Source organism: Vigna unguiculata, chromosome 8 (genome assembly GCF_004118075.2).
Source record: "Vigna unguiculata cultivar IT97K-499-35 chromosome 8, ASM411807v1, whole genome shotgun sequence".
Lineage (NCBI taxonomy): Eukaryota > Viridiplantae > Streptophyta > Magnoliopsida > Fabales > Fabaceae > Vigna > Vigna unguiculata.
Window position 1 is genome coordinate 26,620,991 of NC_040286.1, and position 144,179 is coordinate 26,765,169.

The following is a 144,179-nucleotide window of genomic DNA, read 5'->3' on the forward strand; positions in this document are numbered from 1 at the left end:
ATAATTTAGTAATTTTGCTACTATCTTATTTTTTTAATACGTAATAAATTAGATTTAACTTGTGTTATGTATGTAACACACATACAAACTTAGATATTAACTATTTTGATCATAATAAGTATGATTATGTTAAATTGAGTATAAAAAAAACTTTTCTCAGTTTTTTTCTCTTCCATCTTATAAAACGAAAAAATCTTGCAAATCTCAAAAGTTACATTTTCTTTTGGTCAAAAGATAAAGAATAAACAAAACAGCAAAATGAGCATGGTTGTTACAAAACATAAACTGGACCATACTAAATACATAAAAAATTGCACTGCACACTAAGTTGATAATAACTGAACTATTGCTAAATTAAATAACTTAAACTAAATTTTAAAAATACTTAATTGTTGTTCAGTTCACTCGAATTCGCCTGGTGAATTTTAGTTTAGTCGAACCACTGTTAGAATTAAATTCAAATTATGCATCTTGAAGCATTTTGAGATGATTTAAGCACAAGTATGAAAGAAGGAAGCGAGAGCATTCCAAATTACAACAGGTAGAAGTTCCATTTTGTCCATTTTTTTTATACAAAAAAGCATGAAACTCTCTGCAGGACATCATAATCAGATATCTTCAATACTAAGCATGGCATGCAGTGCCAGGTACTCCTAAAAAACTGTCCTAGATGCACTGGAAAGCTATCTGTCATGTTGTTTTTGTTTACCATATCGAATGCTTTATGCCAAGGCCATTGCAAGTCAAGATAAGGCCCTTATAACGATTAAGATAATCCTACATCAAAAAATGTCAAATGAAACACAGTTATTCCTTGAAAATAAAACATTTTTCAAAACACAACTCCTGTCTGATGAAGACAAACATTGCTTACAATGATATTGTAATCATATTCATAACGCATTCCGTTTATGTCATAATCCCTCCTTTTGACTGGATCACTCAAAACTGTGCAAAAAGCTAAATAGGTGTTAGATTATAACTTGACAGAACTCATACAATACCATCTTCTCAGATGATAGAAATAAAGGTACACAGATAATAGAGAAGTGAAGTATATAATCAGAAAATATTAAGATCTCATTAGATTTAGATAGGGGAATTAGACCAAAACAGTAATATCATATTTATTGAACCGTTCACCAGCTTCTGTTTCAACCATGATCTATCTTCTCAGGCATCAATGGACCCTCTTCCCTATCGATCATGTGTCTATTATTAGACTATAAGCAATGGCCAGGTTGGTTGGTTAATTGTTAATCTAATAGGCATCCCTGATTACAAGCCAAAATCCTTGACAACAAGCATCACTTTAACAAACCAAAAGAGTGACACACAAATTCGAAAGTTTTAGAAGGGTGGCTCACTGCACCAAATGGAGTTTGGAGATAGTACATGTATGCAGCCCAAACCCCATTAGTGGATTTCTAGGATTTGAATCATCTACATCACCATCACATTGTATAAAAACTAACTATATCAAATCTAGATGTGGTAATAATCAAGTGGTAGGGTACATTGAAAATGCATTTATAAGTTTCAAACTTCAAAGCACTAGTATGCTTTCCAGTTAAAAGGAGGAAGTTTCCAAAACAAGTATATAGGAATTGAGCAAATTAGGTGAGATAAGATGAAACTGGAGCCAGATTTGGGAACCTTCCCTCTCAATTTAAGCTTATAACAGACAGAAAATAAACTCAGTAGAATGAACCATGCTAGTTAAAAGCATGATTGATTGCATATCTTCTAGAAGGCTAGATATTATAACAGAGCCAATCAAACTCAAGATTTACATTTGACTTCTTCAAAGAAATAAAGCCAAGCTAGACTAACATATTTTCTTGAGCATGTCAAGCTTGAGCTTATTATAGTGCTCAGCTTGACTCATCTACCCCTCCAGCAACAAGGATAGCCATATAACGTCATTGTGCTATGACAAATTTTTCAGACACACCATTTAGATCAAAGTCAAACCACCACGGGCAAGATTTAATCATCTAATCCTCAATAGGTGTAACTCCAACCTTCCACTATACACACGCTCACTCACTTATAATATTATTGTCTGTCGCACAACTTCTCATCCACTACAATGGTGACACTTCAGAACCCAACATTCAGAACAACAACCATAAGTAAGCTTGCTCAAGTTTTTCATCCCTTGTATTTCTAAAATTCATAACAACAAGCACACCTTTCAGACATTATCACACAAAACACCACCCCGATGCCAAACAATTGACTATTTCATTCCCTTAGAGTATACGAGCATCATATTTAAGCAGCACTTCCAGCTCAATACATTAATAGGCACAAATTAAACAAAACAGAAACAGTTCCCGAAACATTATTAGTATGGGAAAAGACAAAAAGGATCTGTTTAGAAATTTTTCTTCATGAACACTTCTAGGTGAAAAAACAATTAAAAGTCATTGTAGAAAAAAAGTTAAAACAAATAAACATCGACAAACTTATGCATAAACTAATGCAGTGATATAATAACCCTAAAGAACTTAACTAGAATACACTCTTAAGTTTCAACCTCTTAAAACTGATTCAGAAAACTACCATTGCACCCACTTGTATATATATTATAATATGGCGCTATTCCTAGTCAAAATAGAATCTCCAACGCTACAAACAACGATGGCATCCTTATCCCTAACCCTAAAAACAAATACATAGATATATACATACCCTGGTAGGCTTCGTTTATGTCTTGGAATCGCGAGGTAGTAGAATCCTGGTCTTTCTGCTTGTCCGGGTGCCACTTCTGCGCGCACAACCACACCCACATTAGCCCCAATCGGAAACCCAACAAAAGGAAAACGCTTACAACACAACACACCAGAGCAAGACGAATGTAATTGGAGCGAATATCATCATCCGTAGCATCATAATCCACTTCCAGTATCTTGTAATAATCCTGCCCCAACACAGAACACAACACAATATGCAGTTACAGAAGCAACCCCTAATCATAAAACAAAGTTTGAAGAGTAATGTTAGCATGTGCAGCACCTTGGGTTTAGCAAGGGCGGAGAAGAAATCGAAGTTGAGATGAGAATCGGGTTCGGGTTGGTCGGATTCTGGGATGGCGTCTTCGTAATCGCCCCATTCCCACATCATGGTGTTGAGTTTGTGAGCGTTAAGAAAGGGGCCGAGAGAAACGAAGAGATAAAGGGTAAATAATCGAATCAGTGCTTCTTTTATTTGTCTCTGTGTGTCTCGGCGTGCCGCGTATGTTTCATTTATGCCGCTATTATCCAACGAAACAAACCAAACATTCGCTCCCACGAATCTTCTAGATTTACCATTACTGTTAACTACTCACCATTTTCATTTTTCTGATTCTTAACAAATATCATTTCATTTCAAATTAAGATCAACGTCATCTTTTCAAACATGTGTGTTAAAACAAAAACTGTTTTTTTCCTTCCCAAAAAACACATATTTTTTCTATTGCAACCGAATGTGTCACGAGGTAATTCACAATTTCGCGACAAAAATCGTAACGTTCTGGCGACTTAACGAGACCTACCACATTATTTGCGACAAGAACAACCAATTACGACGTGTTCGGCTGATTCGGTGATTTTTTTTTTCTGTTAGTCTATTTCGAAAAAAAAAAATCTAGTTGAGTACTAGTGCGATTGTTCTTTTGGCCTCAATTGCGGATTCTCCGAATCTCTTCTATGGTTGTTGCTTGAAGACAGAAAAATTTGTATTCTAGGAGAATCATTTTGAAGGAGATATTTTTGCGTGCATCTTATTTTAAATTATGATATTTTTTATTTTCTAAGAATAAATATACATAATGTTGAGCTTTTCTTAAAATCAAGATCCCAAACTTTTGTATGATATTGGTGCTTCTAAATAAATAAAATTATTTATTCATTTTAATTATAAATATTGAACTAATATGTTAGTTTAAAATAAATTAATTTAAATGATATATATATATATATATAAAATAAATTATATATATAGTTTTCACTCTAACAAAAGAAAAATGTAAAATAAGATAATGATAATAGTTTTCTTAAATTTGGTAACATTTTAGATGGTTTATTTATTATTAAAATTTAGTTACACATTGTATTATTTTCTGAAATCATTTTAAGTTTTTTTTCTCACATTTAACTATTAAACTTTTTAATTTTTACTCATTCTACCTGTTCGTTAAATTTCTAACTGATAAATGATGGATAATAAAAGAAATTGTACCAAAAATAAAACAGTCAAAACACGGTTGATATGAAAAAAAAAAATCAGTAATAAGAAACAAATATTTTAAAGGGTTTGAAATTTAGAAAAATGGTTAATCTGATATTTTTCTTCTATGACTGAAATAATTTGGATTTACGTTTAAAACAGCTTTTCGGAATATATATATATATATATATATATATATATATATATATATATGTATGTATGGAACTTTTTAAGTTTATTGTGGAAAACGTAAGCCGAATACTAATAATTTTAATGGAAATTTTCAAATAATCTGTATGATAATTTCGTGGTATATTTAATAATTAGATATATTGCAACACCCCTCTTTTTTCAGAAATAGAGTCAAAATCCACTCTCATTTTCTTCTTCTCTGCAAACTCAACTCTCCCCTCTCTCTCCCTCTCTCTGACCCTTGCCTCTATCTCACCAACCTTGCTTCTTGATCAAGTCCTGGAGAGGAAGCCACGCCTGAGCCTTCTGCTGCCTCCACTCATAGCCTCTCATCTCCTAGGTAAGTCTTCCTTGCAGCTTAAAGTCTGATTTCGAAATTCAACTCGAAATTTTGCTTCCATTCAGAGTCTAACCCAATGCTCATCCTTTCTGTGTGATTGGCTGATGAATTCTTCTAGGTTGGACTGAGGAATTCTGCTCCCCTCTCCTAGGTTGTCTTCACCCAAGCTTTAACTCGAGAATAGGTAAGGGAAGCTGACTCTTTAACTCATTTTGATGTGAATTGTGTTCGAGAGTGATTTAATTGCATGATTAGTTGTTTAATTGGTGTTTGAGACTGCTGGTGTGTGAATTTGAGTGGGGGATGATTTTGATCAAGCTTGCATGTGAAGAACAGGGAGGATTTCCTGATAGTTTCGCTAGGCGAGTTGCTCTCGCCTGAGCGAAAATATAAGAAGATCACCCCTGTCACTGCGCGAAATCTTGCCTAGGCGAGCTGGAGTCGCCTGAGCGAGATAATATCTCGTCTAGGCGAGCCAGTTTAGCCTGAGCAAGAGTTCGCCCAGGATTTTTTAAATTGCCACTGTATGATGTCTCGTCCAGGCGAGATCAACTTGCCTAAGCGAGATAAACTCTCTAGCTTAGGCGAGACTCTCTAGCCTAAGCGAGATTCCTTGCAGAAGTTAGTTTTCTCACTGTTTTGCTTACATGATGCTATATTGATTGCTTTAAGATGATGATGGTTGATCTTGTATGTGATCTTTATGCATGTTAGACTGTGTGAGGGAATTGAGTGCGAATTTGATGTGAATGAGAATATGTTGGAGTTAGGGTTTCAAGGGAAATCCTAAGGAATATGTTTTTAGTGAATGTAAAGACATGAGGACTCAGATTGGTGGCATCCTGACGCTCCTAGTAACCACTAAGACTCAAATAGAGCATGATGGATTACGTCGGGAGGAGTAGCAGGAGGTCCTAGTCTATGAATTCGATCCGTCATAGAGGTGATGAGATTTACCTTGAGAGTGGTTGGGTGAATACCTCTTGTGCCTAAAACTCTGTAGAGTTTGGGAACCATCTCAAATGCAAGTCACCAAGAGCTCCAATGTCACTTACATAATCCGGATATCGAGTCTAGAATGGTGTGTGGTATGTGGTTGGGATTGATTGAATGATTTTGATAAATTGTGTGATAAATCCTATTTTCTGCCTAAGTGTAACAATTACATGGATTACTCTTGGTTTAAGTTAGCTTACCCTTCTTGTATGTTGTGTTCCTTGTGTCTTTTGTTTTCGCAATGATTGTCCATATTAAATGGCTTGAGCATATATAGGTGCAGGTGAGGATACACTTCTCCGGAACAGGAGATGATTATGTTAGGCATTCTAGTAGTAGATGTACCTCTTTTTCCTTTGCTTAGCTGATCGGATGTTTTGTAACCCTTTAGTAGTGTATGGGCGGTATGTATTGATCAATGTATATATGGTTATTTTGAGGATGACTGTATTATATATTATACTGGCCTACGTCATCATCTGCTTCTAAATTATTAAAATTTAAATGTTTTGCTTAATAGTTTAAAAACTATGAAAACGGGATGTTACATATATTATTCTGAATAAAAAGGTTATGTTATTTTGTATTTTTAAAATTTTAATTAGTATTTTAATCATTTTGACGAGGAATTGGCTTATAAAATTTATTTTAATATAAAAAATACCAGGAAGAGTAAATAATGATTTTAATTCAACAAAATGAGTTTTCTAAGTTTAAAATAGTATAGAATGTTAAAAAAAAATCCATAGGTGTTTTATTAATTTATGAAATTGACTAATAAAAGAGAGGATATCTCGCATTCTTTCAACTAGTTTTCATGTTCTTCAAATGGATCTATTAATTGTTTGGAGGATCATCCAAAGTCAGTATATAAAACATATTTAGTAAAACTTACATGTAAACAAAATATAAAGATGATAATTAGAGTTATTCTTTCCATTATTTTAATCATAGAGTTTCCATATCATAATAAATCTATAAGGTAAGATTCTTATTTTTACAACAAAATGGTATACAAAGTCAATAGATATAAATGAATAAAAAATTGGTCCAAATCAAATTATTGTAGAGAATTTATTAAACCCTCTAAAATCATAATAGTCTCGGGTGGGGAACTACTCCTCTTATAAGTGTTGCAATAGTTCTATTTGTGATGTTTCTGTCTATTATTTTGAAAATTTATATTTCATTCATTCTATTGTACAAAATGTCTAATTAGTTTATAGAAAGTAAAGTATTTATGTTTCTTATTATTTCTTAGTCTGCTCCATAATTAGTTTATACAATTTATTTGTTTATGCATTTCCGGAATGAGCATATGACTTGCTTTAATTGGAAGTACAGAACATAAAATAATGAATTTGTCATCTTAATAGAGATGATTTTATTCCATCATATATTTAATATAATATTTGGAGCATAAAATATAAAAAATAGATTTTAAAAATCTTAATACTATGATTTATATTAAACATTTAGACATTGTAAATGAATTTAAAACATTTTCAAATAGTTCTGAAAATAATTTATATATCTCAATTTATGTAATTAAATCCTTTACAAAAATTGTTCTAGTGAAAATGAAGTTCACTAGTATATCAAATACATGAGAGATAGGAAAAACACAAATCAATAGAAACATCACTAATTTTGTTTGTATTATGTTGGCTCTTTGTTTGAAAAATAAAAAGAAACTGATATATAAAAAATTGATATTTAGTGAAAAAGATTAACGATTGTTTTTAAATATTTTATTCATTCATATATTATTTATTATCCATTAGAAAATACTAAGATATTTACTTTATTATCTATATTTATTTTGTTGACAAGTATCCAAAATATTGATTTACATTGTTAATTTTCTTTTTCTATTTATATTTATTTTGTTGTCAAAGTTATTTTACTATTTTATATATTTATTTTATTTTTAAACTAATTTGTCCTCAAAAATTAAAATATATTTCTATACTGTTTTTTTATTCTTAGTTTTATATTTTTATAATTTTTAATTAGTTGTTTGTTTAATACATTATTAAAGAATAACTTATATTTTAAATATTAATTTTTTATACTATTTTTTTTAATTTATCCTTTTATAATTTTTAATTATTTGATCATTTAATAAAATTAAATTTAGAATAATTTATTTTATTGTTATTTCTTAAAATAACATTATTTAAAAAAATAATATATATCTCTTAATAATACAAATGGTTTATACTTTCATAAAAAAATTTCCCTCTAAATAGTTATTTCACTCTTTTATTCATTTGACTTAGGAAACAAATTATCATGTAATAAGTTTTGTTTTACAAAAAATTGTCAACAAAAAATCACATATTTTTTCATAAGAAATTTAGTTATAAGAAATTTAGTTTATTATTCATGTTGATTATGTTGACAATTGTCCAATTTTTTAGTCATTTGAAATTGTTAATTTATTTTTTTATTTATATTTATTTTGATGTCTCATGTGCACAGAAAATTATTTTATTATTTTATCCATTTGTTTTATTTTTAAACCGATTTGTCTTAAAATGGAACATATTTCAACTTAATTTATTTTTTTACTCGTATTTACTTTCCTGTCACTAAGTTACGAGGTTAATTAATCGTGTCAGGTTAACAAGATAAGATAATAAAAAAATGGTTCTTATAATTCAGAACTCCACGTTTAATTAAAAGACAAAAACTAAAAAAAAAAAATTAAAAGACACTTTTCAAGATCATATAATTCTCTCCTTCAAAGATACTTTTAGAATCAGAACCTTTGTAACAACTGATTGTTCGTGACTAAATGATGCGTTGTTGTTGAAACATTTCCTAAAAGACATTTTTTTTTCTTCCTCTTTATTGGTCATTTTTTTCTCACTTTTTTCTTCATTTATGTTTTGTTCTATATTTTTGTCTTGAATTTCTTTTTCTCTCAATTCCTTGTCTTTATTTTCCTTTACTAAAATCCCCCTCTTTATTTTTTTCTCTCTCTCAACTCCTCCTCTTTTACTTCTTTTTCTTCACTAATTTTCTTTTCCTTGATATCTATTTCTTTCATCATAGTATGAGCATATCTTTTACAATATCAAACATTTTCTCTTTATCTTATACCTTAGCTCTTTATTTTCTTTCCTTTTTCTCTCTTCAAATTTTTTTTTTTCAATTTCCTCTTTATGTGTGAAACTAACTCATCAACAAATAATTTGTGATAATCATTATGTTGTGTTGAGAAATATTTTTTCAACAATGAATTAGCTCATGAGATCAAAATTGAAATTTATTTATCAGAACTTCACAAGATTCTTAGAAAGAGAAATCTCATTTTTTATAAAATTTATATATGTTATTTGTATTACAAGTGTATCCTTTTATGGGATAAACTAGTCTCTAACTAATGCATACGTACAAGTCTTTTTTTTTCTTTTTTAGAAAAATAATATAATTAATATTATATTAATTATTTATAGAAAAATTTCTAACCATTTCTTAAGTAAAAATTTTCAAAAGAAAATCAGCAAGGAATATATATATTTTTTTAGTAATAACATATACGTACCTTTTTTATTTATTTAAATATGATATAAATTATCTCATAAAAACATGATATTATATCTTTATAAATTTATAATAATATGATTAATAACATTTATAGTTTATGGTAATCGTAATAGAAATATTTAAATAAAATAAAAATAAAGATTATAATTTTGATTAAATAAATATTTAAAATTATTAATATTTTTAAAATCCTTTACATGTTTAAAATATTTATGATTGAAAAATATTTATTTTGCAATTAGTGTATCAAAACATTGTTGATATTATAATAAAGACAACTTTTCAACAAATATAAATTTGTAGAAAAAAATTTAAAAAAATATAAATTTAATGTGAATTAGAACTTTGTATGAAATAAAATAAAATAATAAATAATTTCCAATAATTTTCGCATGATAATCCTACGAAAAAAATAAAATGAAAATCGACAGAAAATTTAATAGTTTTCTGTCAAATTTTAAAATATATTTAACATGTTTTTACTAATTTAAATTTGTAAAAACATTAGCAACAAGTATAAAATTTTTATGTGAAATTTTCTAGAAATTTAAATCAGCAAGAAAAATCTTGTAATAACTAAATTACAACAATTTTTCCAGGAAATTTCTGTAAAACAAATTTGCAACAAATTTAACTGGTAATTAATAAATTTATAGTAGTGAGTAACACAATTTATAAGATTTTCAAAACTTTTGTACCAAAAAAAGGAGAAATAATTGGTTTGGAAAATTATTTTTTGACAAAGTTTTTTTAATAAATTTGATAAAGTTTTTTATAAATAGAGTTAAATAGATTATTTTTTTATTTTTTAACTAAAATGAAGTAATAAAGTAGTATTTTTTTTACCTAGCTAGTTTGTCAAAGTTTGTTGATTTTTTTTTTTCAAACTATCATTTTCCAATTCGTTTATATTGCATAATAATAATAATAATAATAATAATAATAATAATAATAATAATGAATTTATGTTAAATATATATATATATATATATATATATATATATATATATATATATTAATGTGAATATTAATAGTAATGTTAATGTTAACAACACTAATCTATAATTATATAAAAAGATACATCAACAACAAAATAAATAAAAAATTCAAATAATATGATCTCATGGTAAATAAAAGTAAAATGTGTCTAACTATAATAATAATAATAATCATAATAATAATAATTATAATAATAGTAATAATAATACAACTATAATGTTATCGTGTAATGATAAAAATAATAATAATAATAATAATAATAATAATAATAATAATAATAATAATACAACTATATATATGAAGAGATATACATATTTTGTGTCTTCTTTTATTTTTACAATTTATCCTCTTAATTATTATTTTTTAAATTGAAATATTATTCATAATAAAAAAAATTATTTTTTAATTTTATTATTTTACTAACCGAAAGAACTATTTGTTTGAATTAATTACTCATATGTAATAATCAACCAACAATAAAATAAATAACAAGTAAAAAGTGGAAGTAATTGAAACATGATACCTTAATAAATAAAAATAAAATGTGTGTCTAATTATAATAATAATATCTCGTAATGATAAAAATAATAATCTAATATATATATATATATATATATATATATATATATATATATTCTTTCGTGCCACACTTTGTTATTTCAGTTTTATTCTTAATTATTATTTTAAATATTCATTATTTTATAAATAGTTTATTTTTAACTGTTATACTAAAATCTTCTTTTGTCATTAACCGTCATTTTAAAAATTTATTTTGTTTACATATTTTATTTTTCTAATTTTACATTTAACAACTATTTTAAAAATTAATTATATATTTTTTATTCATCTTAATTCAAATTTTTATGAAAATTAAAAAATGCGAACACACAAGTTCTACAGCGTCTGTGTTTTTGCTAGTAATAATAATATTATTAATACAACAACTACATCTATAAAGAAATACATTATGTCCTATTTTGTTTTTACAATTATATCTTTTTAATTATTATTTTTAAATTTAAATGATTATTCATAATAAAAAAAATACTTTTTAGTTTTATTATTTTACTAATTTAGTATCTACTTTTTTGAATTCAAATAATTACTCCTATGTAAAGATAAACACCAATAAAGCAAATAAAAATACAACTAAATAAAATATAATCCCATATTAAATAAAAGTAAAATGTGAGTCTAAATACTACAATTTAAATAATAATAACACTAAGATTGAGATTAATATAACAATAATAATATTAATAATATTTAAAATAAAAACACTACAAAAAATTATTATATTAATATCAATTCTAATACTAATTATTATTTTTAAAATTTAAATAATTATTCATAATAAAAAAACTACATTTTAGTTTTATTATTTTACTAATTTTTGTAATTACTTTTTTGACTTTAACTAATTATTGGTAAAGATAAAACAACAAGAAAGCAAATAAAAATACACATAATTAAAATATAATCTCTTAATATATAAATATAAAATATGTATCTAAATACTACAATTTAAATAATCAAAATACAAGTAATTAAAATATAATTTCTTGTCAAAATTGAAATAATAGTAATAACACTAATCTTATTTATGATAAGAATAATAATAATAATGTTACTACAGCTAATACTTCTAATAATTCGTATAATAATAAAATTAATATATAATGTTATTATTATTATTATTTAATATAAAAATACAAAAAATAATATTAATTATTGTTATTATATTCATATCAATACTAATATTAATTATTATTTTTAAATTTAAATGATTATTTATAATAATAAAAATTAATTTTTAGTTTCATTGTTTTACTAATATTATTATTATATTTATTGTTTTACTAATAAAAAAAATTAGTAAAATAGTAAAATTAAAAAAATAATTATTATAAACAATCATTTAAATTTAAAAAATAATAATTAGTATTAGTATTGATATTAATAAAATAATAATAATTATTTTTTCGTATTTTTGTTTTAAATAATATTATTATTATTAGTATTATTTATTAATTTTATTATTATACATATTATTAGAAGTATTGGTTATAGTAATAATAATATTATTATTATTATTAACATTATCATTATTACGATTATTATTAGTAGTACTATTCTTATCATAAATAATATTAATGTTATTACTATTGTTTTAATTTTGATATGAAGATAAAATAATGGGAGTATATTTTAGTTATTTGCATTTTTATTATTTGAATTGTAGTGTTTAGATATACATTTTACTTTCATATACTACATAATTATATTTAATTACTTGCATTTTTATTTGCTTTGTTGCTGATTTATGTTTAATTAGTTGAATTAAAAAAATAGATACTTAAATTAGTAAAATAATAAAACTAAAAAGTAATTTTTTTATTGTGAATAATCATTTAAATTTTAAAAAAATAATTAAGAAGATAAAATTATAAAAACAAAATAGGACACATGCATCTCTTTATATATGTAATTTATGTATTAATATTATTAATATTATTATTATCACTACATTTTTTATTTGTTTTATTGTTGATTTATATATGTAATTTATGTATTAATAATATTAATATTATTATTATCACTACACTTTTTATTTGTTTTATTGTTGATTTATCATTACATCTGAGTAAAAATAATATTACAATTATTATTATAATTAGATATTATTATTATAATAATAATAATTATTATTATTATATGTACTATTAGTGGTAAAAATATTAATGTTACTATTATTATTATTAAATTTATTAATATTAGTAGTAAAAGTATTAATAATATTATTATTAGAATGATTACTAAAATTAATGTATAATATATTAATATTTTTTTATTATTTATTTTTATTAATATTAAATTTATTAATATTATTAACAGTAATAACATTATTAGTACCAGTGAACACACAGGCATTGTCGCGCCTGTGTATTCGCATTTTTTAATTTTCAAGAAAGTTAAGATCAATAACAAATATATAATTTTTAAAATATATAAAAAAATAAGATATGTAAAAAGAAAATTTAAATGATGATTTAAGACAAAAGAGATTTGTAGAAAAATGATTAAAAGTAAATTATTTATAAAATAATTAATTTTTAAAATAACTAAGGGTAAAACGGGTATTATGAAATGTGGACACAAAAAGAGGAATCTCCTTTATTGTTAGAAAAATGACTAAAAGTAAATTATTTATAAAATAATTAATTTTTAAAATAACTAAGGGTAAAACGGGTATTATGAAATGTGGACATAAAAAGAGGAATCTCCTAGAAAATTGATTAAAAGTAAATTATTTATAAAATAATTAATTTTTAAAATAACTAAGGGTAAAACGGGTATTATGAAATGTGGACACAAAAAGAGGAATCCCCTTTATTGTTATAGAACACATAGGCGCGACGTGTATTCGCATTTTTTAATTTTCAAGAAAGTTAAGATCAATAACAAATATATAATTTTTAAAATATATAAAAAAATAAGATATGTAAAAAGAAAATTTAAATGATGATTTAAGACAAAAGAGATTTGTAGAAAAATGATTAAAAGTAAATTATTTATAAAATAATTAATTTTTAAAATAACTAAGGGTAAAACGGGTATTATGAAATGTGGACACAAAAAGAGGAATCCCCTTTATTGTTAGAAAATTGATTAAAAGTAAATTATTTATAAAATAATTAATTTTTAAAATAACTAAGGGTAAAACGGGTATTATGAAATGTGGACACAAAAAGAGGAATCCCCTAGAAAAATGATTAAAAGTAAATTATTTATAAAATAATTAATTTTTAAAATAACTAAGAGTAAAACGGGTATTATGAAATGTGGACACAAAAAGAGGAATCCCCTAGAAAAATGATTAAAAGTAAATTATTTGAAAAATGATTAAAAGTAAATTATTTATAAAATAATTAATTTTTAAAATAACTAAGGGTAAAACGGATATTATGAAATGTGGACACAAAAAGAGGAATCCCCTTTATTGTTATAGATAGATAGAAGATATAGATATAGATATAGATAGATTTTTTATTTTCAAGAAAGTTAAGATCAATAACAAATATATAATTTTTAAAATATATAAAAAAATAAGATATGTAAAAAGAAAATTTAAATGATGATTTAAGACAAAAGAGATTTGTAGAAAAATGATTAAAAGTAAATTATTTATAAAATAATTAATTTTTAAAATAACTAAGGGTAAAACGGGTATTATGAAATGTGGACACAAAAAGAGGAATCCCCTTTATTGTTAGAAAAATGATTAAAAGTAAATTATTTATAAAATAATTAATTTTTAAAATAACTAAGGGTAAAACGGGTATTATGAAATGTGGACACAAAAAGAGGAATCCCCTAGAAAAAATGATTAAAAGTAAATTATTTATAAAATAATTAATTTTTAAAATAACTAAGGGTAAAACGGGTATTATGAAATGTGGACACAAAAAGAGGAATCCCCTTTATTGTTATAGAAGATATAGATATAGATAGATTTTTTATTTTCAAGAAAGTTAAGATCAATAACAAATATATAATTTTTAAAATATAAAAAAAAATAAGATATGTAAAAAGAAAATTCAAATGATGATTTAAGACAAAAGAGATTTGTAGAAAAATGATTAAAAGTAAATTATTTATAAAATAATTAATTTTTAAAATAACTAAGGGTAAAACGGGTATTATGAAATGTGGACTCAAAAAGAGGAATCCCCTTTATTGTTAGAAAAATGATTAAAAATAAATTATTTATAAAATAATTAATTTTTAAAATAACTAAGGGTAAAACGGGTATTATGAAATGTGGACACAAAAAGAGGAATCCCCTATAAAAATGATTAAAAGTAAATTATTTATAAAATAATTAATTTTTAAAATAACTAAGGGTAAAACGGGTATTATGAAATGTGGACACAAAAAGAAGAATCCCCTAAAAAAATGATTAAAAGTAAATTATTTATAAAATAATTAATTTTTAAAATAACTAAGGATAAAACGGGTATTATGAAATGTGGACACAAAAAGAGGATACCCCTTTATTGTTAATAGATTATTAATAATATTAATATATAATATATCAATATTTTTATTGATATGGGGAATAAAAAAAAATTATTGTTAGTATTATTAACTATAATATAGAAAAAATATTATTATTTCATTATATTTTCATTAATATTATAATACTTATAATTATTATTATTCTTACTATTATTATTACTCATATTATTAACATTATTAATAATATATTACGTTTATAATTATTATTATATTATTATAGTGGTATTATTATTGTTAATATTATTATTGTAGTATTATTATTGTATTATTTACATACATATTTTACTTTTATTTATTATAAAATTATATTCTAATTACTTATATTTTAATTTGTTTTGTTGTTGATTTATTTTTACATATAAGTAATTGATTGATTTCAAAAAATAGTTACTAAATTAAAAAATAATTTTGTTTATTATAAATAATCATTTAAATTTAAAAAATAATAATTAGTATTAATCTATAACTCTATATAAAGGGGATTCCCTCTTTTGTGTCCACATTTCATAATTCCAATTTTACCCTTTACAATTTAATTATTTATTAAATTTTTAAAAATTAACGGTTACTTTTACTAGTTTTTATAAAACTATTTATTTATCTCCTTTTTCTTTTTTCTCATACTATTCATCAACAATTATTTTTTTCATATTTTCTCCATACATTTCACTTTAATTTTTATAAATACACTTTTATTTTGTTCATTAACTTAATAACATTACAATATCATCAATTATAAATATAATTCGAAAAATGCGTACACACAGGCGCTATCGCGCCTGTGTTTACACTAGTACAATTAATAACGATTCAATCGCTAACTACAACTAGTATAAACTATATATTATTAGTATATATAATAATGAAATAAAAATAATATAAAATGATAATGCCACGTAAATACTCCATAGTGCACCAAGAGCAGGATGTGAACAAAAAACAAACAAAACGGTTTCATTCTACTTCAAAAATCAAAAGTCACCTGGAAACTCTCTCTTATTGTTATTCTTCCTTCTATTGAGACGAATAATGCGTACGTGGACACGTTAAAAGCGGAGAAAGCGGCGTGGCTGATGAAGTGTCCTCCCCTCATCTCTCGCTGCCTCCGCGCCCCTCCCTCCGACCCCTCTCGCCTCGTTGCAAGGTCGTTGTCTCCATCGACCCTCTCAACTCCAACGACGACGTTTCTCCTACTAAAGTTCTTCTCCTTTCCTCTATCAACAGATAATGAATGTGTGGATGTCATGTTGTAATCCACATTGGGTGAGTGCAAATGGTGAGACCTGAAAATCAAGGACTCTGTTATGGTTGGATCAATTGGGTATTATATTCTTTTTTAGTTGTTTAGATTAACCAAAGTGAGTTGAGCTAGAACTGTTATAATTAATTGACAAATTAATTCTATTAGTGACTCATTTGAAATATGATGATGACCCAATTGTGATTTAATAAAATATAAAGATTTATTGGTTATTATTATAGAAAGTGATAATAAAATAAAATAAAGATAAAGATAAAATAAAAACCAACTTGATGGACGTTGGTTTATAAAAGGAATTGGGATTTTGTATCTGGCCATAAGGTTCTTTTCACAGTAACCCATCAAGATCGTGTGAAAAGAGAAAGAAAGATAAAGAGATAGATTGGGAAACGGTGATTGAAGAGCACACAAGATTACAAATTTGAAGAACGCATATTCACAGGATTTCTCATGGATCAAGGTTAGTGCTCTATTATGTTTTATCGTGAGAATTATAAATCTTAAAGATTCTTAATTAGTTTTACATGTGATATCAGAGCATGTGTTCTAAGATTTATGATTCTCCAATTAAGTGGTTTTCATTATGATGTTTTTCGTTGCATGCATATATATATGTAAAAGTATAATTGCTTTTCATGATTATTTTTTGGTCTGCAAGCCGGGTGTTAAAAACCTTGTCCATGGCATGAATTAGTTTTTGTGAAATCTGTTCATGTGTGATTTGTTTCAAATTAGAAAGCCTCTGCAAAAAAGAATGCGTGCCTAATTGAATTCTTGTTTTCCACTATTACGTTTTCTGGATCAAGTGCATGCATGATGAAGGTCACATTCGTTTTATGTGAATGCACGAGCCTTTAAATTTGGAGTGAAAACCGTTACGTGAGTGAACGTGTGAAAATTGGAAGTTTTCCAATTTCATAACGTGTGAACCGTGTAATTACGTGGTTTGTTAAAATTAAAGTTTAATATTTTTATTGGGTTATGTTACCAATAAAATTAATATTAATTATTTTATTTATATAAATAATTAATAATTTTATTTTAATTTGTAATAATATTTATGTTTGTTATTGTTAAATTAAAATTAATGAGGATGCTATATAAAGTTTATAGCAATTAAATGTATATTTATTTATTTGAAATCAAGTATGATAAATTTTGTTAGTCACCAAAGTGATCAAAATTTTAAAGTTTTTGTGATTTCAAATTATTAATGTTTTATTTTAATTACCCATAGTATGGATGCTAAATTATGAATAATTAAATTTATGGGTTAATTAAAATTCATTAATTATAAGGCATTTAAGGATCGCCTAAAGGTTGATTAATTGTTCTCATAATTAATGAACATGATTGTAGATAATTTTGTATGCATCACTAGTTTTATTTATATACCCAAAGGTAGTAGGTGATTCTAATTGATGCATATTTTAATTATCAATAATGTTATAATATGATTAGCATCATTATGTTTATGTTTGTATATTGTTGGATCTCCCAAAGGAGAACATTAGTATGCATAAAATGATTGTTTATATCTGAATATGTTTTTACGTTTAGTTTTATGACTCAAAGCATTAATGTTAGGCATGTGTTAATTGCAGTCTCTGTTCCGGTATCTTTACACTTGCATGCTTCGTTTGTTTCAGTCTTTAATGGGTTGAATTTCCCTTACTAGAGTGAGCAAGTCCAATTTCCCTTAGGTGTGTTGGATCTTGATCTAGCTTTTCAAGTTGAAAAGTCGGCTGCTATCACGAATGCTAGTAGCAATGAAGAGAAAGCCCATTACAAAGCTTGGGCAAGATCAAATAGACTTAGCTTAATGTTTATGAGAATGAGCATAACAAGCAATATAAAGTCAGCTCTTCCTAAAACTAATGACGCAAAAGAATTTATGAAATTTGTGGAAGAGCGCTCCCAAACTGCTGATAAGTATCTCGCTGGGACACTGATGGGTACGTTGACCACCATGAAGTTTGACGGCTCACGTACCATGCATGAGCATGTGATCGAGATGACAAATATCGCAGCAAGACTTAAGTCTTTAAGAATGGTAGTGGATGAAAGTTTTCTCGTGTAGTTCATTCTGAACTCATTACCGTCTGAGTATGGTCCGCTCCAGATGAACTACAACACCATGAAAGACAAGTGGAATGTGCATGAATTGCACATTATGCTAGTTCAGGAGGAGACCCGACTAAAGAACTTAGGAAGCCACTCTATTCAATATGTGAAGAATCAAGGAGCTGTTGGAAAGAAAGTTGCTAAGAAACATGGAAAGGGTAAAGGACCACTAAAGATTGACGAGTCCTCAACCAAAATCCAGAAGAAAAATGACAAATGTCATTTCTGCGGGAAGTCTGGACATTTCCAGAAGGACTGCATAAAGCGTAGAGCTTGGTTCGAAAAGAAAGGTGAGCATAATGCTTACGTATGTTTTGAATCAAACTTAACTGAAGTTCCCCATAATACGTGGTGGATTGATTTTGGATGTACGACTCATGTTTCTAATGTGATGCAGAGATTTCTTACAACCCGAACCATAAACCCAAATGAGAAGTTTGTCTTCATGGGCAATAAAGAGAAAGTTCCAGTGGAAGCGGTCGGGACTTATCGTCTAATCCCCGACACTGGATATCACTTAGACCTTATGGATACTTTTTATGTACCTAGTATCACTAGGAATTTAATCTCTTTGTCTAAGCTTGATATTACTGGATATTCTTTTAAGTTTGGGAATGGTTGTTTCAGTTTGTTTAAGCATACTTTTATGATTGAAATTGATACACTTTATGATGATTTATATAAATTGAATTTGGATAATTTCTATGCTGAAACTCTTATGACTTTGCATCACAATGTTGGCACTAAACGTAGTTTAGTGGATGAACGATCTGCTTACTTGTGGCATAAACGTTTGGGACATATTTCCAAAGAAAGAATGCAAAGATTAGTAAAGAATGAAATCCTTCCGGATTTAGATTTTATTGATCTGAATGTGTGTGTGAATTGTATTAAAGACAAACAAACTAAACACACAAAGAAAGGAGCCACGAGAAGCACTCAGCTTCTTGAAATCATACACACCGATATATGTGGTCCGTTTGATGTAAATTCTTTCAATAAAGAGAAGTACTTCATCACCTTTATTGATGATTTTTCGCGTTATGGACATGTCTATTTACTACATGAGAAATCTTAGTCAGTAAATGCCTTGGAAGTTTATATAAATGAAATGGAAAGGCAATTAGACAAAAAGGTGAAAATCGTAAGGTTTGATAAAGGTGGTGAGTATTATGGAAGATATGATGAAAGTGGACAACACCCTGGTCCGTTCGCTAAGTTCCTTGAGAAATGTGGTATTTGTGCTCAATACATAATGTCAGGCACACCACAATAAAATGGTGTATCAGAAAAGCGTAATCGAACCTTAATGGATATGGTTAGGAGTATGTTAAGTAATTCATGTATACCCATATCATTGTGGATGTATGCTTTAAAGACTGCCATGTATTTGTTGAACAGGGTTCCTAGTAAAGTTGTTCAAAAGACTCCTTTTGAGTTATGGACGAATAGGAAACCCAATTTGAGACACCTGCATGTTTGGGGTTGTCAATCAGAAGTAAGAATATACAATCCACAAGAAAATAAATTGGATGAAAGAACAATCGATGGATTTTTCATTGGTTATCCAGAAAAATCAAAAGGGTATATGTTTTACTGTCCTACCCATAGTACACGAATCGTTGAAACTAGAAATGCTCGATTCATTGAGAATGGTGAAACCAGTGGGAGTGAAGCTTCACGAAATGTGGAGATTAAGGAAGTTAGAGTACAAGTTCCTATAGATAGTACTTCTTTATCAAGATTTGTTATTCCACATGTTGTAGAAACTCACAATAATCAAGAAGAACAACAAATTAATGATCCCGAGGTTAATAATGAATCGATAGTAGAACAACCACAAGAAATAGTATTAAGAAGATCTCACAGAGATAGAAAGTCTGCTATTTCGAATGACTATGTGGTTTATCTACAAGAGTCAGAAAATGACTTAAGTATTGATAATGATCCAATTTCTTTTTCAGAAGCCATTAATGGTGATAATTCTGATAAGTGGTTAGATGCCATGAAAGATGAGCTTAAATCAATGGCACATAATGACGTACGAGACCTTGTGGAATTGCCAAAAGGATGTAAGAGAGTTAGGTGTAAATGGGTCTTTAAGACTAAGCGTGACTCTCAAGGCAATATTGAACGTTACAAGGTTCGTCTTGTTGCCAAAGGTTTTACTCAGAAAGATGGCATTGACTATAAGGAAACATTTTCGTCTGTTTCTAAGAAAGATTCTTTTAGAATTATCATGGCATTAATAGCTCATTATGATCTTGAGTTGCATCAAATGGATGTTAAAACTGCTTTTCTGAATGGGGATTTAGAACAGGATGTCTATATGGACCAACCGGTGGGGTTCGCTGAAGAAGGAAAGGAGCACATGGTGTGTAAACTTAAGAGATCAATATATGGACTTAAGCAAGCTTCTCGGCAATGGTATCTTAAGTTCAATGATACTATTGTGGCTTTTGGATTTAAAGAAAACATCGTTGATCGGTGTATATATCTGAAGGTCAGTGGGAGTAAGTTTATATTTTTGATTCTGTATGTTGATGATATCTTGCTTGCGACTAATGATCTTGGTCTATTAAGTGAGACTAAAAGGTTTCTCTCTAATAACTTTGAAATGAAAGATATAGGTGAGGCATACTATGTGATAGGAATAGAAATATTTCGTGACAGATCACAAGGACTGTTAGGTTTGTCTCAGAATGCATATATTAATAAAGTTTTAGAGAGATTCAGAATGGATAAATGTTCAGCATCTCCCGTTCCAATACAGAAAGGAGACAAGTTTAGTCTCATGCAATGTCCAAAGAATGATTTGGAATGGAAACAGATGGAAAATATCCCTTATGCATCTGTTGCTGGGAGTTTGATGTATGCTCAAACATGTACGAGGCCAGATATTAGCTTTGGAGTTGGTATGCTTGGTAGATACCAAAGTAATCCAGGTCTGAAGCATTGGAAAGCTGCAAAGAAAGTTTTAAGATACCTACAAGGAACAAAGAATCACATGCTTACTTATAGAAAATCTGATCACCTTGAGGTGATAGGTTATACAGATTCAGATTTTGTCGGCTGTATGGATACAAGAAAGTCTACATTTAGTTATGTGTATCTTTTAGTCGAATGAGCGATTTCATGGAAAAGTGCGAAGCAGTTTGTCATTGTTGCATCCACCATGGAAGCTGAATTTGTGGCATGCTTTGAGGCCATAGTTCAGGCTAATTGGTTACGAAACTTTATTTCAGGACTTGGAGTAGTCGACAGTATTTCCAAGCCGCTGAAAATTTATTGTGATAATTCCGCAGCAGTCTTCTTTTCTAAAAACGACAAGTATTCTAAAGGTGCTAAGCATATGGAGGTGAAATACTTTGCCGTTAAAGTAGAAGTTCAAAAACGTAAAATGTCAATAGAACATATTAGCACAGATCTTATGATTGCTGACCCTTTAACAAAAGGGTTACCGCCCAAATTGTATGCTGGTCATGTACAAAATATGGACATTATGTCTACTAGTGAATGTTAAATGTTGAATGTTAATGTTTTTTAATGTTTATGTGACACTCTGAGCTCCCTAATGTATAAATTTCTGAAATCTGTGTTTTCTTCTTTATGTTTATGCATGCAAATTATGATGAATAAAATAAATTATGTTATGTTATTGTTTTGTAAAATGACATTATGTTTAAACCCATTATGAACTTCTCGTTTTTAAGGTCATATTAAGGAGAAAGGGATGATATAGTAGTACATGGAAGGGATCATGTCGACCAAATGATGTGTGACCGCCATGACTCTTATTATTTCTGTATCTTTAAGTATGAATAATGATGGAACCAATTTATGCAAGGTCTTTTAATGCGCATTATATTTATGTATTAAATCACATAATGTTATGACATCATATGAGTCAAGTGGGAGAATGTTAGAATTAATTGACGAATTAATTCTATTAGTGACTCATTTGAAATATTATGATGGGCTCAATTGTGATTTAATAAAATATAAAGACTTATTGGTTATTATTATGGGAAGTGATAATAAAATAAAATAAAGATAAAGATAAAATAAAAACCAACTTGATGGACGTTGGTTTATAAAAGGAATTGGGGTTCTGTCTCTGGCCATAAGGTTCTTTTTCATAGTAACCCATCAAGAACGTGTGAGAAGAGAAAGAAAGGTAAAGAGATAGATTGGGAAATAGTGATTGAAGATCACACAAGATTACAAATTTGAAGAACGCATATTCACAGGATCTCTCATGGATCAAGGTTAGTGCTCTATTATGTTTTATCGTGAGAATTATAAATCTTAAAGATCCTTAATTAGTTTTACAAGAACTTCTTCCAAGTTTTGTCCAATATCTTTTTGTTTAGGAAAATGATATGTATATTATACAGTTACTTTGTATCATATGAAAATAGTTACTTTTACTATAGTTATTAGTGACACTTTTTCTTGTTATTTTTGTCCTTTTAAATTGATTGTTTAGTTAAAATACTCAGTTTACAATGGAGTTGGCTGGAACTGAAGTTGGACATATACCCAAATGTTATGTTATGGATATGTTTAAAGACTTCATTCCCATGTATGTGTTTTTAGACACACCGCAAGGTAAATAATTTTCATCTTTCGGTGACTATTTACATTGAAAGTTACTTTGTTGGATAGTTAAGCTCACTGTTATTGATATCTTGGTTTGACATGAAGTAGTTGTGATTGTTTCAACATGCTGAGATGTATATTACTTTAATATTATCACATGGTAAATGATCACCTGTATAATGGTGCTTATTATTGAAATGAGGGTGTTCCTTCATAAAAGAAAGAAATGTAGCCATTCATTATTTTTAACACTATAGGTTGAAACAAGTAGACCTCATATGTATAAGCTTTGAATCATATGTTTGAAATAATCAGAGGAGTTTATGATGCATGCACATTCTTTTCTAAATTAGTTACAAGTTTGACCTTCCAAAATTTTAGTTAATCTGTTATAACAAATCTTTTATTTGGACAATTGCACTTCATTAGAGTAACTATTCTTACGAAACCAAAATAATACCTTGCAAAGACTTCAAAGCACTCTATGTGTCCTATTCCGAGGTGTACTCGTCCTCTTTCAAGTACTCATTCTTCCTTAATCGGATGGGGTTGTGCCTGCAGAAGACCCTCCAACACTCAAGTCAACAAGATGTTTTAGTAAGCGGTCAAAGCTAAGATTTAGTGATTAATGAAAAATGTACCTAATTACCTAAAGTCACATGGTATTTATAATTATTTTTAAGAACTTTACTTGGCACATTATGTGGAGCATTACTTGGAATCTTATCTAGCCATGGGCTTATAATGGGGGCCCACTTATCTATATAGGTTTCTTTTTAGATGCCCACCTATTCTGATGGAGCTGGTAAGTACCCGTCGTAGGCTGGGGACTAACCGACCTTGATTAATACAGTAACCGTTGTAAGGCATATTGTAGAAAACATGTTACTATCTTAATGTTTTTGATTTGTGTTTCTCTGGTGTTGTTTTTAACAACTAACAACCATTTAAAATATTTAGTTGTTGGATATTATTGGATTGAAATTCCCTATAAAGAGTATTATGTTTATGTTATTATCTATGCTTTTGGTTGTAAAAATTCCAAGAATGTTTTTCTTCAATTATCTCTTATTACGAGGTTAAGAGGTCTTCTTGCTAATGCTTAGCAAGTGGTTATTCTAGGGTGGTTCTTTGTTGAATATGTTAAAGAGACTGACAAGTTTATTTAGTTAATATGCTGGCCTTCTATATCTTAGTCTACAACCAACACTACATGATATTTTATTCTTTGTTCTTTTACTTTTTTCTTTCTCTTTTCCCTAAAGTTTTTTTTTTCTTGACATGATTTGGTTTGGTATCTAAAGCATCATTAATATCCTCTATCAAAGTTAATTTAGAAAATGTAAATCTAGCTGTTAAAATTTTTGTTGTGTTGTAGGAAAGATCTCTGTGGAAGGAAAAATACTGAATAGGTTTGACATGAGGCCCCATAATCAAAATCTTGAACTCTATGGGAAACTTTGTCGGGAAAGGACAAACAAGTATATGGTAAAAAGTAGACAGATTCAGGTTTTCTTTTGGCTCTGGTTCTCCTTATCATGAGTTAGGCAAACCGTTTCATTATCTTTGACTTCGACATTCTATTTTCAGGTTATTGACAATGATAGTGGGGCACACATGAGGCCAATGCTAGGGATGATCAGTTTTTCAACTTCTGGCCCCCTGTAATGGCTTATTCTCCTTCTTGTTACCAATCGTAGTTCTTAATGAATTCATGCTAAGAGATCCCTTGTTTTGGCACAATGTCAGCTCATCATTAGTTTATAACTTACTGATCAAATCACATCTAGCCCTCCCCTTGCCTCTTCTCCCCTCTTTTTCAATTGATAATGAGATAAATGAGATATATAGTGTTGAAAAGGTGGTGTCAATGACTATTTCTACAAGCTTGCTATGTAGTTCAATATTTTTAATTAATTTATACTTTAGTTGTAATAGATGTTTGTGTTGGATTAGGAAAAGAAGAAAACTCCTACTAAAGCAAGTGATACAAAGAGAACAAGAAGAGATCGTGGGGAGATGGAAGAGATTGTGTTTAAACTATTTGAATGACAGTCTAATTGGAGTTTACGAAACCTCATACAAGAAACTGACCAACCTGAAGTATGTGCTTTGAGTAGTTTTACTCTTAAAATTTGGCTTTCTTAAATACTTGCACTTTTATAAACTTAAATCTTAAATATCTATGCAAAATGAACTGCAACCATAAAAGTTTGTTGCTTATAATGGATATGAATATGTAGAAAATGTTCAAATTTGTCTGATATAATAATTTGTGCAATTGAACTAATCTATACAAGATAGGTTGATAAGTTAATTTGAGTTGTATACCTCATTTTCAAAGAATTTTTGAGAGATTAAGATTGTATGTTTGTATCATTTATGTTATTTTTATGAGAAATGATGAAGATAACGATGTATGTTGTACTTTTACTGCTTAATAGGTATGTCTCTACAAGCCCACACACCATTATGAAACAATATACTTTCAAATTGACATTTATTTGTTTGTGATTATTAATATAGTAGAGCCTGTTTTAACTAATGTGGTGGATATTCACATTTTTACAACAATTTCTAAAAGATATACTAAAAGACCTTTGTGTCTACAACAACAAAGGAACTAATCAAGGCACGTATGAACTGAAGCCTGAATACAGAAAATTTAGAGATTAAGCAACCTTTAAACAAGTTTTATTTGTGCTCATCCATTTGTTAACCTTGTTCAAATAATATGTAGCTTACTCATTTCAGTTTCTTCACTATGTTCACATTGCAAATAAAGCAAAATGCATCTTGTTACAGCCTTTTCTAATTCTTCTGTATGTTTTATTTTGCAGATTTTGTTACATCACAATTTATATGTGTTCCTTGGTTGGAAAGCATAACTAGATTAATTTTTGAACAATTTATGGTGTTATTGCAAAATTAACAAAAAATACTATGTGAAATTGCTCTGAAACTAGCAAATGGCATGAGAGGTTGAATTATGTTGCGTTTAATTTCCTATATTCTTTCTTAAACATAAATAAGTTTATTCAACTTTGGATACTTGTAAGCCATTGGATGCATTTCTACTACTTCAAAGGTTGTTGATGTTTATAGTCATTAAGTTTACGCAACTTTGGATACATGTAAGTCATTGGATGCATTTCTACGGTTGCAAAGCTGGTAGATGTTTTTAGTCATTATATTGCTTTGTAGCGCTCATTTTTTGTGTAGTTCACTGTTTTCTTCTATTTTGCTTAAAGTTAAACGACTCTAACTCAGTTGATTATCATGTCCTTTTTTTTTTTATAAGAAAGTGTTCTTTCCCACTAATCTTGTTAGCTTCCCCATAATTTTCTCTTTTTATTTTGTTGTGCAACATGTTTCCTCTCTTCTTCCTCTAGAGTAGCGGTGCAATAATGGCAGCCGCAGCGTGATGTTGTGTAATCTGAGTCTTTTCTTGTTATTGTAAGAGTGCATCCCCATATATTTTAGAACTAGAATCTTTGTAAAAACAACTTATTGCTTGAGACTAAATGATGTGTTGTTGTTGAAACATCTCTTAAAAGACTTTTTTTTCTTCCTCTTTGTTGGTCACTTTTTTCTCACTTATTTCTTCTTTTCTGTTTTCTTCTGTATCTTTTGTCTTGAATCTTTTTTTCTCTCAACTCCTCCTCTTCATTTTCCCTTACTAAAATCCTCCTCTTTATTTTTTCTCTCTCAAGTCCTCCTCTTTTACTTCTTTTTCTTCACTAATTTTTTTTCCTTCGCATCTCTTCCTTTCATCATAGCATGAACATGTCTTTACCAATATTCATCAAACATTTTCTCTTTATCTTTATACCTTAGCTCTTTCTTTTCTTTCCTTTTTCTCTCCCTCCTCAAAACTTTTTTCAATTTCCTCTCTATGTGTGAAACAAACTCATCAACAAATAATTTGTGATAGTCATTGAGTTGAAAAACACTTTTTCAGCTGTGAATTAGCTCATAAGATCAAATTTGAAATTTGCTTATGAGAACTCCACAAGGTTCTCACAAAAGAGAAAACTCAAAAGACCGATCAAGATCATATTAGCCACATGTCTCCATAGAATTACTTTACTCTTTTATCTATTTAATTTATTTTTTTTAAACTGATTAAAAATTGCAATATATTTCAACTCTATTTTTTAATGTCTAATAAATTACTATTTTTGATCAGACGTACATTGATTAAACGAGTCTAGTAACACATATTAGACAAATAAAGCAAAAAAAAAAAAAAGACAAGTCTATTAATATACATTTTAGGTGAGTTTGTACATACATTGATTAAACGAGTATAACAAAAATTATTAGACGAGTCTACCAATACACAATAAACGAGTATGTCCATACATTAGTTAGATGAGTATAACAAAAGACATTGGACGTCATCTCATACATTGATTAAACGAGTCTAATAATACACTAATTAGACGAGTATAACAAAAAATATTAAACGAATTTGTCGATACACTGATTAAAAATGTTTAGCAATACACATTATATGAGTTTGTTCATACAATCACTAGACAACTATAGCAAAAAAAAAAATGGTCAAATCATTCCACACATTGATTAGACTAGTCTAGGAGTACCAATTAGATGAGTCTATCCATACATTAATTAGACAAGTCTAGCAACAAACACTAGATAAGTATGTCCATACCCTGATAAGACAAGACTAGCAATATACATTGCACAATTATGTCCATACACAAATTATATGAGTTTATTAATACACAATAGACGAGTGTGTCCATTGATTGATTAAACAAGTCTTGTAATACACATTAAATGTTTATACTCATGCATTGATTAGACGACTATGTCCATACACTAATTAAAGGAGTATAACAACAGACACTAGACAAGTATGTTTATACACTAACTAGACAAGTATAACAATATACATTAGACTATACACATATTAAATGAGTTTATTAATACACATTAAATGAGTTTGTCCACTCACTTACACGAGTCTTGCAATATTGCTTACACAAGTTTTGCAATACACATTGCAAAAGTATGAATATACACTTACATGCGTGTTTTCATACATTGATTAGGCGAGTCTAGCAATACACATCAGACAAGTCTTTTCATACACTAATTAGAAAAATATGACAAAACAATTACATGAGTCTAAAACATACACATTATACGAGATTCTCCATACATTAATTAGATTAGTATAAAAAATATTAGATAAGTCATTTCATACGTTGATTAAATGAGTATAACAAAAATTATTACACAAGTACATGAATATATTAATTAGATGAGTAAAGCAAAAAGACATATGACAAGTTTTTCAATGTATTGATTAGACGAGTCACAATACACATTAGATGAGTCATTCATATATCAATTAGACGACTCTAGCAATATACATAAGATAAGTGTCCATACCTAAACTAGACGAGTCAATTAATACACATTAGAGGATTGTGTTCATTCATTGATTATATGAATTTTGCAATACACATCAGACAAATCTGTTCATACACTGATAATATGAGTATAACAAAAAAATTACACAAATCTAGCAATGCACATTAGATGAGTTTGTCCACTCATTAATTAGACGAATATTACAAAAAAACATTACACGAGTCTAGCAATGCACATTAGACGAGACTGCCCATAGACTAATTAGACAAAAAATATTAGACGAGGTTAGAAATTCATTGATTACATGAATAAAAAAAACATTAAATGGATTTGTTGATGCATTGATTCGACTAGCATAGCAGTGCACATTAGATGAGGCATTCATATATTGATTAGATGAGTCTAACAATACACATTAGACGAGTTTGTCCGTAAACTCATTAGACAAGTACGCAAAAAAAATGTTATATGAGTTATCCCATACAATAGTTAGACGAGTCTAAGAATACACAATAGACAAGTCTGTTCATACACTAATTAGACGAGTCTTGTAATACACATAAAACAAATTTATCTATAACTAATTAGATTAGTCTAGCAATATACACTATACGAGTCTGCTCATACCCATGTTAGACGAGTATACTGATACACATTAGAGGACTATGTCCATATATTAATTACATGAGTCTAGCAATTTACATTAGACAACTATATCCATATATTGAGTAGATGAGTCTAACAACACATATTAGACGAGTATGTCAAAGCACTAACTAGACGAGTCTAACAATACACATTAGACCAATATGTCCATTCAATTGCTTTGTATTTTTAGTGAGTCCATTCTACATATTTCTGCATAGTTTATCCTTTATATTTTCAGAGAGTCTACCTTATAGTTTTTCTTATGTTTTTATCCTTTGTATTCTTATAAAGTATACTCTTTACATTTTTACACACATTGACTTTTTAAACTTATAAATCATTTGTTACGTTCATTCTATTCAAAACTTAAGTATAAACTTCAAAATATATATTATTTCCCTTTTCAACTTCTAAGTCTATTTTAATAAACACATAAACAAACACCAATTAGTGCGTATGCACGAGTTTAAAACTAGTTTGGCTATAAAGAAGTAACTAATGTAATAAAAAATTATTATCTCACTGAAATATAATTTGTTTGTTTTATTTTTAAGTTTATGAATAAAGCACTCATTATTTTTAAGTTAGGAATATGTTCGATGCTAGTAAGGACAAAATAATTTACCTAGTTAGAAATTTATTAAAATAACTTTTTTCTTTGTTTAAGGATCTAGAAAAGGAAGTAAAGAGTATTAGACATAGTTTATTATAAGGTCAAATATGTTTTTAGTCCTTAAACTTTAATGCAAAATTAGAATTCGTCCCTATGCAAAACTTTGTTGCAACTTGGTTCTCAAACTTTAAAAATTAATACTAACCCAATTGCATTAAATGTTTTTTATGTGTCAAGTGGCGTTTTAGATCGACGTTTGGGTTGCTTACACCGTCTGACACATTCTAGCTTAAATGTCAGTCTCGAAGGCTGTTTAACACGTAAAAAAAGGTTAACACATTTTGGTTAAGAGGACTATATCCATTTATTTTGAAAGTTGAGAGCCAAAATGTATCAAAGTTTTGAACAATGATAAATTCCAATTTTGTGTCCAAGTTTCAGAACTAAAAACATATCTAACCCTTTTTTAGAAGACACATACTCCATTATTTTATTATTAAAAAGTTGAACTATACATAATTTTTTAATAATAAATTACACATCTAATTGACAATCAGGAACCACCAGTGGGATCACAACATAGAACGTTACATATATGTTCGATCAAAATTGAAAATAATGTAAATTCACTTTTGTTTTATTTTTAGAGGCATTTTAGCATTTTGATGTATATCTGGTTGTAAGGACCATGCATGTACCTCAAATAAGCTCAAAATGGGTATATGTTTAGTTGTGATCTTAGTGATATGCTTAGTTCTTTGATATGATACTTGTGTAGATAGTTAGAGTATCTTCTATAATATAGAGTTCTAGAAGCATTTCTATGAAAAAAAATATGTTCTACAGCAGGGAAAGCTAGATTTGAATATAAATATATTGCAGTGTGATGAGATGTGAATTGCATGATAATGTCTTGTGATAAATTGTTGTGTTAAATTTGATTTGAAATGATGTCTCTATATGAGTGAAGTATTGATTTTAGTGTTTAATATATGATACGAGCTTTCTATACTGATGGTTTGGTTGTGACCTGGCTAGACTTGTGTAAGGCTATGGAAAGCCTAATAGGTTGGTTAGTAACATAACCAAATCAGAATTAGATATGTAGAATTATGTAGATTCGTTAGTGAGCAAATGACTTGCTAAGTGAGAATGCAAAATTTGACTCACTAGGCGAGCTTGTCAAAAGTGATGTTAGGAGGTACACTGGCCGAGCAAGTAAAATCATGATTGAGCAAGTACAAAAATGTTAAAAACCTAAGAGCAAGGTGTGTGCTTGACTCATTGGATGAGAGAGTCTCGCTGGACGATTTTTTAAGAAAGTTAGTTCTAGTATTCTCTCGTAGGGCGAGCCTACATGTCGCTAAGTGAGAAGGTTGTATGCTTAATTAGAGAGCCTACATCTCATTAAACGCGTCTCTTCCTTGGGGACACTCGTTGAGCGAGACATTTATTTGTGGAGCGAGAATATAGTAACATGAAATGGTGAAGTTAGATTAAATTTTGCAAATTGTATTATGATTGTTATGAATTACATGCAATGAAAATGTAGGGATTCCTATGGTAGCAATACTACTATGCGTGGTGACATGTGAAGTGTATTGACGTCAAAGTTGAAATGAGATTTTTTTTACTCTACTAGTATGAGACTCATATAGAGAAAGATACCTAATTGTGAAAGTCAAATGAGGTTTTTAGGTGTAGATTTGGTAGAGATCGAATCTACTAGATAAGGATTTACCTTGTCATATTCTTGGGGGTGTTGTCTAACCATTATATAGCTATAACTCCTAAGAGATAGGGGTGAATTATGACAAGTGCAAGTCTTAGAGTCTACTTAATACACTAGTCTTCCGGAGGTCAAGTCAAAGGTATATTTGTTTGTGAAAGAGCCATGAGGGCCTTGCATGGATGATATTCTTTAATCACTGGTTATTGAGTGTGAGGTGTGACTAGGGATGTCAAAAATATCCGTACCCGTGGGTATCCGCAGATAAAACCCGTAATGGGTAGGAAACAGATATTAAAAATGGATACCCGTTACCCCCGGGTACGAGTATTTTTTATACCCACATGTTAACGCGGCGGGCACGGGTATCATAGTATCCGTACCCGTTGATACCCGTGCCCGCTAAACTTTAATTCACAAAAATACCCTTATAATATATATACATACATATACACACACACACACACACACACATATATATATATATATATATGTATATATATATATATATATATATATATATATATATATATATATATATATATATATATATATTAGTAAAAAACATTTTGACCTAATTTTTTCTAAGCTGCATATCTTGTCTTGTCTTTTGTCTTTATTCTTCCAACTTCAAGTATTGGTATGTTGTCTTCTTCTAAGTACACCCCTTGACATTCTTCTCTTTCCCTTCTTTGAAATTGGGCATATACATCAAACCCTATATAAACAGTGACGTTTATGGTATGCTTGTTATCAAATGATGGAATCAAAATAAGAATACTTGGCATGTGACATCGGTTTATTATTTGATTATTTTTCAGGAATCAATCGGAGAAATTTGACTTGTTGATCAAAACACTAATTAAAGAATTTTCACTATGTTGAATGTCATTTTATATTTATTTTTATAATTATTTTTATGTTAGTGATGTATTTTATTTTATTTTATTTGAATTTATGATTAAATATTTATTTTTTAAATAATTTTGTAAATACCCACGGGTACCCGTGAATATCCGCGGATATGAAAAAAATAGACGGGTACCCGTATAACGGATACCTGACGGATATGGGTACGGGTATGAGGCATATGTTTATATAGTAGGTAGGGTACGAGGGAGCTACTACGCGTACCCTACCTGCTCCATTGACATCTCTAAGTGTGACTTGGGAAAATGTGCATGTATATTAAGAAATTATTGTTTAAAATTTATAGTTGCTCCATTCTAAAATAAACTAGGACTGAATTGAATCAAAATAACAAATACAATGACTGAATTGAATATAAAATACATGAAACTGACATTGAAACGATTGAAACGTTGTACTATACATCATCACATGGTACGACGTATACTTAACGCGTAGACATTTTTCAAATAAAAAAAATCACAAACCGATACGTGACATATCTTTAACGCAATTGGTATAATACTAATGAAAAAAACTTAATTAAATAAAATCTTAAAAATTAAAATCTAATTGAGATTAAAAAAATTGGAGCAATCGAAATATTTTGAAAAAATTGAGACAAATGAATATATAAACCAAAGAATTCTTAACATTTGATTTCATATATTTTTATGTTTTTATTCAGTTTGATAAAATTAAAATCACAAATATTTTAGAATTTATATCTTAATAAAAATTATTTAAATTAATTTTTTAAAATATGAAATTTATTTGTATTAATATTTATTAAGTAATTTGATATGAATAATATTTACAAATTAATTCCTTTTATGTATATTCGTGAAAACGTGTGGGTTCACTTTTTTTTTAATTTTAAAAATAAATATAAATATTTTTGTAAATTTTATTATAAATATTTTTTATTTATTTTGTAGATAATATTTTTTATTAAAGATAATGGAAGAGTTAAATCTAACAAAATGATTATTTAAAAGGTCAAATAATTATTGAATTTAAAAAACCACGACTTTAATAATAGACTAGCAGAAATATAGAAATGTAACCACCAGATATTCCTTTATATATAGACTAGCAGAAATATGGGTGTTGTCACACCTGTATCTGCATTTTTTAAGATTTAAGAAAGAAAAAAAAAGATTGAAAGTAATAATAAGAAATATATGAATATTAAAGTAGAAACTACAAATGTAACAAAGAAAAAAAAAGAAAACGAAATTCATGTTAACTTTTTAAAAAAAATATATTAATATATCAGTTATTTTTTAAAAAATTAAAATTATAAAATGTGTACACAAAAATAATCCTCATTATATAACGTATGAAGTATAGAAAACCCACAAATGTTTGTTTACTATAGTCAACAAACAAATGAGACAAATATATGTGACCCATCTCGATGCAACACTATTTGTAAAAAATTGTAATGAAACAACATGGTCATGAAACAACGTCACTGAGAACAAAGGAAGTGAGGGAGGAATATACTAGGGGGTAGAAAGGTAATAGTGGTTGGAGTTGAACCCTATTTTTGTAACACACGAGAGATAGTTTATTCCCACCAACCAATAAAAACCATCCACTCCCTTCATTATCCCAGTCAGCACACAAGTCACCAACAATCACACAAAGCTACTCCTTCTTCTTCCTCCTCTCTGCTTCTCTCCTCCAACAACACATTCATTCATTCTACTTCAATTTCAGTTCTACAAACACTTCACAAACCAAAATCCTGGGAAAACAAAAATGACCAAACCCCAACTAACTAACTAACTAACTAACTACCAAACAAATCCTTCATTTCATTTCCCATGGCCTCAATCTCAGGCATTTGCTCATCCTCTCCAACTCTCAACCACCAAAACCACTCCACTCCAAAACGACGCCGCACCCCTCTTCCTTCATTCCCTTCCCGCTCCAAACCCTTTCCCCCTCGCTCCCTCGCGCGTGAGGCTCCCGCGCAACTCTCATCGATAACAAAACCGCACCACGCGGGACTTGAGAAGGACTCACGCGCCCTATGGCTGCGCTACGTGGAGTGGCTTTACCAGCACAAGGAGCTCGGCCTCTACCTGGACGTCAGCCGGGTCGGCTTCACCGAAGAGTTCGTCCGCGAAATGGAGCCCCGCTTTCAGGCGGCGCTTCGCGCCATGGAAGACCTTGAGAAGGGCGCCATCGCGAACCCCGATGAGGGGCGCATGGTTGGCCACTACTGGCTCAGGGACTCCTCGCGGGCGCCCACTGCGTTCCTCAAAAAGCAGATTGATAACACGCTCGACGCCATTTGCAGCTTCGCTAACGACGTCGTCAGCGGTAAGGTTAGTTCGATGTCGCGGTTTGTGGTTAGCTGCGTTTCGAATTTATTGCGTGTGGTGTGGTTGGTTATAGATTGCGGTGTGGTTTGCGTTTTGGCAGATTAAGCCGCCGTCGTCGCCGGAGGGGAGGTTTACGCAGATACTCTCGGTTGGGATCGGAGGCTCCGCACTCGGACCGCAGTTTGTGGCGGAGGCGCTGGCTCCGGATAATCCTCCACTCAAGGTAATACAATCCGAGCAGTTAAATGAATGATTCATAGTTCGAAACTTCCCCTGTAATTGGAGTTTTAAGAGGTTGACAATAAAAATGTACTGGCTTGGAAACTTCAATTTTGTTTGCAAAATGTACCCCCAATTTTCAAAAGTTTATATATGAAATGGTAAAAGAGTAAATAGTGTTTGCCGTGACGATATAAAGAGTTTTACCATTGTCATCTAGTAATAGCCTGGCTGGCATGTTCGATAAGTTTGTTAAGTTTTACTTTTTTTTCTACTACAATGATGAATTTCCAGTGGTTGACAGTGCATATAAATTAAAGTTAAGTATGTTTCCACTTATAGAAAATGGAAAACATTCTATCAAATCAAACAATCTCTTAAGCTTTGTTCTTTGAGGAATATGAATGAGGCATTCTCAAACACATAGTTATGGGGTAAAATTGATGTTTTGGACTTTTGACAGATAAGATTTATTGACAACACGGATCCTGCTGGAATTGATCATCAAATCGCACAACTTGGGCCTGAGCTAGCTTCGACACTTGTACTAGTAATTTCAAAGGTGTGCATGGAGATTATACTCTTTTTGTTTGAATATGGTGTTAGTGGGATTTATTATTGTATGTCGCTGAATTATGAATTTTGATTTATCTTCAGAGTGGTGGTACCCCAGAGACTAGAAATGGCTTGTTAGAAGTGCAGAAAGCTTTTCGTGAAGCTGGATTGAATTTCCCAAAACAGGTTTAATCTCAGGTTTTAATTTTCTTTAGAAATTTCTTCTAAATTATTTTTGAATGACAATGTGTTAAATATTAAGATATTATTTTAGGTCATTTCTATGGCTTCTATTTTCACAGATTTTCTTGCCTTGTGTACATATAACTGAGCCTCTTCAATTATTTAAGGGTTTTTTTCCACTCTCTGATGAAAGAGTGAGGTTAATAGTGTATTTGGATATCAGTAGACACATGTTCCAATCCAACAAGTGCAAATGGAAAGGCTTGTCTCTAGGTGGATTGAAGTGAACAGATGTTAACGTATGTGCAAACGTAATTCCAACATGCACAAAGTCTTCGAATTATGAAAAATCTCTTTCTGTATTAACTTAATATAATATTTATTTTGAGTATTTATCTGTCACAATTTTAGTTATTAGCAATGTGTTCTTTTGTTGGCATTACTATGAATTTCTCAATGACATTGGCCCTACTTTTGTACATCTGTTGTCAGTTTGTCACCTAAACAAATCTTCATCTGTTGTTGCATGGTGTATAATGCAGGGTGTTGCTATAACACAAGAAAATTCTTTGTTGGATAACACTGCAAGAATTGAGGGCTGGTTAGCTAGATTTCCCATGTTTGACTGGGTGGGAGGTAGAACATCAGAGATGTCTGCGGTTGGCCTGCTTCCAGCAGCCCTTCAGGTAATTGGCCCTAAACAATAACAACTAATTGCTATTTTACTTTGACGTTTTATATTAAACTATAACGCATCTTGATTCAGACCATTGACATCAGAGAAATGCTTGCTGGTGCTGCATTAATGGATGAGGCAAATAGAAGTACTGTGGTATGATAATGTTTCTGGACATTCTATCCAATGTTTTAACATTTTAAGATTCCTTAGTGTCGTGCTTCTTTAGATGAACGTTTTTCCTGTATAACAATGCAACACCTAGAGGAACAAGTGAACAACTTTTACTTAATGACTTACCGTATCTATGTTGGTTGGTTATAAATGCAACTATTGCTGTTGCATGAGTTTTTTAGTTTTTGATGTACATTGTAATTCTTTCTTTTTCTGCATACATTCTTTTTGAAACTATGTCCTTGGGTTCCCTATTCTTCTAGTTCTTCAAGTATTTCCTAGAACTGGTTAGTTTTACAATGTGGTTAGTTTTCCTAGATAAAAAAACCACGAATTTGAAAATTGCCAATAGAACCAGTAATAAAATGAAACAATAGCTTGGTAAAATTTGCAGCGCTAAACAGTAATCATCTATTGGGGTACATTTAGTGTCAAAATCCATGCTAAAGCTAAAATACTGAGATGATTTGAGTTTGGATCTTCTAGCTTATAATTACTTGACACAGATGTGTTGTGTGAATGTTTGTCAAAGTAATGCTCTTTTTTATCATTATGGTGAAAACTCAATACTATCAGCTTGTTTTAGAATAAGCATGTTTAATTTCATCCTATAACATGCTTTTGTGGCCATGCAAACTATCGTTTTCTCCTCTTGGTGGTAGAATGTCCAACAATATGTGAAGGAAGAAAAATTGAGAACATTCATGTTGGTATGTGGGAATAGAAAACTTTTTTAGTGAAAAATTAGAATTAAGATAAGCTGGTTATATCTCTAGAAAACAATTTTTTGAATACCCTTGCCTTCTTTTAAGCATAGCGTGATTAAGTGTGGTAACTGGTGTGGCATTTGTTATGTAGTGTTCTTGTACAATTCAGTTTCCACCTTTCTTTCTACTTTACCATTCTGTTCGTTCAATTTTTGACTCTCTCCTCAATCATAAGGAACTCTTACTATTTGACGCTTCTATGCAGATAAGGAATAATCCTGCAGCTTTGCTGGCTTTATGTTGGTATTGGGCTACAGATGGTGTAGGATCAAAAGTATGGATCAGATAGTTTTGGTTTGTGAATGATTAGCCACTGTCTTCTCTTCTGTTTCGTGTCACTATTGCTTATAATGATTCTATCCTCCTTATTATTACTCAGGATATGGTTATCCTTCCATATAAGGACAGTATGTTATTATTTAGTAGATACTTGCAACAGCTGGTCATGGAATCTCTTGGCAAGGAGTTTGACTTGGATGGTAATCGGGTATGTGAATGTGATGTGTCTAAAAATTCTTACTGCCATTATTTTGATACTCTTGTCTTGCGTTTTTTGGGGAAAATGATAGATTTTTCTTTATTCAGTTTGCAGCTGCCAATATCTAGTAAGAGCTAAACAGTATCTTAATATCTGTAGTTTTGTAAATTGTAATCACGTAGGAAGCACACATTTCACACTTATAGATGGAGTTCTCTTGCTTTTATCATACCTGGGATATATCAGCTTGGTTAACGTGCTGCTGATAAACTCAGTTTCCGACGATGCTTAATCTTAAAAAACTTAAAATCTTCATGAATTAATGCCATCAGAATTTGATTCCACAGGTTAACCAAGGAATTAGTGTCTATGGAAATAAAGGAAGCACGGATCAGCATGCGTGAGTTTTTATTCTAGTTTAAAGTTCGTTGGGCATAATTTTTGGTTTAAATTGTTTAATAAATTTTACCCGAAACAGCTACATTCAGCAACTGAGGGAAGGTGTGCACAATTTTTTTGTGACATTCATTGAGGTGCTACGTGATAGACCACCTGGCCATGATTGGGAGCTTGAACCAGGTGTCACATGTGGTGACTACCTGTTTGGTATGCTACAGGTCTGACCAATTAATCAATCATATTTTCTGATTGCATTTGGTGGTGATTCTATTTAAATATTGATTTGGTTAGTTGTTATGTGTGCATAGTGCTAAAATATGAAGTTTCTTCAGGGAACAAGGTCAGCCCTGTATGCCAATAACCGTGAATCTCTCACAGTCACGGTGCAAGAAGTGAACCCCAGATCAGTTGGCGCCCTAATAGCCCTTTATGAGCGGGCTGTTGGAATATATGCCTCGATTGTTAACATAAATGCGTATCACCAACCTGGTAAGCTGTACACATTTGATATCTAGTTTAGGATTTTCTGGATCTCAGTGAAGTATTGAAAATCATCCTTGCGTTCTCACTTGATCCTGGTTGATTTGGAAGTTTGATTGATGCAAATTAAATTGTTTTATTCCTTTAGAGACTCAATTAGGTCATCATTCTCATTTAACTGCCGCTGATAATTAGGTGTGGAAGCTGGTAAGAAAGCCGCAGGAGAAGTATTAGCACTTCAGAAGCGGGTATTGGCAGTGCTAAATGAAGCTAGGTACGTTGTAGTATGCTTGTAAATAGCAAGCAAGAAATATTCAAAAATATATGATATATGCATGTCCCGATCCTCTGAATGTATGAGTTCAGAAGAACTTATAAGCTATAGGTGGGTATTTTTAAATCGAGTGTAGCTGTGGAACTATAATGTATCCTGGTGCTCAGCATTGGTTCCTATCATTTTGTTTACTTATCATGCAGTTGACTTGTTGCAAGAACGTAGAAGCTTTGAATTTGAATCTCTTGGTATAATAATCTTTTTGAATTTTTGTTGTTAACCCAATGTTGTGCATGCTGTATATACGCACACCATGAAAGATAATAGAAGAGGATCGATATTTGGATTTCATACTAAGCTTTGTACATAGCATCCATATTCTTTACCAATCAAATGCCCAGCTAAATCCATCACTGATTGCTGTTTATCTATTTTTGCCTTCAGCTGCAACGAGCCTGTCGAACCATTAACACTTGAAGAAGTCGCTGACCGTTGCCATGCCCCAGAAGATGTATATACTGCTGCCCCACCGCTTCCGTATATTAATTTTCTTAAACTTTCATTAAGAACCGCGAGTCTGATAAATTTACTAACATTTTACTTTTTGCAGATTGAAATGATTTACAAGATCATTGCTCATATGGCTGCCAACGACAGAGCACTAATTGCAGAAGGTAACTGCGGTTCTCCACGGAGCATTAAGGTTTTTCTTGGGGAGTGTAATCTCGATGAACTGTACGCATGAGTTAAACTAACGAAATCCTCATTCATAACGTTATAGATGTGTGTGAATACCCATCAAAAAGCAATAAATTGTTTTGGTTGTTGGATCTCTCCATCTACAATGAAGATAATCTTTTTCTTTCATTTTATTTAGACGAACTTTTGGGAGGCTGGTTGAGTTTAGGTGATCTATTTGAGTCATATTTAATTTAGCAGTTGAATGTATCATAGAAAGAAATGGAGGATCTAGATATTAATTTACAATTAAGCAAACTGGTCCTTATAGAACTAGTGTGACCTTTTACCAGAATTTCTCCATAAAAGCATCGTGACGAGCCTTTCTAGATACAATGTTATATAGTAGAATAAGCATTACATAAAAAAGCACCACGTCAGTAAGGTAATGCAATACATCGTAATGTGTGATGCTACCTTAAATCCCTTCCTTTACATGTGTTGCTGACTTAGTCACAACTGTTTGCTTCCGAGTGCAGATCCTGACAAATGAATTCCCACGACTAACTTTAAAATACTTCTTTAACACAATTAAATACAACTTAAAAAATTGGTTAAGATCAGACCATTTATTTTAACAATCAATATTACATAATAATGTTTACGTTTGAGAAGGTACGCACCATGAGCCATACATTTACAAGTTTGATAGATATTGTACCTAACAAAACCAATGAAGGGGACAATTGAACGTAAAATGTTTCTATCAGACAATAAACATAAGAATTAGGTCGAATCAGGCCTTTTTCAACCAAGTTGTCTGATTATTTGGTCCCTCATTTTTTTATTCTCTCAGACTAACCTTTCACACGCAGCTGTCAGTAGAATTTGAAACACTCCTGTTGCTTGGCTGTCCAAACGCGTTCACATTGATTCAGTTTAACGTAAAACGTCTCTCTTCTCTTGCACCTTTGTGCCGAATGGATTCTCAGGTGTGTTCCACACCGCACCATGCCTATAACATGACCCATCTTTCTCTAACACAATAACTTCCTCCATTATTACCCAAATATCATAACGCTTTTATTTAATTTAATTCTCTCTATTGTTTTTATATTCTCGTAACACGTCAGAAGATCATCGTAACGTATATATATATATATTAATTGAGTTTAGTTGAAGTGTCACTGAAATTAAAAAAGTTTGGTGCATGTATGCATCTATAATTCATTTACTTGCACACTATGCAGCAGAAGGTAAAAACCAAAACCAAGTAGCAGTGGGACTCCCATGTCAAAATGATAGTGCAATGATTGAATATTTGAAATGGAAAATGTCAAATATCATAAAAAGTTTATCGTTATATTGACATTCGAAAATTTTCAAATTAAAGTCAGGGCTAACACTCTTCATGATTCTAGCCGTCAACTTGAAGCATATTCCATGTGGCTGTCGCAACAAATTTCTGAAAACCATATAACCAGATTTCTCTTCAATACCACTCACCTTCTTTCACCCTCCTAACCAACCAACTTGAACCAGTGGCTGGTTTGTGAGGAACTTAGTAGCCAACATCATATGTAAACATAAACAAAGAAATAGATTAGGCCAAATGTGGGGCCACCACCATGTGCTTTGTGGGTCCCTTTTGCTCTTTTGCTCATTTTTCCTTCACACAACCAAGAATTTTATTGTTAAAGACAAAAGACCATAAAGTGTCCCCACTCCAACGTTCGATTTTTTTGATTTCATCCAACCTTTAATGTTTGTTTGAATTAAATATTTATAAAAAACCCTTTAAACACTAATTAATTCCACCATTCCTTCCACTCCTCATCGGTCAAGTCTCTTATTACCAAACTACTGTCCTTTATATTCTCACCCCTCAGCAATTTTTTTTCCCTTTTTAGTCGGTCATAAAATAATAAAAGACGTTTGGCACCACGCAAACGGCCCCAAATCACCGTCATGTTCACAATACACTATAGAATCACATACCCTATTTCTTATTACATCAATAAAAATTAAAAAATTTAAAATATTTGTAGAAACATATATTTTTTTTAATTTCATCTTTTAAATAATTTTATTTTTAATATATAAAAATCATTTTTTATTTAATAAAAATAAGTAATTAAATCATGTCACTTTACTTACAAATAATTATCAAATATATTTTTTAACCATACAAAATTATATACATTTTAAATTGAATTAATTTTATACTTTTTAATATTGTTTTTAAAATTATTAGTGTCACATGTGTTCACTTTTTTAGCAATAATAAAAAATGACATAATTTTAATTAAAAAAACTAAATGCAAACTTTTTTTTTTAAATTTTCTTGTAGATAGTTTTTGTTTTTGCAGGTAATATTTTTATTATAAATAGTTATTTTAGTTTAAAAAGGTTAAATTTTAAAAAGATGACTTAAATGGTAAAATTATAAATTGTTACTTATGAAAGTGTAAAACTGGAAAAAATGTATAAAAAAATGTTATATATAATATAATATAGATACATGTTTAAAATTATATTATTTTATTATAATAAAAGTGTAAATATAGATACACAATAATATGTTTTTATCGGTTCACAATAATAAAAAAACTATAGAAAGGGAGTAAAGAATTTTATTAACGTTTTTTTAGCGCTGTAATCTTCTAGAGAAAACGACAAATTTTATTTAAAATGTTTAGTTGTAAACTTACCTTCTCAACTTTAAATATGGCATTGATTTCATTTTAAGATTTCTAATTACAAGAAATGACATTTTTCCTATACAAATCATAGATTTTTAATTTAGTAACATTTTCCTACAAGATAAATAAAATGTTGTATGAATGTTATAGATACAGAATATCTTTTTAAAATATATCATATATTTTCTTTAATAATAAAACGGTCATAATTGGGTGTTATGGAGATCATTGAAGAATAGCAATAGTGCAGTGCAGAGGCACCAAAAGAAAGAGACAAGCCGCAGAGTATTTGAGTTTTGTGGGTCTTTTCTTCTTTTCACTCTCTGAGTTTGTGAGTGAGAGAGAAACCAAACCAAAGGAAGCTTTTTGATTAAGCAAACCCTTTCCTTTTTTTTTTTTTCTCCCTCAAATCTCGCACCCATTACGTTTATAGTTCTATTTCTACTCTCTCTCTCTCAACTGATTCCAGTCTCTCATTGAGGCTTTATTTATTTCCTTTTGTCCGTTGGTACCCTCTTTTCTCCACTCAAACCCTTCTAATCTGTGTGCTCTTGCATATCAGAATGCTGTAGTATCTGGATGATTTTGTTGTAGCACCCGTTGTTTTTGTTTAATCAGAAGCTTATTGTTTTGTGTTAGGCCATTCATTTGGAAGTGCATTCCCTTCCAGGGATTTCTATTTTAGATTTGGCGGTTAGGTCAAGATGTTCACTGAAGGTCTTGACAGAAATGCACTTCGATGGGTCCGAGAGGTAACCATCACTCGACCCTTTTGACTGTTAGTTTTTAAGAGTTTTATTATTTGAGGGTATAACCCACTTGTGGTTTTCTTAACTTGGGTAGTGTATGTAAAGTTGTGGTTTTTGTTTTGTTTTTTTTTTTTTTTTGTTTAATTTTTGTGTTGGTGTTCTGGAACACTTTTCCCACTACATTAGTGTATGTGAAAAATCTGATTTTTTTTTTTTTTTTTTTTTTGTTTGGTTGGTGTTTAGAAGGAAGTTCCAATCTCAAACACTGGATTGAGATCACGCAATGATCCCATCAGTGGGATGAAGAGTGGTGCTGGTAGAGGGTTTGGGCTACCACCCCCAGCAAAATTCAGGAGTGGGCATCTTCCTGCTAATGCAATTCCTGTATCTACAGTTGTGCCGGGTGAGACTGGAGATAGTGCTTCAAATTCTGATAACGATGACAGCATTGAATCGGAGGAAGAAGTTTATGGTGGCAGGTACTCATTGGATTCATCACCACAAGATCGAAGAATTCCCAATGGTGCTGCTAGGAGACTTGGAAACTTCAATCAGAGAGGACCCCGCTATGGGAGTGATTATACATACTCAGAGGTCAGTTCTTCCAGGGAAACACTGGTTGGTAGACCTGGCACTGTGAGGGATCCGGTGATGAGGGGGGTTGCTAATGTGCGGCAGAGTGGCTTCACAGAGGATGATTCATCGGATTCCGCTGCTAGCTCTGAATTCTCTACCACGCAGGTAGGAGGAAGTATCAATGGAGCTCTGCCAAGAAGTAGAACTTATTTGTCTGAAGGGTATGCTTCTAGTGTGCCTTCAAGGATGAATGTGAAAAGTGCTGTAGAGAAGGTATGGAATGGTGGATATGGTATAAACTATTGAAGTGAATGGCTGTAATGTGGCCTACAGTATTCAGTAATACTGAAAATTTTCTTGGTATAATTGCTAATATGATTTTTTTTTATGAAACTTTGGATGGTGACAAAAAGCTTTATTTATAGAACAACAGGCTTTTTATATACTGTTATTTAAGATTTGTATTCGATAAGGCAGATGCTGCATCAATCACTGTTGTTGTATTGGCAATGTGCCTCTTCTTGGTCTCTATTATTTCCTTTTATATTTTCTCATCTTTGAAATGTATTGCTGAAATTAGTCTAACTTCTTGAATTGTGTTACGAAATTCCCAGCATGGAAGAATATCTGATGATGAAGATGATGACATTCCCAGTGCACCCCCATTTTCTGGTTCTACTCAAGATATCAGACAAACACACAAGGAAATCCCCACTTCCAGAGCTCATATTTCTCCAAACAAAGCTGAATCAAGTACTTTGAAATCCGTGTCAGGGGATAAGATAGAAAACCATGTTCAAAGTGGGAGCCCTGATCAATTTGTTAGGTTAGCAAGACATTTGAGTTTTTAACCTTTTCAAAAGTACATGACATCTTAGCTGAACAGTTTATGTGAATGTGTAGCTAACCAATATTATTTGATCTGTTCTATATTTACAGAACTGCTACCGGTTCAGAGGCTGCTACATCTTCAAATTCACACCCACCCCGCCTTCCAACATTTCATGCAAGGTATTTCATCCTCTTTGATTGTGCTCAATACTTTCTCCTTGGGTGTGGCTAATTTCTGTGTAAATTCATTTCAGTGCTCTTGGGCCATGGCATGGAGTGATTGCATATGATGCTTGTGTGCGCCTTTGCCTTCATGCTTGGGCAATGCAGTGTATGGAAGCTCCTATGTTTTTGGAAAATGAATGTGCTCTACTTAGGGATTCATTTGGGTAAGTTAAGATTCTTCCTCCACTTCTCTTTTTCCCTCTTCTGCACTCTTCTGCCCTCTCCTTCCTCTAGTCTTGCTGTATTTAGTTCTGGTAAAGATACTCTGGCTATTTCCTGTTGTGTATGAGTATACACAAATGGTTGTGGGGAATCTAACGAAGGTGTTTATTTTGTCATGCTGACTCTGGCCAAAACATTGAAAAAAAAAACATTATTTTGCTGCAACCATGAAATAAGTAAACATTTTACTTGCATGATTCCATTCAGATGGTGGTTCAGGAATAAGTAGGGATACAACGGGAGACAGTGTCTTTCTTTTCATTAAATAAAACTTTATTTTATGAACCAAGGTCAATGAAAATCATGTGAACACCTTTCTTTTCCAAAGTTTTCTACCACTTCTCTTGGCACTTGGTCTTATTCTTTTTATAAGTCTATAAAAACCATAAATAAGGCTTTTTCTATTGTGTATTTTCCATGAATATACACAAATGGTGCTAAGTCTACATATTACAGTGTATAGTGTCTTGTGGAGAATCTAACACAGGTGTTTATTATGTCATGCTGACTCTGGCCAAAACATTGAATAAAAACGTTATTTTTCTGCAACCATGAAATAAGTAAACATTTTACTTGCATGATTCTCAGGAATAAGTAGGGAGACAACAGGGGACAGTGTCTGTCTTGTCATTAAATATAACTTTATTTTATGAACCAAGGTTGATGAAAATCACGTGAACACCTTTCTTTTCCAAAGCTTTCTACTACTTCTCTTGGCACTTGGTCTCCTATGAAGTGAGTGTGATATATATTTAACCATTCACATGCCTATATTTAACAGTTTTTTTTTTTTTTAATGATTGATCCTTGACTATTATTTTGGTTCCTCTGCTCTTATTGGATTCCTTTTTTGGTATATGTAGATTACGGCAGATACTATTACAATCAGAAGATGAGCTAATGGTGAAGAGCAATGCAGAGCCTTCCAGTGAGGGTATTGCTCCAAAACCCAAAAAACTTATTGGCAAGATGAAGGTGCAAGGTACATTCTCATGTTACCTTTTACTAATAAAATTATTTAACTTATCATCCCAAGAAGAGCATCCTTGTTTAGACATTCTTCACTTTGCAGTTCGTAAAGTCAAAATGGGCTTGGACCCTCCTACTGGCTGTAGCATGTCATCGATAATGACAAACAAAGTTAAAATGGACTCTGTGCGATACCATTTCTCCAATTTGCAATCGTCACTATCTGCTGGATGGCAAGCTCTCAGAAGAATTCGATTTGTTCCACGTGTGCCTGCAAATGGTTCCTTGGCTCGACAAAGCTTGGCATATGTGCATGCTAGTACCCGCTACATACAGCAAGTATCTGGACTCCTGAAGGTTGGCGTAACAACTCTAAGGAATAATTCATCATCATATGAAGTTGTGCAAGGTATGTTAACATGCATTATAATTATTCATTATCTCTATGCATTATGGAAAAAACTGTCTGAAAAAAAATTCGTTCTCAATATTTCTATTGTGACCGAAATATCAGACTTGTTTAACTCTAGGAAGAAATTTGGTCTAATTGAGTTTTGGCTTTCTGTGAAACTAACAGATTTGGCCCCTAGTGTTGTTGTGTGTACTCCTTAGTCCTTGGAATTTTGTAATAGTTGTGTGTACTCCTTATGGTGTCTTTATGTGCATGGTTTTTTTTTTTCTATGCAATTCTTTAAATGAGATAGCACTTAAAACATTTGCAATGTTACTGTATGTAATTGCCTTGATTAATATTTTATTATAGTTGTGATGATTTTTATGAAAGCATTGCATTTAGTCATTTGGTTGTAGTTTAACAAACTCATTGTCATGTGTTACATTTCAATCGTTAGTAGCTTGACACGGTTAAAATTCCATTGTAGCTATAGTGGTTGACATAAAGGTCGGAATAGGATTGAATGGAGTCTACATAAAAGTTGACCAATTCCTACTGCGGTTTGTGAGGTCTCATTGACACTTGTGTCTCTCCCTAAATCTATAACTAGGAAGCCTCCCCTCTCTCTATCTTATATTATTATTACCTGAGAAAAAATTATTGTGCTGTAGTCTAGCTATCAGGTATACTCCCTGGCTTGAACTAACCTTCTCAGTAGTTATAAGATAATACTTTGATCGTACTCCTGTTACAGCTGAGTCAAAAAAAGTATTTCATTTTGTTTTAATATAATCAGTTTTTTCGGAATTTATGGATCTTTGTTGAACTTTTATACTTCCTTGCATGCTTTATTACTTTTGTCTGTGTTTCATGATACTTCAGTTCTAATTGTACCTACTCGATTCTCATTTCACTAATTTGGATTTCACTGGGCTTGTTTAATGTTATTTATTTTTCTACCTATGCATGTGATCAGAGACATACTCATGTTTCTTAAGGCTGAAAAGCATAGTTGAAGATGATGCAGTAAGGTTGCAGCCGGGATCTAGTGAAGTCCATATGTTGTAAGTTTTTCTTGTTTGTCTTTTTGTCTTTTCAATTTTTATGATTGTTACCTCTTGAATAGTTTTCTGAATACTTGTACAGTTTTCCAGATAGCCTTGGAGATGATTTACTTGTTGAAGTTCAAGATTCCAAGGGAAAGCATTTTGGTCGTGTTCTTGTCCAAGTGGCTACTATAGCTGATGATCCGGTAATATTGTACGGTGTTTGTCTCTGAGTGTTATTATTGCCTGTCTTGAGTGATGATCATATGATGGAATTTATGTTCAACTGAAACAGGCTGACAAATTACGCTGGTGGCCTATTTATCGCGAACCTGACCATGAGCTTGTGGGCAAGTTACAACTTTATATAAATTACTCAACAAGTGCAGATGATAATAGTCATCTTAAGGTTAGTTACTGTGAACAACGAGCAAGTGTTTTTGGACATAAAGCTGTAACAGAGCTTCAAATCCTGTAATCTGTACTTTCTTAAATCATAGTCAAGCTATCATGGCAGCATAAAAGAGCCAGGATTCTTGGAACTGAAAAATGATTTGGAATAGAAAACATAATCATACCTCGTGGTAATTCCCAGGGCTTACCACACAGATGTTTGAAGTTACTTTCACATCCATGATATGATGTCTAGGACTGAATTTGTTTTTTGGTTGCCAAAATACAGTACAATTTGATTATGTATTTTTTTTTTCATGTTAAACTGTATTTACATTCATTTGTCTGACATATCATTTGCATGATTTTGGTCAGATGCAGATTAAAGGCCTGTTTAGCTCAAGAAACTTTTATTGTTTTCCAATTATAAGTATGCCACATTATTTGTATGTATGCCATGATATGTAGCTATTAGACATACTTTTGTTTTTTGTTTTGAATGAACTGTATACGAATGCTGGTCCCTGAAAACAATGAAAACTGCAAACATTTCTCAAACAATGCGGGGGGCCAATATTTCAAGTCACAGGAAGGTGCCCCCGTCAGCCAACCCCCTTTATTTTGTTGTGTGTGCAGAAAATTAGAAAGAAACTAAGATATAATTATTCCGACAGAAGGGAATAAAAATTTTGTGTGCTTTATGTTGGAGTAGTCACATGTTTAATTATTTGTTCTTATATTTTCTTGAGTATTCTAATATAATGTGCCTCGCGTGTTCACATTTTATTATTTTTTGTGATACCAGTATGGTTCTGTAGCAGAGACAGTTGCCTATGACTTAGTTATGGAAGTTGCAATGAAAATTCAGGGCTTTCAGCAGAGGAACCTAATGTTGCATGGTCCATGGAAATGGCTTTTGACTGAGTTTGCATCCTATTATGGAGTATCTGAGATATATACCAAGTTGAGGTAATGTAAAGTTGATCTGCAATTGCTATAAATGATTTGATTTCTTTAATATGTAGTTTCACACTTTTTTCATTTTATTATAATAAGGTGTTCACAAAATTCTTTTTAAATAGATATCTATCTTATGTCATGGATGTGGCGACACCTACAGCAGACTGCCTCAACTTGGTGTGTAATCTACTAGCACCTGTTATCATGAAGGGCAATGGCAAGACTTCTTTGAGTCACCAGGAGGTATCTTTGACATTTAATTATTATGCTTGTCATATAACTTCAACTAGCCACTTCAATGTTTTAGATGTAGTCAATATACCTGAACTGATTGTTTTGTTAGCATTTGTTTACTATCAAATTCATTGATTTTTTGTCTGTCTAACATAGTGTTATTATTGTTCATCTCCAGAACCGAATACTAGGAGAGACCAAGGATCAAATTGAACATATACTAACTCTTGTTTTTGAGAACTACAAATCACTGGATGAATCTTCTTTCTCGGGCATCATAGAGGTTTTCAAATCAGCAACTGGCCATGCAGCGCCTGCATTGGAACCTGCTGTTAAACTTTACAAGCTTCTTCATGATATCTTATCTCCTGAGGCTCAAACTGCATTTTGTCACTATTTCCAGGTTAGATATAATTTATATTTTATGACAACAATCGCTAATTGTATACTCATGACATTGCAATTTAATTGACAAATTGGTATCTTGCTAGGTTGCCGCAAAGAAGAGGTCCAAGAGGCACCTGAGTGAAACAGATGAATATATTGCACAAAATAATGAAAGCAGTTTGATGGATGGCATAGCTATGTCTACTGCTTACCAGAAGATGAAAACCCTATGTATAAATCTTAGAAATGAGATTTATACGGATATCCAGATTCATAATCAAAATATACTTCCTAGGTATTATTTGTTTGAAGGACTCCATTTTTTTTTTCTAGAACTTTGATGTAGGTTATGTGTATCATATCTCATCTTTAATTTTGCTTACATGCAAATAAATATGTGCTGTGTTATGTGCATCTCTTCTAATCTTGAAACGCTACTAAATGTAGATAGACTTTCTGTTCTTCTATTTAATTGATGGTTACACAGTGGGATGTCTACTTTTTCAGGGCTACCTTAATGGAAATTTATAATGAAATTGCTATTAACTAGTGTTATTAGCTTATAGAATGGTAATATATCAGTATTGGGTACTATATAGCAGTATATTATTACTCCTTACCAAGTCCAATGAGTTGTACAAAAGTCCTCAGCAAAACTATTGAAGGGACTAACTGATTTTATTGTTCCCATTTTTAACCATGATATTTTTTCTTCATCCTTATCAGGACTAAATGCTGTACATTTTAAGTTCCAAAAAATTAGACCTGGTGTTAAAGCTTATAGTAAATGAATAAGTTACAGCCAAACTATGAAACGAACATGTAATTTACATATTGTAAACAAAAATGTTGCGTTTTGTCTTTAACTGCAACTGTTATCTTGAGTCTGTATTCACATGTGACAACATCCCTTTCTTCTACAATGATTACTTTTGTTTTGAGCTTGACTCAGACATTAAATTCAATCACATTATTAGATCCATTTCAAATTTCATCTTCCTTAGTTTTAAAGTATTATTGTGTTAGTTTATCAGATTGCTATTGTATGTTAAAGGTTCTAATGTAGCTGGTTCAATATTTTCACAGCTTTGTGGACCTGCCAAATCTTTCTGCTTCCATATACAGCACAGAGCTTTGCAATAGATTGCGAGCATTCCTCATATCTTGTCCACCATCAGGGCCATCATCACCTGTAGCAGAACTTGTTATTGCAACATCAGATTTTCAGAGAGACCTTGTAAGCTGGGGTATTGGGTAAGTGTTGTTATGCTTTAGTTGGAGACACTAAGTATGCCCTGACTTTTTAGTCAAAGAATGAATCCCTTCTACTACACAGATCTAACTTGTTTTATTTCCTTAGTTCCATCAAAGGTGGGGTAGACGCAAAAGAGCTATTCCATTTGTATATTCTTGTTTGGATACAAGATAAACGTCTATCTCTGCTGGAGTCATGCAAATTAGACAAGGTACTTACATTTAAGATATAGTATTAATATTGTCATATTTCATTGTCTTCAGGAAGATATTCCCTTTAGGTTAACTAGGTCTCAAGTAATCTTTTGATTGTCTTCAGGACTTAATTATAAACCCTAAAATTAATTTTACCTTAACCACTACATTTCTTCTGCAGTAAATTGTTGTGACAACAGGGTTTATAATCTAAATGCATTGCTGTTGCAGGTGAAATGGTCTGGAGTTAGAACACAGCATTCTACTACTCCCTTTGTTGATGACATGTATGAGCGGCTGAAGGAGACATTGACAGACTATGAGGTCATCATTTGCCGATGGCCAGAATATACCTTGGTTCTAGAGAATGTATGTATGCCAATTCTTGTTATTTCTTTCCCCTTTTTACCCATAAACTTTTGATACTATCCATTTCCCTTTTCATCTCTTCCACAAACAAATACCTATCCTTGAGATTTTTCTTTCTTTCAATTATTTCCTATATTAAAAAGGCCATTTTAGAACAGGAGTTTTTATTCCTTGGCTCTAAGTCTGTTATTGTATTTGATGGCCAAAATTTTGAAGACAGTTTGATTAATTTTTTGAAAAAAAATTTGGCAACAGGCCATAGCTGATATTGAGAAGGCCATTGTGGAAGCATTAGACAAACAATATGCAGATGTATTATCTCCTCTCAAAGAAAGCATGGCTCCTAAGAAATTCGGGCTTAAATATGTCCAAAAGCTTGCCAAACGAAATACATGTGCCTATGTGGTTCCTGATGAGGTGAGTTTAATTTCTGGAAAAACTGTTTTTCGTGTCTTTGATACTTTATTTAAAATTTCTTTACTTTTTCCAGCTCGGAGTTCTTTTGAATTCCTTGAAGAGAATGCTCGACATCCTGCGTCCCAGGGTTGAATCCCAGTTCAAGACATGGGGTTCTTGCTTGCCAAATGTTGGAAATACAACACCTGGTGAGAGACTTAGTGAGGTGACAGTGATGCTGAGAGCAAAGTTCAGGAACTACGTGCAAGCTATTGTGGAGAAACTAGCTGAAAATGTTAGTAGTCTTTTGAAAGAAAATTTATGGTTCTTGTTAACATAATACTTGACTTGTGTAGGTAGAGCATTACTGCAGTCACGATATTTAAGCACATATCAATAAATTTCAAATTGTCTAAATCTCATTTTTTCGGCTTTATAATGGAGTAAATACTGAGCAGATATTTATAAATGGAAAAATTGATTAACTTGCCTGTGAAGTTATTTTTTTCTTCATATTAGTATCAATTTCTTGTTCACATTTTAGAATAGTGTTAATAATCAAGTATTCAAGTATATCCTAATAGCTTTTTCCTTGTCGTTTCAGACAAAATTACAGAATACCACAAAATTAAAAAAGATTCTTCAAGAATCGAAAGAAACTGTGGTGGAGTCTGATCTAAGAAGTAGAATGCAACCATTGAAAGATCAGTTGGCTAGTACCATAAGTCACCTTCACAGTGTCTTTGAGACTCATGTTTTCATTGCCATCTGTAGAGGTTTTTGGGATCGTATGGGACAGGTCAGTTCACTTTCATCTGGAATCTGTTACCTTGCCTTTGAGCATCTTAGATTTGAGACAAATATTAATTGCATCATATCTCGGTATATTTCTGATTTAACAGGAAATTTTAAGTTTCTTGGAGAACAGAAAAGAGAATAGATCGTGGTACAAAGGCTCAAGGGTCGCTGTATCTGTGAGTAACTACTTAACAGCTTAACAGTCTGTCTCTGTTGTATAGTTATAAAGGTCTCAAAGAATATTGCTCTAGATTGATTGCTTTATAGTGAAGGAAAACGGTCGATTGACACCATTTGACACTTATGTAGAATTTGACACTTATGTAGAGATTAAAGGGTCATAAAAAAAAAAAAAAAACTTTTGGATTTGTTAAGAATAAGAGAAAGTTAGAAGTAGTAAAGGGTAGTAGTGTCAAATGGGGCTAAAAAAAATTTGACTGTCAAAATACCATTGTCTATAGTGAAAATGCCAGAAAGGCATTCATTCCTTGTATTGTTTCTATATGCTGTGTACTTTAGGTTATGATTTGTGACCTGAAGTAATATTGTGCAGATTCTGGATGATACGTTTGCTTCACACATACAGCAGCTTCTAGGAAATGCATTGCATGAGAAAGACCTGGAGCCACCTAGATCCATCATGGAAGTTCGTTCCATGCTATGCAAGGATGCTCCCAATCACAAGGACAACACATTTTACTATTAGGCCAATTCTACATGTAAATATGAAGAGAGGCATACATGGGGGTCACCAATTTTGTAGTAGGAGCAAGCAACTCAACTGCTCCCAGAAAGATCAATGTGCTTTTCAATGAGGAATAGTGATTTTTTCTATACATGGTATATATACAGTAAATTACTCATTGTAATACTTGGTAGCAGTAGTAGGAATAATATATAAATTTATTAGTTTTTTACATTCTATTAATCAGACCTTGGTCTCTTGATTAACTAGCACTGACATCATTAGTATTCTGTTTATTTATACTAAATATATGCACTAACAGATTAAAAGTTCTTCCACTGTTAATTGATTATGATAAAAGTGTTGATTTTTATAATATTTTTTAGAACATATGGGATAATTTTTTATTGATTAGCAGTGTAAAATTTTACACATTAACAGTGTATACCTATTAAAACTGAATCATTGTTTTGGTAGTTTCGATATTCCTGGCTTTATAAAAGGTAACTTGATTACTAGGTCTGATTAGTTTCGAGCTCGTTCAAATGAGCAGATCCTGGTAACTGATTATCACCTTTGGTTATTAGATGCTTTTTTAAATTAATCACATGGTTTAGCTCCTGCTCATTGATAACTCTGGAATTCCAAGCAATGTAGTAGAAATTTTTTAAGCTGACATGTTACTGTGACAGGAACCTTGACATTTGATGTCACCATTTGTTTTTACCTGATGTCATTTTCTAGGGGGTTTGCTTGGATATCGTAATTTGTACTTTTTTTTTGGTAATTTGATCTCTTAAATTTGATTCAAGGCCTTTATTTACGTATTCTCTCTATGGAACAGCCTCGGGTGTGCATTAATTTTCATATCCTTTTTCTGGTCTTTTAATTTTTTTAGTCAGTTTTTATTGTCCAGACATTTTAAATGATTGTATGATGAGTATAGGTGAAAGTCAGAGCTGGCTTGGTGGGTTCAATTTGCAAGAAGTCTTCTTAGTTAAATAGATCAGTCATAGGTATTTAATTTCTCTATCATTAACGTAATTTTGATTCTTGTTTCTGGAAATGGTATTGATATTGTTAATATTAATATTGTTTCCACAGAAACACCCTCTAATATCTTAGGCGATCTCATTTGATTTTATTTTCATTATATGTTCTTGTTAAACATCATTTAAATTTAATCAACCATACCTAAATTTTAATTGTCAACATATCATATCAAATTAAAAAATGAACGACTTTATTATTTCAATCAAACTTGAATTATGGCCGGAATCTGAGTTAGGTACAGCTGGAGAAAGCAAGGATATGTTTCATGTGTTCAGGGCCAAGTTGTGAATAAGAATTTGAATAGCACTCGGGACATTTGAATAAAGATATTTACATGATCAAACTACATTAAGATCAATTGAACTTCGGTGCAGAGGGAGTGTACCAAACCAAGCTTAATTGCAGCACAAGCAAATACACAACAGTCAATTTACTACAGTTCAACTTTTCTTCAAGCTGCATCGGCAGATCACAGTAGCTTTGATATAACTTGGCAAGAAGTCCAAAATGCTTTAGTGGCAATCCTTGCAACAACAGGATTTTGATATATCCTGTCAAGAGAAAAAGTGAAAGATATCAATAAAAATTAAACAATGATCTCAGAAGAGGGTAAAAGAGTCACACTAATTTTTCTGCACTTTACTAAATATAAAAACAAATTGACAACAGTTTAAACCCAGAATCAGTGTCCCACATAAGTTATCAATGAAGTTATACTAACAGGAAGTAACCAACTGCATAGATAAACATGTTACATGGTACATCAACTAGGTTGGACATTAATGAGTTCCTTAACATTTACTGAGAAGAGCAGGGTGTTTGGTAAAAAGCCATTACCCAATGGCTGTAGCTCCCCATGATGCAACATTATAAACAACTTTGCTCCCATCCCATGCCTTTCGAAGCTTTCCCTTTTTCTTTTGCACGGAAAATGTCTTGCTAAGAGCTATAAAAACACGTCAAAAAAGTCATAAATGATAAATTCTTTCCCATTCCTTTATCTAGGTAATACTTGGCTAAAGTAGAGTACAAAACTTTATCTAGAATGAGTAAGGTAGCCAAGGAGATGCTTCTACTTTCTTCCCCATTTTCCACTCAAGCGTATGGAGTTGTGGACAAAACAAGAAATAAGACCATATATTATGGAGGAAGCAACCAAACTCACCATCCTGGAGTTGATTTGGGGTTAAATCCTGCAAAAGGCAAAATACTCAATCAGAGATAATTGAAGTGCTCAAATTGCAATTTAAATTATGAATCACCGAACTAAATATTTGAACTGTAAATCGTAAATCCGACCAAATTTAAAATACGGGGACAAAAAGAAATAGGTTGAACTTTATCATACTATAGTGCTCAATGTAATAGTTTTGAAAGAAAAAATTTCCATAAAAACAGATATTGAACATCAAAGCCAGAGACAAAAGGAAAACAATATTAATGCAATACTCATTTGCAAACTATTTTCTGATATTCAAACTTCGCCAGATATAAATTGGACATCTTCCTATAGAAAATAAGCTTTAGAAACTTAAACTTCACTATAAACCATGGAAGGAAAAACATTTTAATGCACCAAATAGTCATGTTCGCTTAAACAGCATTGCAGTAAACATACAAGACAACTTTACAAATGGTTGAGGAACAATCCCCACAACCTTTCAGGTAACATACAAGTACTTTTTTCTGTTTCTGGAATTTGCATCCTAACTGAGAAGCATATGCAGTGTCTGTTACATAGGCATATACAAGAACTCAGAAGGTGCTTTTAAGTCAACAGATTTAGACTTTCAGATTTTTCAGATTATAGCAGTTAAGAGTGACACAATTAAGAGTAACTTATACCTAGGCCCTAAATTGATGGGTACGGTAGAGAGTCTGAGATAACAAAAGACTACACTGATAACAAACCTTGGTTTGCTTGAGGGACAACAAATATGCAGCCATGAAGCATGCTATTCCTTCCACTATATCTTCTTGTTTAACAAGGACATAATCTTCTTGGTCTGAGTTCGCCTCTTCACCTTCCCAAAGATCATTTTCGTTAACAAAATCCCAAGAACCACCTTCTTCTGTCAAAACCAAGCTTTTTTCATTAGCATTCTAAAAGTAAAGACCCAAACAAAAAAAGAACATTTGCACGAGTCGGTACCAACTACACTGAGAGAAACTGATGCTTGTGCATGCTCCAACTTTTCAAGGAAGTCAGGACATTCAACTCTAGATTTGATTAGGTCACACAACTGCATGGAGCACACAACATTCCAAGCTATCAAGTTAAATCTCAAACAAAATATCAAATATCCTTCTTAACAAATCGTCAATGCATAATACACATAGCATCAACTACAATATACAAGCACAGCACTAACAATAATTACATCTAGAAGAAGTACTTGTTCCACATAAAAAGGCTACCGTCAAACAGACACAAAAACACCTTTGTTGTAAATGGTTGTTTGCATTAGCACAACAAAATAGGACAGTTGTGTGTTTGGAAACAGTTGACACCAACTTAAACCCCACATTAGCTTCGATCCAACACTTATCTTGCCAATCCTTTTTGCGCTTTGGAAAATACCAACGAACATTTTTTTTTTTGCCTTTAAAACGGTAATCAAAACACGCTATTAGACAGTCGTTTTACACTGTTCTTCAACCAGAATTGGAATTTCGCTTATTGACCAATGTCGACCTTCAATGCAAACTTTTATTACGCTGATTATTAGGGTAAATCTTCAATCTTGATACGAAACGGCATAAAAGGTATCTAAAAAGTGCATCTAAGTTTTACAAAGAAAAAAAAAAGAAAAAGAAGCTTTATCACTTCAAAAATTCAAAGTAATCGTTTATCAAAGAAGCCCTCATTTTTTCTCTAACACGGGACTGAGAAGCCTTTTGTTATTCATCACATAAATCATACATAAAAAGGCAAGTTTTCCTCGCTCGAAACGCACAATGCGAACAAATAACATAGAAAATCCCAAAAACGCTTACCCTAACGGATAGAAATTTCAAGTATCTAAGTTGGAAGAGAAAAAAGAGAGTAATTGCCTGATCGGTTTCTGGATCGGGGGGCGTGGAAGGATGCGATTCGTCAGAGTCTTCTTCTTCTTCCTCCTCTTCTTGTTCTTGCTGTTGTCCATCGGAAGCATTGATGAGTTCAAGGGCTCTCTGACACTGTTCCAGCATGGCCTCAAGGGTTTTCCGCTTCACCCGAACCGGGTTCGGGTTCGGATCGGAGACCCCAACCTCCATTCCGGTTCGGAAAGGGGAACGGGTTGGTGTTTGTGCGTTGACGACGGTGGCGAGAGGAGAGAGAAGAGAGTTATTGGTGGCGGCGTGGAAGACACGTGACTTTTTGTTTTCTTAATTTTAGCAATTTTGAATTTCAATGTTAATTTTGCGGACGAGGTTGTCGGTTGTGTTTTCGAGGACGAAGGAAAGAAGAACAGAAACAAACAACAGCAGCGTCAGGATTGTGCTGCTCCCAATGCAATTCATAGGCTTTCTTTCTGTTTTTTTTTTTCTTTTGCAAAATTTGCAGGGTCCTCTTTTTTTCTCCAATGAAATTCATTTTAGAAGCATAATTAAAAAAACAACTAATTTTTTTTAGGAGAATTATGAACAAAATATTTACTAAATAAATTGAAATTATATCTGAAATATTATTTATTTTTGAAAAGAATGTCTAGTGTATCAAAATGAATTATTGAAAATTATAAAACTTTCTAATTCTTACATATGAGGTCTACTAGCTAGACATGGAACGAATATCCAGAAGATTATATGACATTAAAGTTGATGAAGAAAATATATGAATGACATTAATTATGTAAAGAACAAGTACGAGGTATAATAAATTATATCTGAACATCGAACAAAGATTATATATGAATGAGATTACAATTAGATTATTATATAAGTTTCAATAAAGAACAATAAAAGGATTGAGATATTGATATATTGGTGAAATTATTATAATTGATTTATTTAAATATAATAATAAAAGTATCAATTGATATTTCGTAGATATTTAATAGTAGTAGTACGTAGTTACATAAGTTCATAATCTAAAAATTCAAATAACTTTTAGTAAACTGACACTATGAGCAATTTGATTGTGTTATTTATTTATTTTTTATAATGTAAGATTTTGAGCACATAAAGAGCAAAACACGTTTACTTTAATTTGGACCTTATTATTAGTGAAGACATTTGTAAATTTATATCATAAAAGTTTGACTTGTTGTTCCACAATTTGAAACAACCAAAACAAATGGGCGAAGTTGGTTTTCCATCCCAATCTCCGTAATTATTGCAACCAAGAAGAAATATTATTCATGACAAGACCAATTGACTAGCATGGTGAAGAAAATTTTGGACTATTTCTCCCATAACTTACAGCCACAAGGGAAGAAAATATTATTTTTTGACCTTGCTTAAAGCTTAACATGCAAGTCAGACCTTATTTAAATAGATACAACCTCAGCTTTACTTGTTTAATGTATAATTTTTAATGTTTAAGAACTGCTAATTAATTATATGAATTATATATATAATATCTATTAAGGTGACTACTTCTTTTGCATGTGCTACAAAAAGGGTTCTAATGAGTTAATTTGTGAAATTCGTATCATTCTTTATCCTTAGAGTTTTGTATGAATAGTTACATAGATATACTAAGTTATACAATTCAGAAAAAGCTTTTAAAGATATAGAGGACAAAAGGTGATGAATGACTTGACAATTAGTTCAGCATGTTAGATCTTACAATTCATTTCACTTGATTTTATGAAGTTGTTTGATGAATACATTATTACGAAATAATGTATTTTGTATGAATAGTTACATAGATATACTGAGTTATGATCTAGTTAACATAAGTGAAATTATTTCATTTTATTTTATGAAATTGTTTAATAATGAATACATTATTACGAGATTGTTTTGTGGATATTACTCCAAAACTATAACATTTGAATATAAAAAAATTTCTCTAAGGAAATGTGGAAAGCGAGTTTATTGTGGGTCTGGAGTGCATTGTCCATAAAAGTCTAATGGTGTGTTTGGATATAGTATTTTAATGAAGCAATTCATTTTTTTTTTTTGAAGAATTTAGATTTCTTTGTAATGAAATGTTTTGTTTGGACAAAGAAATTAAAAAACATTTAAAATGCAAGCATTTTTTTGAAGTATTTCAATTAGTTAAATTAGTAGAAATTCAAATACCCTCAAAATAGGTAGAATTTGAAATTCTTCTCACTCAACTTCATACTCTGAACTCTTTGGTAGAGTTCTTAATTTGACCTAGTCTGTAGACAAACTCGATGAGCCAAACAAGCCAGGTGAGCCTGACAACCCAAATGGATCGAGCTAGCCCAATCACACAAATAGGTTGGGCGAGCTTGACGACCCAAACAAGTCGGGTAGGCCTAACGATGCACACGGGCCAAGCGGGCCTAACAACACAAACGAGTCGGGTTGGCCCGACGAACCAAACAGGAACGACGACCCAAACAGGTCAGACGGGTCCGACTAGCCTGACGATCCAGATGGGCCCTATTGGCCCAACAACCTAACCAGGTCGGACTGACCCATCAACACAAACTGGTCGAACGAGTCCATTGCACAAACGGACCCAACGACCTAGATGGGCCGGGTGGGCCCAATGACCTAGAGGGACCAAGCGGGCCAATGACCTAGACGGGTTGGGCTGGTCAGACTTGTTAAGATCATCGGGTCAGCCCAACGTCTAGGTTTCTCGACTGGTCCGACCCGTATAGGTCATCAGATTATACCAGCCTGACTGGGTAGTCGGGTCGTCGAGTTCGTTTCCAAATTTATCCTGAACTCAAAACATAATTAAGTCTAAAATAAATATTGTTAAAATGAAATTTTATTTTACAAGACATTCAAATGTTTTATCCAAACAAGAAATTGAAATGTAAGGTATTTTAATTTCTTTATCCAAACAATTTATTTTGAAAATGAAGGGAATTTAATTACAGACAATTCAAACAGTGGCGGAACTTGACCAAAAATTTTAGGGGGGGCCAAATTATATTTATTATATATAAATTATTATTTTTTAATTAAAAAATTAATTTCTTTTAATTTAAAAAATAATTAATTTACATCATTCTTTTATTCAAAATAAGCACTCATGAAAGAGTAACATAAAGTTTATCATCAACAATAATATATTAAAAAAAAAAACAAAAGTTACCTTTATTTAGAGTGCTCCTTTACGCTTTTTCAATGACTTAAAATTTTCAATAATTGAATCAGAGCTGAAGTTAGTTGCAATATCCCTTTCAATATAGATTATCACAGTGCTTGCTAAAAATTTAGCCTCCATCTTATTTCTCAACTTGTTCTTGATTATTTTCATTGCAGAAAAAGATCTTTCAGTTGTAGCCAAACATGTACATAACTCTTGCATTGTTGATAAATTCTTCAAATTTGAATCTTGACGAGCATCAATAATGAAATGTTGAAGTTGAAAATTCAAATTAATCTTCTCTTGCTCATTGAAATCCATGGGATAATATTTTTCCACAAGAGTGCAAATTTTATCAATATTAAAAGCTTTATAAGCATCCTTAGGATCCAAAGCAGAGCTTAGAATTAATAACTCCATTGCTTGGTCATTAAATCTACAATTAGAGTTAAGGAACATTTTGGACCGAACAATTTCATTTTTTGAGTAAGTTCATCTTACTCAAAAGAAGAAATTGTTTGGTCTAAAATGTTCCTTAACTCTTCAATTTTGCCGTAGTGCAATTTGATTTTGAAAATAATAAAAATTGATGGTGAAAATTGAAATGAAAATAAAACGGAAGAAAAAGATGGATGCACGAAAGAAGGAAACCAAATAAAAAAGTATAAGAAATTATAATAGAGAAAAAAACGTGATTTTTAAATTTTAAAAAAGATTTTTCAAACTAAATTAATATAAATAAGGTAATAATATATAAATAAAGTAATAATATATAATAAATAAAGTAATAATATATAAATAAAGTAGTAATATATAAATATTTTTTTTTAAATATATAGAAAATAAAATAAAATAAAATTAATATAAATAAAATAATAATTTATAAATATTATTTTTTAAATATATAGAAAATAAAATATTCTTCCGCCAATGAATTCAAATATAATGAATTTCAATTTCTCAACATTGTTAAAATGCTTCATCCAAACACAAAGTAAATGTAAATGTTTTGTTGTATTTTTTCTTTCTATCGATTGTGTGTGTTTTAGATGTTGAGTTTCTTTCATGTAATTTGGTTTACAATATATTATATGTGCGAATATAAGATTTGGTATGTGAGTATTATTTGAGAAAGAGTTGTACATTCAATTTTAGATTTCTAAGCTCAATAACAAAGGACATGTGTCAAAGTTAAATGCTAGGAAGATATGAAATTTTATGAATTGTGAGTAAATTTTACTGAGAAGTTATATATTTATTTATTTGAATCAGTGAAGATAGAATAATAATGTGGAAATTTCATTTTCAAATACGAAAATTTTTAAAATTTTTATTTGTTGGAGAAATGTAACATCTTGAAAAATTATGATAATTAGGAAAATAAATAAATGGAATTAAATACATATTTCAAGTATAAGATAAAATGGTTTAGTAATTAATTAATTAAAAAAAATTAGATATCATCATATATTTTTATATATTGTCATATATTAATAAGTAATAATTAATTATTTTAAAAATATTTATTAAAAAATTATTATAAGAGATATAATGATTTATTATTATTTATTTTGATTATTTTTCATAAAATTATCAAGGAGTATATTGAGAATATATTTATTGTGTAAATTGTTATTATAAGAAAGATTTAGTTATTAAAGAAAGATTACGTCGGAAATAAGGTGAATATCAATGTATAAGCCAAATATTTTTGTATATTTCTTAAGAGATAAAATATTTGATAATATGAGAATAATTTTAAAAGATTATAGAATGTATGAAAATTATTTAAGTTAGTTTTCGTTATTTTATCTCCAAGGATATTACAAGATCTTTAAAGTCTCATATTTTATTTGAAAGATCTAATGAGATTTTTTCTAAAGAAACAAAACAGAAAAGTAAGAAAAGATATATTTGACATTTTATAGTTATTATATGGATAATGTAAAATCTCTTAAAAGTATATATAAAGTTGTAGTTTCAAATATTCCAATCGAAACAACTCTATTTCATAGGGACCTTAATATCTATGATTCTCACAAAATTATATTGTCAGAAGGGTTCAAGAACTTAAATGGTTCCATTGTAAATGATCTTTTGATGGACATTTTCCCTTCGCTTTACTTTTTTTTGATTACTTTCTTAATGATATAGAATGTGTCCCTGTGCGATGTTTTCTTCAGTCAAAATCGCCTTTCATTGTTCAAGAACATGACCTTTCATCCATTGACTTAAGCTAGAAGATTGGATCATACTGATTCCAAGTTATCCAATAATAATATTCCCTCCATGTATCACAAATCATCTAACTTACATTTAATGAAACTATAATAGATACTCTTAATTTTCTTTCAAAGATACATTATGTCATTTCACCAAATAAAACAATAATGTATACAAAGTAACGTGAATGACAGAATAAATAGAAACTTCTATAATACAAATCATAAGTGTCAAACAATATAAGCATTACAACCATAATGTGTATATATACACCAAACTACATTGTAACAAGGACTTATCTATTATACCCATTCTTTCAACTTGGCCGATGAATGTGTTGGGTGGTAAACTTTTAGTTAATGGATCCGCTATCATTAAGTTTGTACCAATATGCTCAATTGATATATGTTATTTTTGTACTTCCTCTTTAACTGATAAATACTTCAAATCCACGTGTCTTGCTCCTTTCAAGTATTTATCATTCTTTGAAAAGAAAAAAACTACAAAATTATCACAATAATCCTTATTGGTCTTGCTATATTACCAATAGTACCAAACCTCAAAGTAAATTTCTGCAACCCTAATGCTTGAACTGTGGCCTTAAGGCATGACACTAATTTAGCCTCCATGGTAGAAGTGACAATCACATATTGTTTTTCACTTTTCTATGATACCACTCCTCCAACCGAAAGAAAGATGTATCCAAATGTGGGTTTTCTTGAGTCCACACATCCAACAAAATCCGAATCTGAATAGCCAATCACCAAGGTGATATGACTTTTTATATGTAAGCATGTAATCCTTTATGCCTTGTAAATACCTAAGAACATTCTTTGTAGGTTTTCAGTGTTCTATTCCATGATTGCTTTGATGTCGACTCAACATTCATACAACAAAGCTAATGTTTGGTTGAGTACATGTTTGGGCATGTATCAAACTCCACTTATTCACCAGAAATCGACTATGCATCCAGTAAATTTATGAAAGTCGACTTCGAGAGAAAGTTTTCGCATAACTATGGAAGTCCAACACAAGTACAGAAGTCACCTTACCTTACGAATGTCGACTTGCTGTCTTAATGACTTACGGATGTGATTCTTTTAGCTTGTCCACGGAAGTTTACTTCCGGAATTTATCCCTATTTGCCACTTCTGGAAACACTCCACTTATGGAAGTCGCCACTTCCGGACACTTTTCTTTTTTCTTACAAAAGTTGTTAATTCCGAACAACATCGCACTCCGCACACTTTTCTCCTATGGAAGTTGTCACTTTTGGAAATGAAAATAATATTTTACGAATTGTTACAGTTTAATTAACGTATAAATAAGTACGCTGATTTTATTTGTGAAGTGATTATATTAATATTGAGCTGGATTAATCAATTTGGACCTAAATTAATAAGAATGTGAACTTTTGTCATGAAATTAAACTAATAAGAATATGAACTTTTGAATTATTAAATGAGATTTAAAATAGAAATTAATTGAGTTAGAAGATAGTTAAAAACTTAAATAAAGTAATATGATACTTTAGTTTTGAACTATAAAACTGAGTAATCAACACGAGTTTCATTGTAAATTATTTTGGATTGATTTTAAGCATTGCAAAACTTATTTGTATTTTGTACAATATTTTTAATACAAATATTTTTTTTGACTATACTTATTGGTTTAATTATCCCTTTAGTCCTCATTTTGGAGGCAAAATCTCGAAATGGTACCCAAATTTTTAAAAGTCTCAAAATGGTCCCCTTTTTTTGTTAAAACGTCTCACGTTTGTCTTTTCCGTTAAGTCAAGGGTTGACGTCGTTAGAGAGAGTGTCACGTGTCAGTTCCTCGATTTTTTGAATTTTTTTTTTATGAGTTAAAATGCTCTTACTTGCAAGACTAAGAAGATTTTATCTTACTAAAGATAAATTTAATGAACTAAAGTTACTTAGTTTTTATTAAAATTTTAAAGATCCTTTAAAAACAATTTGAAGGCACGGAAACGTAAATATTAAATATCATAAAATCGCTTAAAATTAACTTCAATACAAAAGTTATAACTCAACATAATTCAGATGACAAGAATAATAAAGTTGAGTCAAACTCAATCAAATGCAAATGACTAGACACATCAAAATTTTATATTTATTTATCATCATCGGTAATTAGGTTTACTTAACATTTGATGTGTTTTTTATAAATTTATAACGAGATTAATTTTTTGGATATGAAATAATTATTTGGAGGATATAGATTAAACTTGTGTTTCAGTTAAGTGTCAAAGTTTGACGCTCCTTGTTTCAGGTAGAAAATGTATATCCAACACAAAATGTTTGTGTAGTTTGTTTGTAATTTTGACATTAAATTTACATAAATCCTAAGTAAGTGGGAATGAATAATCTCATATTCTACGATTTTGATGGATCCATATTTATACCTAGAGAATAGTTCATTTGAATGACTAACAATGATAAATTATAACATAGATCGAACTATTTAGTAATTAAAATCTTATCTTCGAAGTAAAATTTGTAAAAGCTATTTATAAATGAGATAGTATAATAAGACTATTTGAAGTAGAATAAGATAAATAAAAAAACGTATTTTACATTCTAGATGCTACATGATAGAGATAACACAAGATATCATTTAGATTTTCTATTAGACCTTTTTTTATTTTCTGTTAGTTTGTTGTGAGTTTTTGTTAGCATGTAACCTTTACCATTTATATATTTACGGTTTTCTACTTTATTCTAAGTGTAATAAGCCTTGTATACTACATGTCTATGTTTAAGATGCCAACTTGTGTGGGTGAAGAGATTAAGAAAATACAATGGAAATTATTTTGGGGATTGGGAACAAAGGATAGAAAAATAGCTTGGGTCCAATGGGAAAAAATGTGTCAAAAAAAAGAAAAGGGTGGTCTTGGGATTAAGGATATCAAATCATTTAACATGGCTTTACTAGGGAAATGCAAGTGGAGACTAGGAACAGAAAAAACAGGGTTATGGAAGGACATAATAGACTCTATGTATAGATCATGGAGAAACCTAAATGATGCACAATGCCCTAGAGGTAAATCTTTGTGGTGGAGAGATTTAAAGAGTACTTGTGGAGGTTCAAAAGAAAGTTGGTTTGACAAAAATATAAAATGGAAAATTGGTTCAGGAACAAGGATAAAATTCTAGGAAGATAAATGGCTTGATGAAACAACACTAATGGAAACATATCCTAGATTATATGCTAATTCAAATATGAAACAAGTAATTTTGGGAGAGTTAGGCCAATGGATTGAAAACAAGTGGGAATGAAACATGAGTGGGAGGCGACAATGGTTTGAATGAGAAAAATCACAAGTGTGTACACTAATGTCACAACTATTTATAATTCAATTAACAAAGGAAAGGGATGACACTTGAGTATGGAATGGTGAAGATGATGAGGTTTACACTACTAAAGATGCCTATATGAAGTTGCATGACAACTCTAGCCATGAAGATAAACACTCTTTACAACATTATGGGCACTTAGGGTATTACCATTGGCCCAATACTTTGGTTGGAAGGTTATACTAAATAGAATAATACCAAGGTACACTTAAGGCATAGGGGATGCAGCTTGGACACCATTTTATGTGGCATGTGTGGGGAGACTGAGGAAACAACAAATCATTTGTTCTTCGAGTGTAAGATAGCAGCTAGAGTGTGGAATATGTGTGACTTTTAGGTAGGAGTTAGTAATGTACACCATAACTAGCCAAGGATACATTTGAAACAGTTCTACCTAGTGGAGTTAAACCAAAAAGGAAATGTGATATGGAAGGCAATGTGGATAGCAATTATATAGTGTATATGGAATCAAAGAAATGGAATTATATTTAGAAAAAAGCAAGCCTGATGTAGAGGAAATTTTATGTATGGACAATTGAGAATGTGGACATGGATAAGGAGCAAAAATGACAAGGAAAGTTTCTCGTATTCTAATTGGTATGTTTGCCCTATGCATTGTATTAGAACATGATTGTGATAGACTCTAAAATAACATAGCTAGAACATTGGGTGCACTTTTAAGCTAGAAAACAAACAAGCCAACAAAACAAACCATCTCAATGGAATAAATTGCTTCAAATAAAGGGCAAAACATAATACATCAAGTATGATAATAACCACACGAGATGGGCTAACTATGAAACAAAAGAATGGGGTTGATGCAAATATGAAAAGATACAATGCAATAACCACACTCAGGCAATTCAACCTAGAGGTTTGCTTTTGTAGAAATTATTATACAGGTGCAAGGACATACATCGAAAAATGTGCTACATGTAGAGTGTATTATCAATGCCACATCAAAGATGCACACTATCACAAAGTGAAGGATCAACATTGATACTCAACAATACCAAATCTGGAGGATGAAACGAAATGCATAATGAGAAATGACAATATGCTTAAGTGTCAATCCATTTTAAATCGGGGTCACATGAATCTGAATAACGGATACAAAAAATTTATTTCGAATGTTATGCGATGCACCACTACAAGTTGTATAATTATGGGCAACACCGGAAAGGACTCATTAATCTTACAAGAATTTCACATTCAAGAGTTGCACCAAATATTAATCTTCAATTGAAAAGGTATGGGTTGCACTGATATATAGAATAAATGCAATCTTTATTATTGAACTAAGAATGGTCAATGCAAGGCAAATCTTAATATGTGAAAACAAAGGATATTTATCATTGTTAGGGCTAGAAATGTGGGAATTTGCTGGAATTAAATGTAACATCCCTATTAAGAACAACAAATATTTTTTGTAAGGGTTGAGACACCCCTAGTGTTTCATATATATACATATATATATATATATATATATATATATATATATATATATATATATATATGTATATGTATATTTGTATATATTTTGTGTGCGTGCTCCTTATCCTTTATCTGTGCATCACACTTTTCATATGGTATCAGAGCTACGTTTGATTTTTGTCAAGAGCATGTAATTCAGCATCCATGGCCTTGTTTTGACAGTCATGTTGAGAAGCTTATTTAAAGGATGATGGCTTGGGCAAAAATATTGAGACAATAAATGATGTGGTCAGTGAAACAATCATCATAAGAAGGAAATAAATGCATGGGATAAGGAGTAGAGAAATGAGCAATGGAAGCAAAAACCACAATAGTATTGATCCAAGTATCAAGGCCTAATTTTATTCCTAAGAAAAATCATGTTAATAGTAGAATGGTTAAATCAGAACTAGTATCATCATCAAGAATCATGACAATTGAAACAAGCAAAGGGAGAAAATAAAAAAAAATAAAAATTAATATTAGAATCATCATTAGAAACAATAGGATCAGATGACAAAAGAATAAGGAAAAACAATCTCATAAAAAACAACATTTCATGAAACAAAAATAGATTTTGAATGAAGATCATAGAGAGCATATAACCTTTTGGTCCTGATTTGTAGCCAAGAAAAGCACATTTCAAACTTCTGAAATCAATTTTATTTCTTCCTCAATGTTAGTATTAGCATAGGACAGGCAACCAAAAACCTTGAGATTTGAAAAATCAGATTTAGCAGGATAAATTAGTTCATAAAGGATTTATTAAGGAGAAATGAATTGGGTTTATAATGTGAACAACAAGTTTAAGAGAAAAAAGATAAAAAAATATTTGGAATCCTTTGCTTGACAAAGAAGAACATTGATAGACTTTTAAATCGTCTCAAGTTTATACAAAATTGATTTCTCCATTTGTGTAGTATAATGAAAAACTAAAGATCAATTATAGGAAGACAAAATGGACTTTGAATGATTTTTTTGAGTGTGTTTTGTGTAGATGGAGGAAACAGTTTTTAATTTTCTAAAATAAAAAAAAAATCGATTTATGTTTTAAAAGTTTGAGATCATAGATAATTGAAATACTCACTCGTGAGGTGCATACACTTCCTTCTATAGCGATTTGTGGTCATCAACGTATGGATTCAAATTGTGAAATGGTGTTTAGAATGTGTTTAATAAATTTTGTTGAAACTGACTGTGAATAAAGTTATTTGGTTATTAGAATTAATTTTAAAACAATGTGACTTAGATTTATATATTTTTATAATAAAAAATTAAAGATAAAGTTTGTTATGTTTTTTTTATTTAACTAAAAAATAAACTAAAACTACTTAACTTTTAATCAATATCAATATTAATAACGAAAATTTCCAACGCTAAACTAAACATGTAAACTTTTATTTTAAATGGGATTAACTTATTTTTCAACCGGATTAGAAAGAATACAAGTAGTAGAAGCCAAACAAACACTTTATATTTTTTATCCATAGTTGTTAATATGATAGCTTTTGTTAGCTTTCGATCTAGTCACTTCTTTCTCCCTCTCTTCCATTTTTACTACTAAAGTCAATATTATTATCTTCAGAAAAGAAAAAGAAAAAAAAAAAAAACAGGCATGATGATATTGTCTTGTAAATTTAGGGCACCCCTTGTGGGGAATATGAAGAGAAATTTGTGGAAAGTGGGAAAAGAACAGTCCTTGGATTCCTAGCTTTTAACTTCACTTATTTTCTATAACTTCGGCTGTGTCTACGCTTCACTGTATGCGGAAGCAACAGAATTGCCCGTTATAATGGGATAACACATAACACTAACTTCTAAGAAAATATAATTTTTTTTATGTAAATTGTGGTACATAGTATTAAAAATGGAGTGGGAATTTAAGTTTCACGTTTCTTAGAGATAAAAAAAAGGAACTCATAAAAATAATATTCATAAATTTATTATTTTAAAATTTTTGGATTAAAGTTGATGACGATTTATTATATAAATTTAACTTGTATTTTATAATTAGTATTCTATCATTTCCTGAAATCGTACACTGATCACATCGTTGATATTTTGACTACACGGATTGTTGCCGTTGCCATGTAAAATAATATACATTCTACAATCATAGGTCAAGTAGTACATAACACGTTCTTTTTGTTCCTTCAACAGTTTTCCCTTGGAACTTAAAATAGACCATTGAAATAGAACACTTTTGTTTGTATTTTGATACAAAAGGTGAAGTAAAACATGTGAGAGTTAACTCAAGGAAATTAAACCATTGTATGGAAAACTCCCCCATGATCACTTAATAGAGAATTTAACTCAAATCTTACAACATTCTTATTATAAGAATATAAAAAAATAAGAAGAGTCAAATATAAGTTTGAAGTGTCTTTGACTTGGAGCAAGAAACATCATAGACTTAGAACCTATTATATAGTCACTAATACTAACTCATTGGTTATCCTAGGCGATGTGGAATTTTTTAAGACATGTTATTTTTATCAATCCAACACACATCTCTCTCTATTATATATATATATATATATATATATATATATATATATATATATAACTTTATTATATCTTAGTTATTAATTTTAAATGACTAAAATAATATTTTGAAACTAAATGTATTTTTAATGTCTAGTATTCATGAAAAATTATTAGATATCATTCTTCTCCACATGTTAATTGCAAAAGTAATGTGAAGGTGTTTCTTTTCCCCACATACCTATTGTATCACCATTACTTTGAATGTAAACAAAAAATATGAAAAATTGTATCGAGTTGATGATTGAAATCAATTAGAGATAAGACAAATTTAAAGTATATAAGTTGGTGAAAACCTTATAACTCATTTTATAAGATTAAGTTATATATAAAATTCACTTCTTAAAATATATATGAAAGTCATCCAAATTTATTAGACCTATCGTGTCATACGCTAGTGAGTTGCTATCGAACTATCTATTAATATATCTAATCTCATACTTGAGATATATATGCCTCAACGTAAGAGTTATTATGAAAATCACATTAACTAAAGATAAAGTATAAAGTGCATCTACAAAATATAAGTGGACGTAAATCTCACTATAAAATTAATTTTGTAGAGTTAAGCTAGGCTCAAATTCCAATGATATCAAAACCATTTAAAACATATTCTTAGAAATTTGTTGTTTGTTATATGGAGATGATTAGGTAATTACACTCAAATGCATGTTGATTTAATGAGGGGTCCATACTGTTAGAATTAATTGACGAATTAATTCTATTATCTGACTCATTTAAAATATTATTATGGGTCTAAATGTGATTTAATAAAATATAAAAGTTTATTGGTTATTGTGGGAAGTCATAATAAAATAAAATAAAGATAAAATAAAACCCAACCTAACTTGATGGACGTTGGTTTATAAACATGATTAAGGTTATGTCTCTAGTCTTAAGGTTCTCTTACAAGAAAGAGAGTGTTAGAGGAGAAATGAAGACAAAGAGATAGATTAAGAAAAGAAAGTTGAAAAACAAAAATTGAAAAACACATTCTGATTGGATCTCTCATGAATAAGGTTAATATCCTATTATGTTGTTTTATGTACGTGAATGTGTGAGAATCATGAATTTTAAGATCCTAAAATAATTTTCTATAATAAATTATTATTGCATGAAAAATGTAGAATAATTTACACATACATGCATGGATTTTAAGCAAATATGGATGGAAGTCTTGAATCCATGCCCGTTCTGAGTTCTGAGTTCTGTAGGTTTCACATCTTAAGAAAAAATATGGATTATTAATCTCTCCCCAAAAGGACCATGTTCTGAGTTCTATAGGTTTCACCTTTGTCTAATTCTCAACCATCAATTCATATGTTTGACAATATACCTTTAAAGTTTTAGTTTATTTCAGCCATATCAACGACACTGTAAAGTTTCTCCAATTACCAGTTCCAAAGACCTACTTTGCTGCGTTCACTGTACTAAAATCCAAAAAGTGTCTGAAACCGGAGTTTGTCTAGCTACACCCCTCAATCATCAATACGCCCTTTCTATCACATTTATTTTCTTTTGCAAACGTCCCAATCAAACAGCTCACAAATTTAACTTCATTATAATCAAAATTAAATCACACATACTATTTAATTCTAAAAATTTAATTCCATGCGGATATAATCCTCTTCTCTTACTCATTTTCAAAACTACAACAACCAAATTCTAATACATTTAGTAACTCGAAAGTTATTTATATCAACATCTACTCCGATATCATTATAACATATTAATTTTTCATCATTATACCAAAGCATTTTACTATTAATATGCTAAAGAATAAAAATGTATTAAGTTACAATTAAGTTTTTGAATAAATGAACGTGTATGTAGTATTTTTAAAACATAAAATATGGTTTTGGTGACGGTTGAAAGTATGTTTTGTATACCAAAGTTTAATTTGAGAACTTAATATATAGCACAGAAATATTAGTTGGCACAATAATAATTTATGTTTCTTAATTAATTAATTAATGATATGTATAAACTTAAGTATATTAAGAAGCACGTGTACACTCACGATTTACTTCTTCAGTATTATAGTTTCTTTCTCTTTTTCTATTTTTTCAAATATTATCAAATAAGATGCGTTATCAAAAACATTTTTGTGAAAATACCATTTTTTTTTTCGTTCTAAACAAGAAATAGTGTGTGCAGTAATTTGGTCTTGTGCATGTATTAAAGGAGTGGCGCCTCCATGCATGCACACTACCACTTAAACTAAACAACAACAACTACTACTATACCTTCTTTTCCTCCTCCATCAACACACACCAATTATGGGTATTAACACCACCATCACCACCACCCTAATTCTTTTCACTGCAACACTGCTACTCTACTTCTCCACCGTAGCCATTGCCACCGACTCATGCGCCTCTCAAAGTGACTACTCCGGAATCATCGTCATTCCCATCTACGGCAACTGCTCCCCTTTCAAGAATCTCTCCGACTCCTGGGACACCACCATCATCGACATGGCCTCCAAGGATCCTCTCAGGGTAGAGTACCTGTTCGGCCTCGACGCGTCGCTCAGGAAAAAGCGCGTTTCCGCCGCCCCAATAGCTTCGGGGCAGGCCTTCGACATTGGTAACTACGTCGTCCGAGTCAAACTCGGCACGCCGGCTCAACTCTTTTTTATGGTCCTGGATACCAGCACCGACGAGGCTTGGGTCCCGTGTTCCGGCTGCACCGGTTGCTCTTCCTCCACCACCTACTCGCCGCAAGCCTCTACCAGTTATGGCGGCGCCGTGGCTTGCTACGCCCCGCGTTGCGCCCAGGCTCGTGGCGCCCTCCCTTGCCCCTACACCGGTTCCAAAGCTTGCATCTTCAACCAATCCTATGCAGGTATAGGAATGACTCTTTCAGGAAGATTGTTTATGATTGAAGAGAGTGGAATTGGCATCCATAGATAGAATGAGAATTAAGCTTGAATCCTTGAACACCTACATTGGTACAACTTGTAATATTACCAACATTGTTCATTGTTTGGATTAACTTAATTTTATAAAATGTTTCAAGCTTCCTTAAATAATAATCTGATAGAAATCTGAAATCTGGGATTATAAGAAGATGGAAATTTGTTTACTTACACATTTTTGCGTAATGCAGGCTCCACATTCTCCGCCACGCTCGTGCAAGATTCTCTCAGGTTGGCCGAAGACACTCTCCCTAGCTACGCTTTCGGGTGCGTCAACTCCGTCTCCGGAGGCACAATCCCGGCCCAAGGCCTTCTGGGCTTGGGCCGCGGGCCCTTGTCCCTAGTTACCCAATCTTGGTCACTCTACTCCGGCGTCTTCTCCTACTGTCTTCCCAGTTTCAAATCCTTTTACTTTTCCGGGTCCCTCGTACTCGGGCGCACGGGTCAGCCCAGAAGAATCCGCTCCACCCCACTTCTCCGAAACCCGCGGCGGCCATCACTCTACTACGTGAACCTGACGGGAGTGACAGTGGGCCGGGTTCAGGTCCCATTACCCACCGAGTATCTCGCGTTTGACCCGAACAGAGGATCCGGAACCATCATAGATTCGGGCACGGTCATAACCCGATTCGTGCAACCGGTTTACAACGCAATCAGGGATGAGTTCAGAAACCAGGTGAAGGGACCGTTCGTTAGCATAGGGTCATTCGACACGTGCTTTGTGAAGACCTACGAGACGCTGGCACCGTTGATCAAGTTTCGGTTCACGGGATTGGATCTCACTCTACCCTACGAGAACACCCTCATACATAGTTCCTACGGTGCGGTGGCGTGCCTGGCCATGGCGGCGGTGCCCAACAACGTGAACTCGGTGCTCAACGTTATCGCCAACTACCAACAACAGAACCTTAGGATTATGTTCGACACAGTTAATAATAGGGTTGGCATAGCGCGTGAGCTTTGTAACTAGCTATATCGTGGTTTTTTGTTACTATCTTGGTACAACGTTTGTTTGTGTTCGTAGGTTGCTTTTCTTTTTTTTACTTTGTTCAAATGGGTGTGGTGAATAAGCCGTGTAGGTATTGCTTGGTTTTGGAGTATTTTTTTTCAAAATAAAGATATGTTGTGGTAGCTCGTGTTTGTGTCGTTTTGTATTATGTATGTATTTAAGGTTAACGACAATCTCGATGTGTGAAGCTAAGAAAGAACACAAGGAACATATTTTGAAGAGTAAATATATTTAGGAAAATTATTTTTTAAAAAGTTTTGTTAACAACTATATTTAATCACCTAAAGAAATCTTTATAACTCTTCTCCAATATTTTATGTCATTAAGTCACATAACATCATCTAATTTAGTTTGCAAAGTTATCTTGAATTTGAGCTATATTTTCATATCTCACTTAAGGAGTTTATATTTGTAAACAACTTATATTTGTTGTAAAACAACTATAGAGACTTGGTAAATAAAGAATATTTGGATAATCATTATTAGAAGTTAGGTGAGACCAATAAAGATCTAAATTGAAAAATGATATGCCTTGATATTTGTTCTGCCTATCCAAGACTTAGATAAGGAATGGGCAGATCTTCACTTGGTAGAACCATGACAAGGCATTATTTGTTGGCTTAATTACTGTTTTAGTCCTCTTATTTGTTAGCAAATTTCAAAATGGTCCTTCTATTATTCAGAGTCTCAATTTAGTTCTCAAGTTTTCAAAAGTGACTCAATTTAGTCCTCAAAGTTAACAGCGTCAAAAATCAATAACGGAACAGTGACATGGCTGTTTTACTCTGGCTGACTTAGAATTACGTGGCCCGTTAGAATTATGTGGAAGGTGAATTGGGGGAAATGAAATTAGGGTTAGTATATTGGAATTGGGATCAAAGGTGAAATAATCTGTCGCTTCTTTGAGTTGGTCTGAGGAATTGGGAGCAGCAGAAATTGCGTTCTTGGGTTTATCATCTGTAATCGCCATCGTGGAGCATATTCCAGGTGAGTTGTTCTTCGAAATTTCGTTCTTGCATTTTAGGGCTTTGTGTATTTTGGGTATAGGGTTTTCAGTTGGTGGGTTTGGGTATAGGGTTTTGATTTGCACACTTGATTGTCGGTTTTTAGTGAACCTTTGTTTAATTTTTTCGATGTTTCGGTGTTGTCCCACCACTTTGACATTAATGTGTAGTTTGTGGTCCCCCTTTAACAGGGTTTATGTATCCTGTCGGTTTGTCGGTGGTATATGTTGTAATAAATGTATATTGGTATGGGTATCTGGTAATTTCACAAGTTTATGATGGAAGATGACAAGTTTAAAGTGGTTATTCACCATTGAGGATATTTCGTGAATGAGAGTGGAATCAAGTACGTCAATGGCCATAGAAGCGAATTATGGTGTGATGAAGACAGGTGGTCTTACTTCGAGGTGCTTTCCATATTGAGAGAAATGAGTTATTGTACCGTCCAGGGAATGGCCGACCTCAATATGCTCATCAGGATTCTGACTTGATAAATATTTATCATAAAACAACGAGTTTTAGTCATAGGCCGAGGTGACAAGCATTTGGGCCGAGGTGGCCGAGGTGACGAGCATTTGGGTCGAGGTGGCCGAGGTAACGACACTTGGGCCGAGGTAGCCGAGGTAACGAGCACTTGGGCCGAGATGGCCGAGGTGACGAGCAAATATCACTGGATTTTAGGAATAACCACCCACATACGAGATTTCAGGAGAGAATAGTGGAGAAGTGGGTAGGTTGGTTAGCTAAAGATCTGGCATTAAAATATAAGTTTAAAAACTGAAGGACTCTATATATACATAAGGGATTAAGAAAAAAAAGGGGTGAACTCAGGAGTGAGAGAGAGAATTATTGTTCTGGTTTGGCCATCATTCCTAGACCGGAACAGTTATATTAATGTCAAGGATCTGTGTTATTCAGTAGGAGGTTGTCCAGTGTTGGAGGAAAGGTTGCGTCAATTTGTTGATGATGTTGGTGCACTACATATGGTCCAAATGGCGAAGCAGCGTGGTGAAGTCCATATGTATGTCATTCACTCAGTATGTGTAGCAGAGGTTTTGTATGCGCCACCTATATGAGAATTTCAGGAAGAAATTTCCAAGGAAAATGCTCAAACGCTTAATGTGGAGGGTTGCTTACTGCACATATCCACAAGCATGGGAAAAGGTTATGTTAGAGCTTAAAGAAGTTAACGAGGATGCATTCAAACATTTAATAGCTATTCCTCCAAGGCAAGTTCCTCCACTAATTACTTAACTTTTTATATACCACAATATGTTGACATGCTGCAAATTTACTAACTTTGAAATTTGGACAACCCTAGAATTTCTTCCCAGCATTCCTACTTGTTCTGGCAGTTCTCATTACAGCAACCTCTCCACATTGACAAATGGGAGACACACCCAACCCCTTCCACCCACCACCAAGAGAAGACACACCACAAATTTCATTGTGTGAACATGAGCAAGACTTACTAGAGTTGGCTTCGGACATCTCTGTTAACAACAAAATCTGGGGCGAAATTAATTACAACAATGTTCTACAGCACCGTAGCGGAGGAGATGAACGAATGCACCGTGGCTGGTAAAAATTTAGGGTTTCATGATTCCCATTTCTAATCAAAGTTAATCATCTTCAACATATGCCACGTCAATTACTTTTGCCTTTTAAAAATGTTGACACGTATTAGTACAATTGTGCCACCTCACTACTGTTTGAACAGCGCTTGTTTAAATTAAACGGTGAGGACTAAATTGAGTCACTTTTGAAAACTTGAGGACTAAATTGAGACTCTGAATAATAGAAGGACCATTTTGAAATTTGCTAACAAATAAGAGGACTAAAACAGTAATTAAGCCATATTTTTTATTAGAAACAAAAGTTAAATAAATATAACAAGATATTTAGAATGTTATAACCCTATTACAAGATTACATAAACACTACATAGGTGTAACTCCATAGCAGTCCAAAAAACTAAAAACATGACAAGGCATGATTTTGTGAGTCACTCCTTTCTCTGTTGGATGGGAAATGAAATAAGAAGGAATGGGCTAATGATTGGAGAAGAAGCAAGAGTTGTCTTTCATTTTTCTAGTGAGTTGGCAGGTGATGATGGGATCCGCATGCAAAGAGAGTTGGAGTGACAAAAAAATAATTAAATCATTAACACTAATCATTTTCCAAATTGTAGCAATATCAATTTAGGCGAAGGGATCACATTGAACTTTTTAAATAAAATAAAGACGGAATAGATGGCAAAAAGAAATTTTAAGGGATGACACTTAATTAACCTACAAATATTGAAGTCAAAATGCTAAATAAGTTTTAGATTCATCACAATGAATGATTTCATTAAATATGTAGTGTATATAATACATTTTACTAGGATAATAAAGTTGTCAAAATGAGTTAAAATTTGTGAGTCAAACCGACTTATTACGGATTTGAACTGGTTGGATTAAAAATAATTTGCAAATCTTCAATCTAGACCAAAAATGGATTTGATTCACTAAGAACCTAACTCACTCGAGTTGAATCCATGGTAATTCAGGTTCGCTCACTAACCCAGACATATAAAAAAAAAACCTTTTTAATAGTCCAATCCAAAAGACAAACACCTTTTTTTTTTTTTTTTTTTTACATTTTGGGGGCAATTGCCCATGCCCATAATAATTCATCCACTCTCTACCTTTGTCTCTTGTTAGTAATTTTTTCCTAAGATGATAAGGTATAATTTATAAATATGATTTAATTTTTGGGATGAATGATTTAATTATTGTCTAAAATGAGAAAAAACAAATTTTTAAACTAGGTTTGAATGTTTTGGATTTTGGTTACATATTTAAACAAGTGTTAGATTGAAAAAAGAGAAAGGTTATAATTTTTTTAACCCGTTTAACCTACCAATCTGTGGCAGATCAAGCTCAAATCTCTTGAGCTCACTAATAAGTGAGCAAGATTGGATTGACTCCCTAAGTGGTCAACCCATGGTAGACCAAACTGAGTAGCTCATTTTGACAATTCTACTTTTTGTTGGGTTTGTTGGGTTAGTATTTTCAATCTACCATTCTCTTTTAGTCTACTTCACCTAACTCATTAAACTAGTGGGACGAGCTAGCACACCGACCAATTTTTTATTTTTAAAATAAAAAAATTAAAAGATACAAATATATAATTGTATTGTAATTTAAATTATTATCATTTATAAATTAAAATTTAGATTTCCATTATTAATTATAATAAAATATTTTAAGATGTAAAAATAAAAATTATTTTAACAAATCTTGTCAACGACTTTTATTGTCAGTAATTATAGTTGTAAGTTACCAATAAGAATATCATTCGGCATTTAGTAATACTAATTGTAATTTAGAGATGATTCTTGTTGATGAATTTACTATCATGTTTATTATCGATGAAAAAATTTGTTGATAAATTAGATTGTGAAATTTTTAGAAAAATCTATCGATAAATTTGAGTTTACTAACATATTTATAATGATTAGGAATAATTCGTCGGTAATTACAAAATTCTTATAGTGGTAGTATATAAGTGAAACAAATCTAAACTTAAAAAACCTAGATGACCTAGACTTAAGTTTACTCTTGTAATACGTCAAAAAACATGAGAATCTTATTTTAAAATATAAAATAATTGGATAATATTATTATTTAAGTGTGTAATGGTTTTAGGAAGATCGGAAGGTTTTCTTGTAAGATTTTTCACTATTGTTTCTATTGCATGATGGTGTTGGCTTTTATTTTTCATTTTGCTACAATGCAAAAAAAAAAAATGGATGTAGTCATGGATCAATTAATGTTCCTTGGATTCTGCTAGATGTGAAGAAATTCAGTTGTCTACGCCTCGTTGAACACGGAAGCACGAAAATGGCTCATTAAAGAGGGACAACACTAATGTCCAAAACATAAAGCGACAACACCGACCAAATTTCATTTCCAATTTCAAGAATTTTTGTTTTTATTCCTGTTAAATTAATTTGTATCTATGTGCTACGTACCCACCCTATTGGAAGACAATGAAGGGATTTGAAGAAGAGGACGAACTATGACTAAAATTACCAATATGTATTTAAATCTACATTATAAAAGTCATTTTAAGTAATTTTGATTGTAATATGATTTTAAGATTTAGATGAACTTGATTTGATGTAAAACTTTGTGAAAGAAAAAGAAAAAAGAAATGGAAATGATTACTTGGTTTTCCATAATGCATGTTGATCCTTAGAAAACTGAAAATGAGGGTCCATGCATGCATGGATTTTGGGCAAATAAATGAGTGAAAATGTTGAATCTATGCCCGTGACCGACCACATCTCATGCACGACAAATCATGAAGTGATGTTCATTTATTAATCTCTCCTACGAACTCACCACAAGTCCCTTTCTAAGTTCTAAAGATTTATGTCCCTTCTCTAATTTTTATCCTTCCGCATTTATATATATATATATATATATATATATATATATATATATATATATATATATATAGGGTTATAGGTTTTTCTTTATTATTTAACATGTACGATCATATAATAATATAATAATAGAATAATATGTACATTATGTTAAAAGGATAAAACATTTCTTCATTAAAATTATATATGATTTTCTACAAGTAACTTTAATTCAAAATTTTCGTCTTGTAAAATAAGATTCTAAATTATATGTATGATAATTGTTAATAGGGATGAAAATGTGGGTGGAATTAGAAATGGCAAATAAATCTGTGCCCGTGGGTATCACCCGAACCCGTCCCCGTTTTGACGGGGAATCCCCGCTTTGACTGGGTATGGGTATGGGTATGGGTAATACCCGAAATTTTCAACTGGGGATGGGGATGTGGATGGGAATATATATATACCCGCCCAAATACCCGTCCCCGCTTAAATTACTAAACTATTTATAATTTATTAAATAATCTAAAAAATATATATAAATAAATAATATATTTACACATAAAATATAATATAATATAATATAATATAATATAATATAGTATATATACATATAAATAAAATATACTTTTATATATATATATATATATATATATATATATATATATATATATATATATATATATATTTACACATATACATGTAATATAATATAATATAATATAATATAATATACATATAATATATATACATAATAATATAATATAATATATATAATATATACGTATAAAACAAATTAATCATTTAACTAGTGAGATCTTTTATAAACAAATTTATAACATTACAAATTTATAAAAATTTAAAAGAAATATATATATATATATATATATATATATAAAAGCATAAAATATCTACGCATATACATATAATATATATACATAATAATATAATATATATTATTATATTTATATTATTATATAATATAATATAATATATACTTAAAATAAATATATATCTATAAAAATATATATATATATATATATATATATATATATATATATATATATATATATATATATATAAACATAAGATATCCACACATATAATATATATACATAGTAATAATAATATAATATATAATATAATATAATATATATATAAATAATTATATATATATATATAAACATAAGATATCCACACATATAATATATATATACATAGTAATATAATATATAATATAATATAATATAATATAATATATATATATATATATATATATATATATATATATGTATATATATAACATATTTCTCATTCTCTTTGTTTTTTGTTATACACTTTGTTTACTCTCTCAATTGTCTGGTTTGTTTTTCAAGATTTAATTTTGAAGGTAATTTTTCTTCTTCTTATTACATAATTTTTACTCTCTGTACATGGTTATGTTCAAATAGGTGTTCCTCAATTTCATTCTATGAAATAATTTTTAGGTTACACATTTGATTATCTTTATTTATTTATTTATTTTCATGAAAATGTTTGACTCTTATTTTGTAGCTCTTCTTTTTGTTACTTTGGTTATACACTTTTTTACTCTCTTTTAATTGTTTGGCTTGTTCTTTAAGGTTTAAACAGATCTTCAAGGTACTTTTCCTTTTATCATAATCTTAATTATACATTTTTTTTCCGTTATGTTATGTTCAAATGGATATTCTCAAATTTGGGTCACACATTTAATTATCTTTACTCCTTTATGATAATTTTATTTATTATTTATTTTTTGTTTCATGATAATGTTTAATTCTCAATTTTAAGTGCTCAATTGCATAAATCCTTAATTTAATTCAAGATCAAAAGATGAAGAATCTATGTTTAAATTTGAATTATTATTAATTTAATTTTGTTATTTGTGCTATTTCGTTTAAGTGGTATAATATAAATTTTTAATAGTATAAAAAATATTTGAAATATTTTTAAACTTGATTATTGGTTTTCCTTTTATATTTTGTTAAAAAAGAAATTAACCTTTTTACTTTGTTTGATTTTTTTTTGTTACGTATGTTAGTTTCTAGAGAAAATGAGCACAGGAGATCAAGATTTGCAGGTACCAAGTCCACCACAGTGTTCACAACAACCAACTCCCTTTCAAAGTTCCAATAATGACAGTCAATCTCCATTAAATCCATCTACGCAAACACCTTCAGAAGTTCATGATGAAATACATTCAACAACACAAGTAGAGCATGAGAAAGGGAAATTGAAAAGTGTTGTGTGGGAACACTTTGAAAAGATAAAAGTTGATGGAAAATACAAAGCTAAATGTAACTATTGCAAGAAACTGCTTGGTGGAGAAACAAAGAATGGAACAAAGCACTTGCACCATCATACAAACATATGTATTCAAAAAAAGGCTTTAGCAAAAGGAAAAGGGGGACAAAAAACACTTTTTTCAAGTGGCAAAAAGGAATTGGCTTGTGGAGCTTATAATGAAGAAAATGCCAAGAGGGAACTTGCAACAATGATTATATTGCATGAATATCCATTGTCAATAGTGGACCATATTGGTTTTATTAGATTCGTGACAACAATTCAACCATTATTTCAACTTTCTTCACGAAATACGATAAAGAAAGAGATACTCGGCATCTATGAACATGAAAAACAAGTTGTTATGAAGTTGATAGATACAAATAAAGGAAGAATAGCAATTACATCGGATATGTGGACTGCAAGCAATCAAAAGAAAGGGTATATGTCTATCACAACTCACTATATTGATGACAATTGGACATTGCAAAATATAATTTTGAGGTACACCTTTTTTAATTTATAAATTTTCCAGTAATTTTTTTTATGCACCTCTAGAAAGATTATATGTCTTACAAAATATTGCTTAATTTATAGGTTCATTTATGTTCCCGCACCTCACACAGCTGATCAACTTTGCAATGTATTAGTTGATTGTTTGTTCGATTGGAATATTGATACAAAATTGTCTACTATCACTTTAGACAACTGCAGCACAAATGATAGCATGATTGAAAAAATTAAGGATAAGTTGAAGTTGGACACACTCATTAAGAAAGGGTCTTTGCTTCATATGCGTTGTTCAGCACATATCCTTAATTTGATTGTGAAAGAAGGGTTAGCCGTCCTAAAAGAAAGGGTGGAAAAAATTCGAGAAAGTGTAGCATATTGGACAGCAACTCCTAAAAGAATGGAAAAATTTGAGGAAACAGCTAGACAATTGCGAATTTCTTTCACTAAAAAGTTAAGTTTGGATTGCCCAACTAGATGGAATTCTACTTACAAGATGCTTGATATTGCCATATGTTATAAGGATGTGTTTTTTAGGTTAAAGCAACGTGAAGCTCAATACACTTCTTTGCCAACTGATATGCAGTGGGAATTTGCAAAGGATGTTTGTCGAAGGCTAAAATTATTTAATGACATCACAGAAATCATTTCTGGCTCCAAATACCCAACTGCCAACATCTTTTTCCCAAAGATTTGTGAGATCAAGATTGCAATAAATGATTGGGTTAAATCTCCTGAGATAACCATTCAAAATATGGCAATACAAATGTTAAAGAAATTTGAAAGTTACTGGAGTGTTATTCATGATATATTGGCAATTGCTTCAGTTTTAGATCCAAGGTACAAGATGGACATGTTAGAATATTATTTTTATAAATTGTATGGTAATGATTTTGATCTGAAACTTAGTAGGATTCGTCAAATGTGCTATGATTTGGTTTTGGAATATCAATCAAAAAAGAATGAAACTTCTTCTTATAGAGCTACATCATTGGAGTTGGGAAAGGATGTTGATAATGATGCGAATGAATTTTTAGAGTTTATGGCAAAAAAGAAAAAATCTAGAACTACAGTTATGAAAACAGAGTTGGATTATTACTTGGAAGAAGATAATTTGCCGGTTACACAAGAATTTGATATCTTATCATGGTGGAAAACAAATGGGTTAAAGTTTCCAACCCTTCAAGCAATTGCAAGGGATGTTTTAGTTATTCCAATAACAACTGTAGCTTCTGAATCTGCTTTTAGTACTGGTGGTCAGATATTAACTTCTCACCGTAGTCGACTTCATCATATTACTATAGAGGCTTTGATGTGTACAAGAAGTTGGATATGGAACTCAAACCATCTAGGTAAGTTACTCAAATTTATTAATATTTTTTGTTAGTATTTTTTGTGAATTCTCATCTAATATTCTACATTTGGTGTTTGTAGGTGTTAAAAAATTAAAAGGAAAAGATGTTCTCATGAGTGAAAATGAATCTGATGAAGAAGGTACATTATATTCTAGTAATTAAAATTTTCAATTTCAATTATTATATCATATCTAATTTTTCATTTTTTTTCTATGTGTAGGTGGATCGAATGCAAATGAAACCACTGATCATTTGTAAAATTAATAAATATTTTGGTTATTATAAAATTTTAGTAATGTGTAATTTTTTAGCTTTTATATAATTATTTGAATTTTATTTAGTTGTTATTTGATACTTTAATTTGAGATTTATACTATTATAATATTTTTCTTAATATTTGACATCATGAAAATCAAAAAGAGTATGTTATTTTAATATTGAATATTTTGATAGTATCATGATTCCGTTGGTGTGATTTTTAAATTTTTTTTATAAAAAATATTTAATTGATATATGGAACAATAAAAAAATGGGTATGGGTATGGGTATAAGAAAATACCCGTTACCCGGTGGGGATGGGGATGGGTCAAAAGTTGTATACCCGTTGGGTTTGGGGATGGGGATGGGGATGAATTTTTATTATGGGGATGGGGATGGGATCATGATACCCGTACCCGCCCCGCCCCGTTGCCATCCCTAGGTGGGATCAGCTCATTTAAGCCTATGATAAGTTCCCAAGTGCTAAAACTTTTCAAAGTTAAAATCATTCTTTTAAGTGCTTGTTAGTGAGAGTCTTAACTTTTTAGGACAATTTTAGTGTAGATTAGGTAGATAATCTTTTACTTTAATTTCCTTTTAATTGATAATTTTTGGGAGTAGTTTAGTGATAGTCTAGAACATATTAGTATTGTCTTCAACTTTCTTAATTTTATGGCTCTAGTTTAGACTTTATTGATAGAGTAAGATTTTTCATTAGTTCTCTTGTCTTTGTATTAGCTTTACTCTGCATTATTTGTCTAGTCTTAGTTTAATTCTAGCATAGTTTATAATAGTTTAATTAGTTTGATTTGCTATTTTTAAAGTAGGATTTTATCGAATAGTTACTGCTAAATAGGTTTTTAATTTCTTTTTATTCCTTCATATTTGAGACTCTTATTTCTTTAGTTCTAGACATCATGTTTTCCTTAATGTAAATAGTTCACATGACCTTTTTAGTTCATTAACAAATAATGCAGGAGTACATAAACTATTCCTTTTCATGAAAATTCCTTCTAATAATCTTTGACAAGTTTCCATGTGCAAATAAGGTGAGAAAAGGTGACTTGTCTTTGGTGGTGAACATGATAGTTAAGTTGAGAGGAAATTCACCTGCACTTGCTAAAGAGGCAACTGTAGTAAAACTTACTCCCAGCTATCACATTCTAATTCGAAGTTGAATTGAAGAAAAATCTGGTTAGACCGCTAAATTCGTTATTTTTTTTATGTTTCACTTGTTCTTCATCTTCTTGCTATTTTCATGCATTTTAGCTATGAGTTTGTGTTGTCTCTAGGCTTTGCATAGTTCCACAAGTCTCCATAACTCAATTCGAACAAGTTCGAAGTAGGTCGAAGTAGGAATTAGAAAATTTTAGTTTGGTTATTAATTATGTTAGTTAGGGTTCTTAGTGTGGGAACTTTCGTTTTCTCTCTTTAATTGATAAATCCACATCTTTTTTCTCAATTACTGTTTTTTAGTCATTTTCATCATCAATTCCACGAAATTAACCGCATACACGCAAGAATCATCATTCGCACGTGCATTCATGAATATTCTAGCTCACTGCAAATATTTTTTTAAATTATCGATGAAATTTTACTAATAAATTTATTTTTCTCGATAAATTTAAATTATTGACGAATTTTAATATTTTAATTACTGACAAATTTATCCATCGATAAAAAGAACGGGTAAAATTCTGTCCAAATCTTGCGTTCAATGTCTTAAAAATTAAGAATGTGCATCAAAAGAAGAGGTGAGGTAGTGACACTACAACGACGTAGTGGTTGTGTAGTAGAGGTGCAGTAGTGGTGCAACGAATACACAATAATGGCTCGACGGAGGTGGTTAAAGATAGAGAAATTTGAAAGAAAGAAGAAGGAGTGAAAGAAGGAGGTGGAAATGGAGAAGGAAGATGAAGAAAAGGAAGAACCAAGGATGGTAGCGATGGTGACAACGACGATGGAGTAAGAGGTGTAGTGGAGGAGGTTTTGGAAGAAGAAAAATTGAAAAGATAAAAGGAAAATGAGGTGGAAGGAGGAAGAAGATAAACTGGTTCACGCTATTTACCAACAAATTTTTTCCTCAGAATTTGTTCGTTGGTAAAATTTACAAACATGTGTTTACCGACGAATTTTTGACCGTTAGTAATCAGTGAGTAATTTTGATTTACCCACAGATTTTAAACATTAGCAATTGATTTTAGTTGTCGATAATATCAATTTTTCTTGTAGTGTTTGCTTCATTTTTCTACACTTTAGTTCGATTTTTATGATTTACATAGTTTCCCATAGTTTTAATCATAGGTTGTAGTTGCATTTAGGACTACTAATAGTTTTGTAGCTCTACATTACGAAATTCCACACATGCTCATACATTTCATCAAACACCTTTATCACATTAGGAGTGGAAAGGCCCAACCTATCATTGGCCGGTCAAAAATGGGTCGGACCGGGCTGACTCGTGAAATAAAAATGGGCTACTAGGATAACCCATCCCACAGAAGATTGATTGGTGGTTCGGGCCAGGCTAGACGTAACTTCTAAATTCTCTATACTAACTTGGTTTGATATATATTATGTTTTTGTTTTACGTGTTGGTTATTTGATTTGTTTTTATTGTTTTGATGACTTGATCACTCATCTTACTTCATCAACACTAGATAGCAATGACAATTAGTCCAGCGTTTATATCCAATCAAATCTTCTTATGCTTGGCATATACCAGACATGAATATGCGACTTTCGTTGGTTTAAAGACTCATGTTGTTAATGCAAGGGTTCCTCCACCTGGAAGGGATCATCCTGTGTTTGACACCCTTAAGTTCTATACTACAGACATGAGGTTTGAATTGCAATTAAGAGTACCAAAAGTCGAGACATGTTGATCAAAGCCGAAGGCTAAGACGAGTCACATGGGCCATAGATTGAGATGAATCAATCGAGTTGAAAGTTGAGACTAGTTTGCGAAGGACAAAGCTAAAGCTAATTTGGCATAGGCTGAAGCTCAAAAAGAGTTGGCATAGGTTAAAGGTCAAATTGATTATAGGTAGGCTGAAGGTCAAGCCAATTTAGGCCGAAGATCAAGACGGGTCGTCCCAGATCGAAGGTTGAGCTAAATCAACTCGGGTTAGAATATAAAGTTGAGTTATCTAAATATTTTAAAAATAGTATTTTACCTTAAAAGAGAAATTAAAATCTAAGATATTTCAATTACTTCATCCAAATAAATTATTTGAGAAATGAGGATAACTAAATTGTAATTAATTAAGATACCATATATTTTTATTTCATGGAATTGTTAGAAATCATTATCTATTTTTGATACATTAATCATTTTCTATATAACACTTAATAATAAGAGTAAATAATAGTGTTGTTCTCAAACTCAATCAATCCATGATGATTAAGTCGATCCAGGCTAACTTAGCTTGACTTTAAGCTTAGACCAACTCATCTCGAGTCATCTTGATCGTAGGATCGAGATAAGTCATCTAGACCTTCAACTTAGCTTACTCAACATGGCCTTTGACCTAGATCGAATTGTCTCGACCTTCATTCCAAGGCTAGTCATCACGACCTAAGACCCGAGCCGACTCGTCTCAACCTGGAGTATAGGCCGACTCATCAGAACCTTTGGTCTCGGCCGACTCCTCACGACCTTCGACCCTATGAACACATTTCAACCTTCGGCCCGAACAGACTCATCTTGGACTGAATTAGCTTGACCTTTGACCCAAATCGAATCAACACAACCTTCAGCCCAAGCCGAAAAGACAAAAGACCTTTGGTTCGGGTTGAATCGGCTCGACCTTTGGTTCGGGTTGAATCGGCTCGACCTTTGGCTCGGTCCAAATCAGTTCAACCTTCAGCCTAGGCCGAATAAACTCAACCCTTGGTCTCGGGCCAAAAGAGCATGACCTTTGGCCTAGGCCGAACGACACGACCTTTGGCACATGTCAAAACAACACGACCTTCGATTCGAGCTGAATTAGCTCAACCTTCGACTTGGACAAGCTCATCTCAACCTTTGCCTCAGGCCAAGTTGGCTCAACCTTCGGAGCAAGTTGAATTAACTCAACCTTTTGGCCAAAACGATACGACTTTTGAACCAAGCTGAATTGACTTGATCTTCAGCCTTAACTAAATAAGCTTGACCCACGACCCTAGCAAATTGGTTGACCTCTGATCGGGTTGAATCAGCTTGACCTTTGGCTCCAAGTCGAATCGGCTCAACCTTCAACATAGGCTGATTCATCTCGACTTTCGATCCAAGCTAACTCGTCTCGATCATCTCGGGCTGACTGTTCTTGATGTTCAGTCTCATCAACCCAACAAGACCTACGACTTGGACCAACTTAGCAAAATCTTAAACCCAAGCTTACTCAACTTGTCCTTTGATCTTGACCAACTCGTCTTGATCTTCAATCCAAATTGACTCGACTAAGCCTTTAGTTTAAGTCCGTCCAATTTGACCTTCGTGAGTGGAGTAAGAGAAGTGAAAAGGAATGACATTTTTTTTAGTATTCGAAATTCTCCTATTTTATTCGTTTGAAATACCTTCTAAATTTTTTTAAATTTCAAACCTTTTTATAGTTAATTTATCTGAACAAATATAAACCTTCTAAATTGACATATTTTAATTTCAAAGTTTCATGAAAATAAGTTAAATAATGAGAAATAAATACATTTGTTGCTTACCGGGAGCTTCAAAACGAGTTAGAAACTTACCTTGGAGGAATGGCGGTACTACAATTGCCGGAGAAAAACCGAGAAGTGGTCGCAGGTGGCCGGAGGTGGTCGACGGTGGTCGGAGGGTGTGGTGGCAGTGGGTGTAGTGGAGAGAGAGAGAGCGCACGAGAGAGAGACCACGCGAGAGAGAGACGCGAAATGGAGGGGGCTCGCTCGCGTGGTGGTTGCACTGGCCAGAGGTGGTCGTAGGTGGCCGGAGGTGGTCGACAGTGGCTGGAGGGTGTGGTGGCAGTGGGTGCAACGGAGAGAGAGAGAGAGAGAGAGCGCGCGATAGAGAGAGAGCATGCGAGAGAGAGAGCGACAGAGAGAGATGCGAAATGGAGGGCGCTCGCTCGCGTGGTGGTTGCACTGGCCGGAGGAGGTCGACGTGGGCCAGAGGGTGGGTGGCAGTGGGTGCAGCGGAGAGAGAGAGAGTGGAAGGAGTTGCAGAGGCGCTGACATGGGGAAGAAGAAGGGTTCGCGAATTTTGAACCCTAAATAAACCCTATGGCTTCGGTTGTTAGAGGAACCGAAGCCATTGACCCCCTTTTGGCACCGGGTCTCCTTGGACCAAGGCCAAACAGCTAACGTCCAGCCACTTTTTGGCTTCGGGTCTTACTGGATCGAGGCCTATACCCCTGTTTGGCACCTGTTTGGCACCGGTTTTGAGCGAATCGGGGCCTATACCCCTCTTTGGCTTCAGGTATTTGGAGAACTGAGGCCTAAAACTTGGCTCTAATTGCAAAAATGTCACCGCGCCATTATATGCTTCGGTTCCTGGCCAACCAAGACGTATAAGACAAGGTAAAATGGAAATTGTGCACTAGTGTGCATGTCACATAAATAATAAATAGACACCAAAATACATGACACTAAGAAAGAATAAAAAAATAATTTATATAAATATATATATGTATTATGATGTGATGGGGAAAAAAAATATAAGAATAAAGAATATGAATAAATCATTACACATAAATGATGACAGTTGAGGAAAATTATAGTTCGGCCCTCCCTTTGAACAAATTTTTCAACTGTAACACCATGATGATCAATGTTCTCACGATCCTTTTCACAGCCAACAAAATCCTATCACAAACTTTCACATAAATAAATGATCAAACTGTCAAAAACACAAGCCGCAAAAGAAAAGAATAAATCAAAAGGAGACAAGAGAGAAAAATTAAAACTCCTGGGTGAACGAACTTTCACTCTTCAACCTCAAAAACAGTGTCGTTATCTGAACTACTCACACTGTGAACCGCAAAAGTCTTGAAATCAAACCTCTTATATATAGTGTTTCTACTAAACCAGTATCAACCAATATAAACCAATCTAAGGCTTTGAAAAACGGTTCATCACTACGATTTAGACAGCAAGAAAACAAGTGTTCTGAGATATATCAGCAGCTTCTTATGTCTGCAATTTTCTCACAATATCATAGATCAAGAATCAGAACAAAATCATAACCGATTGAAATTGAAAACCTTGAACCAAATCAACCCCACCATTGATGCACAGCCACACCTTCATCTCTCAATTTCCCATACAGAGCCAAACACTCCCAATAGGCCCTTCTGTTCTTCCTCTTGGCACTCCCTTGCTGTGGCTTGCACTCCAAGAAAAGCTCATCCACCAACCTTATGGCCTTACTCCACATCATCTCCTCCACCACCTCAGCCTCAGCTTTCATCACCACATACTCTTCCTCCTTCACGTTCTTCCTCAACCACTCCGACATCTCTATCTGTGGGCCACCCTCAGCCACAGCCTCTATCTTATACATCTCAAAGTTCTTGTTCCTCGTAGGGTACTTCTTCCTAAACCAGTCGGAGCCACTCTCCGCATCCTTTTGCCCCACATCGATGAAAACGCGCCGAGGGTAACCCTCCAGCGAATCACCCATCAGATCAGGCAAATACTTGGTACGCTTCAAGTACACCCTCGATTTCCCCGAAGCCGCACGTGGGGGTTCCAGAAGCACGTCCTCTAGGTTTTGCAACGCAGCTTTTTTCGCCTCCGGCACGTACCCTAATAGTTTTCTCTGCGTTCTTCCCATGTTCATGGTAACAGGGTCGGGTTTGGTTTCTTGTTCTTGCGCTGAGGTCGAAGATATCAAGGTAAAGGGAGTTAGAAACAACGCCAAAAGCATCACGCGGTGAGAAAAAAGCTTCCTCATATCAGAACTATTAGGTTAACTTATCACAACAAGAAGATAAATAAACACGAAGACGATATTTTAGAAGTTCAAAAGAGAGTTTTTATATGTAGCAGAAGAAGAAAAAGAAGAAGAAGAAGGAGAATAGAGTTTTTTGTGGGGGTGATAATAGTTTTAGCGGGAGCAAAATCTGGCTGCAGTGTGATTTCCACCCACAAGGAACACTCTCTTGCTTTCAAATGACAAAAACAGTGACCACAACTCCCTCATCCGCTGCATCTCCATTTTGGTCCTCCCAGGGTCGATGATGGTTTAAGATCTCATGGTGTGTTCATCTGTGTCAGCATGGCTCGTTGGGCAAACACTGCCCTACTTCGCCTTCATCGATCGGAAATGGAAGGAGACGAAGGACAAAGGAGAGAGTTTTTGAGGTTTCGGGTGATAAAGTTCTGTACTTTCTTTGTTTGAATCAAGAGGGGTATGAATGTGGTGGGAGTGAGCCATGGTTATATATGCATGGAAGGAGAATGAGAGAAGAAAACATTGGTTGGTGCCTCGAGAATTTAGCTATGCCTTTTAACAGAAAAGAATCTCAACTTTCTGTCATTGCAAACTCCAAAATGGTGTGGTTTGGAATTGATCCTATGGAATTGCTTGGTTAGATTCAGTTGCACCAGAATTGCTTAAGACTAATTTGAGAATTGTCTCGCCATTTTATCTGTTATAATTGGAGAATTCACCAACAATAAAAATGGATTTTCAAAATGTATAAAATAGGTTATAGTTAATGAACTATCTCACTTGGAAACCCTACCCATGTGTTTGTGCTTAAATTGAGAATTTCACCATTTTCAGGAAATTTAATTATTACGAATTTGATTTACATTAATTTTAAGTTATTTTATTTCCTAAATATGGTTGTTGGATGCAACTTTAATTACCCTAATGTTTTTCTATCGATAGATATTTTTCGGTTAAAATTTGAAAAAATAAAACAATGCCTTCTCTTTATCAACAATGCTTTTTTTTCTTTTCAAGTGGAATCAATTAAGACTATTTAACAAAAAAATTTCCCCGATTAAAACTGGGCAAAATAATTTCTATTATTATTATCATCATTATTTTCCTTGACCTATTATTATCAGTTTCACCTTCATTTATTCATTGTCAACCCCACACTTCACCAAAACATACTACTTTGTCATTATGCTTCTAATGGAAAAAAATTTGTACTCAAAGTTGCATAACCTTGAGTACATATTAAGAGGTATCAAAATTGAAGTGGAATTGAACTTCAAATTATAATACAATATTCTAATTCCAATTGATACTAACATAGGAACTTTAACCGTTAAACAATTTTAATAGAATTCGAATTGCAAACTCAATTAGGACGCGCTTCTAAAATTAATCGATAACTAAGTTACTTTTGCATAATCACATGAAATGGATTAATCAAAACAATCGGATGTCTCACTTGTATTAATTTAAAACTTTTTTTTTATTACTGTTTTGTCTAGTCAATGCATTATTTTGGCTCATTTAAAAAAGTAAAAATAAATTATATATTTTCAGATTTAAGTAACATTAATGTTTAATTTTAATTTTGACAATTTGGTACATTAACATTCCCCTAGATGCTCTGGTCAATTCAATGGAAGAAGTGGAGCTAAGTACATAGGAGTTTGAGGGAAAACTAGAACTCATCAGAGGAGCTGCATGCAATAAAGATATCTTCAACACAAACTAAGATTACAATAATGGATTGAGTATTGTATCTAGCAGGGAGAGGAATAATCACTCTTAATGGAAATCCAAAACTATAAGTCAAATAAAGCTTTAGGAACTTGTTTGAGAGCAAACAATGCCTTTTTCTAATGTGCAAACAAGATTCTAAGTCTACGTAAACCTTGGTTTCTGCGATCATCATTGATGAAAGCATTAGTGAAGTTTAGTTATTACTGTTGAGTTGGTCAAGACCAAAAGAAAGTAAGGGTGAGCACAATAATGACTACAAGGCTAAAACTTTATAAACATCAAACACTTCTCTTAAATGAACTTCCTTTGCAAATGAAGGCCCTTTACAACTAATCTAGATTTAAGCTTTTGAACAAAAACCATTTACATGTTTTCTACACCTGAAATACTCATTTACATTCTGCGGGAGAGGAATTAAGGTCCAAGCACAGTTATTACAAAGAGCATTACAACAAACAAACTATAACTTGAATTTATTAAAATACTGCCAAAGTATTAACTCACATGAGAAAAAACTGATAGCTGAAATATCCCTTCCCATTAAAAATAAATCAAGTACCATGGCACTGTAAATGTCTTTCATAAATCACATAAATGTTTATTCATGGATGACAATATCGATAATGCAAGAGTAAGAAACTGCAGGTTGCAGCCAACACAAGCTGCACTCTCAATTTGAGAATCTGTACATGATGAATGGCTAGTTTGTTGTTTATCACAAGAACTGACTCTGACAAAGGAGCAATAGTAATGCAACATATATGTATAACATTGTAAATTTCAAAACGAATACAAACCTTCCGGAGTCAAATATCTTTTTGAAAAGATTGCGACAACAATAGAAGCTGAAACAGCACAGTTGTAAGCACTCTTAACTGCAAGAATTTCACACGAACAGCAGCATTGTCCACAAAAAGTGATAACACGTACTTGTAGCAGGATCTAGACAGCATAGGTACAACAACAAGATATAAGCAGCTAAACCGAGGTAAAACACTGGTCTAGCAAAGCAAGCAAGTCAGAAAACAAAAAAATAAAAGTTAGCCTTCAACCTAATTAATTTGGCAAGGAAGGGTGCAGCATCAGCAACTTAAGTATGGCACTGGCAACCTACTTAAAATACTAAAATTGAAATTGAAATTGTTTCAGAACTCTACTACTTCTTAAATTGTAAGTGTCGGCACAATTCTGCTGGGCCAAAAGTTTTGGAAAATACAAAAAACACCTATACTGAAAAATATTGGTCAAGTGCCCTACTTTAAATATAAGATAAACTACATGTCCATTTATCTTTAAAATACATCACTAAATGATGATTGTTAGTTGCTGATGATAAGAGCGTCCTCACAAAAACAGAGGGTGTAGACAACAACTCTCTCTATTGTGAAAAAACTTTGAAATGTTACTTTTATTTTTCATCTTGGTTCTTCTATTCTTTGTCCAGGCTTCTCACGTACAATAACTCTTCTCACATCGTGTTTGCTCCTTTCATGAATAGCTGGATTCTTCGTTTTTTTCATGGTCGACTTTGCTTTCATTTGTCTGTCGTCGACTTGTATTTCACTTTCACTATGGCAAACTTGTCATTAACTAGGTTCCTGTCAATATGTTCAACTCCAGAGATCGAACCACTTCCACGTATTATTGCACTCAATCGCATCGATCTCCTTGTCCATTTCAAGTTGTCACTTCTCATCTTGCACTCCAGTGCAACTCTCAAATCCTTACTGAGCTATCCAAATGCACGTTGATCTATCAGGAAGTCTTGCCATCCTATCAACACTATTCAACTGTTTTGCTGAGTTCTTCACGCTATTCGGCTTTCTTGCCGAATTCTCCATGATACTCGGCAATCTTGTTGAGTTCTCCACTCTATCGGTTGTCTTGCTAAGTTCTCCACTTGCTTGTGCTCGACCTCCGAGCTACGTGCCATCATCAACAACATTGTTTCTTCTTCAACTTCTTCTACGAGGTTGATTGTCTCTTTTCTTCCATTCTCAGACCGAAAATCTTAATGTATGACCTTACCACAACTGAAACACTTATTCGAGTAGCGCTCCTTTGCATAATGACCATACTTGTCACACTTAAAGCACTTAACATTTGAGTTGCTCAACCAACCTCTTCTCCATGAACGTCATCCTCTTCCGCACCAACTTTGTTGGTTGGATTGTTCTTTCTCCTCCTCTTGTCCTTGACTTCTACCACCAGGATCACCTGCTCTACCACCTCAGTATCTTCCTCTGCCTTGAGTGTTTTGAGTCTCTCCCTTCATTTGGAGTAGTTAATTAAGTGGCTCCGCCTTCTTCTTTCGTTGTTCATGCGCCTCAAGAGACCCAACAAGCTCTTCAAATGTGAGCGTTGATAGGTCCTTGGACTCTTCAATCGCGCACACCATGTTCACAAAATCATCCGTCAGAGACCTCAGAATCTTCTCTACAACTCGGCTAGCGAACAACGTCTCTCTGATTCTAGCAAGTTGGTTCACCATAATTTCAACCTGAGTTATGTACTTAGTTACTCCTTTTGTCTCCTTCATCTTCATGCTCTCCAACTCTCCCCTGAGTGTTTGAAGCCGCACCTACTTCCCCCGATCATCCCATTATACGCCTTCTCCAAAATGTCCCACACTTCTTTTGAAGATTTGATACTTGCAATTTTCTCAAAGCCAGACCAGTTCAAAATTTGGTACAAAATACAAAGTTGCCCTGTCCTTCGTTCATGCATTTTGGGCATTCGACCAATTTTTGGTGTTTTCTGGTTTTACATGACCATTTTCCACCACCTCCCAATCTTCTTGAGAGCCAAGAAGAGCTTTCATTTTAAGACTCCAATTGTCAAAGTTGACCGCTTTTGTCAACTTGGGTAGGGGCAGATTGTTTGTAAGACTAGACATCTCACTCTCTCTTTTTTTCCAAACACTCAAGCACTCTATCGGTTCCTTTTTTTTCACTCAGACACTCAAGCTAAGTGGCTCTTGATACCAATTTGTAGACAACTCTCTCTTTCTATTGTGAAAAAACTTGATTTACCTCTTATTGTTGTTACTTATGCAATCAATAATAGAATTTATAGGCTCACAATTTTCTGACTGTTGTACTTAAAACGGTTATAAACGGTTAACTCATTAATTATCCAAACTCCAACAGCTAGTACATTAACTACCCACAACGGTTAGTTACCTGCAACGACTAATTACCTGCAACAGTTAATACATTTAAGTTTATTAAAAAACCCAACAGAGGGTACCAAAGAAATAACCATGCATGTATAATCAAAGTATATATCAAGTGCTAGGTGTGACTTATCATGAGTTATATGTATGATAAACAACCGTGTGCATGTATGAAGAGTATTATTGGGGTTGATTATCATTGATGTATGCTCTGTAGCACACAAGAGAAATAAACGATGGACAAGAATATTAAAACACAAAAAAAAACGGTAAGACTTCAGATTACCAACCAGGTAGAGTAGAAGAATTTTTTTTAGAAAGAAAAAATTATCTTTTCTGTCCTTGAGACACATTCCTATACTTGATAGAAACCATAATTTAAATCACGTCATTCCTTAAATAAATCTATTTCTGACACATCCCATTTAAAAACTAAAGACAAAACACATTATATGGCAACATCACTCAGTAGTTCGTAATGGTACCAGCATCCAAGCCATATTTTTACTCCATCATCTAATCCTAGTTGGGATGCCCTTTCAAACCATGTCATATGTCAAATTCACTTATTATGTGAAATCCTAAACAGTATGAGGGATGCAACATAAAATGCAGCCTTACTGATAAGAAGTTTCGATAGCACAGTAGAAGTTCATCAGTTTATCTTATTGACACTGTCGGTTTCCTTGATAATAATGACAGGACATGAAGCATGGTGGGCACAGTAATTGCTCACACTCCCGAGGAACATCCTGAAAGCCAAATTCAAATTGTTCAATACAAGTGTCCAGAATACTAATTGAAGCAGATCTATCTGTGTCTGTGCAGGTAAATGACAAATGATACAGAGAACAAATTAAAAGGTTAAGAAGTCAGTTATGGTTGTCATCTGCTAGTATCATATATAGCAAACAAACATGAAAACATTTATAAAGAATCGCAGGTGCAATAATAGATAGTGCAAAATCCAAGCCCTCTATCATAACAGCATGACTAAAGTTCTAAAACTTGTTATCATTTCCAAAGGGAATAATCATCAAGTCATTTTTTGTGATATGTGCTGTCAAAATAAGGATTAGTACGATAAATATGTCTATGTGCCAAATGCAAATTTATGTATTACTTTCTGGCAGCTATCAAGATCTATCACTAGCTGTTTTGTACCTCTTAATGGGGCCAAATGCACGAGATCCCATCACAAGAACATCAGCATGCAAATCCTGAACAGCTTCACAAATCTTCTCCTTTGGATCTCCAACTACCACATGAGTTCTGACCTGACTCTGCCGTAGAAAGAGAAAATGTCAACTACACTACACGATTGCAGAAAAAAACTTAAAATGAAACACTAGCACAAATAGGATGTGTTTAGGCTTGAGCTCGAAAGCAAAAAATAATAAATATGTTTTTAATTTGATACTTTCTAAAAGTAAGAAATAAAATAATAGACTAAAATCATTTAATGTCCTAATATCATTTTATTTTCATAAATATGCTATAACTTATTTAAAAAAAAAATGTCCTCTTTTCTCCTTCGAAGCACCCATTCCCAAACAACCCAAAGTTTCATGACCCAATTTCAAACTAAACCAGTAGCCAAAGCTTCTTCGTAAAGCCAAAAGAGATTGAAACTAACTGATACCTAAGATTGTGAACTTCTATTTTATTTTATAGGAAAGGAAAGCTGTGAGAAGTCGAGTACAAAAAGGAAATAACGCTTACAATGAGAAAGACAAACATGAAAACTAGCTTGCAGAAAAGGTTAAAATAAAGGGAGTGACATAAAAAAAGTCACCAAACTTATGAAAAAAGAAAAATAAAAAACAAAATATCATGAACCGATTAAGAAATATAAAGGACAGAAAATGAAAAACACTGACCAGTAAAAAGTTATTTGGTGAATTAATTTATCCTATAACAACATCACAAAACGAAATCAGAAAATCCCTAAATTAAAATCCAAAAAATACAGCCCTAGCCAATTCCTCAATTCAAACATTTCAATACCAAAGATCATTCCCGCAATTTTTGTTTTCAAACGGACACCTTATTTTTCATTTTTTACAAAAAAAAAAATAAAGGAAAAAGAAAAAGGTAAAAATGGCGCAGGCGAGATTAGTAGTAAAGTAGCGCTGAAAGTTAGATTGAAGAAAAATAAAATTACAAAAAAAAAAAAAAAGAGATAAGGAAAACGCACGGTGAGGTTGAACTCGGAGCAAATTCCGAGGGCGTGATCGAGAACGGCGCGGGTGATGCGCTCCTGGTGTGCTTCAATGGCTGCTGTGAAAGCTGGAACTTCAATATCACCTGGTGAGAGATGACAGCGGATGAATGATATATATACATATATGAGGAGAAGTTCAGAATGGGAAAGAGAATTGTACGGAACTGGGGCCACCGAAGGGGATGGCACCGGGATTGAGGCCAGTGGCGATGGAGGGCGGAGATTGGACGTGGAAGATGATGAAAGAAGGAGCATCGGTGGAGTCGGAAGTAGGAGATCGGAGCTTGAGGTTGGTGAGAGCCCAACGCAGTGCCTTCATGCTTTCCTCGCTTCCGTCAACAGACACCAACACGCGGCTAAGGTTTCCGCCACCCGACATCGCTGCTTTCTCAGTTGTTTCTTTCGTGTTAGCTTCTCCCTTTTCCCTCTTTCTTTGACTTCACTTGCTTGCTTCTATGGAATTCCAACACCTTCTTCACTCTCAGATTACAACACAATCAGTTTTTATTTCCCATTATAACTAATTATTGAGCTACAATTATTCTTAATTTTTTATTTTACAATAAACTATTAAAACCTTTAAAATATTGTAACCCCGCGTTTTCAAATTTTATATAAATATATAAGAAAAATGTAATTTATTTTGTGATAGAACGTTTACAAAGCTGGCGTTCAGCAAGAGGAAATAAGAAGTTGAAATTTGAAACATGAAAAGAAAATCTTGAGAGTTTTGTTCACTTCCTTTTTTAATCAACCATCCTTGTACATATCACTTCCTCGTAGGGGTGGCAATTAGGGTCTCTCCCGGCCAACCTACAAGCCAGTGAAAAAAATACGGGCGAGTTAGGACAATGAACTCGTAGGCCCGCATAAACCCGCAGCCTGCGCAGACTGGTCCGCAAATTCGCATAAAAATTTTTAAAAAAATATATTTACACTTTTATATATTAATTACTTTTTTTATGAACTCTTACATTAACATGTCAAATTCTTGTATAACTGGAAAAGACAAGTATTATGTATTTTTTAATGTGCTAAAATTTAAAGAATATATTGTGTATGTCAAAGTATGAATATGAATATGATGAAAATGTTTAATTATCAATTTATCATCCAACTTCCTAAAGTCTTTACTTAATTTTGTTAACTTCATAAAGTTTCTCAATTTTTAAACATTGAAAGTTTTATCATAAAAATAAAAAAAATATTTAAAAAAAAGCGGGCCAGCCCGCGAGCCTGCGTGCCAAATGCGGGATAGGGCAGGCCAGTGATTGCAGCCTGCATAAATTGTACGGGCGGGGCGGGCCAACCCGCGATGTGCGGGCCTAAACGGACCGGGTCGGCCCGCATTGCCATCCCTACCTCATAGCGATGGATAAACGAGGGAGTGATGGTTGTGTGCATCTATGTTCTAGATTTTATTTTTAATGTGCTTAGATAAGGAAGATAATTTCATGAATAGATGGATATGAAGGAATGAAAAAAATAGTATATAAGAGTTTATGAATAATTAAATTGATGTAATGGATAAAAAAAAATATTGGTTAAATTGAGTTTATTTAAATGTATATTTTGCACTTATATTTATTTAATTTTTTTAAAATATTTATATATTTATAATTTATAGATAAATGTTAGAGTTGCTTTAAAAATAAAAACTTTATAAATTCAAATAAAAACTTTATAAATTTTAATATAAAATTTTAAATATAAATTCTAATATTTGTTTATAAATTATTGATATATAAATATTTGAAACAATATTTAAATAAAATTCAATGCAAAATATACATTTAAATAAACTTAATTTTGTTAAAAATATCAATTATAATAAAAATACCATTGTAAAATTTATATAAAAATTAAATTTGATATAGGGATTAAATTGATGTAATGGATAAAAAAAAATATTGGTTAAATTGAGTTTATTTAAATGTATATTTTGCATTGATATTTATTTAATTTTTTTAAAATATTTATATATTTATAATTTATAGATAAATGTTAGAGTTGCTTTAAAAATAAAAACTTTATAAATTCAAATAAAAACTTTATAAATTTTAATATAAAATTTTAAATATAAATTCTAATATTTGTTTATAAATTATTGATATATAAATATTTGAAACAATATTTAAATAAAATTCAATGCAAAATATACATTTAAATAAACTTAATTTTGTTAAAAATATCAATTATAATAAAAATACCATTGTAAAATTTATATAAAAATTAAATTTGATATAGGGATGAAATTGATTTAGTTTTAAAAAAATTGGGACCAAATTGAGACAAAATAACAAATACAGAGACTACATTGAGACTTTTCACATCCAATAGTGACACGTGGCACTGCCATTACCACATCACATTGTCTCTGCCATGTGACACAATGTCAGATTAACACGTGACAATTTTAATTTTTTTAAAAAAAATTTAAAAAATTAAAAAGAATTAAAAAAAGCAAAAAGATTAAAAAAACCACACGTGACACATAAATAACACCGTTACTGTACACATAAATAACACATAAACCACACGAGTGATAGTATGGTACCCGCACCTGACGCGTTTATAAACAGGTATTAAAATACCTGCGGGTACTAACTATCCGTGCAAACTCACGGGCATGTGTATTTTTATCATCCCTACTCTTATATTCTCACCCTCTCTCTTTGTTTATTTACCACCTCTATTTCTCATCTCTAAAATGTTTCAAATAGAGAAAGTAGTGATATGATTATAATATTAAAAGCAATATCACTTCTAATCATTACAATTAATATTCCTGATAATATTTGATATTGTGTTATGACTTTCTATGATTTGATTCTACACTATGATTTTGTGATTTGATTCTTGTAATGTGATGGTATCATAACCAATTCTTGCTTTTTATAGTTCTTTGTAATTAAGGTTGGCTTTATTACGTGATTAAATTAGTATTACAAGGTGTGTTTATAAACACACAAGCTCTATTTTCCATCACAATTCATAATACCATTCCATCATCCATTTTTTCTCCACTTTAACATGGTTGGGAAAGGATAGTTGCTAGTATTGTGGGTTCTTGAACATGCTGATAGAAATAAAATAACATAAGACACAATAATATAATATATTCATGTAAAAGTTTAAAGAGGATTGTGTACCCAGAATTAATGAATGATCTATAGAAGCATGTAGTATGAGATGCTATTGTTCTCTTTTTGATAGGTATTCTTAAACATAAGAGTGTTTTACGTTGTTACACTTAAAACTGACTAATGGGGTATCAGTTTTATATCCTATCAGCAGAGACCAGGGACCTCTCAAATAAGTATCTGATTATTCAAGCTCATCATAGACCGTTTACTAAACAATTCAACCCATCACGGATCGTTCATCAGAAACCCAAAATTATATATTACCCATACAATAATAAATTATGTGAAATATAATTAATATTGACAAATAATTTAATTTATTGATTAATGTTAATCCATAATAATAACAAAATAGAGAATAATAATTTTATATAATAAAATTATATAAAATATAACATTCTCCCACTTGGATAACATTAATAAATTAATTAATTATATCAATTACAACATAAGTACAAATACCAATTAAGAAATATAAACATGAATCACAAAGATAATATCCGATAGGGATACTTACCATATGCTTAGAATTCTTAAATAATGGATAATATATAAAATAAAAACAAACATAATAAATATGTGATCCCAAAATGGTTCATAAATTCTATATGTAGAAAGAGAAAGAGATGTAATGAAATTGACGCATTGACAAATTTACATCTCATGAAAACCATAATAATATAAAGTGTAAATCTCAGACTCCCACTAACCCAATACATCAAAAGACATAACCACACCCATATGAGTTACATGATTTTGAAAAACTCCAATAGATAAGCCTTTAGTTAGTGGGTCTGCTAACATATTTTTTGTAGCAGTATGCTCAATCCGAGTTTGATAATCCAAAACTTTCTCTCTAACAAACATAAATTTTATATCAAAATGCTTTGAGCGAGTAGAACTTATGTTGTTTTGAGATAAATGGACAGCAGCAATGTTGTCACAATATATCACAAGTGGCCTAGAAATACTTTCAACAATTTGAAAGCCAGAAATCAAATTTTTAAGCCACACAGCTTGACAAGTAGCTTCATAACAAGCAACATACTCTGCCTCCATAGTGGAAGTAGTTGTAAGAGTTTGTTTAACACTCTTCCAAGAAATGGCTCCTCCTGCCATCATAAAAATAAAGCCAGAAGTCGACTTTCGATCGTCAGGGCAACCAACAAAATTAAAATCAGAATAACCAATGACCTGAAGTTGATCAGACTTCTTAAAGGTCAACATATGATCCTTAGTTCCCTGCCAATATCTAAAAACCTTTTTAACAATTTTCCAATGATCCAAACCTAGATCACTCAAGTATCTCCCTAAAGCATTAACAACAAAAACAATATCGAGATGGGTACAAACTTGAGCATACATTAAACTACCAACAACGGAAGCATATGGGACTTTTTTCATTTCAACTCTGTCATTATCATTTTGAGGACACTAAGATTTGGAGAGTTTGTCACCTTTTTGAATAGGTGCTGCACATGAGGAGCAAGAATGCATGTTAAACCTCTTGAGGACTTTATCAATGAATCCTCTTTGAGACAATCCAAGAATGCCCAGAACAACAGAAGCATCACCAAGGTCTTTCATATCAAAGTGGTTATTTAACATAAATTTTGTCTCAGTCAAAAGTTCAACACTGCTACTAGTAAGAAGAATATCATCAATATATAAGACAAGAATGATGAAATTGTTCCCATTTTTCTTCAATCTGATGCATTTTCCTTGAAGCTAAAAGAAGTGACCACCTAATCAAATTTCAAATACCATTGCCCAAAGCTTGTCTTAGTCCATAAATAGACTTCTTCACCAAATGCTCCTTACCTTTTTTTAGCAAAGCCATCAGGTTGAACCATATACACTTCTTCAAATAAATCTCCATTTAGAAAAGTTGTTTTGACATCCATTTGATGAAACTCCAAATCAAAATGAGCTACTAAAGCATAACAACATGAAAAGCATCCTTAGTAGAGACTGGTGAGAAAGTCTCCTTATAATCAATGTCATCCCTCTGACTATAGCCTTTTGCTACAAGTTTGGCTTTATATCTCTCAACTTCATCTGGACTACACTTAGTCTTGAAGACCCATTTACACCCAACTGGTTTACAACCCAGTGGTAAATCCACAAGATCCCAAACATCATTATGGCCCATAGAAGCTAACTCATCATGTATAGCATTTAACCAATCATCATCATGAGAACTAGAGATAGCCTTTTCAAAAGTAGTAGGATCATCAACATTATTTAAATCTTATTTATGCTCTTGAAGATACACAAGATAATCATCAGGTATAGAATGTAACGTTCTAGCCGAAAATTACTTATTAAAATAAAACAAAAATAAAATTCAATAAAACAACCTCATTTATTAATCATCAATTTCCCAAAACGCGGGAAATATTTAAAACCTTAAGTTCAACGCGCCAAAATAGATAAAATATTTCGCATTAAGACTGTAATACAATTGAAATGGTCTATGAAATTATTACAATAACACCATAGTCCAAATACAATAAACTAGTGAGAAAATCCCCAAGAGATCCCCACTCCGTCTCTATGCACCTGTCTGCTCACCTGCATCAACATTTGCTCCCATGTAACAAGTTACATGATCATCGCCACACACACACACAGATAGGATGAGCTCATTTAAATAAAACCAACCAATAAAATATGAAATACAACATCAAAACATTTAAACCCCGGGTTAGTATTCTTCTCCCTTTTTCCTTATTTCTCCACTTCCAATACTTTCATTAGACGTCTATCATTTCTATACCCTTTAGGTGAGAACAATGATCGATCTTTGCTACACGAGTGTCTACTCGCCCCTCCGACTACAGGCCACCACCTGATAGTCCACACGTGGGAATAACCTTGCCACAGCATCTTACCGTGACACCAAGTGGAGCTTCCCGAAACAAACATAAAGTTTGTAGTTGTTCTAGACTACCAAACCTCTATAAGAATACTCTGAAGAGGACAATCATCTGAACCTTGCCGTACAAGCCACAACGCGCACACTCCATTGGACTTCCTAAACCACCAGGCTACAACCTAGAGTGGTCACATGTTACTCCAATACGGGTTACACTCGTAACTGGACCCCCAGCCAAAGCCTCGCATCATGAACATCACCTAAAGTTGTGTAGAAATCTTTCCTTGCGCACCATCACTGAACCAAAACCGCTTGGCGCGCATCTCACGTCGTCAGGCAACCACTAGGTCCAGACCGCCTGGCGGGCATCACATACCGCCAAGCGCCATGCGCCTGCAGCATCATCACTACACTATCACCGTCGGGCGCCACTCGCCGCCACCGCCTGGCGCACCTGTCTCGCGCCGCCAGGCGCCATTACACCTTCAGGAACTCTACTATACCATACCGCCTGGCAGAACTCCCTCTACCGCTAGGCGCCAAGCGTCAACAGTGGCCACTACCACTAATTTGTATTCCGTCCGCCTGGCGGCTCGCTCTCGCCGCCAGGCGCCATACTAGTAGCACTCTATTACTGGTTTCTTGGCACATTAAACAGGTCCTAAGGGACCTCAAATCACACATTTCACAACTCACATCACATGTACAATTATCCATTTATGCTAAAATGACTCAATCACAATGCACACAAGTCAATAAGACAATTATTCTCATTTATACACACCATGATTTCTTTTATGTACTGAATTGAACTCTATCCTATTCCACTCAATATAATCCAAATATTTTATCAATGCAAACCAACAATTAAATATAACATGCCATCCAGATTGTCAATAATATACATGTACTTTTGGAATACACAAGTATAGATGCATATAATCTCCATCACTTCGAACATCACTCTCCATAGTCCATTCGTGAGTATAAATCTGATAAGCATTTTTACACACTTTGCACCTATCATTTTCTCAGTTCTTAACATACAATTTAATTAACTATGAATGCCCTTCTACTTCACATTACACATTACAACTTAACCAGTTAATTTTATCATGCTTACAAATTCCAGTCTATCACATACCACGACGCATTTAATTCCCCACTCAACCACTCCCATCATGAGAACACACCCAAAACAACCTTTCTTCTAGTCTGATGGGGCACCTTGCGGCAACCTTAGCGCCGCCAGGCGGTGCGTGAAAAACTGGGTTTTCCTAGGTCTATTTGCACCGTTCGTGGCTTCCCCACACCCCACTTATACTACCAAAACCAATCTGCATTTTTAGTCAAAATATAAGTGGTTCCATCATCCGAGTCTATGTCAGTTTACGTTCATACCATTATCATACAAGCAATCCAATAGATCAAACTCGACACAACATTTCGTCATCTCTCACCCCAAAGACCCCAACCCCACATGGAATTCCCATTCATACCAATTTCACACACCATTCAATTCACAAGCAGGTTTTCTTCCTTAAATGCATCTGTGCATGCTTACATAATTGTTTTCAACATCACAAATATCACAAAACTCACCACGAACCAGAACTGACCAAAACAGGAAGCGTTGCCTGGCAGACCACGCACAGCCGCCAGGCGGTTCAAGGAAACCCAGTGAAATAGGGCTTACACACATGGGTCGCCTAGCGGCGCATGAACTGCCGCTAGGCGGTTTCTGGAAAAATCCAGAAACGCGAAGAAAATAAGAATAGACAGGTTCTACTCTTTCATTATGGTTCAGATCATATAATCAATCGATAGCAGAATAAAAACAAGTAGTGAGAACTCCCCTAACCTGTATTCCTTGCTTAATTTGATAAGTTCTTTATTTCCTCCTTCATCGCCACTAGCCTTCTTGCCCTTCTTCCAACTCAGCCCCCAACCTTATGCAACACTCACAAAAAACTCACAATTTCGTGCTCTCTTCTGCAACCCCAGTTACAACCCAACCAAAACCTTCTCCCCTACCTCAAAATACCCTTTTAAAGTGGTCTTAAAGTGGGTTTAATGTGAGAAAACGAAAATGGCATTAATCCTAAGTTAATTACCATTCAATATCCTATTTAACTTCTGTTTTTCAGCCACTATTGGCTGCCATGTCCATTAGAGTTTTCCTTTAACCCTTCAAATTCTAATCCAAAGCCAAAATAGCAAAAAATGAAGCTCAATTTGGGTTCCCCAAGGCTTGAACCCACAACCCTAAAATGCCAAGTCAATATCAAATCATCATGCCAATTCATGTTTTATGCTAACTAATATAATTTAATTACTATATCATTCATTCCCCAACATGATTATATATATATATATATATATATATATATATATATATATATATATATATATATATATATATAACTATAAAATCACATAAATAACACATAATTGGCATACATAGGACTCGAATCCAAGTCCTCTCACACAATCAAAGTACTCTCAACCATTTGAGCTAGTACTTTCCCACGTCATGAGAGTTAACATTTAATGCCATAAAGGCTTCTACGACCCGCATTTATTAATTATTTATTTATTTAATTAATTAAATTTCACGGGTCTTACATAGAAGACTTACGTACTCTTTGAGATCTCCTCAAAGAAATTTCTTCAACAACATCATCATGAACTTGTTCATCTACTACAAGTGATGTGGCATCCACAAGATCTGGAACAAATTCATTTTCATCATGGACAACTGGAATGACATTATCTGCAGGAAGATAAATGGATGGCATGGGAATAACAACACGGTTTTCTCTAAGAGTGATTAGTCGCGGTGCATTGTTCCCACTATCAAAATCATCCTCAAAGAATACCGCATGGTCAAACTCAATAACCTACATAAAGTGAGAAGGACAGTAAAACCTGCTACCACGAGAACCCACATAATAACCGATGAAGAACCCACTAACAATCTTAAAATCAAGTTTTTTTAACTAAGGATTATAAGGCCTCACCTCCGCCTTACAGCCCCACACATAAAAATGTCTCAAACTTGGCTTCTTTCGAAACAAAAGTTCATAAGGAGTCTTTGAAACAGACTTGCTAGGTACTTGATTAAGAATATACATAGGAGTCCTTAAAGCATCTCCCCAAAGGAAATTCGATAAAGAGGAATGACTCAACATGCATATCACCATCTCTAAAAGAGTATGATTCCTCCTTTCTGCAACTCCATTTTGCTAAGGAGTACCGAGCATCGTATACTGAGCTTCAATACCACATTCATCAAGATATCTAGGGAAAGGTCCAAGATTTCTTCCAGTCTCATCATATTTGCCATAATACTCTCCACCTCGGTCAAACTTTACACATTGTATCTTCTTTCCTGTTTTCAACTCAATAGCAGCTTTGAAAGACTTAAAAGCATCCATGGAACTTGATTTTTCCTGTAGGAGATCTATCCATCCAAATCGGGAATAATCGTCTATAAACGTGATAAAATACCTATATCCCCATGGAAGTGAGTGTGATAGGTCCACATATATCAGTATGAATAAGCTCCAACACATTGTCACTCCTGTTTGCTCCTGTATTTCTTACTTTTGCGGTAAGCTTGCCCTTAATGCAATCAACACAAGTATCAAAATCAGAAAAATCCAGATCATGTAGAATACCCTCTTTAATCAACCTCTCAATCTGAGGTCTAGAAATATGTCCCAGACATTTATACCATAACATAGAGGAATTTTCATCAACTCTACTACGCTTATATCCAATAATAGAATTAACAGACATGTCATTCAGATTCAGCATGTAAAGTCCATTATATAAAACTCCTGAACCAACAATAATTGAATTGAAATAAACATCAAGTTCACCATTGCCAAATTCAAAAGTGTAGCCACATTTATCCAAAATTGAAACTGAAATCAAATTCCTTCTTATAGAAGTTACATAAACAACGTCTTTCAATAACAAAACATGTCCAGAAGGTAAATTTAAAGAAACTACTCATATATCTTCAACTGGTGCTCTAGCTCCACCTCCCATGATAATCTTGGACTTGACATCACGTGTTTTTCTCAAACTTGTGAACCCCGATAAAGAATTCACAACATGAATAGTGGCACCCGAGTCTAACAACAAGAGTTGGTAGGAACATCAACAACATTAGATTCAAAACAAGCTAGAGCATATAGGAGTATACCTTCCTTATCAGCATTCTTCTTCTTAAGAATATAACAATTACCTAGCTTGTGCTCAAATTTCTTACAATAGGCACAATTTCCTTTAAAGTACTTCTTCTTAGGCTCTAAAACCACTGATGTTTTCCTTGTGTTCCCCTTTTTAGGACGAGATTTACCTTTGAATCTCTTTTTCACAGGTTTAGTGCCAGAAGTAGTAGTTGTAAATTGCACACTATGAGACTTGGTCTTTTTAATCAATGCTTCCTCTTGAGAAATAATAGCTATCATTTCATCAATTGTCCATTCCTCCTTCAGAGTGTTGTAAGAAGTCTTCAACACATCAAACTAAGAAGGAAGAGATTCCATAACTTGCCAAATCAAGTAACTATCACCAAGCTCTACCTTTAGAGATTTGAGTTTTTTATAATAGTGCACAAGCTTCATCATATGCTCACAGACACCACTGACACCACTGACACCATCATATTTGGTCTTCTCAAGAAGTGATAGATATTGACCCTTTTGAGCTTTGTCAAAAATATTAAACTTCTCACCAACTGATCTCATAAAATCCTTAGCATTGTCATTATCCGAAATGCTTTGTCGAATAGACTTCTCCATGGTGTATGTCATCACCATAAAAAACACCATGTTCAAGTGTTCCCATTTTTCACAAGAAGCTCTCTAGACACTAGTGGACTCATGCATAAGAGCTGAAGGTTATGCTTCTTTTAAGGAAAAATCCATGTTGGTAATTGCCAGATACAAATCCAAAGATTCTTTCCAGTCCAAAAAATTTTTCCTATTTAAAGTTTTGACTGAAGTCAATGACATAGGCAAAGAAACTGGTATCAAAATAAAAAAGAAACATTTAATACACACTTATTGTGTAAATAAACAAAATAAATGTTTCTGAATACACAACAAAATATGCCTACAATACCAAATTATTTCTCATTCACTATGATCCCACTTAAGGGTCCCAAATCATAATAAATAAGAAATATAATTAGAATAAAAAATACAATGCACATCTCATGTCAAAAGAAATCTAATACCAATAGGGTACAAGACAAATAATTGACAAAATAAAGTTCAAAAAAACATTGTCTCAAGAAAAATAAAATACATTAATAATAAAATAATTAAATTATATCATTCCCACAAAATTTCATACACCCACGATAGGTGAGCTAACAATTATATAAAATTATATCATGCTTAACAAAAAATATAATAAAATTATATAATGCATGAAATCATAATAATAATAATATTTTTATTTTATATATATATATATATATATATATATATATATATATATATAGTGCAGATTCAAATTGTATCCTAGAAGGATTAATCCCCACTAGGTACTTTGAAAAAACATCTGAAAGACTTAGCACAGCTAATGGTTCTAAATTACAAATCAAATACAAACTATCTAGTGCAATTATAGAAATCACATATGCCTCCATATCTGTGAAGGATATGGAGGCATTCTTAAACAAAGGATTGATAAAAAAGAACAAGTAATTGCTTATACTTCTAAACATTGGAATCTTGCACAACAGAATTATTCGACTGTTAAGAAAGAAAATTTAGCAATTGTTCTTTGTGTTTCAAAATTTCAATCTGATTTGCTTAACCAAAAATTTTTAATTCGTGTTGATTGTAAATCTGCAAAAGATATTTTACAAAAAGATGTTAAAAACTTAGCATCAAAACAAATTTTTGCAAGATGGCAAGCAATTTTAAGTGTTTTTGATTTTGAAATAGAATATCTCAGAGGCACCTCGAATTCTCTCCCTGATTACCTCACTCGTGAATACTTGCAGGGAAAAGGTAGCTGACGAGCATGCCTAAAAAGGCAGTATTAGCTTCGGCAAGAAGCCGATCATCAATCCAGAAAAAATCAAAAGAAGTCATTGGGTCATCAACCCAACCAACCTCTTCAAACCAAACAGCCAAACAAACCAAATTGGATTATGCCATCCCAATCCAAACATTGTTAGCTCTTCAAGATCAAGGACTAACTACACTTCCCAAGAAAACTTGGGCAGACATTGTCTCAGATGAAGAACAAGAAGGAGAGAATCTTGACCTAGCTCTCCTTATTAATAACCTGAAAAACCACAAAACAATCTGCAACCCAAGAATGAGTCAAGAACTCCAAACCCAATCAACCCAAAAACCTGTTTCAAAAGATCAAACACATTATATAGCAAAAAACAAGTTTTCGTCAATTGTCCAATTGGAACCAGAGTATTGGGATAACAACCCAAACAAAATAACTGCCAAAATTTTTCCTGAAGGTTTTCATTTCAGACCATCAGCTTGCAATAAAACCAGACAATTTTATGAGTTTGTTTTGGTTGATACAGATTGTGTAGCAATCAAACATTATAGGGATCCAAAAGATTCCTCAAATTTTACTCACTCAACATTTCAAATTTTAAAGGTTTTAAGTCCTAGCCAATATGGCAAAAACCCAAATGTTTTTAAAAAATTTTCTAAAAATTTTGACCCCATTGGGTATAACTATTGGGATTATATTGATGCCTGGACCAGGGTGTTTTGGTATCAAAATAAAACCTATCGCCATTCATGGCTAATTTATTTCAAAAGAAATAACAAGTATAATTTTCCAAATTGGTTCCTCCAATGGTGGGACTTGAAGCCGGAGAAGAATTTCATCTTCTCACAAAACAATCTGTGGCTGAACATGCCAGAAAATATAAATATTTACACATAGGATGTGTTCAAGTAGCAGTTAAACCTTTAGTTAGAGAAGGTCTTAACGCCTCAATCCTCATGTGCCTTAGAGATACTAGGCACAATGATTTTCATGATTCCTTAATAGGAACCGTAGAAACAAGTCTTGGACATGGTCCTGTATATTTCAATTGTTTTCCCAACAAAAAGGTGAGTCTTTTGGATAGAAATATTCTAGACTCATTATTTCTAAACATTAGGCTTCATGGATTAAACATGAAGGAGGGATCTATCCCTGCAGCATTGCTATATAGAATTCAGTACAAGGCTATGAATACTTGTAACTCTAGAGTTCTGCTGAAAATAACCGATAGGGAAACTACCTTATTTGTCACTGACATGGCCAAAGCTAATGTCACAATTCCTAGACTCATCAAATGGGATGAAGTCGATTTACCCACTTCTTGGTTGTTAGATAGGGCTACTCCTAGTGCTCCAAGGCATACTCCTGAACTTCAGGAAATAAGACAAACTGAGACAGGAAAAGTAGAAATCATCTTTGACAGAAGAAATTCCTTTTCCTCCAGATCTGAGGCTGCTTGATTAGAATACAATTCTGCTAGGAGATCCTTCTCAACAGCCTCACAACATACTTATCGGGGTAGTTCTTCTAGAATAATTACTCCTGAAACTAATCTCCAAGGTATAGAAACAATTAATTCCATACCTAGGCCCGTGTACCAACAAAATGATGATGAAGATCATAAATCTATTCAATCTCCAACCTATTCTTCTCTTAATGAACCTTATGATACAATCTAAGTTCATTATTGATAAAGAGTCACTTCGAAATAATTTTTATTCGAAGGAATTACAACCCCAAAGAAATTGGTTTTTTAAAAATTACCAAAATTCTAAAAGAGTTATTATTCAAGAAATCTATTACAATTTTCTTGAAAAGGTAAAACTAAATATCCCATTTTTTGATTGGTTTCATGCTTATACCATCAAAAACAATATAAAATATCCTTTCCAAGAAGAAATCATAGATTTCAAAACCACTAATGTCATCACGATATGGCATCTCAAGGATGGAGAAAAGGTTCAAACCGAACTACCTCCAAAAACACAATACCAACTCCCTAACCTTAGGGATGATAAGGGAAATCCAGTAATAGCTGCACCCTTTAAAACCAAAGACTTAAATGAAGAACTTTCTTCAAAAGATATCAAAAACCTTATGGAACAGGCCAATTATACAAACAAAGATCTTCAAGTATTAGGAGAAAAATTAATCTCTCCAAAACTTGAACTTTTAAAAATAGGTAGTTCTTCAGGGCAAGCATCTACCTCAAAACAATTAGAAAAACCTTTGTTCAAACCTTTCAAAATAAGTCAGAAGGCTAAACAAAACCTATTAAAAGCTAAAGCCACTTCTGATCAAAATCATGGTGAATTACTAAATAAAATTAGTAATTTACTAACAACGGTTGTTCCAGATACTCCTCAACCCACCGAAGAAACTTCTTCAAAACTCAAAATTAGACAACCTACAAAAACCATAGCCGTCCTAGAACAAAGCTCAGATAATGAATCTGAACCCAATACTCCTTCACAAATCAATCCAATCTTAGTCACTGCAAACAAGCAATGGAAAAGTTTAACTAAACCAACAGCCTTGGATCTTACCATGGAAGATTCAAGCACAAAAACAAATGAATTTAACGCCAACAATGTTTATGAATGGAACATTGATGGCAAATCTGAGTACAATGTTATGCAAATGTTACATTTGCATAATATGGAGGAGAGGAGTAAGAGCAGAGAGGAAAATAGGTAAAGGATCACAAAGAGAAGTAAGGCACTATTCAGAATAGTAATGCAAGATAATGATGCAAAATAATTAATGCGGAAAACTAAAAGAAGACCAGATTTACACGGCGGTAGTCCACATAATACTAGTCGGAGGGAGAGGAGAAAAACATATAAATAAAAGCAAAATAGATTAATGGAAATAAAAGAAAACCAGAACGGCGGTAGTCCGCACTGAACTGGCTAGAGGGAGTGAGAGAAAAATAGGGAAAACATTGGAAACCTTTATTCTTCTGAAAAGTACAAACAAATTTTGGAGAAAGGAAGAAAGAAAAAGCTTACAAACTCAGAGGCCTTCTCTCTAACTTCTCTCTCTAATGTTTGAGTAAATAAAAGGGTGTCTCACAACATGGTCGAGCACTCCTTTTATAACCATAAATTTTACTGTTTCAACAGTACCGGTATCATGACTGGAACTGTGGCTACAGTGTCGGTTTATTAATCTTCTGCCAGATTGATCCCAAAACAGTCATCTTCATTCTGAAATATGTCATCTGAAGAGGCTGCCGAAGCTGAAGAGCTTGGTAATGATTTCTTCGAGGAAGTTCCTTCATCCTCTTTCAATAGCTTGAGAATATTTTGCAGATTTTCTACAAAACTTTCTTTAGATTTTGAAGCTGCTAAGGCAGCAGTGATATGTGCTTTCTGGTTGAGGAATTGAGAAGTTTCTGGATCTACTAATTTCAGAAATTCTGAATTTGCTACAAACCATTTACGAACTTCTTCCGGACTTGCCTTGGAAGCATCAAATTGAGCCCACCACTTTACATAGGAATTCCTTTGTAATATTGGTAGTCTGTTTGAATGTTCTTTCTTCCCGAACTTATATTGCCATCAGAATACCCATGCTAAGGAAAATTCGGAATAGAACTTCAAATCTGAAGGAGTCATTGAATCCTGGTCGTATTTGGTTTTAAACAATTTAAATCCTTCTTTTGCTAGAGATGGAAGGATTTCTTCAATTGGTCCACAAAAGTCCCACCATTGGAGGAACCAATTTGGAAAATTATACTTGTTATTTCTTTTGAAATAAATTAGCCATGAATGGCGATAGGTTTTATTTTGATACCAAAACACCCTGGTCCAGGCATCAATATAATCCCAATAGTTATACCCAATGGGGTCAAAATTTTCAGAAAATTTTTTAAAAACATTTGGGTTTTTGCCATATTGGCTAGGACTTAAAACCTTTAAAATTTGAAATGTTGAATGAGTAAAATTTGAGGAATCTTTTGGATCCCTATAATGTTTGATTACTACAGAATCTGTATCAACCAAAACAAACTCATAAAATTGTCTGGTTTTATTGCAAGTTGATGGTCTGAAATGAAAACCTTTAGGAAAAATTTTGGCAGTTATTTTGTTTGGGTTGTTATCCCAATACTCTGGTTCCAATTGGACAATTGACGAAAACTTGTTTTTTGCTATATAATGTGTTTGATCTTTTGAAACAGGTTTTTGGGTTGATTGGGTTTGGAGTTCTTGACTCATTCTTGGGTTGCAAATTGTTTTGTGGTTTTTCAGGTTTTTAATAAGGAGAGCTAGGTCAAGATTCTCTCCTTCTTGTTCTTCATCTGAGACAATGTCTGCCCAAGTTTTCTTGGGAAGTGTAGTTAGTCCTTGATCTTGAAGAGCTAACAATGTTTGGATTGGGATGGCATAATCCAATTTGGTTTGTTTGGCTGTTTGGTTTGAAGAGGTTGGTTGGGTTGATGACCCAATGACTTCTTTTGATTTTTTCTGGATTGATGACCCAGATTGGGTTGATGAACCAGTTTGTTTTGGGGTCTGTGACCCTGATGATTTATTTGGGCCAGATATGGCTAGTTTTATACCTCGGCTTCTTGCCGAAGCTAATACTGCCTTTTTAGGCATGTTCGTCAGGTACCTTTTCCCTGCAAGTATTCACGAGTGAGGTAATCAGGGAGAGAATTCGAGGTGCCTCTGAGATATTCTATTTCAAAATCAAAAACACTTAAAATTGCTTGCCATCTTGCAAAAATTTATTTTGATGCTAAGTTTTTAACATCTTTTTGTAAAATGTCTTTTGCAGATTTACAATCGACACGAATTAAAAATTTTTGGTTAAGCAAATCAGATTGAAATTTTGAAACACAAAGAACAATTGCTAAAATTTCTTTCTTAACAGTCGAATAATTCTGCTGTGCAGGATTCCAATGTTTAGAAGTATAAGCAATTACTTGTTCTTTTTTATCAATCCTTTGTTGAAGAATGCCTCCATATCCTAAATCAGAAGCATCTGTTTTAACAATTTTGAAAGCTTGGGGGATTGGTAAATAAAGACAAGGTAATTCTTTGACCAAGGTTTTGACTTTTCGGACAGCTTGAGTATGTTCAACTGTCCAAGAGGGAGGAGTTTTTTTAAGACGATCATGCAAAGGTTTGATTATGTTATTGAGATTTGGAATAAAATCCCCTACATAATTAAGACAGCCTAAGAACCTTTGGAGTTGGGTTTTATCAATTATCTGATCTGGAAATTTATCTGTAAATTCTATTGCCCTATCAATAGGAATAATTTTTCCTTGGAAAATCATGTGACCAAGAAAACGAATTTTTGTTTGGAAAAGGTTGATCTTTGATTTAGATACAGCTAAGCCATTCTGTTGAATAATGTTAATAAAGATATTAACATGCTTAAAATGTTGATCTATGGATTGAGAAAATATTAACACATCATCAATGTAAACAATTGTGAAATTGGAGTACGAATTGAAAATATCATTCATTATTTTTTGTAATTCAGATGGTGCATTTTTAAGTCCAAATGGCATAACGTTCCACTCGTATTGCCCAAAAGGAACAGTAAATGCAGTTTTGTATCGATCTTTTTCTTGGATCTGTATTTGCCAAAATCCAGACTTCATGTCAAATTTAGAAAAGATTTTAGCAGAATGGAGCCTATTAAGAAGATCTTTTTTGTTTGGAATAGGATATCTAATCCATTTTAGGGCTTGATTTAGGGGTTTATAGTTAATAACTAACCTTGGAGTACCCCTTTCTTGTTCAGCTTGTTTGTTGACATAAAAAGCTGCACAGGACCAAGGACTCTTGCTTGGTCTTATGAGTTTTTTATTTAAAAGATCTTTGATCTCTGTTTGACAATGGAGAAGAAGTTCTTCATTCATTTGGATTGGTCTAGCTTTAGTTGGTATTTGAGTGTCTCTGAAATCTTGTTCATAGGGTAAGTCAACTATATGTTTTTTCCTAGACCAAAAGTTATTTGGTAGGTCAGAACAAATGGTTGACTCAATTGAATGGAGCACTCTTTTTATTTTTTGTTGAATTTGGGGCAAACTTAATTGGGAATCAATATTTTTAAAAGAAACTTCTTCTTTTAAAAAATTGATTTGATTTGATTTTTGTTGAATAAGATTGATTTGTTTGGTGATGGGTTTTCTAATAAATCTAAATATTATAGATTTACCATTATGCTTGGTCGAGATTCCTTCTTCAGATATCTCTAAAGGGAACAATGCTTTAATAAAGGGTGTCCCTAAAATAACTTCATTTTTGAGGTCTTTGACTAACAAAAATGGGGTTTCTATCCGATAATTTTGGTTTTCTATAATTGCACTAGATAGTTTGTATTTGATTTGTAATTTAGAACCATTAGTTGTGCTAAGTCTTTTAGATGTTTTTTCAAAGTACCTAGTGGGGATTAATCCTTCTAGGATACAATTTGAATCTGCACCTGTGTCAAAAAGGGCAATAGTTTCTAAGACGAAGTCTTCAACTATTATCTTAATATTGATGAAGAATTTTTGTATCATCAAACGACTAATAAGACCCAGAAAGTCTCCAAACTCTTCTTTGTTTTCCAATTCTGTTTCAGGAATTTCTTCTTGATCAGAATTTTCCTCTAAATTGGATAATATTGCATTGTAAATTGTTTGTTGTTCTTTGATTTCTTTGATCTCTTTTTTTATATTGTGGATTTCCGTCTGGAGATCCTGAATGGTTACTGGTTTAAAGGCAGATTTTTCCAATATTTTGAAAATAGGTTTAAGATCATATCTATTCATGACTAGTAAGTTCTTCCTAGAAGTCTATTGTAGGGTTTGTTTGAGTTTATTCAAATAAGTTCTTTTTCATTGGGATCCGGAATGGAATTAATTACTTCAAATAAAAGATCTTGCTCTTTTGTTAAAACATTCATAGGATGATTCTTGTTCATCCTCTTGAATTTCATTAAGATTTTCTTCAGAGAGTTCTGGATCAGATTCTTCTTCCGAAGTTTCAACTAGAAGATTGTTGATCTTTTCTTCCAATTCTGGTTCTAGATTGAGGTTGCTTAATTTTCTTTTGAGTCTGCAGTACTTACTAGTATGACCTGGTTTCCTACAATTGTAGCAAATAATGTTTTTTGTTGGTGGTCTAGTTTGTGTTTTGCTTTCTTTAGATTGAAATGGTTTTCTAGACTTACGAAATTTTGGTCTATTATTTCTAGGTCTGGTACTTGGAAATTGTTCTTGTTTGACAACTTTCCTAGTTTTCTTTGTAGAGCATCCCGGTATACCAAATTGCTCACAAAATGTTCCGAGTTCTTTTCTACTTTGAGATTTTTCCTTAGCAAGTTGTCTTTGGAGTTTATCGTTTTGACAAATTTCTAAGGTTGTTTTTTGCACATAAGAGATAAGTTGACCATAAGTCAAATGGTCGTAAGGAATGATATTATCAGGGGTTAAACTTTTGATTTTTTCCCTGACCTTATCTCCTAATGATCTATGAAGTCCTGCTAAGAATTTTTCTTTCCAGAAAGGTTGTTGACTATCTTCCTTAGTGTAAATTCTTGTAAGGAAAGTGTCTTTGTACCATTTGAAATCTCCTAAGGTTTCACACCTGAGATTTGATAATAATTCAGCAGACCTATCTTTCCATAAAGATGGATCTCCTATGAAGTGTTGGGCTATTGTAAACACTAGAGTGTTGACAGCATCTGGGATGGTTTCACCATTATTATAAATTGGATCACCATTATCATCTGGTTTCCTACTTCACCACACTTCATCATTTTTTAAAGATATTATATATAAAAAAAATTGATTTAAGAAAACAAAAAAAAATGATGTGAATGGGCTCATGTTTTCCGCTTAGACTTTTTGTGTCCTTTGGCTCAATAGGTTGAGACACATGTGGAGCCTGCTTAACCCGTCATCGTCGCTTGTCTTCTCGACTAACAGAACGCAGACGCACCGCGTAAGCCGCCGGAAACCAATCAGATCGGAGCAATAGAACCAGAAGTGTTTAACGAGCAACAAAAAATAGCATAACGCATGCCCCCACCACGCAGATCTAGCACCGTGAAAAACCCATCACTACGTCGCGTGACCATTAACTGATCGATGTCACTGGCAACAACTACGACTCCTAACTGTCAGCGGGATCGCGTCCTATCACAAGAGAACAAAACTGCAAGCCACCATGAAGTGAACAAGACCACTAGCGTGACTAAACAACCATCGTTCTCACTGCCGCGAGCCTCCACGACAAAACCATCTCTACAACCGCTGCGAACCACTCGTGAAAGGGGTGACGAAACCTTATGAAACCACCATGACAGGGAACCTCCCCGATATCAGCATTGCACTCCTCCACACCAGTGACAGATACTGAACAAACCAAATGTGTTGTAGCTCCCCGCTGGTAATAGGCCATTCGATTTCTAAGCAGGATGAAGAAAGATTCAAAATGGATTTTAATTAGGGTTAGGGTTTCTTTAATTTGGGGTTTCAATAATTTTAATCCCCTCCGAAATTCATTAATTTGCAATAATTTCACCTTGTAGCAACACCATAAAAATGAAAACGAGATACATAATGTTTTTTTTTTCCATTAAATGAGACAAATAGCAGTTAATGTTCATGACAATCGAGAACAAAATGTAAACATAAATAATCAACTAAACCCCTGCATCAATTTTCTAATTAAAATGAGAAATTTAATATCTCCATATAATATTTCGTGCCTCAGTGAACAAATATGGAAATTAAGATACACTTCAAAAAAATAGAACAATTATATTTTGTATCTTATTGGCTTTGATACCAATTGATAGAAATAAAATAACATAAGACACAATAATATAATATATTCATGTAAAAGTTTAAAGAGGATTGTGTATCCGAAATTAATGAAGGATCCATAGAAGCATGTAGTATCTGATAGGTATTCTTAAACGTAAGAGTGTTTTACGTTGTTACACTTAAAACTAATGGGGTATCAGTTTTATATCCTATCAGTATAGACCAGGGACCTCTCAAATAAGTATATGATTATTCAAGCCCATCATAGACCGTTTACTAAACAATCCAACCCATCACGGATCGTTCATCAGAAACCCAAAATTATATATTACCCATACAATAATAAATTATGTGCAATATAATTAATATTGACAAATAATTTAATTTATTGATTAATGTTAGTCCATAATAATAACAAAATAGAGAATAATAATTTTATATAATAAAATTATATAAAATATAACATTCTCCCACTTGGATAACATTAATAAATTAATTAATTATATTAATTGCAACATAAGTACAAATACCATCCATGAACCTACCCGCTCATGGCACAACATCTCCTGATCCATGTTTCATCAAAGTGTACAAACAATACACATAAACTGCACTAAACTCGCTTGGGCTAGAAGCCTTAGCTTAAGTAACCTGGCCTGTCTTGCTCAAGCCAAGATTCCTCACCTGAGCTAGCGTGCAAACAGGGTTCACGTGCGAAGGCGAGCTTAGGCGAGCTCATCTCGCCTAGACGAGATCCCCCTTCACTCAACACAACATCACTCACCTAGGCGGCGAGACATCAGAACACACATGCATCAACCCCGACTTCTCGCTTAGGCGAGTACCTCTCGCCTGAGCGAGGTACTCTGTCGCTCAAAACATGGGCTCCTCGCCTGAGCGAGTCCCTCGAGCACAACCTCATGTTTTCACGAATCCTCGCATAGGCGAGCTGCTCTCACCTGGGCGAGATGTGCAGACATAACCCAAAATCTCTTTTCTGCTATTCTCGCCTAGGCGAGCCCAGTTAGCTCGAGCGAGAATAGAGGACCTATTCTCTGTCACACACACAAAGAAACCAAACCAATTGCCAAAACCCGCACTCCATTATGCTAAGTAATTCATCACTGAATGCAAACATCAAGAGCACAAATTATACACACCAAATTGATCCCCAATCAAGCGAAATTGAACCACAATCCATGAATAGTACCACAAAACCCCATAATTTCCATACAATCTCATAAGAGTTTAATCACATTACAGCAAGACAATCCAATACCCCAATTCACAGCATAATCATCAACAAATTCACATGGCAGAGTTACACAAATCAGTGCACATTACAGAATACACCAAGTTTCTCAACAAACGTATAAATGCATGGAAAGGAGCTCCCCTAACCTGTGAATTCTTGCTTTAATTAGTTGTTTAACCTTGGCTTTGTGATACCTGTTGCCCTCCTAATCAAGTACAACTTTGCTCTCAAACCCCAAATTCACTTTTCTACTCAAATTCGTGCTCCTTTCTCACTCTAATTTTTCAGACTTCCTAAACCCTTCTAATATCCTAACTCTCCCTTTTTATATGGCTCCTAATTGTGGTAAAAAGAAATAAAACGAAAATTGGCTTTTTAATGTCTATTATTACCTTTCATAAGCCATTATGGACTGTTTTTCCAAATCCCTTGGCTGCCCATTACCTCTAGAGCTCCCACAACCCATCAATTACCAAGTCAATTGCACAACCAATTCATATTGGTGATAATTCCTAAAATTTTAGGATTATACTATCACGTCTAGCATTCAAGTATACTAACAAAATAATGTATAAATTAAAATAACACACAAAGGCATACATAGGACTCAAACCCAAGTCCTCTCACCACAACCAAAGTACTCTCAACCACTTAAGCTGGTACTTTTCCACGTCACAACAATTAACACTAAGTGCCATAAAGGCTTCCCCTACCGCATTTATTAAATAATTATTAATTTAATTATTTAAATTTCCTGGGTCTTACACCCTCAACGTCACGACACCGATGTTTCTTCAACCTGCACCCAAAAAACACCAAACACATCAACACCCATGGTCACCAACCAATACCAAATCGGAACAGGGAGATAGGAAAGAGGAGAAACCATTGTCACTGGTGAGTTAGAGGCTCGAACAAAGGACGCGGTGGTGTAGGTGGCTTTGGTGGTGCTGGTAGACACGTCACACAATGCACCAGTAGTAGTGGGCAATGGCCAAGGGTTGGCTGCAAGGGCATTTGTGCAACCTACCGAAAGGGAAACCATTGACAATGCACGACAATGGTTCCTATCATGAAATATTATGGGAAGGAGAAAGCAAAAAGGGTGGCATCGGTGCAGTCACGGATCTTAAACCAATATTTTGGGGGTGCCCAAATTTTGGTTGAATTACTCTACTGGTACATTTTTTAGTTCAAAAATGTGAAGTTAATCCTCTTGTGCTTTTTAATCTCAATTGGTTTTGATTTTTTAAAAATTGATGCAATTTGATCTTTTTCGTTAAATTTCTTCAGCGGAGCAAGAAATTTTCATCAAAATTGACACTAGGATTATGTCTATTACACCAACAAAGCAAACCATTCTTATTGACAACTTCAATTTTGATGAAAAAACCTTGGTCCGATTCAAGAAATTTAATGAAAAAAAAATGACAAAATTATATCATTTGTGAAAATCAGGACAAAATTAAGACTTAAAAAAACAAGAGGATTAACTTGTTATTTTTGAACGAAAATAAGAACCAAAAGAGTAATTCCAAAATTTTTATATAAACTACTAAAACATTGTATTTAATTTTTTTATGATAATAAAAAGTAATAAAATTATAATAATAATTATTATTATAATTATAAATTAAATATAAAATTATTTTTATTTTCTTATAATTAATTTTCATTTATAATGTTTAAATTTAAAAAATAATCAAATAAAAAAATAGTTAAATTAAACAAATAATTGATTAAAAAATAATATAAATAAAATAATTACTTTTATTTAAAAAATATTTAAAAGGTAAAATTTAAAAATAAATTTGAAAAAAAAAATCTTTTCCTCATCTATGAATATAAATATAAAAAAAATTTAGGGGGCCATATTCGCAGAATTTTTTAAAACCCACAGGTACCCGTGGATACCCGCACATATATTTGTGTTCGCTAGTCTCTATGAACATGAGCATAGATAAAATATCGTCGACAGCAGGGTTCAAACCTACGCGAGCATAGCCCAACAGATTTCAAGTCTGTCTCCTTAACCACTCGGACATATCGACACTTTGGTAAGTGATAACTATTAAGGATAACTATTTAATTAGCATTATTATTATCATCGTATTAATATATATTATTAAAGCAGTTTGATTATATCTATAACAATCTATACAAATTCACATCCATCGATTTTACATAAACACCCCTTATTGACAATTTTACATATGTCCCATTTAATGGTTTTGCTATCTTTTTCCAGCCCATGAACGTAGTTCCCGTTTTACCCCTAAACTCTTGAAGCTCATCATTCTAATTGATGGGTTATACTCTAAAATTACGTTTCCTGCTCATCTATGTTGTTCATTGATCTTGTGATTGATTGATTAACGTATCTTTGCTATTGGAAGCTTGGAAGATTATAGATTCATCTGGTGTGTTTCTCCAAATCAAATTTTCATTGTGGTTTTCATTTTTGGTGCTTTCCATGTGTTGAGATTGTTTTGCTTTGTTTTAGGTAATTTTTTTTTTCATTTTGTTGTTATATTTTTGAGTATCTTTCCAAACTTGAAATCTGATTGTATTCTTCTTACTTTATTTCATTGTTGTTTTTAATCAGTTTGTTTGTATTGTTCATTCTTTTGGTTTTGTGTTATTGTTTCCCGTAATTGTTTTTGTTTACGTAATTTTTCTTTGTTTGAGTTTCCTTTTTTATATTCTTTATAAAGTTTGTTGTTCTTTTGTCAATTTATTTTGTTATATTTTATGTTAGGTTTATTTGAAGTTAAATTTTTTGTTTTTTTTTCTTTGTTGAATGAAAGAACATATTTTTTCTTGGTTTATTTAGTTGTTACTTTTTGTATTTTTAGTTTTGTATCCATTTTTTTGGTTTGTATTGTGTTTTGTTTTAGCTCTGTATGACATTTTCCCTTATTTGTTCAACTTTGAAGATGAATCGGTACTCTGTGAATGTAAAATAATGCATGTTTATTCATATGACTGTTAATTTTGATCTTAGTTTGTTTTGTGTAGATTTATATTAATATATATTTGTTATTTATGTAACTTTGTACATTGTTTTTACGACATTGGTTATAGATGGCCCGAAAAGTTGATGTTATTGGTGGGATTGATGAATAGAAAAAGACTCTTAAGCTTTGTGTTAGGACAACTGATCTTTGGTCTATTCAAAATCGTTATTCTAATACCCATTTGGAAATGATTCTAATGGATGAAAAGGTAATATAGGTGTTTTCTTTTGTTTACTTGATTTATGACAATGTTGAATTGTATTTCTTTCTGTTTTTAGGGAGATATAATTCCTAACTTGGTTAAGAAAGAAGACTTGGGTTTGTGGGAAGATAAGTTGGTCAAGGGAAAGACTTACATTATGAATAATTTCAAATTCGTAACAAATCAAGGTCAATATTATGTATATGATCACCCTTTTAAGTTGTTGTTTATAAGAGCAACATCTGTTAAAGAGCAATTACTTCCTACCATCGATGAAGGTTTTCAAGTTTAAGTTTATTAAAGGTGTAATTAATTCCAATTTCCTTCCTGATTTGTTGGTTCGTAAGTTTGAAGAATGGAAAATCAGATTTTAATTTATTTAGTTTTTCATTTGACTTTCTATATCAGTCATTACATGTTCTTAGTTTTCAAATATTTGTTTTGTATTAGATGTCATTGGTGTTGTGGACAATGTCAAGACGAAACCTCATTCCGAAAATTTTGTTTTTCATATGCATGATTTTAGGTTAGCTTATTTCATTATTTTGAAATTTATGTCGTTTCTAGTATATATATATATATATATATATATATATATATATATATATATATATATATATATATATATATATATATATTATAATTTTTTAAATAAAATTATAACAATATAAAATATATAAAATATAAATTTAACCTAATAAAATATAAATTAAAATTTAATTTTTGCAAGTAATGGATATTTGCGGGTACGGTAGTATGATACTCGCACCCGACCTATTTATAAAGAAATATTAAACTACCCGTTATCTACAGATAATAAATACCCGTAGGTACTAACTATCGGTCGCGAATCTTATCTGTGGATATCCGCATACATGGGTATTTTTTCCATCTCGATTGTGGTCTCATTTGAAGTTGGGGAAGAAGAAGTTGTCCTAGGGCATTCAACACCCTATGTTTGTAGTGGACTCTATTTACCTTACTCGTTGTAGCCCATCTTTTACTAACTGACACCCCAATGTGATTTACGTTGTTTTGGGCTTGTTTTTATTTTGTACTAGTTGCACTATCATCTTCCCTACACACACATAATGTCAATTACTTACTACACCATGTGTGTTACTAATCTTTTTCACACATGTTCATTTGAAAACTAACAATAATTTTAAAATATATAAAACTTAAGAATGAAAAAGGTTTTTTTTTCTTTTTTGTTTACTTTTTGGTGTTTGTCTGACCGCTCGCATTGTGTGAGACTTATTTCTTAAATAGTTTAAAAAATACAAAAAAATGTAAAATATATAATTTTTAAATAATTCAAACATATAATATAAAAATATATAACAAAATTTTAAAAAAATTAAAAATATTAACATTTTCAAACAAATCGTTCACAAAGAACTACGTAACCATTTCTCCAATCTGAATATAGACACGTATGAGCAAGATACATCCTTTCCGAGCCTACAAAAAATTGTTTCTTTTTGAACAATGTTTTATTATTTTTGTGGGAGAAATTAAATATTTTGAAAACCACGTATATTTTTACAAATTTAATTAAGGGTATCACCTTATGACAGGGACTATAGGGTGTTAACACCTTCCCTACGCATAACTGATCCCTAGACCTAAAATCTAGTTTTCGTAAACTTTTTTTTTTCTTTATGGTTTTCCATATTTTTTCATAATAAACTATTGAGACGACTCTGAAACCTCTGTTTTTAGAATATTTATTTTATCAGTTTGTTATCCCGTCGTGATTACGATTGCGATAATATATTATATCCCTTCCAATTTGTCTACATAAACACCTTCAAATGCCCATAAACAAACACCTTTCATCCTCCCACATCATTTGTGCATGCAAATCATCCCTTGATCCAAACACAAGCTAAATTGATATATCATCTGCATTTTTTCAAAAATTGAATATTGAGAGTTCATCCCTTTTACACTTAGATTCCTCTTCTAAGTAGATGGCATTGAATAAACCACTCACCAAAATGTTGATTTAGGTAAGTTGTGGTATTTTTCTATTGTAGATTAAATTTCTTTTCTCTTTTATTTTGATGTTAGGGTTTTTTAACTTCATTTATTTGAATCAGCTAAGTAATGAGACTTTTCTAGTGATATGAACAAATAATTGATTTTATAGGTTAAAATTTTAAAGATTTCATTTATTGAGTTGGGAACATTTTAAGAGTTAGAGTTTTTTTTTTTTTTGCGAAACAAGTTATTTTCAAACAAGGGAAACCAACTAGACAATAACATAATTGGTTGTGGATGGTTGAAATATTGAGGAAAGTTGAAATCTTTGGTTGTGTATTGAAGTTGGTATAAAATTGGTACATTGGATGTTGTTATTGAGTGATGTAGGGACATATTATAGATCAACATGTAAAATTAAGTTTGGTGGATATTTTGTAATGTAATTTGGTGTTTGAAACTATTTAGGACGTTAGAATGAATATAGCTTGATTGGAAGCATGATTTAGATTTGTTTTGAAAATATAATTTTCTACACATTGTCAATCGAGCATCTATAAAACTCATTCATCATGTCAAAATTTGAAATTGGAGAGAGATGACCTCTTCTTTAATTAAGAAAGCCGCTAAAACTTGAAAAAGAGAATATGATTAACGCCGTCTGTGGGGATTGAACCCACGACCACGTGGTTAAAAGCCACGCGCTCTACCACTGAGCTAAGACGGCAAGTTACATTTAACAAAATAAAAATAATTACATTTTTAGTTCAAATTGGATTTAAAAGTCTTGGTGTGTTGTTTTGTTTTTCAAAAGTCTAATCTTGTAAGGATTTTGTAAATCTTTTAATGTGAGATATATTAATTAAATTAATAAGTAAATCATTCTACAAAGATGAAGAGTATCACAATTGGTTAGAACCTTGTCATGGGTTAGTGGTTGTGGGTTTTATTCTTGATTGTGCATTTGGAGTGTTTATATTTTAAATATTGGTGTATCGGAAATTTTCAGTAGAGAAGAAAAAAAATTGATGTTAAAGGGTGCTAAGCCTTGCTCTCATTGTTTCTTGGTATTGTGTCAAGAAATATATGCAGTCTCTTGATAAATTAAGAACGTGATTTTTGTTCTCATGATCATCTTGAGATTGAGCATCAATTGCATAAGTTTATGTTTATATAATAATGATATGAAGAATAATTTTAATTGTTGTTATGAAATATTTTTTTGTGGTTTTGGAAAAGTATTTTATTTGGACAATAGAGAATGGTGTTGAGAAATTATTGGTGGCGAAAATTGCTTATGGCTAGTAAGTTAATTGAATTTTTTTTTGTCCATGTTCATGTGCAAACTTGGTATGTGATAGAAGTAGTATAGTTTGGTCTTTTAAGATTGAATTGATTTTGTAAGTATGATGATGGAACTATTGGTAATAAAACAATGAGTTCAAGTTATAAGTTCAGTTTTGTTTGGTGCATTGTGAGTATGGACAGTAGGAAATTGAGTAAGTTTCATTGTATATCATGAAATGGTAAATGCATAATGCTATGGTACAATGTGAGTATAGGTTGTGAAAGAACTTGGTAAGTTTTATTATTAGGCATGAAGTAAGCATGTGTAATATTGTTCATGTGGTTTTAAGAATTGATACAAGATGTGTATGTTTGAGCATGAGGATGTTAGTATAAGAGTTTTCGTGTTGTGTATGTGATTTAGGGTTAATAGAAATGATATGGATGGTTGGTAATTCATTTTATTTTGCATGTTTTGGATGCTTGGCATGTTGAATAGGTACTTTGTGCATAAATTATAATGTTTTACATGTTGTTTTTCATATTTTGGCGAGTGTGCATTTTTCTAGTCTGCACAATTTTGGTAAAATTGAGTTTCTCGGTTTGTTAACCGTTGGATTGAACTGAAAATTTGACAGTTGATCGGTAACATGTTCTTAATTTTGACTGAACTGATATTTTTTTGGAGCTCTGTAGTTTAAGAGATGTGTCACAAACTATTGCATCTACTTCTTTTTGTATTCTAGCAAGTGTTTATTTTTCTAGTCTACGCAGGTTTGGTAAAATTGAGTTTTCCGATTCGTTAACCGTTTGATTGAGCTAGAATTTTAACAATTGATTGGTAACATATTGTTCTTCAATTTTTTCATTTTAATCTTCATTTGAAGTTCTGTAATTGGAGATATATGCCATGCATTATTACTATTTTTCTTGTTGTATTAGGTTGATACTTTTGTTGTGATAAATTGTGATAGGTCCCCTTTTGTAGTATACTAGATGGTTGGACATGATGAGTTGATGTATGGTTGATTATGTGATATGATATGATATGATATGTGTACATATGTGATGAGACAATATGAATTCTCTAATAACCGTAAATTCAGGATGGTTCTTTTACCTACAAGGCTTTGTTGAGTTAGGGTAAAAGGGTTTCTTTCAACCATAAGGCGTTGGCATGAGCTTAGAAAGAGTGCTCTTACCTAAGGCTTTGTCGAACGCGTAGAGTTGTTACTTTCAAGTCTATGGAAAGCAAAGGAAAGACCATTTTCAAGAGGTGTTATTACGCGGAAAAGGTAAATTGGTTGGTTATGAGAGAAGGTCATACCATTTGATATTACTAGTGGTAATATGTTGATGATTGCATGTTGTGGTTTTGGAAACATGTGATGAGTTGTTATCTTGGCTGAAATTAGGACCTTTGCGGCTTGTTACTTTCAAGTCTATGGAAAGCAAGGGAAATGCCATTTTCAAGAGGTGTTGTTGCGCGAAAAAGGTAAAGTGGTTAGTTATGAGAGAATTTCATACCATTTGATATTACTGGTGGTAATATGTTGATGATTGCATGTTGTGGTTTTGGGAACATGTGATGAGTTGCTATCTTGGCTGAAATTGGGACCTCTACGGTGTAGTCCACTAATTAAACCAAATCTTTCCTTCCTCCATCTTCTTACTCTGTTTTGGGATTGTGGTGTTCCTTTCCACCTAGGGCTCTCTCCTCATCAAGAGTAGTAGTAGTTTTGAGGTAAGGGAAGTTAGGGTTTTTAAAGCTTCGAAGTGTTTGCCTGTTTTTGTCCATAATTGTGTTTGAAAATGTTGTTTGATGTGTGATACTGTATGAAATGAATTTGTTGCATGCGTGAATTTGTTAGGATTGAAAATTTGTTGCATGCGCGAGTAAGATAGAATTTGTTGTTCTCACTTAGGTGAGCAACCTCTAGCCTAAGCGAGAATAGCAGAAAAATCCCATTTGCTGGTGCGCGAGTTATCAGTTAAGCGAGAGTAGTCTCGTCTAAGCGAGAAAGTCTAGCTTAAGTGAGAACTCGCAGATGCGCACTGTACCTTCTATTTGAGTTCTCGTCAAGGCGAGAATGTTTCGCTTGAGCAAGAGAACCCATGTCAACTAAGCGAGGAATTCCAGCCTGAGCGAGATTGGTGCATAATTTCTTTAATTGTTTAATGAATTCTATGTTGTATTGATATGCTCTTTGAAAGCATGACGTATGAAGTTATGCATGTATTAGGTGGTGTTTTGAAACTGAATTGGTGTGTTTAGTATGTGATGAGGATCATTTTGAGATAACATACGAAATGTGGTTGATGAAAGAGTTTCAAAGGAAACTCTTGGTGATGGTGGTTAGTAAATGCCTTGATATAGGAGATGTCTAGATAAGGAAGGTATCATGAACTCTAATAATCACTCACGCTCACGTAGAGTAGAGTGATTATGTGGTGAGAGTGGAAAGAGGTCCTAGTCTCATAAGGTGTTTAAGCTTGAGACGCATTGTGGCTAACCTTGTGATTGATTTGGTGGTAACTCCTTGCGGCTAGACTCTATAGAGTTTAGAAATCAACGTAGATGCATACTTCCTTAGAATTTTATATCAAGCGCATAATTCGGATATCGAGTCAACAGTCAGTTAGGTGTCCATGTATGAGTTTCTTGGATGATCTACCTATGTGTTTATATTTATGCAAGAATGTTTAAATACTCTAGCTTACCATTCTTTCTTTTTGTGTTTGTTTCCTTGTTGTGCTTTTCTTTTTGAATGATCACAAAATGTTGGTGTGAGCAGATGTAGAGACACTTGTTGATCATCGGGATGGAGGTGATGCCGCTATCTACATTAGATGTTAGATCTTGCTCTTTACTAAACATCTTTTGAAGAACTGTTTTTCTTTATATTTTGTGCTCTGTTGAGCAATCTTTTAAGAAACTATGTTATGTCTCTAGTTTTTGTTATTGATTTGTTTTATACCCATGATCTTTCTATTTAATCAGTATATTTAGATAACCGTAAAGGGTTGATTCTAATATACTTTCTGCCTTTTCCTCTATATTATATTATAATATGTGATGTTTTATTTATTAGAAATTCTCTATTTAACGGATCTACAAGTAATAAAGTAGAAAGTCCAAGTATCTTTTCCCAAGAGACTTGTGCAACACTTGACAACTCTTGCAATTCATAACTCAATTAGACAATAAATTTACAAAAACAAAAATAAAACTGGTTTTGTGTTTTTACCAAACATGTGGTGTGCAACAATATATGATAAAGGTTTCATTGGGATTGGGTATCATGATTCAATTCAAAGAAAAAATACCAGACAATATACTTCTAATTCCTTCTCTAACATTCATACATTTTGTAACAAGCTATAATATCTTATCGACAAGTCTAAACTTGAATAATAAAAACTCTATGTCTAGAAATTTGTATTATAATTTTGCATTAATTATCAAGATTTTCATGTTATGAATGACTAAATGTTCCACATCTATGTGTAGCAGTTGAAATCTATTAGTTGTTCTATCCTAATTAGGTTTTCCAAACTATCTTTCAATCACTAACTACTCCCACATATGAAATCAATCTAGAATGTGCAATTAAAACAATAATAGAAAACAAGACTAATGGAAAAAAATTATATTAAATAGTGGAATTCACAAAGATTTAAGGATACATTACACTCAAACCCATGAATAAGGGAGTTAACTACTTCCTAACATTCTGAATACTAGAATAAGAATAAAGATGAATGCCCCAACCTTCAAAATACGTCTCTACCTTCTCTCATTTTAGGTTAAGTGTCCTTCTCCCAAAAGATTTTTTTCCCTCTCTACCCTAAGAGGGGTGATTATTTCCTAGAAGGTTGTTCATTTTGACCTTTACAAGCCCCTAATTTATAGATTTTTTCGAATTTGACTGAACTTACAACTTTGTACTTGATTTTTTATTGGAGTAGCAAAATTTATAAATATCTCCTCTTGTTGATAACTTTGATAATCAAATTTTGTTGATATTCTTTTTAATTTCTTTGATGTTTCCACTTATTTGCAAAAAATATTAAATATGTAAACCCAATACTTATCTTTTCCAACTTTATTAAATAAAACCTAAAATACCTAAAAAGATAATCATAAAATAACAATAAAAGATAAAAATAAACAAAAAATGAAACATGATAATGCCAATTATCACAACTCGAGTGAGAGGTTTTTCCTTATTACATGATGTTAGGTTACCTAAACAATAATGTCTCACTCAAGTAACATGTATATGGTTGCAAATGTAATTTTAAAGTATATTATAGGCCCTCTATCATTTATTATACTTATGTTTGATGAGTCCATGACTTCTTATGAGGGCATAAAGGATCTTCCTAGGAGGATTACTAGGAGCATGACAAGAAGGGATGCTACTCCATATTTGATTTTGTTTAGCATTAGTTAGTGTTGACTTTGTTGTGCTGACTTTTATTTGTGTGTTTATTTTGTAGGCTTTGCTAAGGACACCTTGTAAGGGAGTGATGCCTAGTTGGATAGGAGAAGAGGATTGGGCTTGGTCCACATGCATGGAGCATCCCACATGATGCTTGGAGACCAAAGATTGGCATTTCTAGAAGGTCAAAGGTGCATGGAGAGCCTTGGAGAGTAAGCCTTTCTTTTTGTATTTGTTATACTATCCTTTATTTTTACTAAGTGTAAGACCAGTGAAAATTAATTAATTAAATAATTAATTGATAAATATGGGTAGTGTGAGCCTTTATGGCATTTGTTTTTAACATGTATGATGTGGAAAAGTACTAGTTAAAATGGTTGAAAGTACTTGATTATGTAAGAGGACTTGGGTTCAAGTCCTATGTATGCCAATTTTGTGTTATTTAATTTATTACTAATTTTAATAATATGCTTGATTGTGATGAGTGATAATTTAATTCCATATTTATAGAAATTGTCATGAAACAAGAATTGGTTGAATGGTTGTGCATTAAATTGAACATTTGCATGGTTATGGTTTGAACCTTGGTAGAACCAAATTAGGCTTTCTTTTTGTCAATTTTACTTTTGGCATGAATATGAAAGGGTAGAGAAAATCCTAGCTGAATGGGCGAGGATGGAAAAACAGCCTTAATGGTCTTTGAATGACAATTACCATCACAAATAATCTTTTTTTTCGTTTTGGCCATTAATCACCCTTAATACCTAATTAAAAAGCCATTTAGGGGAGAGAAAGAGGGTTTCAGAGGCTGCCATTGTAGAGAACATTGTGAGGAGTGAAATTTCAGAGAGAAATTGTTATTCTAGTGTGAAAAGAAGAGCTGAATTCGGGGAGCAATAAGGAGACCATTGGTGATCAAAAAGGGAAAGCTCTCAACTAGCAAATTTTAAGCAAGGAATCCAGGTTAGGGAATCTTTACACGTAAATTTTTATGTTTTAGCATGAACTGTGTGAATGTATAATATGAAATGCATGAAGGTTTTGTAAATTTGTTGAATTCTCAGGTTTCTAGAGAAATTCCAGAAACTGCCTGGTGGGTTACTTGTAGTCGCTAGGCGACTCATCCTAATGTCAGTATATTTTGGGTTCTTGGAGAGGAATCGCCTAGCGGTAAGCTCCAGACCGCCAAGCGACGCTTGATTGATTCACCCAGTTTCTGAGTTTTTGATGAACTATTTGGCAGTGATGAACACCCACCAGGTGACGCGAACTAATTTTGGTTCGATTTTCGTAATTTAAGGCTTCTAGGTTGATTCTAATTGGTAAAAAGGGCTGTAACTGATTAAGGGAGATTGGGAAAAGGGGGTTTGTGTGAAATTGCAGCGTGGTGCGAATGAACTTAAGGAAATTGTGACATTAGCTTTGGCCATGTCGGTGACAAATAAGGTAGTTTCCCTATCGGTTGTTTTCAGCAGAACTCTAGAGTTACAAGTATTCATAACCTTGTACTGAATTCTATATAGCAATGCTGCAGGGATAGATCCCTCCTTCATGTTTAATCCATGAAGCCTAATGTTTAGAAATAATGAGTCTAGAATATTTCTATCCAAAAGACTCATCGTTTTGTTGGGAAAACAATTAAAATATACAGGACCATGTCCAAGACTTGTTTCTACGGTTCCTATTAAGGAATCATGAAAATCATTGTGCCTAGTATCTCTAAGGCACATGAGGATTGAGGCGTTAAGACCTTCTCTAACTAAAGGTTTAACTGCTACTTGAACACATCCTATGTGTAAATATTTGTATTTTCTAGCATGTTCAGCCACAGATTGTTTTGTGAGAAGATGAAATTCTTCTCCGACTTCAAGTCCCACCATTGGAGGAACCAATTTGGAAAATTATACTTGTTATTTCTTTTGAAATAAATTAGCCATGAATGGCGATAGGTTTTATTTTGATACCAAAACACCCTGGTCCAAGCATCAATATAATCCCAATAGTTATACCCAATGGGGTCAAAATTTTCAGAAAATTTTTTAAAAACATTTGGGTTTTTGCCATATTCGCTAGGACTTAAAACCTTTAAAATTTGAAATGTTGAGTCAGTAAAATTTGATGAATCTTTTGGATTCCTATAATGTTTGATTGCTACAGAATCTGTATCAATCAAAACAAACTCATAAAATTGTCTGGTTTTATTGCAAGCTGATGGTCTGAAATGAAAACCTTCAGGAAAAATTTTGGTAGTTATTTTGTTTGGGTTGTTATCCCAATACTCTAGTTCCAATTGGACAATTGACGAAAACTTGTTTTTTGCTATATAATGTGTTTGATATTTTGAAACAGGTTTTTGGGTTGATTGGGTTTGGAGTTCTTGACTCATTCTTGGGTTGCATATTGTTTTGTTGTTTTTCAGGTTTTTAATAAGGAGAGCTAGGTCAAGATTCTCTCCTTCTTGTTCTTCATCTGAGACAATGTCTGCCCAAGTTTTCTTGGGAAGTGTAGTTAGTCCTTGATCTTGAAGAGCTAACAATGTTTGGATTGGGATGGCATAATCCAATTTGGTTTGTTTGGCTGTTTGGTTTGAAGAGGTTGGTTGGGTTGATGACCCAATGACTTCTTTTGATTTTTTCTGGATTGATGACCCAGATTGGGTTGATGACCCAGTTTGTTTTGGGGTCTGTGACCCTGATGATTTATTTGGGCCAGATATGGCTAGTTTTATACCTTGGCTTCTTGCCGAAGCTAATACTGCCTTTTTAGGCATGTTCGTCAGGTACCTTTTCCCTGCAAGTATTCACGAGTGAGGTAATCAGGGAGAGAATTCGAGGTGCCTCTGAGATATTCTATTTCAAAATCAAAAACACTTAAAATTGCTTGCCATCTTGCAAAAATTTGTTTTGATGCTAAGTTTTTAACATCTTTTTGTAAAATGTCTTTTGCAGATTTACAATCGACACAAATTAAAAAATTTTGGTTAAGCAAATCAGATTGAAATTTTGAAACACAAAGAACAATTGCTAAAATTTCTTTCTTAACAGTCGAATAATTCTGCTGTGCAGGATTCCAATGTTTAGAAGTATAAGCAATTACTTGTTCTTTTTTATCAATCCTTTGTTTAAGAATGCCTTCATATCCTAAATCAGAAGCATCTGTTTCAACAATTTTGAAAGCTTGGGGGATTGGTAAATAAAGACAAGGTAATTCTTTGACCAAGGTTTTGACTTTTCGGACAGCTTGAGTATGTTCAACTGTCCAAGAGGGAGGAGTTTTTTTAAGACGATCATGCAAAGGTTTGATTATGTTATTGAGATTTGGAATAAAATCCCCTACATAATTAAGACAGCCTAAGAACCTTTGGAGTTGGGTTTTATCAATTATCTAATCTGGAAATTTATCTGCAAATTCTATTGCCCTATCAATAGGAATAATTTTTCCTTGGAAAATCATGTGACCAAGAAAACGAATTTTTGTTTGGAAAAGGTTGATCTTTGATTTAGATACAGCTAAGCCATTCTGTTGAATAATGTTAATAAAGATATTAACATGCTTAAAATGCTGATCTATGGATTGAGAAAATATTAACACATCATCAATGTAAACAATTGTGAAATTGGAGTACGAATTGAAAATATCATTCATTATTTTTTGAAATTCAAATGGTGCATTTTTAAGTCCAAATGGCATAACGTTCCACTCGTATTGCCCAAAAGGAACAGTAAATGCAGTTTTGTATCGATCTATTTCTTGGATCTGTATTTGCCAAAATCCAGACTTCATGTCAAATTTAGAAAAGATTTTAGCAGAATGGAGCCTATTAAGAATATTTGAGAATATTTATTACGACCATAAAGTTTGAAATTTCCTGCATTTTTGGGAAATTGATTTATAATTAATGAATTTTTTTTCTTATTTTAGTTTATTATTTAAATCTGTAATATTCGGTTGAGATGTTACATTAAGAGGTCCTTTCCTTTGGCTATAAAAGGAGACCTCTTTGTCTTGTAACAAGGTTGAATATTTTGAGTGTGATGCCATATATTTGACTACCTTGTGAGTGAGCTCTCTCTTGAGTGTCTATTCCTCTTAGTCTTATCTTGAGCACAATCTCAAGTGGCAACATCCCCGCTTATCTTGGTATGACTTTGTTCCCCAAGTGGTGTGATTACACCTCTTTTCCCTCCCCCTTCTAGCCTTTCATGCTACTTTCCCTCTTATATATTGTGTTTTTATTCTTTTGTTTAATTGAATCCTCTCCTCTCTTGTGAATCCTTGGAAGTACAATTTCACATCTAGATAACCATTTGGTTATCTTAATGTCCAATGAGAATATTTCTTGGGTTTTCTTGACTCTAAACACCATAAGTCTTAGAACTAAAATAGTTCTTCATCAATGTTTGTTTGCACATGATTAATATATATGTATTGACATGTGTTTGGTACATGGTCGTACTGTATCCTTTTATGGTCATGATATTAAGTATAAGAACTCATTAAGGAAAATAGATATGATAATTATACTACTAATATAAATCATATATATATAAAGTAGTGAAAATATGAAAGAGATTTTTTCATTAATACTTTTTATAATATATGTACTTCCACTTGATTTCTTAATATTAAGGAACTACCATTCTTGCATGAATACTTTTATTCTTGAACTCCCTGAGCTCTTCCAATTGCATGAACTTTGTGTATCGTTGCCTCAATTCCTCCAAGTTTGTAGCCAGCTTCTTACATAGGCCATCCACGAATGGTCTGAACCTTAGCGTTGTTATAAATATAATGTAACGCAACCTCAGTATTGAAATTCTAGATATTTATGGCCACCTTGTCGAAATGTTCCATAAACGTTCTAAGGGACTCCCCATTTTCTTGTCGAACATTAACCAAGATGATTAAAGTTATGTGTTGAGTTTGACTTGTACCAACCGTGTTTTGAAGCGGTTATCTACGTTTTGAACCAATTTACTGATAGGGAGGGAGTCGGGTGAACCAACTCACGGTTGTGCCCTTCACCGATGTGGGAAAAACTCAATAGAAAATTGCATTGTTAGTGGTGTACAAGCATGGTAGATCTGCGTCACTCGGTAGAAAACCATGTGTTCATATGGATTCGTGGTGATGCCATACCCATCATTTGCTAGACCCTTCCAATTACCAGGTAAGGGGGTCTCCATGATTTCATCCGTGAAGGGATGTCTTTGTCCAGTATGGTAGTGAGAGGGATGTTAACTATGTTATTTATCTGATGTGAAGCTCCTTGCTTACTCTCAACCATAGTCAAAGGGGGTGACTTCAAAATGTTGGTCTTGAGCGTCTTAGTATGAACCCGTTTGGAGTTATCGTGGTCAACCTCCTCCAACTTCCTCTTCATCATTGCATTTTCCTTCTTCAAGGCGTCCATCTCCTCTACGTTCTTCATCTTTAACTCAGACAACTCCCTTTCCAACTCCAACAACATCACCAACTAGCTAAAATTACTTACAAGAATCTTTATCTCGTCCATTTTGTCGTTGTTCGTCATATTGCGAGTAGAAACCATATATGTTGTAGAATCCAACTCGACCCCACGGTGGGTTCGCCAAAATGTTCTTACAAATCAGAAATGCGTTCTTGTATGTAGGTCCAAGTCGTTGGTCGATAAGCCTACAAAACCACTCTGATGCTCAAGTCAACAATAAATACTGTAATAATTGAATCATATGGCATACCTTGTGAAACAAAGCCTATTCATAGTACCTGTATGAGCTTTTGTACTTCATGAGCCTATAATAAATAAGTGTATCTAACTTTAAGGTTTCCTTAATTGTGATTAGTTACCTTAATCCTTTATTAGTTATTTTAAGTTATGTTTCTTAGGAAAATGTTGTCGACATGGACATATGAGGTTATCTCGTCACATGTTAACATAAAAAAAAACATGTTTGCCCTCTTTTTTCATTTTTACTTCGTGAATTTCTTATTTTCATTGATACCTTGTGTACTTACCTGGCCCAGCAGAGGATAAGGCCCAACACATCCATTACATCCCCTTGACCATGTCTTCACGCATCCACCAATCTCGACAGCACGACCTCAACTACCCACATATCCAGTAAGATATTATAGCCTCAATTGCACATAGCACGATCAACCATGTCGCAGGTTTCACAACATTTTATATATATATATATATATATATATATATATATAGGTTGCTCCACTTGGCTTACTCACTCACAATCTCTTTTAACCAAATCTACTAAATACTCTTACTTACTTAGACATTAGAGAATCTTTTACAGGTGGAGCTCCCTCCCGCACGAACACCCAAACCATAATTTGGACCCCTCCATTTGTAGATGACCTTTTCGATAAGAACACCTTGCATTATTCTTTCCTATCACAAATCCCAATTCTAAGTTGGATTTTTTTATTTTCTTATTTTTGTTTTAATTAAAAATAATATATTTTAAATAAAGTAATATAATATTTTAAGATGGAGAAAAATAATGTAGTAATAATTATGGTGTTTTGTAAAATTTTGGAAGATAAAAAAAATTATAAGTGTATAAAATGATCTAAATTTTATATTTGTGTATGGATTTTGTAAAATATAATTTTTGAAATGTTTATGTAGTTATATGTTTTTTTTATTAAGAATAGTTATTAAAATTTAATTGTTAAAAGTTAATTATTAAAAATTAATAATAAGATGAATGCACATTTTGGAATTGATGAATGTATATTTACTAGTATTTTGACCCACGGGTTTATTGAAATAAAGATTTATTAAATATTTATAAGAATATATTTTATTATATATAAAAATAATAGTAGGATTTATAAAATATTTATTTAAAATAATAATTAATTAAAATAGTAAATAATAAAAAAGTATGATAAGTTTGTTTATAATAATATAAATTATTTTTAAATATTGTGATTTAATACAGGAGATATGTTAAGTTTAGAACAAATTGAATAATAAAGTATATGTATGTGTGAAAAGGTATTTGGAATAAAAATAAACAATTGTAATAACCGAATGACCTTAATTATTATTTTTTAAAAAATTTTTTCAATAGAAAAGGAAATAAATAAACTTAAATTGTTTCCAAGCAACCTTTCGAAGTTGTTATTGACATTTATTATTTAAAATTCTCTCACTTAATGAATTTAGTTTCATTCGATCAATTAGAAATTAGAAATTAGAGCCATTTAAAATAATATGAAATAATTTGTATATTTTTTTATTTTATTATCAAAACATCTATAGATAGGTGATTATCTATGACGATACTTCAATTTGGGTCACGTATATGTGTCAAATATTTTAGGACATTTTATCAATATTTATTACTGGAGTATCTAACTTATAAAGTCGTAGTACACTACAAGAAAATCTTTGAATAATGGCCAATTTTAATGACAAAAAAATTAGTCACTATATAGTGACCAATTTATGTACCAATTTAAAAACTAAAAATGATTGTCAACTAAAATAGTTCAAAAAAAAAAATAATTGGTCTCTATATTTATAATTAAAAGAGTTTCTATTATGAATTTGTTTCTAAATTGGTCACAAACATTAGCTACCAAGGTTTTGACTACCAAAATAATTTGTTTCTAAATTGGTCACTAACATTAGCTATGTGGTTTTGGTTACCAAAATAATTGGTCTCTAAATTTGTCTCTACCATATTTTTGGTTACTAAAATTGGTCATTATTTAAGAGTTGTCTTATAATGATACTTTTATAATGACAATCATTTATATTTTTTTATGTTGACAAATTTAGTACATATAGTTTTAATGTGGATTCACAAATAACAATCATATATTTATTATGTTTCTAAGAATTATTGTACACTTTTCAATATTCATATATCATGTATTTATCATGTATCATATCTTATTATTTTAAAAATAAATGTATTGACATATCGGATACGTGTCATATCTGATACATGTATCGCATCCATACATCATAGGTGATCACATGCATAGACTAAAGTTCAACCTAAGGAAGTGATTTATTTTAATTTACTCTTATTTATTGTCATTAAAAATATATAAATATATAAGTTCAACCTAGTATTTTGACCCGCACGGGTTATTTTTTAGATAAATGATTTTTTTCTATAGTAATGGTAAAAAGGAAGAAGTTAAAAATATGTATTAATTTTTAAATAATGATGATAAATATGATTTAAAATAAGAGATATCAATTTTACCATGTTCCATGTTTATAAGTGAATGTAACAATCTTGAACAGGATTATGACAACACTAATTATAGTAATCATTGTTTTGTCTAATACGAAGTTTTAACTTTTTAAAGATTTATGTATGTACCTGTTATAAATATCCATACATAATTTCATTGTCTAGAAAATCATTATAATCTGCAATATAGAACCGATACAACTTTATTAAATTTAAAATTGGATTCAAAAAACAAAAGAATGCAATACAATAATTAACAAAATAATCATAATGGTGTAAGATTAATTTGTATACCTCTTATTAAAGATTTTCAAATATATTTTTTTTTTGTAAACCACATTTGTAGTTGTAGCGGTTACTGTTGGAAATATTTTAATATAATTTAAAAAATAAATTATTAAAATAAAAAACCTATGTTTAACAACTATATTTTTATTACAGTTTACTCTTGTATCTCCTTTTTCTACGTATAAATACCACCTAGGTGCATGGGAAGAACAACAACAAACACTAGAGTTTTTTCAAAAGTGCTATTCTTTTCTTCTCTATATTATCTTTAAGACATTGGTGTTCATAAGGTTCATAAATCCTTCGTTGCACTCGATCGATCTGACCAAGTTGTTGTATCTTGGGAGAGCAGCGCATACTATTGTGTCTTGCCCTATGCAATGTGGGTGTTATCTATCTAAGGATAGCGCTATGTGTTCCTCAACCCAAACTATTTCTACTTCTTCCCTCATCAACTTTTTATCTCTTATTGTTATAAGAATTATTGGTTGATTTATATATATATATATATATATATATATATATATATATATATATATATATGTTATATATATATATATGTGTGTGTGTTAGTATTATTATTGCTCTAATAACTATTATTATATTATTTCATATTATTATTAGTAATGTTATTTGTTTAATCATTTTATAACATTCTTAAAGAGAAAAATCTTCTTCATTTCTAACATTAAAGACAATATAGAGCAGAAAATTGAACACATCTTTATTATAACTAATGCGTTTGTTATAGTTATAATTAAATCAGTCTTAACTAAGCCTAAAAATTTATGTATATAATTGTTTTTATTTCCATTTGTAAAAATAAATAAAATTATGGATAAATGAATTTCTGACTCACTGAATAATTTTGTGTGATATCTAAAGCTAATATTTTCTCTATTATATTAATTTATGATTTAGTAACTTATATTCTTACAACTGATAAAGATCTTCTAAATCATGAATATATTTTAAGTGTTTTGTATGAAAAAAATTATAAAATAATTTGTCATATTAAAACTATTGTTGTGTTATGGAAAACACTTGAACTAAACTATGCATTTGCAAAGGAAAAAAAAAAGTTTAGCTTGATATCTATGACATATTAAGAAAAGAAAATACTACCAAAATTACTACATTATCCATCTTCTTTTATTGACACATGTCATAAAAATTAGTTTTTCGTCATTTTAAAACTCAGGTACAAAAAGACCTGAGTTCAAATTCTACAAAAAGTCAATTTATTTTTATTTTTTCATTTATTTATGATTTCAACTATAATAGTAATTATAAGTAATATTATTATTTGTAATATTTTTATAAGTATTAGAATTTGTAATTGTAACGTCCCATTTAATTATTAAAACGAAATTAAAGGAAACATCACGCGATAAAGTATAGCAGCGTAGTCTTGGGGTCCTTAACGCAACCCCTACAACCTGGCACACCACGATGCCGACATAAAACAGATACCAATCTAACAAAGAGTGTAGAGTAAGAAATCATAAGATGATACAGGGGCCGTAGCCCTAAAGAAATCGTAAATAAAATGCCTCCAGCCCAGATGGCTAAGCTACTGAATCACCGCTTCCTTGCTGACCACGAGAACCTCGCCCATCTGCTCCCATCAACCAAGTTAATGATCATCGCAAGGAAGAACAACCACATACAACACAGTCATGCAACAAAACGGGTAAGCTAGAGCCAACACATACTCATCATACAGTCAAATATATTTTCATCATCTCACATCCATATAACAACCAAACATGTCATGACTCTTCATTCAATACACTACGACTCGACTCGACTCATCCGGATACGTATAACTTGGTCGGATTCAGCGGATGCTTGCACTTGTGGTGGATACCTCTGCTCGACCCTGAGCTGCTCGATCCTAAGCTATGTGTTTCAAGTGTTACGATAAATCAAATCTCCCTCACCACAAGGTTAGCCCTTACTAGATTTCAGGCCTCCTGCTACTCTCACCACAGGAGTCAGTCCGCTCTAGGTGAGACTAACTGGCTCCTCAGAGTGTCAGGATGCAACCTTACCTTGAATCCTTACCTAGTTATACAGATGGGGCACCACCATGGACACCCACTAACAGAGGCCATGGAATTACGTCCCGACCACTAAAGCGTAGCCCCGGAGGTCTCACCTAGAGACCCCAAGGAATTACACACTGACACGGACCAACATTCATAAAACAATATATTCGGAGAACATCAAAAGCATGTTTACAATTCCATACCCATCCATGAGATTTATTCCTCATACGCATCGCATATTGAATTCATACCTCTGATCCTCACCATCCCATGGGTCTAGTGTCTCATCTCATGTTAATACCATGTTCCTTTAATTTCAAACTTCACATTCGTTTCACATGCTAAGTCTCATACCAACCCATTCATCCACAATTCATGAATCATACCCAAGAATATACTTCATGCTCCGTTATATACAGGTCAATCATCATACAATCATACTCAACCAAAACAGATCATTCAGGAAACATCAAACATCCAAATCACAGCACTGTCTCGCCCAACATCTCGCTCAGGCTGAGGGGTCTCCCTCAGGCGAGACATGCTCGCTCAGGCGAGCCTCCCCCTCGCCTAGGCGAGAGCACAAAAACAAGTGCAGGAGCAATGCGGGATCTCGCTTAAGCGAGATCCCTCTCGCCTGGGCGAGTTGCCTGCTCGCTCAAAAGTTAAGCGAGTCGCCTAGGCGACCTTTCGTGCAAAAACTTAGGCGAGCTTCCCTGTTTCATCTCGCCTAGGCGAGATGGACTCGCTTGGGCGAGATTAACAGGTCTCGCCACTGTTCTTCACTGCAACAGCCATGAAAATCAAGCCAAACCAGCATACAAAGCATTCTCATACACCAAATCGAAGGATTGAATCATGCAAGCAGGAATCCACACCATTACAGACTAAAACTACTGGAAAACAAGAGCTCTAACTTCCCGTACCTGGAAAAAGGCTAACAGTTGGGTTTTTGGGTACGAACAAGGACCACAACAGCTCCTAGAGCCCGATTCGCAAGTGAGCAGAACAATGGTCAAGCCAAGCGTGAATCTGAAGAACGTCGAAACCCTAGCAGAAGTGAAAGACGGCTGCGGCTCAAGACAAGGACGACAACTTTTCTGAAATGGTAAGGAATACTAGGTTTAGGGCAGACCTAAAGACTATATATGTTGGGCCGGCCTTAGGCCCACTTACAAGGGCAGAAAAACTAAAAGATTTTTAATGGGCCTTACAGTAATTATTAATAATAATATTATTATAAATATTATTTGTAGTGATAATAGTAAAATTATAATCAATACTAGTATTATAATAATAATAATAACAATAATTATAATTATTATTATTATTATATGTTACTTATATATTATTACCATTAGTATTATTAATATTATTAATAGTAAAGTTATTTGTAATATTAATATGTAATATATTAATTTAATTATTATATATTAGTGATATGAGAAAAAAATACTAGAAAAATTAATATTATTATTGTTATTATTATTATTTTTATTATTATTAATATTATTTTTATTATTTATTATTATTATTATTATAAATATAATAATAATTATTATTATATACTATAATTATTATGTTTATATTATTATTATTATTATTAATTATTATTGTTATTATAATTATTATTATTATTGTTAGATACACATTTTACTTTTACTTACTATGTAAGAATCATGATTCAATTACTTACCATTTTTATTTGTTTTGTTGTTAATTTATCTTTACAATAAATAATTATTTCAATTCATAAAAATAGTTACTAAAATTAGTAAAATAATAACACTGAAAAATAATTTTTTTATTATAAATAATTATTTAAATTTAAAATATAATAATTAAGATGATAAAATTGAAAAAATAAAAAAGGTCACCAAAGATACAAAAAAATGTTTATCTCTTTATATATATATATATATATATATATATATATATATATATATATAGATAGATAGATAGATATATAGTTGTATTATTATTATTTTCATTATTACTATTATTATTATTACTATTATTATTATAGCTAGACACACATTTTACTTTTATTTACTACGGGATCATATCTCAATCACTTGCACTTTTAATTTATTTTGTTGTTCATTTTATCTTTATATCTGTGTAATTATTTGAATTAAAAATTATAGTTACTAAAATTAGTAAAATGATAAAACTGACAAATAATTTTTTTTCTGAATAATTATTTAAATTTAAAAAATAATAACCAAGATGGTAAAATTGTAAAAACAAAAGAGGACACAAAAATCGTGCATCTCAATATATGTAGTTGTTGCATTATTATTATTATTATTATTATTATTATTATTATTATTATTAGCGAACACACATGCACTCTGTCGCGCCGTGTGTTCGCATTTTTTATTTTTGATAAAGATTTGAGTTAAGATTAATAAAAAATATATAATTAATTTTTAAAATAATTTTTAAATATTAATTAGAAAAATAAAATATATACAGAAAAGAGGTATTTAAAATAATTGTTAAAGATAAAAAATATTTTTAAAATAACAGTTAAGAAGAAATTTTTAGAATAACATTAAAGATAAACTATTTATAAAATCATTAATTTTTAAAATAATAAT

General features: G+C 32.1%; 7 protein-coding genes, 2 non-coding genes and 1 pseudogene across 13 annotated transcripts; 4 read left to right on the forward strand and 6 right to left on the reverse strand.

The window, feature by feature from the left end:
- Positions 1-451: 451 nt before the first annotated feature.
- On the reverse strand, positions 452-3,319 carry LOC114193760 (chaperone protein DnaJ). 4 transcript variants are annotated; one of them, XM_028083689.1, is made up of 5 exons: positions 3,022-3,302; positions 2,849-2,926; positions 2,698-2,773; positions 875-960; positions 452-777 (listed from the first exon to the last, which is right to left on the reverse strand). In XM_028083689.1, the coding sequence occupies exons 1-5, from the start codon at positions 3,127-3,129 to the stop codon at positions 706-708; spliced, it is 420 nt and encodes a 139-aa protein (XP_027939490.1). In that variant the 5' UTR covers positions 3,130-3,302; the 3' UTR covers positions 452-705. The 4 variants fall into 4 exon arrangements, with proteins under 4 accessions (XP_027939490.1, XP_027939491.1, XP_027939488.1 ...); XM_028083690.1 differs by having other exon boundaries at positions 875-948; positions 3,022-3,293; XM_028083687.1 differs by having other exon boundaries at positions 2,698-2,926; positions 3,022-3,319.
- Positions 3,320-16,308: 12,989 nt separating this feature from the next.
- Positions 16,309-26,039, forward strand: LOC114195047 (annotated as a pseudogene).
- An 8,235-nt stretch (positions 26,040-34,274) lies between these two features.
- LOC114195620 (glucose-6-phosphate isomerase 1, chloroplastic-like) lies at positions 34,275-40,100 on the forward strand. The gene is made up of 14 exons (XM_028086149.1): positions 34,275-35,007; positions 35,105-35,227; positions 35,687-35,785; positions 35,881-35,964; positions 36,504-36,647; positions 36,728-36,793; positions 37,784-37,852; positions 37,958-38,065; positions 38,404-38,456; positions 38,535-38,673; positions 38,788-38,944; positions 39,131-39,209; positions 39,654-39,720; positions 39,820-40,100. Exons 1-14 carry the CDS (start codon positions 34,501-34,503, stop codon positions 39,952-39,954), a joined length of 1,830 nt encoding a protein of 609 aa, XP_027941950.1. The 5' UTR covers positions 34,275-34,500; the 3' UTR covers positions 39,955-40,100.
- A 2,793-nt stretch (positions 40,101-42,893) lies between these two features.
- On the forward strand, positions 42,894-53,645 carry LOC114194307. Its single transcript, XM_028084437.1, has 22 exons — positions 42,894-43,341; positions 43,582-44,187; positions 44,529-44,740; positions 44,854-44,925; positions 45,000-45,134; positions 46,056-46,174; positions 46,265-46,570; positions 47,532-47,619; positions 47,702-47,807; positions 47,897-48,010; positions 48,800-48,963; positions 49,077-49,197; positions 49,367-49,591; positions 49,680-49,870; positions 50,662-50,829; positions 50,936-51,041; positions 51,256-51,393; positions 51,649-51,810; positions 51,884-52,084; positions 52,394-52,588; positions 52,692-52,763; positions 53,141-53,645. The coding sequence occupies exons 1-22, from the start codon at positions 43,294-43,296 to the stop codon at positions 53,291-53,293; spliced, it is 3,702 nt and encodes a 1,233-aa protein (XP_027940238.1). The 5' UTR covers positions 42,894-43,293; the 3' UTR covers positions 53,294-53,645.
- An 848-nt stretch (positions 53,646-54,493) lies between these two features.
- Positions 54,494-57,811, reverse strand: LOC114193178. 2 transcript variants are annotated; one of them, XM_028082892.1, is made up of 6 exons: positions 57,380-57,809; positions 56,478-56,568; positions 56,237-56,397; positions 55,491-55,518; positions 55,163-55,271; positions 54,499-54,876 (listed from the first exon to the last, which is right to left on the reverse strand). In XM_028082892.1, the coding sequence occupies exons 1-6, from the start codon at positions 57,581-57,583 to the stop codon at positions 54,795-54,797; spliced, it is 675 nt and encodes a 224-aa protein (XP_027938693.1). In that variant the 5' UTR covers positions 57,584-57,809; the 3' UTR covers positions 54,499-54,794. The 2 variants fall into 2 exon arrangements, with proteins under 2 accessions (XP_027938692.1, XP_027938693.1); XM_028082891.1 differs by lacking the exon at positions 55,163-55,271 and having other exon boundaries at positions 54,494-54,876; positions 57,380-57,811.
- Positions 57,812-72,375: 14,564 nt separating this feature from the next.
- Positions 72,376-74,216, forward strand: LOC114193984 (aspartyl protease AED3-like). Its single transcript, XM_028083999.1, has 2 exons — positions 72,376-73,012; positions 73,277-74,216. Exons 1-2 carry the CDS (start codon positions 72,445-72,447, stop codon positions 74,053-74,055), a joined length of 1,347 nt encoding a protein of 448 aa, XP_027939800.1. The 5' UTR covers positions 72,376-72,444; the 3' UTR covers positions 74,056-74,216.
- A 15,368-nt stretch (positions 74,217-89,584) lies between these two features.
- LOC114194233 lies at positions 89,585-91,674 on the reverse strand. The gene has a single exon (XM_028084349.1). The coding sequence runs from the start codon at positions 90,843-90,845 to the stop codon at positions 90,165-90,167; it is 681 nt and encodes a 226-aa protein (XP_027940150.1). The 5' UTR covers positions 90,846-91,674; the 3' UTR covers positions 89,585-90,164.
- A 1,424-nt stretch (positions 91,675-93,098) lies between these two features.
- Positions 93,099-98,476, reverse strand: LOC114194235 (universal stress protein PHOS34). Its single transcript, XM_028084350.1, has 5 exons — positions 98,147-98,476; positions 97,955-98,064; positions 96,922-97,040; positions 96,379-96,509; positions 93,099-93,524 (listed from the first exon to the last, which is right to left on the reverse strand). The coding sequence occupies exons 1-4, from the start codon at positions 98,358-98,360 to the stop codon at positions 96,413-96,415; spliced, it is 540 nt and encodes a 179-aa protein (XP_027940151.1). The 5' UTR covers positions 98,361-98,476; the 3' UTR covers positions 93,099-93,524; positions 96,379-96,412.
- Positions 98,477-122,053: 23,577 nt separating this feature from the next.
- TRNAS-UGA lies at positions 122,054-122,135 on the reverse strand. The gene has a single exon. It is a non-coding gene; the product is annotated as a tRNA-Ser (tRNA).
- A 3,809-nt stretch (positions 122,136-125,944) lies between these two features.
- On the reverse strand, positions 125,945-126,016 carry TRNAK-UUU. Its single transcript has one exon. It is a non-coding gene; the product is annotated as a tRNA-Lys (tRNA).
- Positions 126,017-144,179: the final 18,163 nt, after the last annotated feature.

Bases quoted from the DNA above. Each gene is read 5' to 3' on its own strand.
- LOC114193760 (XM_028083687.1), bottom strand. From the start codon at position 3,129: ATGATGTGGGAATGGGGCGATTACGAAGACGCCATCCCAGAATCCGAC. The intron at 2,927-3,021 runs GTGCTGCACATG...GTGTTGGGGCAG, and splicing joins CCGCCCTTGCTAAACCCAAG to GATTATTACAAGATACTGGA. The intron at 961-2,697 runs GTATGTATATAT...ACACCTATTTAG, and splicing joins CATAAACGAAGCCTACCAGG to CTTTTTGCACAGTTTTGAGT.
- LOC114195620 (XM_028086149.1), top strand. From the start codon at position 34,501: ATGGCCTCAATCTCAGGCATTTGCTCATCCTCTCCAACTCTCAACCAC. The intron at 35,008-35,104 runs GTTAGTTCGATG...GCGTTTTGGCAG, and splicing joins ACGACGTCGTCAGCGGTAAG to ATTAAGCCGCCGTCGTCGCC. The intron at 38,674-38,787 runs GTCTGACCAATT...AAGTTTCTTCAG, and splicing joins ACCTGTTTGGTATGCTACAG to GGAACAAGGTCAGCCCTGTA.
- LOC114194307 (XM_028084437.1), top strand. From the start codon at position 43,294: ATGTTCACTGAAGGTCTTGACAGAAATGCACTTCGATGGGTCCGAGAG. The intron at 46,175-46,264 runs GTACATTCTCAT...TTCACTTTGCAG, and splicing joins TGGCAAGATGAAGGTGCAAG to TTCGTAAAGTCAAAATGGGC. The intron at 48,964-49,076 runs GTAATGTAAAGT...CTTTTTAAATAG, and splicing joins GAGATATATACCAAGTTGAG to ATATCTATCTTATGTCATGG.
- LOC114193178 (XM_028082891.1), bottom strand. From the start codon at position 57,583: ATGGAGGTTGGGGTCTCCGATCCGAACCCGAACCCGGTTCGGGTGAAG. The intron at 56,398-56,477 runs GTACCGACTCGT...TGGTTTTGACAG, and splicing joins AGTTTCTCTCAGTGTAGTTG to AAGAAGGTGGTTCTTGGGAT. The intron at 55,519-56,236 runs GTTTGTTATCAG...TGCCTTTTGCAG, and splicing joins TGTCCCTCAAGCAAACCAAG to GATTTAACCCCAAATCAACT.
- LOC114193984 (XM_028083999.1), top strand. From the start codon at position 72,445: ATGGGTATTAACACCACCATCACCACCACCCTAATTCTTTTCACTGCA. The intron at 73,013-73,276 runs GTATAGGAATGA...TGCGTAATGCAG, and splicing joins CTTCAACCAATCCTATGCAG to GCTCCACATTCTCCGCCACG.
- LOC114194233 (XM_028084349.1), bottom strand. From the start codon at position 90,845: ATGAGGAAGCTTTTTTCTCACCGCGTGATGCTTTTGGCGTTGTTTCTA.
- LOC114194235 (XM_028084350.1), bottom strand. From the start codon at position 98,360: ATGTCGGGTGGCGGAAACCTTAGCCGCGTGTTGGTGTCTGTTGACGGA. The intron at 98,065-98,146 runs GTTCCGTACAAT...ATCTCTCACCAG, and splicing joins CATCCCCTTCGGTGGCCCCA to GTGATATTGAAGTTCCAGCT. The intron at 97,041-97,954 runs GTGCGTTTTCCT...TTTCTACGGCAG, and splicing joins GCTCCGAGTTCAACCTCACC to AGTCAGGTCAGAACTCATGT.